The 144,179-nt window shown below is 47.3% G+C and overlaps 2 protein-coding genes across 5 annotated transcripts; both read left to right on the top strand.

Annotated features, from left to right (window-relative positions):
- The first annotated feature begins 24,743 nt into the window (after nt 1–24,743).
- On the top strand, nt 24,744–44,585 carry eaf2 (ELL associated factor 2). 2 transcript variants are annotated; one of them, XM_038790103.1, is made up of 6 exons: nt 24,744–24,943; nt 28,405–28,499; nt 32,777–32,913; nt 34,135–34,292; nt 42,885–43,148; nt 43,785–44,585. In XM_038790103.1, the coding sequence occupies exons 1-6, from the start codon at nt 24,841–24,843 to the stop codon at nt 43,829–43,831; spliced, it is 804 nt and encodes a 267-aa protein (XP_038646031.1). In that variant the 5' UTR covers nt 24,744–24,840; the 3' UTR covers nt 43,832–44,585. The 2 variants fall into 2 exon arrangements, with proteins under 2 accessions (XP_038646031.1, XP_038646032.1); XM_038790104.1 differs by lacking the exon at nt 28,405–28,499 and having other exon boundaries at nt 24,752–24,943.
- Nucleotides 44,586–64,528: 19,943 nt separating this feature from the next.
- On the top strand, nt 64,529–122,438 carry iqcb1 (IQ motif containing B1). 3 transcript variants are annotated; one of them, XM_038790102.1, is made up of 16 exons: nt 64,569–64,702; nt 67,067–67,163; nt 68,360–68,475; nt 72,768–72,930; nt 78,306–78,435; nt 79,704–79,797; nt 91,038–91,137; nt 92,713–92,885; nt 97,158–97,267; nt 102,914–103,023; nt 112,325–112,467; nt 116,068–116,216; nt 116,705–116,836; nt 120,482–120,638; nt 121,155–121,227; nt 122,110–122,273. In XM_038790102.1, exons 2-16 carry the CDS (start codon nt 67,123–67,125, stop codon nt 122,135–122,137), a joined length of 1,719 nt encoding a protein of 572 aa, XP_038646030.1. In that variant the 5' UTR covers nt 64,569–64,702; nt 67,067–67,122; the 3' UTR covers nt 122,138–122,273. The 3 variants fall into 3 exon arrangements, with proteins under 3 accessions (XP_038646029.1, XP_038646030.1, XP_038646028.1); XM_038790100.1 differs by lacking the exon at nt 121,155–121,227 and having other exon boundaries at nt 122,110–122,438; XM_038790101.1 differs by lacking the exons at nt 67,067–67,163; nt 121,155–121,227 and having other exon boundaries at nt 64,529–64,702; nt 122,110–122,438.
- Nucleotides 122,439–144,179: the final 21,741 nt, after the last annotated feature.

The following is a 144,179-nucleotide window of genomic DNA, read 5'->3' as shown; positions in this document are numbered from 1 at the left end:
TTTAAAAATGTGAAGCTAAGCGGAATGGTTGCTGCTGGGATCGGAGGAGATGAGCAGCCATCTTGACAATCAGGGCAATCAGCCTGGGGGCACTGGAGCTGCTGCCCAGTGCTCGGGGGTGTGTGGGGCAGCCCTCCCCTGAGCTGAGGGGGGGGGGGGCGGTGAGGGACTCGGTGCCCACAGGTCCAGCATGCCAACCCCCCCCCTCCCCCCAGATAGTATACCCATACAAGGGGCACCTTCAGCTTCTGCCTGTCCATCCCACTGAACAGCCCCGGGACAGAGCCCTGGTAATATGGTGCAGGTCACTTGAAAATGAAAATCGCTTATTGTCACGAGTAGGCTTCAAATGAAGTTACTGTGAAAAGCCTCTAGTCGCCACATTCCGGCGCCTGTTCGGGGAGGCTGGTACGGGAATCGGACCGTGCTGCTGGCCTGCTTGGTCTCCTTTAAAAGCCAGCGATTTAGCCAAGTGAGCTAAACCAGCCCCAACTTTAACTCCCGTTGACCGTGGCAGCCTCTGACTGCACAGCTGAAGGTGATCGCTAATAGGGAATTGGCATTGTTAGTTACACGAGTGCTCTTCGAGTGCATTCCCGTGGGTACATGTGCCATGTCGCAGGCGGGTATTACTGCCCACCATCCAGATCAGATTGTGGGGCCAGGACTGTCTGCCTGAACACTGGAGGCTCCAACACCAGAGGGGCAGCAGCCAATAATCAAACACCCATCAAGCCTCAGCACTGGGGATACGCCGGCGACCAGAGGGTGGGTGTGGAGATCAGGGACGGAACCGGCACCCAGTCCCAAGTCATGTTCCCGGCGGGGGTCCGGTGCCCAGCGGAGTTCCGGGGTCCGGTGCTCGGCAGGGGTCCGGTGCCCGGCGGGGGGTCCGGTGCCCAGCGGAGTTCCGGTGTCAGGTACCCAGCAGAGTTCTGGGGTCTGGCGGGGGTTCGGTGCCCAGCAGGGGTCCGGGGTCCTGCTTCCAGGGGTGTCTGGGGTCCGGGGGGTGTCCGGTGCCTGGCGGGGGTCCGGGGTCCGGCGGGGGCACGGGATCCGGGGCACTTAGGTAAATATCTTTACAGACCTTTTCCATTCACCCAAGCAGGCTTAACAAATCATTGGAAGGAGGGCACCTCCAGCAGAGCAGCACTCCCTCAGCACCTCACTGGAGGGTCAGCCTGGATTCTTGTGCTCAAGCCCTGGAATGGGATTTAATCCCTGTGATTCCGACGTGAAATTGTTACCAACTGAGCCATGGCTGGCACAGTGTGGAAGGGAACTGAGTGAAAGTTCACTCCTTCCCACTGTCAGGCGCACTGCCAAACCATAGCCAGTTCTGTGACGATGGTAATGTCAACGGCCTGGAGCTGGAAATATAACATACTGAAACAAAGAGGATATTGAAATTAATATATTGTCATTTATTTCTCTAGGTTCTGCCGATGGTCGAGTGGGTAAATGTAGCACTGCCGAGCTACGCAGGGCTGGAAAGTTCATACCCTCCCGCCTTTGTCCGATTAACTGAGTTCAGCCAGGGCAGCAGATGAGGTGGCTACAATTTGTTGCACCATCTCTGATCCACTGCTGGGCACCGGGTGTGATTATAACCGGCTTGGCAGTGAGTGCATATGGGTAAAGCCCATATAAAAAGCACAATGCTAATGGGGAGACGCCACTTCAATAAGAGGGCGTCGTAAAGATATTAGCCTTTGACAATGTGACAAGATACCGTGTGATTCAGACAGCTGCAGACTCAGTATATTGACTAGTGTGCGAAAGAGTGGAGGAACATTCTCCCCGTGTCTGCATGGGTAAGGTGGGTCGTGCAGGGATTGGCCTCACTAAATTGCCCCTTAAGTGGGAACAAATTGGGTACTCTAAATTATTAAAAGATCTTCTGTGATGACATCACTTGCGACTGCACTGCACCCTGGGATGGGAATCCAGGGCAGGCGTTCGGCACAGTGTCTCACGATAGCACAGTGGTTAGCACTGCTGCCTCACAGCACCAGGGTCCCAGGTTCGATTCCCGGCTTGGGTCACTGTCTGTGCGGAGTCTGCATGTTCTCCCCGTGTCTGCGTGGGTTTCCACCGGGTGCTCCGGTTTCCTCCCACACGTCTCGAAGGATGCGCTTGTTAGGTGAGTTGGACATTCTGAATTCTCCCTCACACTGTCTGGGTAAACAGCCGCCCGGCAGTGATTCTTCCCAAATTAGCAACTCAGTGGCCAGAGGACAGTTTCCTCTTTCTTTCTGGGCTCTCGAAATTGGAGGGCCCATCGTAGGTCCCCATGAGCTTAAGAAGCAGAAGCTGGCCTTTCCAGGTAACCATGATGTGGAGATGCCGGCGTTGGACTGGGGTGAGCACAGTAAGAAGTCTTACAACACCAGGTTAAAGTCCGACAGGTTTGTTTCAAACACGAGCTTTCGGAGCACTGCTCCTTCCTCAGGATACCTCTCCATTCACCTGAGGAAGGAGCAGTGCTCTGAAAGCTCGTGTTTGAAACAAACCTGTCGGACTTTAACCTGGTGTTGTAAGACTTCTTACTTTCCAGGTAAGTGAGAGAGTGCCGGGTTGGGGGGGGGGGGGGGGGGGGGGGGGGGCTGTCCGCACACTGGGGTTCCCTCCCTCCAACTTTTCAAAATATAAAATAAACTAAGTTCTTAGGAATCCCTCCTCACGGCAGCCTGGAGTTGCAGCTGTCACCAGGCAGACCCCTGCCTATCTGGGGCGTTAGCTTCCTGCTCATGTCAACAGGCCACCTCCAGGCAGTTACATTCTTCCCTGATGCCTCAAGGAACCTGAAGGCCGACTGGAAGATTCCAGTCAACGGATCTTAATCGTCCATTAACAACGTTAATCTGACACGTTGTCCCTCCACCCCTTCCCGCATCCGGGCCAATGGCTTTGGGCCGGGATGGAGGCAGAAGAACCAGTGCGCTGGACGGCAGTGCAAAGTTCTGCAGCCCCCCCGCCTCCAGGTACACATGTCCGTTTGGAAGTCAGTGAGAAGAGCTCTCCAAATCTAGTCAGGAAAGCACACAGGGACCTGAAAGGTCATCGTGACATGTCAAAAAACTAAATCTTGTTCCAACAAAATTCACCGAACGATTGGTTCATCCGCACTGAAGCCGTGCCGATTTGAAGTAGTCACAATGCTCTTTCTAACACATTACTGAAATCTGCATGAAGCTTTTAGGGAGTTGGGGAAACCGATAAGAAACAACTTTCTTCTCACGTTCAGGTAAACTAATGAAAGTAAAGGGTTTGTATTTACAGAGCAACACCCCACAGCCATTAGAAAGCCCAAGTGCGCTTTTCTTTTACAAATGCAGTCACTGAATTCAGGAAAACAATTATTTTTAAATGCGTAGTTTTGTTCAGGAAAGCTGCTAACTGTCCTCCAAAGTTAAATTACGGCAAAATACCGCAGGTGCTGGGAATCTGGAATAAAAACAGAAAGTGCTGGAAATACACAGCAGGTCCAACAGCGTCTGTGGAGAAAAAGAACAGGGTTAATGTTCTGAGTCAAATATGAAGACGGTTCTGCAGAAGCTCGGTAAAGGAGTCAAATTCCACTCAAAACGCTAACTTTGTTTTTCTCAGGACAGCACGGTGGTGCAGTGGTTAGCCCTGTTGCCTCACGGCGCTGAGGTCCCAGGTTCGATCCCGGCTCTGGGTCACTGTCCGTGTGGAGTTTGCACATTCTCCCCGTGTCTGCGTGGGTTTCGCCCCCACAACCCAAAGGTGTGCAGAGTAGGTGGATTGTTAAATTGCCCCGTAATTGGAAAAAATGAATTGGGTACTCTAAATTTATTTTAAAAACTTTGTTCCTCTATCCACAGATAGTTTCCAGCACATTGGGAGGTTATGTTATAGTGAGACCGGCTTAAGGCTCATTATCAAAATCAGAGATAGAAAGAAAAAAAATACAACAGCTGAAAATCTGCACAATTCAGGAAAAACACATCCAGACGGTCACAGTTTCTTCCTCTATTCAAACACAATGGCTGCATTTCCCTGACCTGTTCTTGTGGTGGATTTTAACTCAGCTACCTTCCTCATGGGAAATTAATATTTCTCACGAGAGAGACAACCCAGGCTTCAGTTAACTGCTCTTGCTCCACTTCCTGTATGGAGCAGACGGGAAGAAACTTGGCATTTATATATCCACAACCACAGAACATCCCAAAGAGCTTTGCAGATAAAGAAACACTTGTGAAATGCAAGTCACTGTAGAATGGAGCAGAGCTCCAGGGAATGATTAGATGGGAATGCGATTGGATTAGAGTGGGGGAATGGGATTTGCTGATTACAACATGGAGAGCCAACATGGACTTGACGGACCGAACTGCCTTCTCTCTGTTGTAAAATGACTTTATTACTTATCCGTTAGCTATCGGCCTTCAGTTTAACGACAAGGCCTTGGACAACATGAACCACTTTCCTTGCTTTGGAATCCTACAGTCGACTAGGGCAGACATTGACGACGTGGTTCAATATCATCTTCGGTGTGCCAGCACAGCCTTCGGCCGCCTGAGGAAGAGAGTGTTTGAAGACCAGGGCCTCAGACCCAGCACCAAGTTCATGGTCTACAGAGCAGTAGTGATACGCGCCCTCCAATATGGCTCAGAGACGTGGACCATGTGCAGCCAGCAAGTATTTCAAAACCCTGGAGAAGTGCCATCAACACTGCCTCCACAAGATCCTCCAAATCCATTGGGAGGATGGGCGCACCAACATCAGGGTCCTCGCTCAGGCCAACATTACCAGCGTCGAAGCATTGACCACGCTGGATTAGCTCCAGTGGACGGGCCACATCATCCACATGCCTGACGCAACACTCTTGGAATAAGAGCAACGACATGGCAAATGAGCCCCAGGAGGGCAGAGGTAAATCTCCATGGACACCCTCAAAGCCTCTTTGAAAATGTGCAAATCCCCACTGACACCTGGCAGCCCCTCTCCCAGGACCGCCCAAAGTGGAGAAAAATCATCTTGGAAGGGGGCTCAAGTTTCATCTCTGAGAACAAGCTGAAGCCAACCGTCAACAGCGGAAGGAGAACCTGGCACCCCGATCACCCCACCCACCCACTCCTCCAACCTCTGCCCCACCTGTGACAGTGACCGCAGGTCGCGCGTTGGACTCCTCCGTCGCCTGAGAACTGATTTTTAGTGTGGCAGCAAATCACTCTCGTCTCTGAGGGGCTGCCCGAGCAGGGGAGGGGTGTTGTGGGAGGGAAATGGATGAAGGGAGCAGGCGATACCGCCCGTTGAGCTGGGAGGAGCACCACCCCGGCTGAGGAAATGTTTTGACAATCCTGGATGGTGCCTCCATCCTTTCCACCATTTCCCAACCTGCTTTGGTCTGGTGGGAAAGCGGCGACTCCCTCCTTGCTCCAGTTCAAATGTTTTTGTGGGGTCTATGGGACCCCGATTCACATCCATCGATGAGGCTTTTGCCAGCTTTAGGTGGCTGCATCATCTGCCTGTAACTCATCCGGTAGCCGGGGGGGGGGGGAGAATGGAGAAATGCGTTGGGTTCTGAGCCCACAAGTGAGTCGTGGTTCAGTTTTTCTGCGGGCAATTGTAATTTCGAGGGTGGCCTCATTTGTTTAGTCTTTCAATTTGAAATTTGCTGCATCTGCACTGAGGCACATGGCACAAACGGAGAGGCACAGATAGCTCTCAGTGTTTGTCCATAATCTCAGCTGAGATAGTTAACTCGGATCGGGAGCTGGCACGAATGCTGCAAATGGCCCTTTGTTTCCCTGGGCTAGGGAAGGGGGAGAAAGACGGCAAGACTTACTGCTCCTGATCATTATCCAGTGATGTCAGCTGCGAAGTGTGAAATTCAAGTGAGGAGGTCAGCTTGGCTGGGATGCCCTCTGCAGTGGAATAGTCTCCCACTGCTCACTGCTTAAGTTCCCACCAAAATACCCACTGCGGCTCAGTGTGTAGCACTCTCTCAGCATCCTGCGTCACAGGTTTTCAACTCTTGGACTTCAGCAAAAATGAATGAGCGCGACTCCTGCTACAGCTACTCAGACTAACTAACCAGTCTGCTACAATCCACGTGGTGGGTGTGAAGTGTTTCAATCAACCCTGTCTGTACTCACTGAGTGTCTCCCCTGGAAAGAGACTGAGCATGTGTGCTGTGTCCTTTTATATGGGTTGGTGTAATGCCCCCCCCCCCCCCCCGTGGTAGTGTCACGTCTGGGTGTCTTGATGTCTCTGGTGCTCCCTCTAGTGTCTAGCTTGGTGTACTGTATGTACATTAACCCCTTGTGTATTTACAGTGATGCATATCACCACAGGCTTCAATTAAGTTACTGTGAAAAGCCACATTCCGGCGCCTGTTCGGGGAGTTGAATTCCATAAATATCTGAAAGTATAAGTCTAATGATGATTGTCCTTAAGCGATACCTCGTTCACCGCAACGGATCTCGCTTGTCAGCCCCAAGGCTGACAAGCGAGATCCGTTGCGGTGAACTAGGTATCGCTTAAGGACAATCATCATTAGACTTATACTTATACTTAGACTTATACGGATCCACGAGGCGCTGTGGGCCACCAGCAGCAGCAGAATTGTACTCAGCCACAATCTGTCACCCTCGTGACTCCGCAAAGCCTCCACGCTACCATTCCCACCAAGCCAGGGGGTCAACCCTGGCTCAATGAAGAGTGCAGGAGAGCATGCCAGGAGCAACATCAGGCATACTGACAAATGCGGTGTCATCCTGGTGAAGTTACAACACAGGACTACTTGTGTGCCAAACAGCGTAAGCAGCAAGTGATAGACAGAGCTAAACTATCGCACACCAATGGATCAGATCTAAGCTCTGTCGTCCTGCCACACCCAGCCGTGAATGGAGGTAGGCAATTAAACAACTCACTGGAGGAGGAGCTCCGCAAATATCCCCATCCTCAATGATGGAGGAGCCCAGCCCATCTGTGCAAAAGGCTGAGGCATTTGACATAATCTGAAGCCAGAAGTGCTGAGCGAATGATCTATCTCGACCTCCTCCAGAGGTCCCCAGCATCACAACTACCAGTCTTCAGCCAATTCGATTCACCCTACGTGATAACAAGACTACCCTACGTGATGTCAACATTGAGGGCCGTAGGGCCTGTTCTGTGCTGTACTGTTCTATGTTCTATAAACGGTTGAAGGCATTGGATACTGCAAAGGCTCTGGGCCCTGACAATATCCCAAAAATAGTAATGAAGACTTGTGCTCCAGAACTTGTCGCACCCCTAGCCAAGTTGTTCCACTACAGCTACAACACTGGCATCTACCTGCCAATGTGGAAAATTGCCCAGGTGTGTTTTGTACACAAGAAATAGGACAAATCCAATGCAGCCAATAACTGCCCCCCTATTAGTCTGCTCTCCATCATCAGCAAAATGATGGAAGGTGTCATCAACAGTGCTATCAAGTGACACTTGCACAGCAATAACCCATTCACGGACACTCAGTTTGGGTTCTGCCAGGGCCACTCAGCTCCTGACATCATTACATCTTTGGTTCAAACATGGACAAAAGAGCTGAACTTCAGAGGTGAGGTGAGAGTGACTGCCCTTGACATCAAGGCAGCCTTTGACTGAGTGTGGCATCAAGGAGCCCTAGCTAAACTGTAATCAATGGGAATCAGGGGGAAACTCTCTGCTGGTTGGAGTCATACCTGACACAAAGGAAGAGGTGTGGTGGTTGGAGGTCAATCATTTCAGCTCCAGGACATCACTGCAGGAGTTCCTCAGGGTAGAGTCCGAGGTCCAACCACCTTCAGCTGCGTCATCAATGACCTTTCTTCCTACATAAGGTCAGATTGCACAATGTTCAGCACCATTCGAGATTCCTCAGATACTGAAGCAGTCCATGTCCATATGAAGCAGGACCTGGACAATATCCAGGCTTGGGGCTGACAAGTGGTGTGTAACATTTGTGCCACACAAGTGCCAGGCAATGACCATCTCCTACAAGAGAGGATCTAACCACCGCCCCATGACATTCAATGGCATGACCATCATTGAAGGCCCCACAATCAACATCCTGGGGCTTACCATTGACCGGAAACTGAACTACATTAGCCATATAAATACTGTGACAAGAGCAGGTCAGAGGCTAGGAATCCTGCAGCGAGTAACTCACCTCCTGACTTCCACCAAAGCCTGTCCACCATCTACAAGGCACAATTTGGGAGTGTAATGGAATACTCTCCACTTTGGTTTAGCACAGGGCTAAATTGCTGGCTTTGAAAACAGACCAAGGCAGGCCAGCAGCACGGTTCAATTCCCGTACCAGCCTCCCCGAACAGGCGCCGGAATGTGGCGACTAGGGGCTTTGCACAGTAACTTCCTTGAAGCCTACTTGTGACAATAAGTGATTTTCATTTCATTTCCCTGGATGAGTGCAGCTCCAACAACACTCAAGAAGCTCGACACCATCCAGGACATCGCAGCCGCGCTTGATTGCTCCCTCTTCCACAAACAATCACTCCCTCCACCGCCGACGAACAGTGGCAGCCGTGTGTACCATCTACATGGAGTAACTCATCCGTGCCGGTGTCTAAGCATTTACATCGTGTACCTTGTGTTGCCCTATTATGTATTTTCTTTTTGTTTTATATTCTTTTCATGTACTTAATGATTTGTTTGAGCTGTTCGTAGAAAAATACTTTTCGCTGTGCCTCGGTACACGTGACAATAAACAAATCCAATCCAATCCAAAGCTCCTTGGGGAACACCTTTCATCCACAAGCAGTGCCGTCTAGAAGCATAAGGGCAGCAGATACATGTGAACCAAGCCCCACCATTTAGAAGTTTCCCTCCAAAGTCACTCACCATCCTTCTTTTTAAAAATAAATTTAGAGTACCCAATTCATTTTTTCCAATTAAGGGGCAATTTAGCATGGTCAATCCACCTATCCTGCACATCTTTGGGTTGTGGGGGTGAAACCCACGCAGACACGGGGAGAATGTGCAAACTCCACACGGACAGTGACCCAGAGCCGGGATCGAACCTGGGACCTCAGCGCTGCGTGGCAGCAGTGCTAACCACTAGGCCACCGTGCTGCCCAGTCACTTACCAACCTGACTTGGAAACATAGCACCGTTCCTTCATTGTCGCAGACGTCCCTCCCTAACAGCACTGTGCTTGTACCTACACCTCAGGAACTGCAGCGGTTCAAGAAGGCAGCTCACCACCACCCTCACAAGGGAAATTAGGAATGGGCATCAAATGTTTATTTCAGCAACGAAGCCCACATTTCTTTTCCAATTAAGGGACAATTTAGCGTGGCCAATCCACCTTCCCTGCACATCTTTGGGTTGTGGGGGTGAAACCCACACAAACACGGGGAGAATGTGGAAACCCCACACGGACAGTGACCCAGAGCCAAGATTGAACCCGGGTCCTCAGCGCCGTAAGAATGCAGTGCTAACCACTGCGCCACTGTGCTGCCCGCAAGGGATGCTATAACCTTTAAAAGGGACAGAGAATTATAACAGAATTACTAGGAAAACAAAGGTAGTTTAAAGGGATTTAAAGTTTTATTGGCAAACATTAGAAATAAGATATAGTTTTAAGTGGGTTTAATTAAACTTTCTGTGATTGGAAGGGTAAAACCTATAGTTAGATTAATGCAGATCAAAGGTGTTTGCTTATGTGGGGGTCAGTTTCAATTCCTACTGTAATTCTGTAGTGTTCAGAGAGGGTCACTGCATGAAGAGTAAATAGAACCATCAGGGGTTGCTTAGCAACTGGAGGTCCTTGTCAGGATAAGAAAGCTTTAGGTTTTAGTTTGAGCTGAATTTGTTGGCAGTTGGAAACAGGTAGTGAGAGAGCAGACAGCTCTCACAGCTCTGTTAGAAACAGCTGGTTTTAGAAGGCTAAAGAAGGAACAAATCTCTTAGCCTTGCTGGAAGAAAAGCCATATTATGAAGCAATGGTGAAGGAAATAGGTGCCACAAATCTGAAGTCCTGCTATTTAAGGAAACTAGAGAAATGAATAGAGGTTTCCAAGACGTCCAGAGTTAAGGAAACAGAGGAAACAATGTCAAGAACATTGGCGCAAACCCCTCACAGGTTCCAATACTGATGAGAGGCTAGCACCGGTGCCGCTGAACCACCCGCGGGAAAACGGCCTGAGAATGACTGGGTCCCGGATCGTGCACGCGCAGGGCTGACGGTCTACATCGGTCGTGCCGAGAAACGTAGAGCCGGCCGTGCTGGAATCCAAACCTGCCCACCCTGACCCCATAGCCCACCCCCTGGCCAACCCCCACCAGTCCCCCCAGCCCTGGCAGCAGCCCCCCCCCCCCACCCCGGCCAGCGACACGGATCCCGGACGAGTGTGGCGGTGCTGAACACAGTCCGCAGTCGGCACGTCGGGTTCCCGGACCGGCGGGAACTCGGCCCATCGGGTGCGGAGCATCCTGGGTGGGCCAGCCAATGACGCACTAACGGCCTTGCGACTGATGTCGCCCGTTTGGAGGGGGTGGAGCATGGAAAAGCGGCGCCTTCCCCGATTCCGACGTCGGAATCCATTCTCCGCCCGATCCTGATTTCGGCGTCAGGCATACGGAGAATCCCACCCATTATTTGAAATAATTGTGGAAATTGGTGGCTGGACCTCAGAGTTTGTGTAAAAGCCTTTAAGACAAAGGAAACGTGAAGGGAGAGGTGTAAAACCTGAAAGTGAAATCTTTATTGAAGCAGACGAGAGTAAACTGAATAATGTTTATTGTCACAAGTAGGCTTGCATTAACACTGCAATGAAGTTACTGTGAAAATCCCCTCGTCGCCACATTCCGGCGCCTGTTCGGGTACACAGAGGGAGAATTCAGAATTCTCAGCTGGTACGGGAATTGAACCCACGCTGCTGGCCTTGTTCTGCATCACAAATCAGCTGTCTAGCCCACTGAGCTAAACCAGCCCCCGAGAGAGCATAATTTAAAAGATCTGAAAGTGACTTTTGAAAGCAGAATTTGAAAGCACTAATGTGTAAGAAACATCTGGGGGATATTGAGGGAAAATCCACAGAATTCACTTGGGTTCAGAGAGGAGTGCGTCTTACCACAGTCATCTTGTGTGCTTAAAAGGGACTTTGTGTGTTAATGAGATCATTGTAGCTTAAATTTTACTTCATAATCCTTGAACATCTTAAAATTTGTGCGTATTTGTGAAGCTAAGAGGGAGTAGAGTAGTGTTGTACTGCAATCCAATTTTTTCAAATGTAATAAATGTTTGTTCCTGTTGTTAAGACTAATTAGCGATTCTGTGACTCTGTTCCTCAATGTTTGATTTTTAAAACACGTATAAGTTACGGGGTTTTGAGCCTGGGTTCCATTCTGGAATCTTCCTGTCCAGTTAGAAACCCAACTGGGGTTGTAACAGAAGAAAGATGGAGTAAGAATTCCATGACCTCAGGATTAGCTTGATGAGTAGAGTGGTCCTTTCCCTGTCCATTGGAGTCCTATTCTCCTGAGGAAATTAGGCAGAGGGGTGGGAAAGGTACTATTTTAACCACGATTTGCGATGAGTGCAGTTAACCATGGTCTCCTGGAACTTGGTTCCTTCATCGTGGTCTCCCAGAACTTGTCGAGGAATTTCCCCAAGCATTTCCTGAAAACGGGCTGTTTTCTTTTTACTCCATCTCCGGTGCTCCCAAGAGTTGGTATCACCACAGATTGTGGAGGATGGTTAGACAATGCAATAGGTAGGATAGAAGAGTGCTCATCATGGGCTTTTCCTACATTTTCTTTTTGTATGTAACAATCTAATGTTAATCAAAAGGTGGAGTGCACATCTCTCTTGCACTGACCCAAAGCCTGGGTTATGAAATTCCTGCAGTTTTACTGGACGGGACACCTGTGGACTTTGTTGCAATGACTGTATCCGTTTACAGAGGACTCTGAAGCCCACCTAAGGCAGGTTTCTGCTCAAGAGGAGGTTACATGTAGAAAATTTACATTGCAGTGAAGTGATTTGAACATCCTAAATCTCAACACAACAAAAAGCAAGTGAAAATAACCTTACGTTAGCATTGTTCTACATGCAAGATAGATTTGACTGTTCTGTTGCTTGGTATCTGATTCCAAACTGGTGCTCACGGTAATGTACACAGATATGGTCAACTGTGTCAGTCTAAAAGTGTTAATGCGTATCCTTTAGCAACATAAATCATTGATGTTTCAACGATTTTAAACAGGTGATTCTAGACATTTGCATGCTATAGAACAGACTGCAACATCTCACCTGTTCACCTGCAGTATACCGAGCAGGACAGACACCATGATCGCTCCAGTTTCCACATCATCAGTGAGCAACAATTTCAGGAGGGAATCAGACTGAAATACTGCATTGAAAAGGTAAAGGCAGTTAGCAAAGGACAGCACAGCCTCGATCCTGCAAACATCGTGCTGCAGTCCAACTCAACAGCTGCCATTTTTTTTTCCACATTTGTTTGTTCCGGGACTTCAATATGCTATAATCTTTCAATGAGGTTTTAGAACGTCAAGCCCCATCTGCTTGTTCAGGCGGCTGTAAGAGAGGTCAATGCACTTTTTCAACGAACAGGGAGTTCTCCTCATATCCCGGCCAAATGTGTCCCTCAAACAATTTCACCAAAAGAGATTATCTGGTCATTTACCTCATTGCTGTTTGTGGGATCTTGCTGTGTGCAAGCTGGCTTCTAAATTTCCTGCATGACAACAACCAGACTTCAAAATTAATTTATTGCTTGTGAACCACTTGGAGATAACCCAAAAACGTGAAAGGCTCTTCATAAACATACTCGATGGGTCGAATGGCCTCCCTTTTGTGCTGTAAATAACTTTATGACTCTCGAGATCCTTACACAGTAAACTGTGTATTATTTGGCACTCACACCAATCAAAATTCTCTATTAATCAGAATTTCTGAGCCATCGTTCTACCAACCGGAACGATTTACAAAGTTATCCGGAACTCGCGTTTGCATACTGTATAACTTGATACTTTACGTTATAATGTTTTGTTAAAGATTTAGAAGTAAACAGAATACTGGGCGGGATGCTCCGTCAGCCGACGCCTTCATCGGGAAACAGGCGGAGAATCACGCGCCAGCCAAATATCGCGACTGTCGCCAAGTGCCCTTCGGAATGCCATGCTCCGGTGCCTCGACAACGGTGTCAACGCATTCTACGTCACATGTAGTCAACGCCGTAGTAATATCATTAACGGGTCCGTCCCGGTATTCTCCGGGGCTCCCGTGATGCTCCACCTCCACCAGCAGGAATTAACAACAGCGAGGTTCACGGAAGGTTCTAAAAATCGGGAAACAGGCGCCATGGCTGCTACGAGAGAGAGAGGAGGTAGGACATGTTACATAGATACAGTAAAGATAGGAGCAGGAGGAGGCCTTTTGGCCCTTTGAGCCTGCTCCACCATTTATCACGATCATGGCTGATCATCCAACTCAGTAGCCTAATCCAGCTTTCTCCCCATAGCCTTTGATCCCATTTTCCCCAAGTGCTATATCCAGCCGCCTCTTGAATATATTCAATGTTTTAGCATCAACTACTTCCTGTGGTAATGAATTCCACAGGCTCACCACTCTTTGGGTGAAGAAATGTCTCCTTATCTCTGTCCAAAATGGTTTACCATGAACCCCTGGTTCTGGACCCACCCACCATCGGGAACATCTTCCCTGTATCTCCCCTGCCTCGTCCTGTTAGAACTTTATAAGTCTCTCTGAGATCCCCCCTTATTCTTCTGAACTTCAGCAAGAACAAACCCAACCGAGTCAATCTCTCCTCATATGACAGTCCCGCCATCCCTGGAATCAGTCTGGTAAATCTTCGCTGCACTCCCTCGAGAGCAAGAACATCCTTCCTCAGAAAATGAGACCAAAATTGCACACAATATTCTAGGTGTGGCCTCACCAAGGCCCAGTATAATTGCAACAACACATCCTGTTTCTATACTCGAAAACTCTCGCAATGAAGGCCAACATACCATTTGCCTTATTTACCGCCTGCTGCACCTGCACGCTTACCTTCAGCAACTGGTGCACAAGGACACCCACGTGAGTTGAAGGGACATCGCAGGATGGTCGGTTGGCTGTGAAATGAAATGAATGCGGGAATAAGGCCTACCCGCTGAGGTCCTGGCTAATGATGCTAGTGCGGAGGCCGGTAACCAATGTGGAGACCAGGTGCGGGATTCTCCGGCCCCCCGCTGGGTGGGACAACCCGCCGGGTGGGACAATCGCCGGGGTTAGGTGTGAATCCCGCCCCGCCGGCCTCTCAATTCTCCCGCCGCCCAAAAACCAGCCCAGTGTGAGTCGCGCCGCCCGCCTCGGAGAATGGCGGGGTCCGGCGCAACTCAATGGGCCCCGGGGCTGTCCGGATTCTCCAGCCCGCGATGGGTCGAAGTCCCGCCCGTTCTTTGCCGGTCCCATCATTGTAAATTAGAGTTGGTCCCTTACCAGCGGGACCTGGTGGCGCGGGCGGGCTCTGGGGTTCTTGGGGGCTCGCGGGGTATCTGGCCCACCGATCCGCGGGCGGGCCTGTGCCGTGGGGGGACACTATTGTTCCGCACCGGAGGCTGTGGTCATCCGCCATTCCCGGTGCGGAAGTGAATCCCTCTGCGCATGCGCGGGGATAACGCCAGCACGCGCTGGCGCTCCCGCGCATGGACCGACTCGCGCTGGCCGGCGGAGGCCCTTCAGTGCCGGTTGGCATGGCGCCAAGCCCCTTTCCCGCCGGCTGGCCCAACCGCTCCAGGGCGGGCCTAGCCCCGGACGGTGTGGAGGATTCCGAACCTTTGGGGGGAGGGCCCAAAGCAGGAGTGGTTGACACCACTCCGTCCCGCCGGGACCCCCCATCCCACCGGGACCCACCCCCCCGCCCCGCCGGGTAGGGAAGAAACCCGCCCCCAGGTATGTAACGCGATCCATGTGGCCACCCCCCCCCCCCCCCCCCCCCCCGGAGGGTCACCCACTTTGTAGTGCCCTCCACATCCTGAAGCAGCAGTAGGGCGATGTACTGGAGGTGGCGGAGGAGGAGGAACATGCAGCCTTGTCGGGGGGGGGGGGGGGGGGGGGTGTGTGTGGAGGGTGAGGCGGAACCAACAAGGACGGGTTGGAGGTCGAACCTGGGGAAGATCCGCAGGCGCAGTCAGTGGACAGAGTACAGACAGCAAAGGAAAGAGTCCAGTGCCACATGTCCCCCTCATGGTAGTCCTTCTGCAGATTCTGCATTGTCAAGCTGGCCATATGGAACACTGGTAATGATGATCGGGGGAGACGGCACGGTGGCACAGTGGTTAGCACTGCTGCCTCACGGCGCTGAGGACCCGGGTTCGAATCCCGGCCCTGGGTCACTGTCCGTGTGGAGTTTGCATGTTCTCCCCGTGTCTGCATGCGTCTTACCCCCACAACCCAAAGATGTGCAGGGTAGGTGGATTGGCCACGCTAAATTGCTCTTGAATTGTAAAATTGTTTTTAAAACATGGTTTTCAAAGTAATGATTATCGGCTGCCAAACACGGCCGGAGTCATTTATGGCACTGAGGGAGGCCACTCGGCCCGCGCCCATTCCAGCTCCCCGCAGAGCAATCGGGTTATTCCCATTCTCCCGCTCCATCCCCGTAACCCTGTGAGTTTATTCCCTTCAACCACTCATTTCCTTTGGAAATCCTTCACCGTTTCGGCTTCCACCATGCCTGGTGGGAAGTTTAAAACAGTTTCTTCCTCACATTCCCGGGATTTGGTACATTAGATGTGCAGGTTAGGTGGGTGATGAGGATACAGCGGGGGAGTGAGCCTGGGTCGGGTGCCTCTTTCAGAGGGTCAGTGCAGACTCGATGGGCTGAATGGCCTCCTCGGTCACCGTCAGGATTCTATCACTGTACATTCCCCCTTCATCAAAACCTGTCCTAATCTTGTGCGCCTCTATCACATCTGCCTGCCCCCCAAGGACGGCAATCTTTCTAACCTGACCTTGTTACTAAACTGTACCAAATCTCTGGAACCATTCTGCTAATACAAGTAACACGTTTGCTATACTAGGTTACCATTGTTTCCCCCCTATCTATACTAATCAAATCTGTTAATGCAAATTGTGTAGAAATAACTCAAGTGTGCAGGTGTTGGAAAGTGTGGCAAAGCAAAGCTTACTGCTGGCAAACTGGTTTGTGTTGTGAAGCAGCATCTGCACCATCACTGGAAGCCTGTAGTTTGACTCTATCATATTCATTCCTGACTGCTCCTTCAGAACTGTCAAACCATCGAAGCAACTAGCACACGGCACAGTCACAACACACTCGTGCAGGCTTTTATTTTGGACGATATGCATGTCAGAGTTTACAAGAGAACTCTGGGATTTCTCCCTGCTGCCCTCAGCAACACTAGGTGCTGAATATGTACTTCATGCTCCAATCCAGAGGCAATTAAGTACCAGGTAAATGGAAGTATGGGGCATGGGTTAGCCCCGGGATTCGAAAGGTGCTGTGGAAGATAAGCAATGGGAGCCTCTGGTTAGGAACCATCATAATATTGGCCTATATGCATCCTCGGGATACTCCTTTGCAATTTACTGACTGGTCTAAATAGGTCGAGCAGTTAAAAGTAGGTAATCCACAGGATATATTTAATACTAATCTCTCAAATACACCTGCTGTTTCTGTACATTACCCACGGCAAAACCATAAACACAACAGTCTGCATATGAAGTGCTGTAATTATTATCTTACTAATTTTGCTTAGTTTCAGATTCTCCAAAATGGAAAAATGGAAAGAAATTTGTTTGGAATCTGTCTCCTCCGACTAATTTGCGTACTTGAAAAGGCGCTTAAATTAAATATGGCTTATTAGTCTGTCAGATTTATCTGTTAGACTCCCCCGATGCTGTTTTTAAACATTTTCACTATCAATGTGGTTTTCACAAGTCTCTGTTCATTCAAATTGTACAGAAATAGCTCAACTGAATCATTAGATTACTCGTTCTGTGTATCTGTTGAAAGCAAAGCATGAAGCAGTACAAATGATTAATGCCTGAAACAGAGATGGGGAGGGTGTAAGGAGAGAAGTGTTAGTGGAGTGGAGCATAGACATTGTGTTTTCAAATCGAGCTCTGACCCATTAACCTACAGGTCGTCAAGGCCTTGCCTGGGTAGCTTCAGGCAAAATCTGGCCAGGACCCACATTCAAATCTGCTAATTTGGCACAAACGAAAAGAGAAAATGCTGGAAATGCTCTGCAGGTTCTGCACTACAGAGAAACAAACATTTCAGGGCAAAGAGCTTTCATTGATCTGTAACGTTGGCCTATATTTTCCAGTCCCACCGGCCTAAGAAACTGTAGCGGATGGGACGAATAGCCAGCAGAAAGTCTGCGGACATCGGGCAGGAATTTCCATTGCTCGCTGGAAAACAGCGTGGGCTGAAGCGATTGCGAATGGTAGCGTGGTATATTGAAACTAGGGGACATAGCCTCAAAATAAGGGGAAGTAGATTTAGGACTGAGTTTAGGAGGAACTTCTTCACCCAAAGGGTTGTGAATCTGTGGAATTCCTTGCCCAGTGAAGCAGTTGAGGCTCCTTCATTAAATGTTTTTAAGGTAAAGATAGATAGTTTTCTGAAGAATAAAGGGATTAAGGGTTATGGTGTTCGGGTGGGAAAGTGGAGCTGAGTCCACAAAAGATCAGCCATGGTCTCATTGAATGGCGGAGCAGGCTCGAGGGGCCAGATGGCCTACTCCTGCTCCTAGTTCTTATGTTCTTATGAAAGGGGCCTTTGTGGGTATTCATTGTGGCAAATCTCTGAGACTCCTCGTCCAACTCTAATTGCAGGTCGACGTGACTATGGTCCAATTTTGAATAGGTAAGTCCCCCAGCCAGCTTAGCGTAGAGGTCCTCACTTTGGGGAATCGGATGCCGATCAACCTGGGCAGCCTGATTTATGGTCAGTTTATAGTCCCCACAAATTCCTATTGACCAATCAGGTTGAAGGACAGGGACTATTGGCGCTGCTCTCTCTGGAAACTGAACCAGCTTGATTATCCCCAGCTCTTCCAATCTCTTGAGCTCTGCTTCAACCTTCTGATGGGAATGCTATGGCATTGGTCTGACTTGGGTGTCGAAACCGGATTGACATAGATTCTGGCTGTGATGTCTTTAATCTGGCTCAGTTCCTTGTGGAAGACATCTTCATTCCTCCTTCGGGCATCTTGGAGGATGCAGCTGGATATTTTGAAGATTTCCAGCCAATTGAGCCTGATCTTCTGTAACCAGTCTCTTCCCATCAGACTGGGTCTATGCCCTTAACAACGGCCAAAGGCAGATTGGCCTCCTGCCCTCTGTAGGCCACTAGTGTACCAATAGCTCCCTTGGACTGATCTGTTCCCTGTAAGAACACTATTCATGATGCCCTCTGCTGCTCTTCTTTGGCCCTTGTTTTGTATTGTAACCAATCTCTATTTGTTGATGCACCATTGTCAATTAAATGAAAAAAATGAAAATGAAAATCGCTTATTGTCACGAGTAGGCTTCAATTAAGTTACTGTGAAAAGCCCCTAGTCGCCACATTCCGGCGCCTGTTCAGGGAGGCTGGTACGGGAATTGAACGGTGCTGCTGGCCTGCCTTGGTCTGCTTTAAAAGCCAGCGATTTAGCCCAGTGTGCTAAACCAGCCCCTGTCGATTATTCTTTTGTCGACTATGTACGTACTGTGTAGTTTCCCTGCACTTTTCACTGTACTTCAGTACATGTGACAATAAATATCAATCAATCAAGAAAGTTAAAAAGAAAGAACAGCCCTAGCAGAACAAAAAGAAAGAGAAAGGGAGGTACAGATCAGGGAAAAAGAAAAAGAGAGAAACTTTGAACTTCAGAATATGGCCATGAAACGTGAAACTCAATCAAAACTGGGAGACGTAAAGAGAAACGTACAGTTTGAGGGTAGTGATGAGGATAGTGAAAAAGAGCGTCATGAAATGAAATGAAATGAAAATCTCTTATTGTCACAAGTAGGCTTCAAATGAAGTTACTGTGAAAAGCCCCTCGTCGCCACATTCCAGCGCCTGTTCGGGGAGGCTCGTACGGGAATTGAACCGTGCTGCTGGCCTGCCTTGGTCTGCTTTAAAAGCCAGCTATTTAGCCCTGTGCTAATCCAGTCATAGTCAAAGGCTTGGTGGAGATCTATTTAAATATGTCCAAGCATTGCCAAGGTTTGATGAGAAGGATGTAGAAGCCTTTTTCATTTCAGTTGAGAAGGTAGCTAAACAAATGAAATGGCCACAGAACATGTGGGTATTACTGATTCAAACAATGTTGGTAAGTGGAGCTAGTGAAGTGTTTGCATCACTACTGGAGGGGGACGTACTGGGACGTATGAGGAGTTGAAAAAATCCGCCAGATGAAAAAATCATCTTAGGTGCATATGAACTAGTGCCTGAAGCTTACAGACAAAGAGTTAGAAATTTAAGGAGAGAATCAGGTCAAACATACATGGAGTTTGAAAGGATCAAACAGAGTAATTTTGGATAAGGGCTTTGAAAATAGACCAAACACATGAAGCTCTTAGAGAAATGATAATTTTGGAGGAGTTTAAAAATTCAATTCCTGATGTAGTGAGAACTCATGTGGAAGAGCAGAGGGTTAAAGCTGCGAGGTTAGCAGCAGAAATGGCAGATGATTATGAATTAGTGCATAAATCAAAGTTTGGTTTCCGACATCAGTTTCAGCCGGTGAGGGATGGAAACAGGGGGAAAGAGAAATACTCTAGTGGCAAAGGTAAAGGGGATCTGATGGGAGATAATAAGTAGAGTGTACCTCAGATTAGAAAAGAAATCCAGGAGGGTGGAAGAGAAATGAAAAGTTTCAGATGCTTTTACTGTAATAAACTAGGCCATGTAAAGTCACAGTGTTGGTGGTTGAAGAAAAGCACTGGGAAGGCTGATGTGGTAAAACAGGATAAGATGGTGGGGTTGGTTAAAGTGGTAAAGGAAAGCCCAATTGAAGTGAAGGAGGTGCATTGGACAGCCTGATCAAGAGTTGATTGATAAGAAGGTGCTAGATTTCTTTAAAGGATTTACATGTGTGGGTAAAGTTTACTCATGTGTACCAGGAGGAGTAGGTAAAGAAGTCACAATTTTAAGAGATGCGGGAGCTAGTCAATCTTTGATGGTAAGAGATGAGGAGTTATGTAGTTTGGGCGGAATATTGGCAGAAAAGGTGGTAATATGTGGAATTCAGGGTGAGAAGAGTAGTGTTCCATTATATAAGGTAAGATTGAAAAGTCCAGTAAAGAATGGTGAAGTGGTATTAGGTGTAATAGATAATCTATCTTGTCCAGGAATACAGTTTATCTTGGGTAATGATATAGCTGGATCACAGGTGGGAGTGATGCCTACTGTGGTTGATAAGCCAGTGGAAAATCAGACACCTGAAGTGTTGAAGGATGAATATCCTGGGATATTTCCAGATTATGTAGTAACAAGGTCGCAAAGTCATAGGTTAAGATCGAACCCGCGTGCTCGGCGCCGTGAGGAAGAAGTGATGCTGAAGGGTTGTTGACCTGTAACATTAGCTCCCCCAACAACACTTTGAACCCCCCTCATCTATCAAGAATCCGCCTCACTCAGCCTTAAACACATTCAAAGAGCCAGCCTCCATTGCTCCCTGGGGAAGGGAATTCCACAGACCAACAACCTCCTGAGGGAAAGAAATTCTCTACGGTGACCACGCCCAGCTGCAAGCTGCCCTCTGAGCCAAACACCATCCTGCCTGGGAACTATCTCGTCGTTCCTTCACTGGCGGGGCATCAATGTCTTGGAACTCTCCCCCAGCAGCACTCAGGGTATATACCTGCACCACATGGACTGCACCGGTTCAAGAAGGCGGCTCACCACCACCTGCTCAAGGGCAATTAGAGATGGGCAATATATGTCGGCCTAGCCAGTGTCCCCCACATCCCATGGAGAAAAAAGATACCCCGTGCTCGGCATCCAAGACTCCCAGGTATAGTGAGTGTGAGATGTTCAACGATGATTGAATCCAATAAATCCCTTACAGTTCTTCCCCAAGTGGAGAACATGAGCAGTTTGTGTGTGCTGTGGCACAGTGTACAGAGTTCCGAATCAGAAAAGTTGCGGGTTTATTGCCCACTCCAGAGACTTGAGAATATTACCCAGAACGGTGCTCCCCATGCAGTACTGAGAGAGTGCTGAACTGTAATAGGTGTGACTGTAGGAAGGCTGTGAGTGCGGGTTGAGCAATGCGGCTTTCACAAGGGAATTTGATACACATCTTAAGATGTGAAAAAAAATCCCGGTTTACAGCAAGTGGGTTGGGTGAGTGGGACTAGCTAAATGGTGAGTACAGAGAGCCTGTAAATGAAAAAAATGAAATGACAATCGCTTATTGTCACGAGTAGGCTTCAATGAAGTTACTGTGAAAAGCCCCTAGTCGCCACATTCCTGCGCCTGACCGGGGAGGCTGGTACGGGAATTGAACCGTACTGCTGGCCTGCTTGGCCTGCTTTAAAAGCCAGCGATTTAGCCCAGTGAGCTAAACCAGCCCCTACCCCTGCAGGAACACACTGGGCACAATGGCCTACTCCTCTGATTCTGCAGGCTCTATAATCTGCCTGAGACTCGAGGCCCTGTCCCCACCCCCGAAAGTGAACATGAAATACAATCCCACAGCAAAATTTCAAAGAAGAGCCAGGGAGTTATTCTGGGTTTACCGGCCAATATTCATCCCTCAGTCAGCCCCACAAAAAAACGATTATTACCATCTTGGTGGCTAACTCAGGGGGAAAAGGGGTTGAGAGTACTGTCACTGTGTGTGGGGTTGGCACATTCTCCCCGTGTCTGCGTGGGTTTCCTCTGGGTGCTCCGCTTTCCTCCCACAAGTCCCAAAAGACGTGCTGTTAGGTCATTTGGACATTCTGAATTCTCCCTCCGTGTACCCGAACAGAGCGGGAGTGTGGGAATAGGGGCTTTTCACAGTAACCTCATTGCAGTGTTAATGTAAGTTTAGTATGACGATAAAGACTACCTCATAGACTCAGGAAATGATGTCCCGAAGTGTGGTACATTGGCGAGACCATGGAGACGTTGCGACAACGGATGATCTGACATGGCGTAACAATCGCCAGGCAGGAATGTTCCCTTCCACTTGGGGAACACTTCAGCAGTCAAGGGCATTCAGCCTCTGATCTCCGGGTAAGCGTTCTCCAAGGCAGCCTTCAGGACGCGCGACAACGCAGAATCGCCTAGCAGAAACTTATAGCCAAGTTCCGCACAAATGAGTGCGGCCTCAACCGGGACCTGGGATTCATGTCGCATTACATTCATCCCCCACCATCTGGCCTGGGCTTGTGAAATCCTACCAACTGTCCTGACTTGAGACAATTCACACCTCTTTAACCTGGGATTACCCCTCTCTCTGGATCTGTAAAGACTTAATGACCTGCAAATGCTCGCATTCTAAGCATCGTCTTGCATCTTTGAATTTGTCTATATATATGTTTCTGGAACCTACGTCTTCATCCACCTGAGGAAGGAGCAGTGCTCCGAAAGCTAGTGATTCAAAACAAACCTGATGAAATGAAATGAAAATCGCTGATTGTCACAAGTAGGCTTCAAATGAAGTTACTGTGAAAAGCGCCCAGTTGCCACATTCCGGCGCCTGTTCGGAGAGGCTGGTACGGGAATTGAACCGTGCTGCTGGCCTGCTTTGGTCTACTTTAAAAGCCAGCCGGTAGTCCTGTGCTAAACCAGTAGTTTAACCTGGTGTTGTAAGACTTCTTACTGTGCTCACCCCAGTCCATCTCCACATTGTGACAATAAAGATTCTGAATGAGCAGAGGTTGCCGATGAGCCTTTGCCTGCACTTGCGTGAAATCTAAATTAAGCATGGAAAATCTGAGATCAAAAAGTGTCCCAGTAGCAAACAACCCAGGACACCGGATAACCGCCTCAGATATGGGACAGTTCCGTAAAACCCGGCGCGGCTGGTGTTATATATTGCAGCACGGTGGCACAGTGGTTCGCCCCTCAGTGTCCAAAACAAAAAGGTTAGGTGGGGTTACAGGGATAGGCTGGAGCATGGGCCTGAGTGCGGTGCTCCTTCGGAGGGTTAGTACAAGCTCGATCGGCCAAAAGACCTCCTTCTGCCCTGAAGGGATTCTATGATTATCTGCAAACATATGTAAAGACCCAGGAAATAATTACCTTGGGAACTAATTGTTATCTGTACATATTCTGGAGGCCACAGCTGCATCTCAGACTCGTGTGTGTGTGTGTGTGTGTGTGTAACATAACTAGTTCCAACCGGCCCTTCCTTGGTACAAGGCAGCATGGCAAGCAATAAACATAAAGTTCTCTCATTGCTCTAAGCTTAAAATGTGATCATTACCGGCTCAAGGGTCTAAAGGGAACCAGAACACAGAGCAGTCGGTCATCCTGATTATCACATAGCTGCATGCGGGATCTTGCTGTGCACAATGTGGCTGCCATGTTCCCTCCATTACCATAATGACCACCCTTCAAAAAGGGCTGAGATCGAGAGAGCCCGGATTTAAAGTAAATGGCAAAAGAAGCAAAACTTTTCTCACGCAGTGAGGTGTTTAGATCTGGAATGGACTGCCTGAGAGTCTGGAAAAGAACCATTGAATTCCTACAGTGCAGAAGGAGGCCATTTGGCCCATCAAGCCTAGTGACCCTCTGAAAGAGGCTCCCCACTCCCCCACTCTATCCCTGTAACCCCACCTAACCTGCATGGACACTACGGGGCAATTTAGCATGGCCAATCCACCTAACCTGCACATCTTTTGACTGTGGGAGGAAACTAGAGCACCCGGAGGAAACCCATGCAGACACGGGGAGAAAGTGCAAACTCCACAGTCACCCAAGGCTGGAATGGGATCAAACAATCATCGAATTTACAGTGCAAAAGGAGGCCATTCGGCCCATCGAGTCTACACCAGTCCTTGGAAAGCCCTACTTAAGACAACACCTCTACCCAATCCCCTCAACCCAATAAGGCCACCTAACATTTGGACACTAAGGGGCGATTTATTATGGCCAATCACCCAACCTGCACACCTTTGGACTGTGGGAGGAAACCGGAGCACCCGGAGGAAACCCACGCAGACACGGGGAGAATGTGCAAAGTCCACACACAGAGTCTCCCAAGGCCGGAATGGAACCAGCTTCCTGGCACAAGGCCAGAATGGAACAGGCTTTCTGGCACTGTGAAGCAGCGGTGCTAACCACTGTGCCATCGTGCAGAGGCTTTCAAAGAGGAATTGGATTATTGTCTGAAAAGGAAGATCGTGCAGGGTTACAAGCAGAATGGCTTTGACAGAATTGCTTATTTGGAGATCTGACACAGACACGATGGGCTGAATGGCCTCCTTCTGTGTCACAAGGATGCTGTGTTTTGGGCGGTGCTATAGTTGTGAAGGGTGCTATATAAATGCAAGTCTTCATTGCCACTGGAACCATTTACTATAAGGGGGCGGGGCCACCTACTCTGGTCACGTCAATGTGACCCCGCCCACGCCAGCCTCTCATGACGTCAACGCGTATGCCTGAACGTCAGAGAGGCGGGTCCAAATACGGAGCGACCACCTGACAATCCTAACCTGATAGACAGCGCAGCGGACCAATCACGATGAGGGGCGGCCCCGGGCCCGTCCCGTCACTCACAGGCCAGGACCAATAGGAGGCAGGCTCAGGGGCGGGTCCCGTATCTTTGTCCCCTCCCCCCCGGCCTCAGCTGTAAAGTTTGGTGGAGCGGCGCCCGCGGCCACAGAGGCAGCAGCCGGGGAGAAGCGGGGCTGGCAGGATGAATGGGGGGGCCCTCTCCCACTTTGACCACAAGGAGCACCTCCTCAAGCTGGGCTCCAGCTTTGACAGGCAGCCCAAGTGCGGCTTTCACACCATCAGATGTAAGTGGCGGCGGGCTCGGGGACAGCCCAGGGAATGCGCCCCCTGGCTGCAGGAGGAGGGAACTGTGGGCAGGGGGAGATTATAGTGAGGAGGGGGATTATAATGAGGAGGGGGATTGAGGGAGATTATAGTGAGGAGGGGGATTGAGGGAGATTATAGTGAGGAGGGGATTGAGGGAGATTATAGTGAGGAGGGAGATTATAGTGAGGAGGGGGTTTGAGGGAGATTATAGTGAGGAGGGAGATTGAGGGATATTATAGTGAGGAGGGGGATTGAGGGAGATTATAGTGAGGAGGGAGATTATAGTGAGGAGGGGGTTTGAGGGAGGTTACAGTGGAGGGGGATTGATGGAGATTATAGTGAGGAGGGGGATTGAGGGAGATTATAGTGAGGAGGGGGATTGAGGGAGATAGTGAGGAGGGGGATTGAGGGAGATTATAGAGAGAGGGGGGATTGAGGGAGATTATAGTGAGGAGGGAGATTATAGTGAGGAGGGAGATTATAGTGAGGAGGGGGATTGAGGGAGATTATAGTGGAGGGAGATTGAGGGAGATTATAGTGAGGAGGAGGATTGACGGAAATTATAGTGAGGAGGGGGTTTGAGGGAGATTATAGTGAGGAGGGGGATTGAGGGAGATTATAGTGAGGAGGGGGTTTGAGGGAGATTATATAGAGAGGAGGGAATTTATAGAGAGGAGGGGGGTTGAGTGAGATTATCGGGGGAGGAGGGAATTGAGAGAATTTATAGAGAGGGGGGGTTTGAGTGAGATTATAATGAGAGTGGGCTGTGAAAGCAAATCTAATAGAGATGGGTTTGAATTGGGAGACTTGGGGCAGAGGGGTCTTGGGAAGAGTAACTATGGGGCGAGAGGGAAGGATAATCTGCGAGAAGCACTCGGATGAAGAATGATAAAGGAATTTGGAGGGGGAATATGGGAAGTGGTTGGAAATATTCAGAGGGTGCAGAAAATATTTGAGAGGTTGGAGTCCAGGGGGATGAATTTCAGTTCTGTGGATCGATTGGAAAAGCTTTGTGTGTTCTCCTTGGACTAGAGAGGGTTGAGTGGGGTGATGGAGGTGTTCCAAATCAAGCCGGGTCCAGACAGCAGAGAGAAACTGTTCCTATTGGCAAAAGTGTTGAAGCAAGTACACTGATTGATATAAGATGAATTGCAGAAGAGCCAGAGGAGAGATGGGGAAATCGTTCTACGCAGTGAGTAGTTAACAATCTGTCTGAGTGTTGTGTGGAGGCAGCTCCTATCGGGGCTTTGTACAAGGAAAGTAGATGATCAGTGAAGAGAAGAGAAATTTGCCAGCCTATGGGGGAAGGACGGGGGACTGGGACGAGCCGGGTTGGGCTTGCAGAGCCGTCACGGAGACGATGAACCACATTGCCTGCTGTGCTGTCACCATTCCGTGGCTGGAGATTAATGAAGCAGAAATGGCAAAGGAAGAGTTGAAAGAAACATTGGGACGAGGAGGAGGAGGAATGGAAAAGGTGAAGAGAAATGGTGATTAGGGAGAAGCACTTTGACGAGGAATAGAGGAGCGGGGGAATAAAGAGGAACAACTTGGAAGGTGAGTAGGAAGGGAAAGCAAGGGGGAAAGACTGGAGAATAAGGAGAGGGAGGGTATTCGACGAAAGGGGGAACGGATGAAAGCGAAAATGACTTGAAAATAGAGGAGGAATGAAGACTGAAAGGGGCTTGGAAAGCGCAATAGTGGAGAGCTGGAGAAGGCGAGGTGGAAGAATTGGAGAAAATGGGGAATAACGAAGGAAAGAGGGATGGAATGAAGGGGAAAGGGGAGGGAGTGGAGAGCACTATGATTGTTGAGGAAATCCTGGTTTCCACTCTGCAATGTGCGTGTGACTCATGGCAATTTGCTAAACTTGCATTTACGTATGAATTGTGTAATTAAACAGTACGTGTGCTACATGATTGCTGAAGATAAATGTAATGGAACTGACTTGTATTCAGGGCGGCACATTTCCCAGATTTGTCTTCCTTTTGGCTGGAGCAGCCAATAGGATGTTGTAGTTGTGCTCAGTGCCGTGGGTTAGGGAGAGGACGAATCAGCCAGTGGGTAAGCTCCTGGTGGTTCTGATTGCTCCTGATGCAGTGCAGGCTTTCAGGAAATGTTTGTGGCTCGGCGTGAGGGAGTTCCCATCTTGTAATTCAATAAAGTGTCTCCTTCATGATTAAAATGATGCACAAAATTAATCCTGCTACCACCCTGGCCTCTCTCCTCACACCCTCACCATACCCGCCTGAAGGATAATAATAAACGCTTATTGTCACAAGTAAGCTTCAATGAAGTTACTGTGAAAAGCCCCTAGTCGCCACATTCCGCCGCCTGTTCGGGAATTGAACCGTGCTGCTGGACTTGTTCTGCATTACAAGCCAGATGTTTGGCCCACTGTGCTAAACCAGCCCCTAATGCTAATGGTCAGCATCAAGGCTGACAGCAGATATTAACCAATTGAATACAGAACCATGCAGAACATAGAGGTCAATTGTCTTTTTGTTGGGGAAATCCAAAACTGGGCTGGTTTAGCTCACTGGGCTAAATTGCTGGCTTTTAAAGCAGACCAAGCAGGCCAGCAGCACGATTCGATTCCCGTACCAGCCTCCCCGGGCAGGCGCCGGATTGTGGCGACTAGGGGCTTTTCACAGTAACTTAATTGAAGCCTACTCGTGACAATAAGCGATTTTCATTTCATTTCATAATGTCACTGCCCAGATATCTCCCCATAATCCTGCACCTGTCCTTGCATATAGATTTCCCTCAAAAGATGCAGTGGTCCTAATTGAGAGGAGTTTTCCAGAGGATTATTTCCACTAAACCTGCCCTGTTTTTTGTTTCTGTGTTTTGCTCTGTGGCGGAGAGGAGGTTGTGTTTAACCACATCAGTCCGGCATCTTGGTGCCAGGCAGACTCGATGGAGAAGCTGATTTTTTTCCCCCCTCGCCTGCCAGTTTTGTATGCAATTTACCTCAAACAGAAAAATGTTCCTGAGTTTAGGGTACCCTCCCCCAACTTGGATTCTCCACTTCGACCTCCCCGTTCTGTTTTTTTTTTCTAGATACTGCTTCCCAAAGAACCCCTTGACCAGCAAAGATTCAGCAGCTATTTGACTTTGGAAGACTGGGTGGATCTCTACTCTGATCTATACTCGCTTGAAACCCACATGTGAATGGGGGTCTCTGGTGTCCTGGTCACTTTTACTCACCCCCTCCCCACATTTTTTGTTAACCTTTCACAGTTTGATTGCTGTTTCAATCTCTGAGGTCAGCTACTTGTTCTCATGCATGAACCGGGCACTGGAACTGCCTGGATCAGCTGTGCGTAGCTTCATGTAATACCAGGCAGTCAGTCAGTGCCTTTTTTAATAGACAAAGGGGTTTGCAGTCTGCCTCAGCCTCGGTCATTGTGAAACAATGCCTGCTTTTTCATTCCAGATGATTTCAAACCAGCATCCATCGACACGGCATGCGAAGGAGATCTCGAAGTTGGGAAAGGGGAACAAATCACAATCACCTTTCCAAACATTGAGGTAAGCATGCTGGTGGCACTTTGGGCCGCACGGTAGCACAGTGGTTAACGCTGTTGCTTCACGGCGCCAGGGTCCCGGGTTCGATTCCCATCACTGTCTGTGCGGAGTCTGCACGTTCTCCCCGTGCCTGCGTGGGTTTCCTCCAGATTCCTCCGACAAGTCCCGAAAGACGTGCTTGTTAGGTGAATAGGACATTCTGAATTCCCCCTCTGTGTACCCGAACAGGTGCCGCAGTGTGGCGACTAGGGGATCCTTTCATGGCCTCACACCTTCCTATCTGTATAACTTCCTCAACCCCTATAAGCCTCCAAAATCTCTGCGCTTCTCCAATGTTGGTCTCTTGCCTATCCCCAATATTAATCGTTCCGCCATTGGAGTCATCCCTTCAGTTGCTTGGGCCCTCAATTCTGTAATTCAGTTCCTAAGGTGGCCATTGACATCCCTTGAGAATATCGGACACCTCGCCAAATCCAAAGTGCAGCTGTACATAGAACATACAGTGCAGAAGGAGGCCATTCGGCATCGAGTCTGCACTGACCCTCTTAAGCCCTCACTTCCACCCTATCCCAATAACCCCTCCTAACCTTTTTGGTCACTAAGGGCAATTTATCACGGCCAATCCACCTAACTTGCATGCCTTTGGACTGTGGGAGGAAACCGGAGCACCCAGAGGAAACCCATGCAGAGAACGTGCAGACTCCACAGAGACAGTGACCCAGAGGGGAATTGAACCTTGGACCCTGGCCATGTGAAGCCACAGTGCTATCCACTCATGTTACCGTGCTGCCCACTCTTTTTCATAAAAATAAATGAATGATAGCTACTGATTTGAATCTTTTGCTCAAACGAGCATCAATACCTCAGATAATGAACCAAGAGACTTGGAGCAGACTAAATGTGGGGAATTGTACATTTCCAGGTTATAGTAAGCCTTGGCGAGTCCAAAGCAGGTTTAAGATAAGATTCTAAATGTGCTTATAATTAAGAATTAAGTGCGCAAGTGTTGTTGCTGCCTAATAACCTGATGCATTTTATGGTTAGCAATGTCCTGGTTGAGAAGCCACAGATAGGCGTGGAGAGTTTTACCAAGCTGCTGTTATGCCCCTCCTCATGTCAGCTGCTCTAGAACATTGTGGAGTGTGGCTTTACATATACATGTATCACGGTACAAGCAACGTAGCATGAGGCTGTCATAAGGCTCAGTGAAGTCTCTGCGGAGCTGCGAGGGCTGCCCTGACCTGGACTTTCACAGGCACAGACGAGACCGATAATTTTGATTTTAAACACATCCCTCGAGGCTGGGCACATCAAATCGACCTGCTCAAATTGGGTACCCAAGTAGACAAATGGCCACACCCGTGCACCTCTCCTTCTCTTTACTTCTTCTCCTTAAGAGTGACTTCTTGTTTGACTGATCTTTTAATCATCTGTCCCAATTGCTCTTCCTGTGGTTTTGTGTCAAATACTGTTTGATGCTTACTGAAGATAAATATTTACAAGATGTCCAGGTTCGATGGACTGGACATGGTAAATTGCCCCTAAAGGTTGGGTGGGGTTGCAGGGATAGGGAGTGGGCCTGGGTAGGTCCTCTGAGGGTTGGTGCACACATGATGGGCCAAATGGGCTCCTTCTACACTGTAGGGATTCTATGATAAATATTAAATCGTATTTTCACACGCACAATGTTGCTATTGTATGTTGTGAACTGGTGTATTTGAGAATACATCAGTAACTGCGCTCCTTTTATTCCTTCATGGGATGTGGCTGTCGCTGGCAAGATCATCCCTAATTTCCCTTGAATTGCGTGGTGTGCTGGGCCATTTCAGTGGGCAGTTAAGAGTCAACCACATTGCTGTGGGTCTGGAGACACATGTAGGTCAGACCTGGTAAGGACGGCAGATTTCCTTCCCCAAAGGGCATTGGTGAACCAGGTGGGTTTTTATGACAATCTACGATAGTTTCATGGTCACCATTACTGAGACTAATTTTCTGTTCCAGATTTATTAATCAAATTTAAATTCCACCAGCTGCCATTGGTGGGATTTGAACTCGTGTCCTCAGAGCACTAGCCTGGGTCTCTGGATTACTAGTCCAGTGACATTCCGATTACAGCATTACCATTGCTGAATCCCCCACTATCAACATCCTGGGGGTTGCCATTGACCAGACACTGAACTGGACTAGCCATATAAATACTGTGGCCACAAGATCCGGTCAGAGGCTGGGGGTTCTGTGGCGAGTAACTCACCTGACTCCCCAAAACCTCAGACAGCTATAAGGCACAAGTCACAGTGTGATGGAGTAATCGCCACTTGCCTGGATGAGTGCAGCTCCAACAACATTCCAGCAGCTCTGCTTGATTACCACCCCTCCCGCAGATATTTACTCCTTCCTTTAGGGTGGCATGGTAGCATAGTGGTTAGCACAATTGCTTCACAGCTCCAGGGTCCCAGGTTCGATTCCCGGCTTGGGTCACTGTCTGTGCGGTACATTCTCCCCGTGTCTGCGTGGGTTTCCTCCGAGTGCTCCGGTTTCCCCCCACAGTCCAAAGATGTGCAGGTTAGGTGGATTGGCCATGATAAATTGCTCTGCGGATCCAAAAAGGATAGATAGTTACTGGGTTACGGGGATAGGGGCTGATTTAGCACACTGGACTAAATAGCTGGCTTTTAAAGCAGACCAAGGCAGGTCAGTAGCACAGTTCAATTCCCGTACCAGCCTCCCCGAACAGGCGCCGGAATGTGGCGACTAGGGGCTTTTCACAGTATCTTCATTGAAGCCTACTTGTGACAATGTGATTTTCATTCATTCATTTCATTAGGGCAGAGGAGTGGGCTTAGGTAGGGTGCCCTTTCCAGGGGCCGGTGCAGACTCGATGGGTCACATGGCCTCCTTCTGCACTGTAAATTCTATGATTCTTCCACCACTGACATGCACTGCAGGAACTCACCAAGGATCCTGAGACAGCACCTTCAAGGCCTATGACTGTTCCCTTCTAGAAGGACAAGGGCAGCTGATACCTGGGAACACCACCACCTGGAACCTGGAGGGTCCCCTCCAAGTCGCTCACCATCCCGATTTGAAAATATATCGCCATATCTCCGTCGCCTTTGTGTGGAGATGAACATTTGTTGCACTGTCTGTTACCCTAATGCCCCTTTTCTCGAAATGGCAAAACTACAGAAATATTTTCAGTACTCACTGTTCCCTTACTCTGACAACCTACAGCTTTTTCAAACACCAGTTTAGATTGCGCAACTTCAGGCTAACTTTCTCTTCTCTCTCTCTCTCTCTTTTTTTCAGTTTTGGTGCTCAGCTCCACCAGTCTTGACCCTTTGCTTGGGTTTTTCGGTTGGGATGAGCATAGGGGGAATTCCTTTAGCGAAGGAGCCACAACGCCTGTCTAAGATGGGAGACTGAGCCCTGGTCTCTTGCCTCGATCTTCGTAATTCTAACTGGGTGTGTCAACCAGTCACCGAGTTTCTCAGTTCACTCCACAAATCCTAGAGCAGTGAAGAACAGTGACCCATCAGTAGCGTCTTGTACCGGCTCTTTGGTAATTCTATCCAATCACTTCCACTCTCCTCTTTCCCTGCAGTCATGTCATTTTTTTCCTGCTTCAAGTACTTATCCAATTCCCTTTTGAAACTTATTTTTGAATTTGCTTCCTCCCTTTCAGACATCTGGCTGGTTTAGCTCACTCAGCTAAATCGCTGGCTTTTAAAACAGACCAAGCAGGCCAGCAGCACGGTTCGATTCCCGTACCAGCCTCCCCGGACAGGCGCCGGAATGTGGCGACTAGGGGCTTTTCACAGTAACTTCATTGAAGCCTACTCGTGACAATAAGCGATTTTCATTTTTTCATTTCATTTTCATTCCAGAGCATCATAGCCAGATGTTGTCTGTTTCTTTTGTCAATTACTGTTAAATCTGTGTTTTCTTACCAACCATTCTGTCACTAGAAACCATTTCTCCATATTTGCTCCTGTCTCTCTTTGCAACCTCATTGAATTATGGAGAAAGGAAGCTATTCAGCCCACCCTGTCTGTACTGGCCCTTTGACATCGGCCTTTGCTCTTACCCTGTGGCCCTGCAAAGTTCTCTTTTTCAATCATTGATCCAGTTCTCATTTCTCAAAAGTTAATAATTGAATCCGCTTCCACCGCATGTTCTGGTCTTGCCCCAGGCCACAGACATTGTTGACTGAATGCCGTTCGGTCCCAGTGCCATTGATTTTCCTCCCCTTCCAAACTGAAATTACCGATTTTGCTTCACAGGGTTCAACGCCACCCATGTCGGTGTTTAAAGGCTCAAAGAGACCTTACCTGAAGGAGTGCGTTCTGATTGTAAATCACGACACTGGGGAATATCGACTGGAGAAACTTAGCAGCAACATCACCGTGAAGAAAACCAGGTGGGCGATACACCCTGTCACGTGTGTTAATACAATACCTGAAGTCCAGTGTGCCCTCGCACTCTGTGATACGGCACCTGTGTACATCAATGACCCAGGACTACCTTTAATAGAAATGCATTGCAATAAATTGCATTCAATGCATTGCAGTGAAAGGAATTGACTGTAAAAGGAGCACCGGAATTCTTAGAGAGGGTCCAGGGATGCAGAGATGTACTAGAATGGTATCAGGGACGAGGCATATTGGTTATGTTTAGAGACCCAAGAAGCTGGAATGGTGGTTTTTGGAGATGGTGAAGGAGAGGTTTAATAGCAATGATCAGAATTATTAAATATTCTGATAGAGCAAGTGAAGATAAACTATTTATTCTGGCAGCATAATCCTGCAGATGCTGGAAATCTGAGTTAAACACAGATGGTGCTGGAAACACTCAGTACCTCTGGCAGCATCTGTGGGAAAAGAAATAGACTTAATGGGTCGAATAAGACTTTTGTTTCTCTTGCCGCAAATGCTGTCAGACCAGATTTAAGATAATCGGCGGAAGAATCAGCGGGAGCTGCGAAAAGTGTTTCATGTAGTTGTGATCTGGAATTCATGACCTGATTTAAATTGGATATAAACTTAACGGGAAAATGTTACATGGTTATGGGGAAAGAGCGAGGGAATGGGACTAATTGCGTAGCCCTTTCAAAGAGCTAGCACAGACACGATGGGCCCAATGGCCACCTCTGCTGTACCATTCCTTTTTTAAAAATAATTTTGAATACCGAATTCATTTCCAATTAAAGGGAAATTTAGCATGGCCAATCCACCTTTAGGTTGTGGGGAAACGCACGCAAACACAGGGAGCAAACTCCACACGGACAGTGACCCAGAGCCGGGATCGAACCTGGGACCTCGGCGCCGTAAGGCAGCAGTGCTAACCACTGCGCCACCGTGCTGCCTCATGCTGCTCCATTTTAATGGAGGCTTGGACCATAAGACATAAGAGCAGAATTAGGCCACTCGGCCCATCGGGTCTTCTCTGTAGAAATGTCCCTAATTCATCATTATTTGAGAATCCTGCTCGGAGGACGCAGCTGGATTCTGAATAGCGATTTTAAACGTTGATGATGAGTAAATGGGATCCAAATTGTGTCTGGATTAAATTGTGTGTCTGGTGTGGAGGGAAGCACAGGGCAGCTTCTTCTATTGTGTAAACATTCAATGCTTCTATTCAGGGCGGAAGGAAGTAGCAAAATCCAGTCTCGCCTTGATCAGCAAACCAATCGCCTGGGGCAACAAATGCGCCTCAACGCCAGGGCCTCCTTTGCACCAAAGAGTTCTCCTCCAAAGGAAAAAATGTCACCGGCTTCTCAAATGGATGACATTGAGCGAGGTACGTGGTGTTGATTTGTTGTCTCTCTTTTCTTGTCTAACATTTGGATGATCTTTGAAAGAGATATCCAAATAAGCCCCCCTGCCGCCATCCCCTCGCTCTCTCGCTCTTTACGCATCGCCCTTGCAATTATTTCCCTTCTCAAGTATTTATCCAAACCCTTTTTGAGAGTGAAGATTGAATGGGTTGGATTATCTGTTTGGGAGATTATGGGCGGGTTTCTCCATCCCACTGCACCAGATTTCTGGTGCGACGCGCCATCGGGATTCTCCGTTTCGCCGGCTGGTCAATGGGGTTTCCCATTGAGGGGCAGCCCCACGCCGGTGGGAAATCCCCGGGCTGCCAGCAAAATGGGGAATCCCAATGATGGAGAGTTCAGCCTTATGTTCTCCTGCCGGAGCTGAATTGCACCAGTTTTACGATCCCCTTGCGGTCCTTATCATGGGAGTCCCGGAGGGGACGGAGTCTCCCTAATCACGGGTCCCGGTTTGGGGGGGGGAGGGGGGAGATTGTGGGTCGGGTCACCCCCATACTTGGTGGTGGGGAGGGGAATCATCCAGGGGTTGGGGCCGCTATGCAGGTGGTGAGGGGGAGTTGGGCCTCGGGTGGGCTCTATTTCCCTTGAGAAGGTGGTGAGCTGCCTTCTTGAACCGCTGCAGTCCATGCAGTGTAGGTGCACCTACAGTGCTACAAGGGAGGGAGTTCCAGTGTTTTGACCCAGTGGCAGGCAAGGAAAGGTGATATATTTCCAAGTCAGCACGGTGTGTACCTTGGAGGGGAACCTCCAGGTGGTGCTGTCCCCATATGTCAACTGACCTTGTGCTACTAGATGGTTGTGGTCGTAGATTTGGAAGGTGTTGCCTGAGGCGCCTTGGTGAGTTACAGCCGTGTACCTTGTAGGCGATATACACTATTGCACTGTGTGGGAGGAAGTGACTGTTTGTGGAAGGGGCTGCTTTGTCCTGGGTGGTGTCGAGCTTCTTGAGTGTTGTTGGAACTGCACCCATCCGGGCAAGTAGAGAGTGTTCCATCACACAATCCTGCTGCTTTTAAGCCTCTCGGCACCACATTGTTCTCCCTGGTCTTTAAGCTTTCTTCCTCTTGCTTCATGGCAGTCCCATCTCCATCGCTCTCCTCACCACATAATAATCTTTATTATTGTCATCAGTAGGGCTTACAATAACACCTCAGTGAAGTTAACGTGAAAATCCCCTAGTCGCCACATTCCGGTGCCTGTTCAGGTACACACAGGGAGAATTCTGAATTCTCAGCCGGTAGCCGGAATGTGGCGACTAGGGGCTTTTCACAGTAACTTCATTGAAGCCTACTCGTAACAATAAGTGATTATTATTATTATTATTATTATTACGGGAATTGAACCTGCGCTGCGGCCTTGTTCTACATCACAACCCAGCTGGCTAGCCCACTGCGCTAAACCAGCCCTCTTTCCTCCCCCTCTCCGCCACAGTTGACAAGACCATTTCAATCTCCATCTGGCTATTTCCTTCGATGCTGCCCCTATTTTCACTGACCTCCCGGTATACTGGTTCCTGATTTTGTCCCTTCTCAGAGAGACCTGGGTGTGCTAGTGCATGAGTTGCAAAAAGTTGGTTTGCAGGTACAACAGATGATTAAGAAGGCAAATGGAGTTTTGTCCTTCATTGCTAGAGGGATGGAGTTTAAGACTAGGGAGGTTATGCTGCAATTGTATAAGGTGTTAGTGCGGCCACACCTGGAGTATTGTGTTCAGTTTTGGTCTCCTTACCTGAGAAAGGACGTACTGGCGCTGGAGGGTGTGCAGAGGAGATTCACTAGGTTAATCCCAGAGTTGAGGGGGTTGGATTACGAGGAGAGGTTGAGTAGACTGGGACTGTACTCGTTGGAATTTAGAAGGATTCGGGGGGACCTTATAGAAATATAAAATTATGAAGGGAATAGATAGAATAGATGCGGGCAGGCTGTTTCCACTGGCGGGTGAAAGCAGAACTAGGTGGCATAGCATCAAAATAAGGGGGAGTAGATTTAGGACTGAGCTTCGGAGGAACTTCTTCACCCAAAGAGTTGTAACTCTATGGAATTCCCTGCCCAGCGAAACAGTTGAGGCTCCTTCATTAAATGTTTTTAAGCTAAAGATAGATAGTTTTTTGAAGAATAAAGGGATTAAGGATTATGGTGTTCGGGCCGGAAAGCGGAGCTGAGTCCCCAAAAGATCAGCCACGATCTCATTGAATGGCGGAGCAGGCTCGAGGGGCCAGATGGCCTACTCCTGCTCCTAGTTCTTACGTTCTTATGTTCCACACATCCATCTCAGTATCCACCTCTCATTAGCATCCAGTCGTTGTTGCTTTCTTCTTGATGTTGCCCTGGTTTCTGCTCAATATAACAAGGCCGGTCACGCAAATGTCCTAGAGATTCTTTGTTTCAGCAACACCTTTCTATCACTTAACACTCCATAACCACGGCAGCTGGTGGAATTTAAATTCAATTCATAAATCTGGAATTAAAAATTTAGTCTAATGGTGACCATAATGATTTCTGATTTTCTGTAAAAACCCATCTGGTTCACTATTTCCTTTAGGGAAGGAAATCTCCCATCATTGACCGATCTGGCCAACACTAGCGGCACAGTGGTTAGCACTGCTGCCTCACAATGCCAAGGACACGGGTTCTATTCCGACCCTCAGGTCACTGCCTGTATGGAGTCTGCATGTTCTCCCCGCGTCTGCGTGTGTTTCCTCCGGGTGCTCCGGATTCCTCCCACAGTCTAAAGATGTACAGGTTAGGTGGATTGGCCGTGCTAATATTGCCCCTGAGTAAATAAAATAAAAATAATTAGTCTTTATTCTCACAAGTAGGCTTACATTAACACTGCAATGAAGTTACTGGGAAAAGCCCCTAGTCGCCACATTCCAGCACCGAGGGAGAATTCAGAATTCTCAGCTGGTACGGGAATTGGACCCGTGCTGCTGGCCTTGTTCTGCATCACAAACCAGCTGTCTAGCCCACTGAGCTAAACCAGCCTAGTGTCCAGGGATGTGCAGGTTAGTTGGGGTTGAGGGGTGGGGCAGGGGAGTGGGCCTAGGCAGGATGCTCTTTCAGAGGGTCGGTGCAGGCTTGATGGGCCGAATGGCCTCCTTCTGCACTTTAGGGATCCTATGGTACTCTAGATCCACAGCAATGTGGTTAACTCAATATGCCCCCTGAAATGGCCTAGTAAGCCACTCAGTTGCCACCACCACCTTCTCGGGGACAATTAGGGATGGGCGAGAGATGCAGGATGAATGTGCGACACCCACATTCTATGAATGAATAAAATAAACTTCTCGGGTGGGATTCACACAACGGGAGTCTTAAGCCGGAGTAAAAACCAGAGTGGGGCTAGCAGGGGCGTTGTGTGATTTACGGGGGCGGGGCCTCGGCACGAGGTCAGAGACCCGGCGTCGTGTAAACGATGCGGCACCTTGGGTCCCAGGCATGCGCGGTGGCCGTCCTCGCCCAGACCACCCCGCACAAACATGGCGGATAGATTCAGGCTTGTCGGCGGAAGAAAGGAGGCCCGCCGACAAGAGAGGCCGACGTCCCGATCGAGCACCAGGCCACTCCGGAGGGCTTCCCCGGGGTTGGAACCCCCCATAGGCCGCTCCCGGCCCTTGAAGCCCCGGGTCCCGCCGGCCCGAGAACAGGTTCTCACGCCCAACCCAACATGCCCGCAACCTCGTGGCACGGGAATGAGGAAGGGCTGAGAAATGAGGTTAGATCAGCTGAATACCCTCCCGCTGAGCTGCAATGTCTGTAAACGGCCAGTAGGGTGAGCTAACAGCGAGGACAGCTCACACCATGGAGAGATTCACAGGACAGAACTTATTCAACCTGTCGTGCACGCTGTGTGCTTTTTATAATCCATTCAGCATTCAAATCAGCATTTACTGTCCATCCCTAATTTCCCCTTGAGAAGGTGCATATAAATGGCAAACTGTCTTCTTGAATAGAACTGAGTCTTGCTGAATCATTTCTGATGTGAGTTCAGAGTTGGTGTGGGTCTGGAGTCACATAGAGTCTGACCTGGGTAAGGGCAGCCGGCTGGTTTAACAGTTCATCCAAAAGATGGACCTTCAACATGACAGTATTCCCCAAGTCCTCCAGTGAAACAACAGATTCCCTTCGCTAAAGGGCGTTACTGACCCAGATGGGTGTTTACGACAATCCAGTAATTTCACGATCACCATTACTGATTTTATTTAACGAATTGAATTTAAATTCCCCAGCTGCCATGGTGAGATTTGAACTCGTGTGTCCACAGCATTAGCTAGCCTACGTATAACTAGAACAAAGAACAAAACAGCACAGGAACAGGCCCTTCGGCCCTCCAAGCCTGTACCGATCATGATACCAACCTTTGCCAAAACCCTCAGCACTTCCTTGTGCCGTATCCCTCTATACCCATCCTATCCATGTGTTTGTCAAGATGCCTTTTGAACACTGTTAATGTAGCTGCTTCCGCAACCTCCCCTGGCAATGCGTTCCAGGCACTTGCCACCCTCTGTGTAAAATACCTGCCTCGCACATCTCCTCTAAACTTTGCCCCATGGACCTTAAACCTATGCCCCCTAGTGACTGACCCCTCCATCAAGTAACACAACAACAGTCCGTAAAAAACGCAAAATATGAGGGATGTTGGAAATCTGAAATAAAAACAGAAGATGCTGGAAAAACTCAGCAGGTGAGGCAGCATCTGTGGAGCAAGAAACAGGTAATGTTTCAGTTTGATGGACTATCATCAGAATTGATACGGGTTGACAGTATATTGCTGGAGAGCTTTAGGTGCTGTTGACTAGTTGGTAATTGGGTGTTTAATCTAATTTGTTAACCTATCCTGTCAACTGTTTAAAAGCATAACTGGAGCTTACAGAAATATTAAATTATACTAAATGAAGAACAAGGAGACATAATCTTAAAATGAGATCTAGAGCTTTTGGGGAAATCAGGAAATACTCTTTTACACAATGGGCATTCGAAATCTGGAATTCTCGTGTCCTCCGAAGGCTCTGGACGCTGGGGTCAATTGAAATGCTCCAGGTTGTGTCCGATGGAGTTTCAGTGAAGATATTGAGGGATTTGAAGCAAAGGTGGGAAAATTGAGGCATCAAGTGTAATTGAAGCTCAAGGGGTTGAACACCTACCCCTGTTCTAACCTGGCTAAAGATTGTTTCAAATTGGGGCTGGGGACAGGGGCTGGTTTAGCACACGGGGCTAAATCGCTGGCTTTTAAAGCAGACCAAGGCAGGCCAGCAGCACGGTTCAATTCCCGTACCAGCCTCCCCGAACAGGCGCTGGAATGTGGCGACTAGGGGCTTTTCACAGTAACTTCATTGAAACCTACTCGTGACAATAAGCGATTTTCATTTTTTCAATTGGGTGGGAGCTGAGAAGAATGCTTTCACGCTTGACTCTAAAATTGTTCTGATCTGGAGAAAGGTCACCTCCAGATCCCACCCTTTTTTCCTCACTTTTTACATGGTTTGTGACGGGTCCTGGTCCCTCAGGCTCCGCATTGTGTAATAAAGAACAGTAACCTGACGACAGTTTACTGACAATCGACGTTTTTGTAGTTCTCAGCAGTTCCATTTCCTTATGCAAGTGTCAAGTTCAGGAAAGAGCGTATCTGATGGAGAAATGTAGATGAGAAAGGCTGTAAAAGGTATGGGTGTAACCTTGACTGTCATGAATCCTTAACTGTCGAACTAAAATTGAACTCGTGACCTCAAAGCATTAATCTGAAGTGTGCACAGACTTCAATACGTTAACACTTTCTGTCTCCACAGAAGCTGCCAGACCTGCTGAGTTTTCCCAGCTTTTTATTTCAGATTTCCGGCATCCGCAGTATTTTACTTTTATTGTGATATTTCAAAGTTTGCCGATGACACAGAACTAGATAGGAAAGTGAGCTGTTAGGAGCATGCAATGAGAATTCGAGGGGATTTAGACAGGCCAATTGAGCGGGCAAGAACACGGCAAATTGAATATACCAGGGGCTGGTTTAGCACAGCGGGCTAAATAGCTGGCTTACAATACAGAACGATGCCAGCAGCGCGGGTTCAATTCCCCGTACCGGCCTCCCCGAACAGGCGCCGGAATGTGGCGACTAGGGGCTTTTCACAGTAACTTCATTGAAGCCTACTCGTGACAATAAGCGATTATTACTGTGAAAAATGTGAAATGATCCACTTTGGTAGGGGAAACAATGGAAGTGCGGACTGGGAAGTGTTGATGTCCGAAGGGTGTCCATGTTCATGAATCCCTGAAAGCCAACATGCAGGTGCAGCAAGCAATTAAGAAGGCAAAAGGAACGTTGGCCTTAACTGAAAGGGGACTTGAGCACTGGAGTAAATATAGCTTACTGCAATTACATAGCGCCTTGGTGAGACCATACTTGGGAGAATTGTGTAAGGTTTTGGTCTCCCTACTTGAAGAATGTAGAGGGGGTGCAATAAAGGTTCATCAGACTGATTGTTGGGATAGCAGGATTGTCCTTGGGAGGAGAGTTGAGCAGGCTGGGCCTGTATTCCCTGGAGTTTTGAAGAATGAGAGGGATCTCCATTGAAGCTTAGAAAATTCTTACAAGGTAGATACGGGAAAAATTCCCCTAGCTGGGGATGTACAAAGTGACTGGATGTCCTCGTACACCAGTCACTGAAAGCAAACAGTCAGGAAGGCAAATGTTGGCCTTCATTGCAAGAGGACTTGAGTACAGGGGCAAGGATGTCTCACTGCAGCTGTACAGGGCCTTGGTGAGACCACACCTGTAGTATTGCGCGCAGTTTTGGTCTGCTTCCCCGAGACAAGGGTATTCTTGCCATAGGGGTGCAGCAAAGGTTCATCAGACTGATTCCCGGGATGGCAGGATTGTCATACGAGGAGAGATTGGATCAGGATTTGAGCTGGGTCACTTTAGGACTGAGATGAGGAGAAACCTCTTCACTCCAGAGAGTGGTGAACTTGTGGAATTCTGTACCACGTAAGGCTGTGAAGGCTAAGTCACTGAATGTATTTAAGAAAGAAATAAATAAGATTTCTAGACAAAAGGTGCTATGAGATAAGGGAGAGGGAATACGGCATTGAGATAGAGGATCAGCCATTATCACAATGAATGGCTTAGTCCTGCTCCTATTTTTTTATGATAAATGTGTGTAAATAGTAAAGATATTAAGGGATACAAAGAAAAGTACAGCATAGGAACAGGCCCTCCAAGCCTGTGCCGATCATGATTCCCTAACTATAAAAAAAATCCTTCAGCCCTTACTCAGTCCATATCCCTCTATTTCCTCCCGATTCATGTACCCATCCAGATGCCTCTGAAATGTTGCTAATGTGCCTGCTTCCACCACATCCTCTGGCAGTGCGTTCCAGGCACCCACCCTGATGGGATAGTGCGGGGAAAATGGCGCTGGGGTAGAAGATCAGCCATGATCTAGTTAAATGGTGGAACAAATGGCCTACTCCTATCGTATCCCATACTAGTCACCACTCAAAACCATGAGGAGTCTGGACAGAGGAGATTGAGAAAGGATTGAGAACCAGAGGACACCAATTTAAGGTGATTGACAAAAGTAGCAATGGAGGCATGAGGGAAAACGATTTTCGCAGCCAGAGTTGGGCTCTGGAATTCACCGCCTGAGAATGTGGTGGAGGCAGGTTCTATTGTGGCTTTCAAAAGGGAAGAAAAGAAACTGCAGGGTTACAGAGAAAAGGGAATGGGATGAGGTAGTTGCCTCTGCACTGAGCTAGCATGGCCGCAATGGGCCAAACGGCCACCTCCTGTGATGTAACCATTTTGTGATGAAGCAAGAACGAGAGGACAAGGATTTAAGGGGATTTGCAAAAGAAGCAAATGTGATTTGAGAGAGACCCTTTTCACACAGAAAGTGGTTCAGGTCTGGAATGCACGTTGTGGCGGAGACAGTTCAATCGAGGCATTTCAAGAGGGCATTGGATGATTATTTGAATAGAAACAATGTGCAAGGGGTGCGTGGAAAAGACAGGGGAATGGTACTAAAGTCACAATGGGCCAATTAGCTGCCTCCTGCGTTGTAACAATCGTCATTTTGTGATTTGAGTTTGTCCTTGTCATTTTAAAATGTGAAATCTCTTCTGGACTTTTCATTAATGCTCATTCTGTTCCTCCTGTTTTCTCTCTTCCTCTTTCGTAGGTACCATGTCAACTCTTGATAGTATGTGTGCTTCAATGGCCATCTGCTTCTTTCGCATTGTTTTTGTCTAAGCTTAGATACTGAGCCAGTATCAGTTGCTCAGCATCACAGTTGAACAGAATGCGCATCCCTCATGGAGGCTGAGCAAAATTATATGTATTGGCAGAAGTCAATTTGCATGTGGCAATTGCCAGTGAGACCTGTGACAAAATGTGTTCCTGGCAATTGCATTTAAGGAATTTAGACCAGGGTACTGAGAAGTCCTTGCAGAAAGCACTTTGGAATCTCTTACTTTCCATCCAGCCGACTAGTCACCTCAGCATCTCCAAAAAAAAACATCCGCACCTTCATATTTGACTTGCATGGAAATATTCTTGTTTTATAGAGCTGATGGCAGAGGTTGGCACCATGAACCAGATGAGTACATCGGACAGTTCATCCGACTCCAATGGCTCTTCATCCTCTTCCTCGAGTAGCGATAGCTCCAGTGATTCTGAGGACGAGACACACAAACCTGCTGTACCGCCACCTCCAATGCCTTCCTCTCATCCGGTTTCAATGCCATTAATACCACCTCCACTACCTCAGCATCACACCTCAACGGCAGATGCTGTTAGCAACAGACCCGAGGAGACTTTGAATACGTTGCGTAAGTTTTCTTCTTAAATTTTTTTAATCAACAGCATGATTTCATAGGTTGGGTAACTTGGCCTGTTGTTGTTGAGTAATATCCAAATCCATCTAATTTAATGGAGGTTGGAATAGGAAGGTGGGGGGGGGGTGTATGAGAGGAAAAATAACAGTTGCATTATCCTGTTTTTCTGAGCTCATAGAATCGTTGAATTTACAGTGCAGAAGGAGGCCAATCAGCCTATCGAGTCTGCAGGAAAGAGCATCCTACTTAAGCCCACGCCTCCACCGTAACCCCACAACCCAATAATCCCACCAAACCTTTTTTTATGGCCACTAAGGGCCAATTTATCATGGCCAATCCACCAAACCTGCACGTCTTTGGACTGTGGGAGGAAACCCACGCAGACACGAGGAGAAAGTGAAGATTCCGCTGACAGTGACCCAATCCGAGATTCGAACCTGGGACCCTGGCGCTGTGAAGCAACAGTGCTAACCACTGTGCTACCGTGCCACTCAGGAGGCTCTTTTTAGAGGGAGAGGGAGAGCGATTTCTGTACTATTCAATAAATTTATTGGGATTTTATGAAGTTATTGCAAAGGAATCTCTTAGACTAGTGTGGATTAAAATGTTTCTTCTTTATTACATTTTCAGGAAGTGATTTGCAGCTAAGTGACTCTGGAAGTGACACCGACAACTAAAGAAGCCTCCAATGTGACTGCAGACGGAGCTTGGCTATACTACAAACTTTTTTTAAAAACGGAAACTATGCCAAGAGAAAGGAATAGGAATACAGTGGCCAATATGTAGCGGTGCTTTGTGTGTGTGTGTGTGTATGTGCGTGTGTGTGTGCGCGCGTGTGTTTGTACATTCTGGTAAATATAATTTAATAAACTTTTTGTAGCAAGAAAACGGCTACTGCAAGAACTTGGAAGTAATGAGTGTAAATGGTGAGCGAGTGGGTCTTGTCAGGTGAAATTAATTGAACTGTTCTATGCCTTAATGATGTCTTGAGCAATACTTGATGTCTTCATTAAATCAACTGAGAGTGATCTTCCTGCAGAGGATCAAGAAAGGGAGGAACTTGCATCACAATTAGATTTTGCTGTAATCAGGCCATGAGGTTTCGAACATTTTGTTCTATCTCAGAGGAATTCTCATATATACATACACACACGTGCGTATAAATATCTGCTTTATAAATACGTACTAAGATGTTTCTTTTATTGGAAAGCACTTTTTTTTTTTAAATAGAAATTTCCTTTGGCTGTTTGCACTGTGACCAGTTTATTAAAGAAGAAAATAACCATGGCAATTTGATTACAAATGCATTTTTGGTCCCGCCTTGATCTGAGCGACGCTGCAAGTAAAGTTATATTTTTTCTCTCTCTCTTGCGATTGTGTGTTTGTACCAGGTGTGATGAGACTTATATTAAAAATGTATTTAGTAAAATATTCAATTTAGAGGTCGACGTTACTTTCGCTCCAATGTTTCATGCTCATTTTCCTGGCTATCGAAAATGCTACTTTGAAAATGGGCTCACCCTACCATGGCCTTTTTCTGCCATTGAATTTAAGGCTGCTGGGGAGGGGATGGTGGCCGGGAGGCGGGGGAGAGAGAGAGGATGGTGGCCGGGAAAGGGGGGGGGGGGGGGGGAAGAAGAAGAGAGGATGGTGGCTGGGAGGGGGGGGGGGGGGGGGGGGGGGGAGAGGATGGTGGCTGGGGGGAGCAGAAGAAGAGAAGAGAGGGGAAAGAGAGAGAAATATGCCCACATTTCTGGTCTTCTGCTCTCAGTGCAATCATTAAATGAGCCTCCTTGATCCCCCCCCCCCCATTCCGTGAAATGGCAAGACACTGCCTCAGCTCACAGCTCCGCATGTCATCTCTGGTTTAGCAGAGGGACAATGTTGATGTCATCCCTGCAGTGTTGATGCCCATCTTGTGATTGGCAAAGGAAAGCTTCCTTGTGCTTCGATGAAAGGTCATCATCCATCCAAACAGTTGTTGGCATGTGCCTGCGAGATTAGCTGGTTTTCTATTACTGGGATGGTTTACATTGATGGGATGGAGTGTCATTTGATGGCGTTTTCATGTAAATGACCACAGTAGATCCAACATCACTGGAGACCAAGGCCTAGAATTTTGCTGCAGAGTCGGGAGAATTCCCAGCTCCGCAAACCTAACATGGGAGAAAATGCTCCGGGTGGTCAGATTTGTGTTCCGGGGCAAAGTAATAATGCCTTGGCTACCAACGTTGCATTGTGAAATCTACTGTAGCCCAGCTTTATTGGCAGACTCCGATTTTCATGGACCAATCGGCTGATGTGATTAGAGAGGTGGTTTTACTAGTACTAATTTAGGGAGTCAATGCACAGAGTTGAAATTTGAAACTCAAACTAGAAAGAGTGCAGAAGAGATTTACGAGGATGCTACCTGGACTTGATGGTTTGAGTACAAGGAGAAGCTGAAAATGCTGGGACTTTTTTCCCTGGAGCGTAGGAGGCTTAGGGGTGAACTTGTAGACGTCTATAAAATAATGAGGAGCATCGATAAGGTAGAGAGTCGACATCTTTCCCCAAAGCTAGAGGAGTCTAAAACTAAAGGGCACTGGTTCAAGCTGAAAGGAGAGATACAGAAGAGACCAGAGGGGAAATGGCTTCACACAGAGGGTGGTGAGCATCTGGAATGAGCTGCCCGAGGCAGTGGTAGAGGCGGGTACAATTTTGTCCTTTTAAAAAGCAGACAATTACATGGGCAGGGTGGGTATAGAGGGATAGGGCCAAATGTAGGCAAGTGGGATTAGCCTAGTGATAGAATCTAGGATGCATGGACAAGCTGGGCCGAAGGGTCTGTTTCCATGATGTAAACATCTGTGACGTGATAGTTCAACACTCCGATGACCTGAACTTGCAGAATTAGCAAACTTGGAACTCTATTTCCTAATGGAAACATTAATCGGCCTTAATTTGGGATCAAGCGCAAGAATATTAAATGGGGAGATGTGGGTGGAGATCTCAGTCTACTTTTAGAAGCTTCTGATCACCAGATGCTAAATGGTCAGTCCAAGTATGATATGGAGTAATGCCCCAACAAAAATTTGTATATAGTGCTTTATTTAGAGCCGTTATCAGACAACAGTTTGCACCAAGCCACGCGATCAAATATTAGGACTGGTGATCAGAAGCTCAACCAAAGAGCAAAGTTTTATGCGTGACTGAAATGAGAAGGAACTGGTCCGTTTGAAGAGGAAATTCCAGAGCTTTGAGAGCTAAGCAGGAGGCACAGCCTCTAACGGTGGGACAAAGGAAGTGGAGGATGCACATGATGCCGGAGCTGGAGGAGCATAGAGATCTCGGAGGGTTGTAGAGCTGGAAAGGGTTACACAAACAGTATGGGGCGAGCCACACAGAGATGAACATGCGGAGTTCTTTGGCCAAGAGCCAATAAAGGTCAGCGAGCAGAGTGATTAGTCAACACAAGAGTCAAGTTATGGGTGGAACAGCTGTTCCTTCTCACCAATCCCCTTTCAGTTAGCGATGAGATAAAGGTCCAAGGGTCCTTCACCATCAAAGCCATTCTTCTCCATTTCATGCGATGCTTCTCTAGTTTTTATTAAAATTTTAGATCTGTAGCTTTTTCTTTCTAACTCTGACCTGAATTAAAATCTCTGCCTGTTTTAACCATAATGATCTGCAGCTGAATTGAGAGGGTGCTACACTGGCAGAGAGGTACCACGTTTACTCTCACAGGTGGACATAAAAAAGAACCCTGGCCCCTCTTTTGAAAACGAGCAGTGGTGTTTTCTCCGGTGACCTGGTCAATACTTATCCCTCAATCAATATCACCAAACTGATGGTCTGGTCATGATCATATTGCTGCTTGTGTGGGAGCATGCTGTGCGCATATTTTGGACAATGGCTACACTTGAAAAGTACTTAATTGGATGCAAAGTGCTTCCGGGCATCCCGAGGTCATGCTACATAAAGTGAACTTGAACATACAATCTCTCTAATTCAAGAGGAATGGGAGATGCCAGCAGAGCCAAAACCGGGATTCTTGTGTAGTGCCTTACAGCAGAATTGTTTGCTCGGCCGATTTTCATCAGCGTCACAAGCAGGCTTATATTAACACTGCAATGAAGTTACTGTGAAAACCTTAGTGTTAAAGAGTCATACAACTTGGAGCTGACAGCATTCCATGGGGTTGGTAGTCTCCCCTCCTTGGAGGCGGATTTTAAGCTAATCCAACAGGTTTGTGATCACAGTTGCCTGGAGCCAGCTCCCAAATTATCCGATCAGTAGGTTATGGGCAGAGGGGTTCAAAATTCGGAAGGGGTTTTGCCAGAGTTGGTAGGGCAGGGACTACTTCCATCGGCAGGAGGGTTGGTAAATCAGAGGCCAGACAGATCTAAGTTAATTGGCGAAGGAAGCAGTGCGGGAAGAGAAGAATCTCCTATTGTATTGAGAGTTCTGATCTGGTATGTTCCTAATTTCACCTGTGTTGTGACCTGTGCACTAGCCCAGGGTGTCGTGACACCCGAGGTCCTTGGTTGAGCCCACTTAACTACAGTCACCAGTTTTTAAACTGTTTTTAATTAAACTGACGGAAAATGTAACTATCTAATACCCCTTTTCTCAAACCCCCCTTCCTACCCCCACTCTCTATACACATACAGACAAACAACACAGAGAGGAAAGGGTGGTTGAGAAGGGAAGAAAATATGAATACAAATAAAAGAATAAGGATCTTTGATGCACTGGGATGACTTCCAGTTAATATCTTTCTGAAGTTCAGGCTTTTGTTTCAGTACTTCTTCCTTCAAGACTTGTGATGGTTTTTTTTTGGCAAGGCTGTCTGCTTTCTTTGCAGACTCAGTATAATTTCAGGTTCACAGTGAAGGATGTGCCAGGCACTGACTGCTTTCAGAACATTGGAACAGTTCTTTCACTTCAGCAAGGAGAGAGAAAGAGAGCATTCCTTTTTACTTCCAAGGTCTAAAAACTTCTGCTCAGTTCTCTCAGAAAGCATCATGCAGGAACCAATTATTCGCTGCTGAGCCTGGCCAACCCGGCAGTTCCAGTTAATCAATCAAACCAAGTCCGACCAAAGCTGGTTCAAAAAAACAAAGATAAATTCGGGCAGCACGGTGGCCTAGTGGTTAGCACAACCGCCTCACAGCGCTGAGGTCCCAGGTTCGATCCCGGCTCTGGGTCACTGTCCGTGTGGAGTTTGCACATTCTCCCCGTGTCTGCGTGGGTTTCGCCCCCACAACCCAAAAATGTGCAGAGTAGGTGGATTGGCCACGCTAAATTGCCCCTTAATTAGAAAAAATAATTGGCTAATCTAAATTTATTTAAAAAAACCAAGATAAATACAGCACAGAAACAGGCTCTTCAGCCCTCCCAAGTCTGTATCAGTCATGATACCACCCATGGCCAAAACCCTCAGCGATTCCTAGTGTCGTATCCCTCTATACCCACCCTATCCATGTATTTGTCGAGATGCCTTTTGAACGCCGTTAATATATCAGCTTCCACAACCTCCAGGCACTCACCACCTTCTGTGTAAAAAAATCTGCCTTGCACATCTCCTCTAAACTTTGCCCCACGGACCTTAAACCTATACCCCTCCACACTGGGAAACAGTGCCTGTCCATCCACACTATCCATGCCTCTTATAATCTTGTAGACCTCTAGCAGGTCACCCCTGATTCTCCAATGAAAACAGTTCGAGGCGATTCAGCCTCTTCGCATAGCTAACACCCTCCAGACCAGGCGACATCCTGGTAAACCTCTCTCCACCCTCTCCAAAGCCTCCACTCCCAAGATCCACTCGGCGCCTGAGTCTGGTTTCTCCTCTCAAAAAACAAAACTTGGGAACACACTGTCCGAGCAAGTAGGCTGTTTTAACTTAGTCCTCTGCTTAAAGACACATTGGTCCACGGACCATAAAAAATAAAATAAAAGGACTGGAACAAAGGAAATAAACAGGAAGACTTTAACACAGTAGAAATCAACCTGGTTCACTAATCTCCTTTAGGGAAGGGAATCTGCTGTCCTTATCTGGTCTGGTCTACCTGCGACTCCAGACCCACGGCAATGTGGTTGACTCTTAACTGCCCTCTGCAATGGCCGAACAAACCACTCAGTTCAAGGGTATTCAGGGATGGGCAACAAATGCTGGCCCGTCCAGCGATGCCCACATCCCTTTAAGGAATTTAAAGAACACTTTCCAGTAAAGTGCCTTGGTATGTTTCACTTCATTGAAGGCACCAGATAAAATGGAAGCTGTTATTGGTACCTGCCTGATCTGTACAGTACAACTATACACTGGGTTAGACCGATGAACCAGACAGAGCTTTGGAAATATAATTACTAATGGGTTTGTTTAGTGGACAGTTCGGCATACTGGAAAAACTAGAGTGACAATCGAAAGAGACAAACGTGCCCTTATTTGCGACAGTACATCAGCAGAGGTAAAGTGGCTGAGACTAGCGGGGGTTCCTGAATGCTCAGGTAGCATCGACAGTAAAGTGACACGACTGACCTTTCTTTTACCAAGTTCTCCCAATCAGCAATCAGAGAAGCAGAACAAGCTGTAGCATTTCTCAACCCCAGAGCCGGGGATATTTATACAAAGGGATACCCGAGAGATTGGAAGCAATAAAAATATGGCGAAGGGGAAGAGAGAGAGAGCAGCCGCAAGGTGATGGGGGCCCAGGTGAAATTATTCTGAGGCTGCAGAGAGAGATGAGAAGGAGAACGGGCTCGCTGATTGAAATTCTCTGTAGTTCTCTGGAGGCTGACTGGGCTGATGCACTGAAGCCTGAAAATAATGAACCTGATTTCCAGTGATCGAGGGGAGACAGCAACATCACTGTAAACAAAGCCCGCCAGTTAGCTTAATATTAGAGTGATTTATTGGGCAGGGAGGGAGATGGAATCCAGCAATTTAAGGCCATTTAATATTGGGGGGAAAAGTAATGAATAGAAAGATTGCTCTCACCAATTTATTATCGTCATCTGTACTTCTGTGCAAAGGAGATATGCAAAACACCAAACATTCTATTCCTAAATGACTGGACCACAATGGACCGAATCACTTCCTTCTCTCACACACAAACACAGCTGTCAGCAGCTGAGACTGTTATTCATGTGGTTTAGTCTTTACCACAGGGAATTGCTTTTACGTCCTAATGGATCCATAGAATCGCTACAGTGTAGGAGGCTATTTGACCAGCGAGACTGCACAGACCCTTACAAAACAGCACTCCACCGAGGCCCATTTCCCCCTTCCCTATTCCCATAACCCTGTGCATTGTAACAAGTCTTTAACCTGGTGTTGCAAGACTTCTTACTGTGCCCACCCCATTCCAATGCCAGCATCTCCACATAGAATCATAGAATTTACAATGCAGAAGGAGGCCATTCAGCCCATCGGGTCTGCACCGGCCCTTGGAAAGAGCACCCTATTTAAGCCCACGCCTCCAACCCTATCCCCGTAACCCAACCTAACCTTTCTTGGACGATAAGGGCAATTTAGCAAGGCCAATCCGCCTAACCAGCACATCTTTGGACTGTGGGAGGAAACTAGAGCACCCGGAGGAAACCCACTCAGACACGGGGAGAACGTGCAGAATTGAATCCAGGTCCCTGGAGTGTGGGGCAGCAGTGCTAACCACTGTGCCACCGTGCTGCCCATATAATTAATATGGGGTTAACCATCACTTGACAAATTCACACCATTTGAACCACAATATCTTTAGCCATCCACATCCTGCTCGATCGTCCAAAAGCAGCACAAGTCCTTCTGCTAATGTCTCCATCCTGTCCTCTGAAACTAACCTTCAAATGCGACAAAGTTTACCAACTGTTCAACTGCATTCTGTCCAATTCCAATTTTGATGAAAGTGACTGGCGGGGGGCGGGGGGGGGGGGGGGGGGGGGGGGGGGGGGAGTTGCAGGGGTTGTCTGTTTCCTCCAATTGAGGGGTCAGTGACAAGAGGACAGGGTGTCATTAATTTAATATTCACCGGGCTTACAGTGTGTCCCATCTATAAGCTGCACTGCAGCAACTCACCAAGGCTCCATCGAGAGCACCTTCCAAACTCACGTCCTGTGCCACCTAGAAGGGCAGGAGGAGCATGGGAACACCAGCACCTGTAAGTTCCCCTCCAAATTGCTCACCATCCTAACGTAGCGCAGTATCGCTGTTGCTTCACTGTTAGATAAAGATCCTGCAACTCACCCAACACTAACAGCACTGTGGGTGTACGGAACACAAAGACTTCAAGATGGTGGTTCACCACCATTTTTCAAAGGCAACCAGCGATGCTGAATCCCAGGAACGAATTTTTGAGAGGGTCAGTAAGAGATTGAAAAACGATTAGGACCACAGCATCTTTGGAGGGAAATCTCCATGCGAGGTCAGGGGCAGGATTATGGGGAGATATCTGGGCAGTGGCATTAGTTTTCGATTTTCCCAACAAAGAGACAATTGACCTCGATGTGCTGCATGGGTTCAATTGGTTGATATCTGCTGTCAGCCTTGATGCTGACCATCAGCATATCCTTCAGGCGGGTATGGTGAGGGTGTGAGGAGAGAGGCCAGGGTGGTAGCAGGGTTACTTTTGTACATCATTTTAATCAAAAAGGATACACCTTACTGAATTACAAGATGGGAACTACCTAACAAAGAACAAAGGAGGCCCTTCAGCCCTCCAAGCCTGCGCCGACCATGCTGACATGAAATGAAAATGAAAATCGCTTATTGTCACAAGTAGGCTTCAAATGAAGTTACTGTGAAAAACCCCTAGTCGCCACATTCCGCCACCTGTTCGGGGAGGCTGCCCGTCTGAACTAAAAGCTTCTTTACTTCCGGGGGTCCGTATCCCTCTATTGATTGACGGGACGGGCCCGGGGCCGCCTCCCTTCCTGATTGGCCCGGTCCAATGTCCATCATGTGATATCATCACTACTTACGTCATGGGAGGCTGGTGTGGGCGGGGCTGCCTTCAGGTATATGGCCCCGCCTTCTGATTGTAAATGGTCTCAATGGCAATGTGGGCAATGAATAATAATATTATAATAATCACATTGTCACAAGTAGGCTTCAATGAAGTTACTTTGAAAAGCCCCTAGTCGCCACATTCCGGCGTCTGTTCAGATACAGACTTTTATAATAATCAATAATCTTTATAATTGTCACAAGTAGACTTACATAAATAAATAAATAATCTTTATTGTCACAAGTAGGCTTACATTAACACTGCAATGAAGTTACTGTGAAAATCCCCTAGTCGCCACACTCCAGCACCTGTTCAAGTACACAGAGGGGGAATTCAGAATGTCCAAATTACCGAACAGTACGCCTTTCGGGACTTATGGGAGGAAAGCGGAGCACCCGGAGGAAACCCACACAGTCACGGGGAGAACGTACAGACTCCGCACAGGCAGTGACCCAAACCGGGAATCGAACCTGGGACCCTGGCGCTGTGAAGCAACAGTGCTAACTATCACCCTTCACAACCGCAGCACTGCCCAAAGCGCTTTACACCAAATCACAGCAATGATTCTGCAGAACGGATCTGAATCGGAGTGGCCTCCGAACAGAGTGGCTTAATTGGGAATTTGGATACTGTGGGAATTCGGAGAAGGTCGGGGAGGATATATATTAAATCAATATACATAAATGACTGAGGAATTATAATAAAGTTAGAGATAATAAGCGGGCAGCACAGTGGCACAGTGGTTAGTAACGCTGCTTCACAGCGACAGGGCCCCGGGTTCGATTCCAACCTTGGGTGACTGTCTGGACTTTGCACGTTTTCCCACTTTTGTTGTGTTGTAAACTCCGCCTATTCTGGGCGGGATCACATTTTGGCAAATCTGCTCAATATTCTGGGGTATAGAATCTTCAGGTGAGTCAGGGTGGGTTACTGCAATGAGGAGGGATGGTAACTTAGAAGGGTCCTCAAATGAGGCCATATGGATAGAACCTGGGAACAAAAAGGGGACAATCACATTGCTGAGTGTACTAGAAGCCCCCAAACAGTCAGGGAGAGATAGAACAGCAGATCTGAAGGAAGATCTCAGAGAAATGTAAAAATAATAGGGTAATAATAGTAGGAGATTTCAGCTTCCCCAGTATGAACTGGGATAGTTAAAATGTGAAAAGCTTAGAAGGGGCAGAATTCTAAAAATGCATCCAGGAGAGCTTTTCCTGCCAGTACATAGAAAGTCTTACAGCAGTGCCGGACCTAGTTCTAGCGAATGAAGCCAGGCAAGCAGTAGAGTTTTCAGTGGGGGAGCATTTTGGTGACAGTGACCATAACTCAGTAGGATTTAAGGCGTTTTTCGAAAGGGACAAAGACGGACTGAAAATAAAGGTTCCGAACTGGGGGAATTCCAATTTTAATAAGATAAGACAGGATCTGGCCAAAGTCAATTGGAAACAGCTACTTGTAGGGAAACCTACATTTTAAAAAATTAATTTAGGGGATGTGGGCGTCGCTGGTTAGCCCAGCATTTATTGCCCATCCCTTGTTGCCCTTCAGAAGGTGATGGTTAGTTGCCTTCTTGAACCAGTGCAGTCCTCGAAGTGTTAGGGAGGGAGTTCCAGCATGTTGCCCCAGCGACAGTGAAGGAGCGGCGATTTATTTCCAAGTCAGCGTGGTGTAATTGGGATTCATTCAAAAAGGAAAGAGGAAGAGTACAGGGCCAACATGTTCCCATAAAGATGAAGGATGGGAACAAGTCCAGAAGGTTCAAAAGGGATATCCAGGGTTGGATAGAGGAAAAAAAGAGGCTTATGGCAGATACTGAGGACTCAAAACAGTGGAGATTCTAGAGTATAGAAAGGGGATTACATAAAAAATAAATTAGGAGAACGAAGAGGGGGCAAGATAAAATACTGGCAGATAAGAATGGAAAATCCAAATATAATTCTAAGTATATTAAGGTCAAGCAGATGATCAGGGAAAGATTAGAGCCCATTAAGGACAAATGTGGCAATCTGTGTGTGGAGACAGAAGATGTCGGTGAGGTTTTAAATGAGTACTTTGTATCTGTGTTAACTATGGAGAAGAATGATATAGGCTAAGAAATCAGGGAAGGATGGTCTTGTACCTGAACAAATTACATTGAGAGAGAAGGTATTAAGTTTTAGCCATCTTAAAAGTGGATAAATTACCAGGCCTAGGCCCAGATGAGATGTAACCCATGCTGTTGTGGGAGGCGAGGGAGGAGGTTGCAGGGGTACTGAAAATAATTTTCAAATCTTTTCTGGCCACAGGAGAGGTACAAGAGGACTTGGGAACAGCTAATGAAGTCCCATTATTCAAGAAGGGTGAGAGGGATAAACTAGGAAATTAGGGGCCTCACGGTAGCATGGTGGTTAGCATCAATGCTTCACAGCTCCAGGGTCCCAGGTTCGATTCCCGGCTGGGTCACTGTCTGTGCGGAGTCTGCACGTCCTCCCCGTGTGTGCGTGGGTTTCCTCCGGGTGCCCCGGTTTCCTCCCACAGTCCAAAGATGTGCGGGTTAGGTGGATTGGCCATGCTAAATTGCCCGTAGTGTAAGGTTAATGGGGGGGATTGTTGGGTTACGGGTATACGGGTTACGTGGGTTTGAGTAGGGTGATCATTGCTCGGCACAACATCGAGGGCCGAAGGGCCTGTTCTGTGCTGTACTGTTCTAAATTCTAAATTCTAAATTCTAAATAGGCCAGTGAGTCTAACTTCAGGCGAAGGGAATCTATGCGAAAAAATTCATAAGGATAATCTTTTTTTAAAATAAATTTAGAGTGCCCAATTCATTTTTTCTAATTAAGGAGCAATTTAGAATGGCCAATGCACCACATCATTGGGGGCGAAACCACGCATACATGGGGAGAATGTGCAAACTCCACATGGACAGTGACCCAGAACCAGGATCAAACCTGGGACCTCGGCGCCGTGAGGCAGCAGTGCTAACCACTGTGCCACCATGCCACCCCATGAAGGATGATCTTAATCTCCACTTGAGGGGGCAAGTATTAACTAAGTATCGTCAACATGGCTTTGTCAAAGGGAGAACAAGTCTTACAAATATGATTGAATTTTTCGAGGCGATGATTAGCTGTATAGATGAGGGTAGTGCAGTTGATGTAGTCTACGTGGCCTTCGTAAGGCTTTTCACAAGGTCTTGCGTGGGAGACTGGTCAAGAAGGTAAGAGCTCATGGGATCCAGGGAAATTTGGCAAATTGGATTTAAAATTGGCTTTGTGGCAGGAGGGGGAGGATGATGGTCAAAGGCTGTTTTTGTGACTGTGCCCAGCAGTGTTCTGCAGGATTTAGTGCTGGGCCCCGCGCTGTGTAAACTAATAACCTGGACATGAATGCAGGAGATATGATACATTTGCAGATGACACAGAAACTGGTGGTGTAAATAGTGAAGAGGATAGGCTTAGATTACAGGATGATATGGACGGGCTGGTCAGATGGGGTAGAACATTGGCAAATGTAATTTAACCCTTAAGTGTGAGGTGATGCATTTTGTAAGGATTTACAAAGCAAAGGATTACGCAATGAATAGTAGGACCCTAGGACGTACAGAGGATCGGAGGGACCTTGTGCATAGATCCGTGAAGACAGCAGAACAGGTAGATAAGATGATTAGGAAGGCACATTAGTGAGTGGGCCCCTGGAACACTTACACATAACAATTACATTGTTAATTATTTCCTGGCTCTTTGCAGATATTTAGCGATAAATCAGCAATACGTAACAGCAATCATGCTGGGTTTTAAGGACAGTCCCCTATTTGAGCCAGTCAAGTCTCCTGGGTTTATTGCTCCTGGGACACGTTTTGATCCCCGATTTTTCGTGTTTGGGTTTTGCGAAAGTGCAGTACCCACCGCGTTCTTGTCCTCGTGGGCCTCCCGTCTGCGCTCTCACAGGCTCGACAGCATGAGGGATTGAGGGATGAATGTTGGCCGGAACACCCAGAATAACTCCCCAGCTCTTCTTTCAAATTGTGCTGTGGGATTTTATTTTATGTCCACCATATGGGGCAGGCAATGCCTCGTGTACCAAAACATGGCACCTATAGAATCACAGGTGTTCACCGTTGTGTCCCTGTGGCCTAACTGCACTAACCATTCAGCTAGTCCCACTCCCTCAACCCCCTTGTTGGAATCCGTAATTTTCTTCATCTAAAATGCGTATTGAATTCCCTTTTGTAAACCTTTTCAGCTAAAGCCAGCTTACAGCACTCCATCTGTGCTGTGTTAGGAAAAGAAAGATAGTTTTAAGAAATTTGTATTTGTATTTGTTATAACCCTACAGATGGCCCATGGATCTGCAACCTCAGAGTCTGTTGGGGGACATTTTCTGATACTGGACAATGATATAAATTATAGGTGGCTCTGTAACTACATTTTTGCTCCTATATTACTTTTGAATATTTCTGCTGAGACAAAAGGTACTCATTGGCTTAGATGTCTGTTTAGAAGAGGCAATTTGTAGGAATCGAGAGTGTACACACAAATATCAGAAAGGACACAAAATGGCTGTTATCTATTATAGCAATACTAAAGACACAAAATGGCTGAACTAGCCACATTCCTGAACAATAAGTTACAAACTGTGTAAACTACCTCATGAGAACCAGGCGTGGATATGTATAGGGAGTATTTTAACAGCCGCTGATAACAGCTTCACAGAACAAGGAATGCAATGTATCCTTAATAAGCTCAAGGTCCCCAGCTGCAGACAGGACATATCCATATGTTAGTCTTGAGTGACTTTTGCATGACGTTAGGGGCGGGTAAGACAACACCCACTTTAACCATATATGTGATAACTAGGATGCTAAGAAAATTGATTGACTGCATGTAATGAAGTGCGACGCAAATATAGTTGACTGATTGTATGTAAATGAGAATACAACTAATTCCCCCCCTTTAATCTGTATATTAACCCAATGTGAACCTCAGCTCAAGTGAGAAAGAGTATGCGAGACTGTGCAGTTCCCAAATCTTTCTCCCAGATCTGATATAATAAACTCACTCAATTTACTCACTCAAAAGGCCTAAGTGTGAATATTTCCACCTCTAACAGAGGCCCTGTGGCCTCACCTGAGTACGATCTACCAGATGAGGGACGGAGCTACCCCCTTAAACCAGAGACTGCTGGGACATTATTACCCCGGCCCCAGTGTGGACCAGGGGCGGGAGATCCTCCGGGGAGTAGGAGGTGTAATTATATGAGGAAATAAGTCTAACTTTTTCGACAGTCATTGCATCCGAGTGGTCACTTGCCTGAGACTGTACACTGGCGACGAGGGTAAAGTGGAGCTGCAGGAGACCCCACTTCCTCCCGACCAGGGTCACCGCGATTAGGCCTGAGGAGGCCTACGTTCAGGCTGAGGGGATGCCGCTTATTGGTAAACCAGAGGCCTTTGGCGCCGAGACTGGGGATTGGACTCAATACATTCAGCGAATGCGCTATTTTATTCGACTGAATAACACTGTTGGGGACGACAGACAGACGGTGACCCTCCTAGTGGTCTGCAATGCAGAGACCTACATCGTCATCAAAAGTTTGACATTTCCAGACCCACCCGACACCCGCCAGTTTGCGGATTAAAAATAGACAACCATTTTGATCCGAAACTACCACTTGTTGTCCGCCGTTTTAATTTCCACACGGCTGCCCAGAACCAGGGAGAATCTGTAACTGAATTACTGGGCCGTTTACGGAAACGCGCCGAGTTCTGCGTGTTCGGCCCGACATTATCTGGGGCTCTCAGAGATCTGCTGGTCTGCGGCATCTGGGATATGGCAACTCGAGGATCCTTGTTGGGAAAGACACATCTTGACCTGAAGAAAGCAACCAAAGTAGCTGAACGTGGAAATGGCCATCCTAAACCTAGGAAGCCCAGCAGGGCGTGGAGCACCCCTCTCCCGTGTGGTAGTTCCAGACTTCCGTCACTGGAGACACACTCCCGGGAGACCAGGACTAACGGCAACACTGTCCCGGCAAGAGACGCCATACCTACCCCACACCGGAGACCCCCGACATATGGGGTGAACGCACCGGTGCCAGGAGAAGCCGACTAAATGGATGCCCAGGAGGAAGCTACCCCACCCGCTGCCACTATGCCGATGACCGTCCCAGACGGCGGACACATTTGATAGACGCCCAACTGGAAGGGGCCCACCACCTTTACTGCATCTCAGAACCGCGGGTGGCACCCATGTGGGTCAACGGTTTTCCAATACAAATGGAGCTCGATAACAAGAGCTGTGGTTTTGGTCATCAGCCACTCCACTTATGACCAAATCCACTCAGGCATACGCGCTTTGGCGTTGCAAGACACCGACGCTCAGCTCGCGATATACACCATTGGAGATCGTGGGCATCTTGGAAGTCCCCATAGAATACAGGGCACAGCTGGCAAACCTACCATTGGTGGTAGTGAAAGGCTCAGGCTCAAATTTGCTGAGGCGTGATTCCAGCTGGACTGCCAGAAAGTATGCCCCATGTACCCCGATGGGCCACAAGCGGTATTGGCACACTTCCTGGGCGTTTTCCAAGAAGAGGATTCAACACCATCCGGGGAGGAGGAGGAGGGGGCTGCTCTGCTAAGATATCAGTGGAGCCAGAGGCCCAGCCACGGTATTTTCGGACCTGCCCCGTCCCCTGGTCACTGAAACCAAAGGTTGATGCAGAGTTGGACTGTCTGGGGTGGTTGGGAATCGTCTGCCCCGGTGCAGTTCACGGATTGGTCTGCGCCGGACGTGCTGGCAGTTAAACCTGACGGTTCAGTCCGCCTTTGCCGAGATTACAAAATGAAATCAATCGAGCATCCCATTTGGATCATTAACCAGTACCCAAGATTGAGGACCTGTACACGGGGCTCAGCGGAGGGCGTGCCTCCCCCAAACACGACATGAGCCACGCTTATCTTCAATTAGTTCTGACCCGGCCTCGCGGAAGTACGTAACCATCAACACACACAAGGATTTGTACAAGTACACCAGGCTGCCATTCAGAGTTTCTTCAGCATGTGCCATATTCCAATGAGTGATGGAGAATATCCTCCGAGGATTACCACAGGTAGCGGTTTACCCGGAAGACATAGTGATCACCAGATTCTCCCACCAGGAACACATAAAAAACCTGGAAGATGTGCTATGCGATTTGAGGCAGTCAGGGTCCACCTACAGCGTGAAAAGTGCATATTTCACGCAAAAGAGCTTGTCTACTTAGGCTACAGGGTGGACAAAAACAAGTTACATCCAGTGGACGATAAGGGCAATCTGTGCCAAAGGATCAAACAGAACTCTTGGACCTTTTAAATTATTACAATAAGTTAACTCCAAACTTGGCAACAGTGTTGGTCCCACTGCACCAGTTGTTAAAGAAGTCATGGTAGGGTGTTGAATGAATACTTCCTATCTGTCTTCACCAAAGAGAATGAGGAGGTAGATGTAGAACTCGGGGAGAGAGACAGCGAGGTTCTTGAGCAGATTGTCATAGAGAGTGACAAGGTATTGGAGGTATTGGCAGCTTAAAAATGGACAAGTCTCCAGGTCCGGATGGATTGTGTCCCAGAATGCTGTGGAAAGTGAGGGGGCTCTGACCCAAATTTTTAATTCCTCTCTGGCCTCGGGGGAGGTGCCAGTTGTAGCCATCTGGGATGGCCACTTCCAGAATACAAAACGGACGCTTGTAAAGAATGTAGGGAACTGTGGACAATGCTAGAAAACAAGCAGGCACAGTGCCTGAATGTATATTCGGGAAGCAGTTACCAGACGGATTCGGAACTCTGTGTCGATTAGCATATTGATGGCCCATCTCCGGGAAACAAAGGATTTACACTCAGGTAGTTGATACTGTTGCAGACATCCTGACGCCAGAAAGACACAAACAAAGCCAGGCCAACGGCCACCTAAGACACGCCCAGCCATCAGGGCAACCCCCCTTTATTGGTCAAGATCAATACCAGTGATCAAGAAATGGCCCAATTAATTGGGGCCAAGTTTAAGGCCTGCCTAAAAGCGCGCAAAGCCCCTCCAGGTATAAGGAACCCCCGAGAGAATCGCTCTCTTGGACTTGGCTCTCAAAGCAGAGAGACCCGTCCACCAGCATCACCCGAAGCAAGTAGGTTCAAGGTCAATGCTCGCTACCAGACGGACGACCTTAGCTGTTCTCCTGTACCTCTTCGAACCCAGCATCAGATCCGAACAACGGCCATTGTTCCTCTGACTGAGTGGGCACCCGAAGCTAAGTATAGGCGTTAGCGTTAGGGATAGTTTAGTTTATAGTACTTTGTGCATGAGTAGATATTACTGTGTGTGTAAATAAATAGTATTGACTTTGAACTAACTGGTGGATTGGCGCTTTGATCAATATTTGGGTTTGAACCTTGTGGCGGTATCGAGAGATACCTGGCGACTCTAAGGCATAAACATAATAAGGATTGAGGAAGGCGACCATACTGACCGCCATATTTATAGCAAGCAAACAGAGCAACACAGTGGACTGGGGAACAGTTAATGTGGTCCCACTATTTAAGAAATGTGTAGAGATAAGCCAGGGAACTACCGATCAGTGAATCTCATGCCAGTGGTAGGGAAACTATTGGAGAAGATTCTGAGGACAGAATCTATCTCCACTTGGAGAGGCAAGGTTTATCAGGGATAGTCAGCATGGAGGTCAAGCCTATAAATTTGATTGAATTTTTTGACCAGGTGTGTAGATGAGGGTAGTGCAGTTGATGTAGTTTACATGGAATTCAGCAAAGCCTTTGACAAGGTCCCACATGGGAGATTTATAAAGAAGGCAAATGCACATGGGATACAGGGTAACTTGATAAGGTGGATTCAAAGTTGGCTCAACTGTAGGAGACAGAGGGTGATGATAGACGGCTGCTTTAGTGACTGGAAGTCAGTGTGCAGTGGCATACCACAGGGATCTGTGCTGGGTCTATTTTTGTAATTTATACAAATGTCATAGATGATTATGTGGGGGGTAGGATCAATACGTTTATGGAAAACACTAAGATAGGCCAGGTGGTTAACGTGAGGTTGAGTGTCTTGGATTACAGGAAGTTATAAATGGGATGGCAGAAAAGTGGAAGATGGAATTTAACCCTGAAAAGTGTGAGGTGGAAGGAGTAATTTCACAAAGGAAATATTCAATGAATGGTACCACACTGGGAAGTTCCGAGGAACAAAGGACACAGACAGACCCACTATTAGCCAGGGTCCACCACTTAGTGCTGTACAGGGCCCAGCACTCACCCTCCCAGAGGATCTACGTGCTTTTGAGGAATTGAACAAACGAATGTGATATAAAATAGGATTATTAGTTAGAATAATGTAGATGTGAGCCAGTCTGATAGTAGTGAGCTCACAAACAAAGGACAAAGGGATTCAGAAAACATGGCCAGGAAGGGGGGAGGGGGAAAAGGATGCTGGGTAACAAGAGGCCCAGGGTTGAGGAATGCGAAGTGAGCCAATCAGAATATATGGCCAGGTCAGGAGGTGTATAGGATGACCTATGGGAATCTTGTATGTGAAACTTGATGCCATTTGAATGATATTTGCAGAGACTTCTTTGTCTCCGATGTCACTCGGTTCTGGGGCTTCAGAAGACTGCCTGTGTTCTGAATCTCTGTGGAGTGGGTCAGCCTTGCAAGTTGTTTAAAAATAAATAATACTATACCTACAAATCCCTCTCGAGTTTTATTGAGGCCAGACTGACGGGTAAAGACCTCGATATTGTCACTTTTACCATAAAAGTGGCCAAACGTGGCGTGGTGTATACTGTGGGGTTCCCGAGTTGTCTTTCCCAAGCGCTGCCATGGGGCAATCTTACAAGAGCGCCACAGCCACACCCAGAAATCTCTAAATTAAAATGTTGGCCCAAAGCTAGGTGTGGTGGCCCAGGATAGACTTAGATATCGAGAAATTAGCAAAACAATGTACACGGTGCCAAAAACACCATAAGAACACCCATGGGAATGGCTGGGCTGGCCATGGTCCACATGGATTTCGCGGAGCCTTTTCAAGGGGCGGTGTACCTAATCCTCGTTGATGCACATTCCAAATGGATGGACGTTCACCGAATGACCTCGACGACAATGAGCAGCTCCGGCAATCTTTTAGTGTTCCTGGACTTCCTGAGGTGCTGGTATCGGACAATGGCACTCCATTTACAATTTCGGAGTTCGCACGCTATCACTCGTCATCCAATGGGTTGGCCGAACAAGCGGTGCAGACGTTTAAACTCGGGATGCGGAAACAGACCTCGGATTCCCCAGAAACGCGACTCGCCATTTCCTTTTTTACTGTAGGCCTACACCGCACACAACCACCGGGGTAGCGCCCGCTGAGCTTTTGACGGGACGTCAGCTGCGCACACGGTTAAGCATTGTTGCGCCAGACATCAGAGAGAGGATCCTCGACCAACAGGAACAGGTCGGAACAAAACAAACCAGACCCATTAGGGAATTTCTAACGAGCGACGCCATTTACGGGCGCAATTTTGCAGACGGAGCACTGTGGGTCCCGGTAGTGGTAATAAAACGGTCCTGTGCAGTCTCATATTCTGCATGGTCCTCAAGGATGGTAGAGCCCCTTCCTCCAGAACAATTGCCATTGATACCCAGCAGGGCAGCTGAGCCCCTCGATTCAGAGATATGAGAAGACGACTGATCTGACCTGGAGTGAGACATGGAACTTTACCCACAGAAGTCGAAATGGGTCCAGTGGTGACTGCCCTCAAAGCAAAAGAGAACCACCCAGATGTTTGGCCCGACAGCATGTAGGATGCCATGCTCAGTGGTGCGTTATACCCCTCTGGAGCTGGAACAGTGGACGCTGGATAGACAGCCCAATGCAAAGGGAGCAAAGGATTTCCCCCCCTCCTGCCATCGAAATGGAGGATGTATCAGACGGGGGAGGGCATGTTATAACCCTACAGGGAGCCTAGGGATTTGCAACCTCAGAGTCCCTGTGGCCTCATCTAAGTTCAGTCTACCCAGAGCTACCCCCTTAAACCAGAGACTGCTGGGACATAAATACCCTGGCCCAAGTGTGGGCCAGGGACGGGAGACCCTTCGGGGAGTAGGAGGTGTAAATATATAAGGAACTAAATCTAACTTTTTCTACAGTCGTTGCTTCCGAGTGGTCGCTTGCCTGAGACTTTACAGTATTGGGAAACATTAGGTGCACAGTCTACTGGCTGCTTCCTGCCAGAATTGGAGCGGACACGGTGGCTAGATCCCGGGTGAGACCTCCCCCAGGATTCCCGACGGCCGTTACACCTCACGAGATATGACCAAATCTAACGTGATCTGGGTCCTGCCAACATTGGGCGGCCCCCAGTCTCGCACAGTTAATTGAGTTAAAAAACCCACTTAGCTGCGCCAACGCCGGATCGAATGGCCACCCGGCGTTCTGTAAATCTGATCTTTCGAATTCTACCTCCTCTCCATCACTTCCTCCTCTGCCATCACCTCCTCCTCCGCCATCACCTCCTCCTCCGCCATCACCTCCTCCGCCATCACCTCCTCCTCTGCCATCACCTCCTCCTCTGCCATCACCTCCTCCTCTGCCATCACCTCCTCCTCTGCCATCACCTCCTCCTCTGCCATCACCTCCTCCTCTGCCATCACCTCCTCCTCTGCCATCACCTCCTCCTCCGCCATCACCTCCTCCTCCATCACATTCTAGTTTAGCTAGTTTAGCACAGGGTTAAATCGCTGGCTTTGAAAGCAGACCAGGCAGGCCAGCAGCGCAGGTTCAATTCCCGTACCAGCCTCCCCGAACAGGTGCCGGAATGTGGCGACTAGTAACAGTAACAATTGTCACAGTAACTTCATTTGAAGCCCACTTGTGACAATAAGCGATTTCCATTTTCATTTCAATTTTTTTTTCTCCTCCATGACCCTCCTCCATCACCACCTTCTTCTCCTCCATCATCACCTCCTCATCTGCCATCACCTCCTCCTCCAGCCCATCATGTCCTCCTCCATCAAATCTTCCTGTGGGGCCTGGCGGGGGGGGCGGGGCTGGTGGGGGGCGGGGCCTGTGTATCGCTGGATGCCGGGGGGGCGGGGCCGGTCGAGGGTGGGGCCTCTGTGCGTCGCTAGCCGTCGGGGGCGGGGGCTGGCGGGGGGCGGGGCGGGGGCTCGTGGGGGGCGGGGCCCGGCGGGGGGCGTGGCCGGGCTGGTGGGGGGCGGGGCCTGTGTATCTCTGGATGCCGGGGGGGCGGGGCCGGCCGAGGGTTGGGCCTCTGTGTGTCGCTAGCCGGGGGCTGGGGCTGGCGGGGGGCGTGGCTGGGGCTGGCGGGGGGCGTGGCCGGGGCTGGCGGGGGGCGTGGCCGGGGCTGGCGGGGGGCGTGGCCTCTGTGTGTCGCGGGGCAGGGCGGGCGAACGTGCTGATGTGAAGTGGAGGGTTTCGGCGTTGCCCTGGAAACTTGCTGAGGCCGGGCAGAAAGCGCGGGGCCTGGGACTGGGGCTGGAGCCGGGGCCTGGAGCCGCGGTGGGATGGCTGCAGTCAGCCGGCGGACAGCCCCCGGGTAGGTTTTCTCTTCTCTCCCGGCTCGATTCTCAGAGTGAATTTCCGTTGGCCCGGACTCCCCCTCCTCCATGAAACATCCAATGCAGAAGGAGATCATTCGGCACATCAAGTCTGCACCCACCCACTTAAGCCCTCACTTCCACCCTATCCCTGTAACCCAATAACTCCTCTTAAACTTTTTTGGTCGCCAAGGGCAATTTATCATGGCCAATCCACCTAACCTGCACATCTTTAGACTGTGGGAGGAAACCGGAGCACCCGGAGGATACCCACGCACACACGGGGAGAACGTGCAGACTCCGCACAGACAGTGACCCAGCCGGAACCGAACCTGGGACCCTGGAGCTGTGGAGCAACGGTGCTAACCACTGTGCTAACGTGCTGCCCAATGATAGAATCATTTGATAGAATCAAATTGCCCCTTTCCCAATGCAACCCACCCCCCCTCCCCCCATACTAAACTTATATTGATTGGGGTTTGGGGGTGGGGGGGATCATATTCCACCCTGGTTCTCATATCCATTATATTGGACAAGCTCCTACTTAAACAGACTAGAATTTGTCTGGTCTTCGTGGGGAGCTGGGGCACGGGCTCGATGGGCTGAATGACCTGTATCGCTCTATGGGCATTGTATAATGTGGACATGCCGGTAAAGGACTGGGTTGAGCACAGTAAGAAGTCTTACAACAACAGGTTAAAGTCCGACAGGTTTGTTTCAAACACTAGCTTTCGGAGCACTGCTCCTTCCTCAGGTGAATGAAGAGGTGGGTTCCAGAAACATACATATAGACAAATTCAAAGATGCCGGACGATGCTTAGAATGCGAGCATTTGCAGGTAATCAAGTCTTTATAGATCCAGAGATAGGGGTAACTCCAGGTTAAAGAGGTGTGAATTGTCTCAAGTCAGGACAGTTGGTAGGATTTTGCAAGCCCAGGCCAGATGGTGGGGGATGAATGTAATGTGACATGAATCCAAGGTCCCGGTTGAGGCCGCACTCATGTGTGCGGAACTTGGCGATAAGTTTCTGCTCGGCGATTCTGCATTGTCGGCCGCCTTGGAGAACGCTTACCTGGAGATCAGAGGCTGAATGCCCTTGACTGCTGAAGTATTCCCCAACTGGAAGGGAACATTCCTGCCTGGTGATTGTCGCATGATGTCCGTTCATTCGTTGTAGCAGCGTCTGCATGGTCTCGCCAATGTACCACGTTTCAGGACATCCTTTCCTGCAGCGTATGAGGTAGACAATGTTGGCCGAGTCGCACGAGTATGTACCACGTACCTGGTGGGTGGTGTTCTCACGTGTAATGGTGGTACCCATGTCGATGATCTGGCACGTTTTGCAGAGATTGCCATGGCAGGGTTGTGTGGTGTTGTGGTCGTTGTTCTGAAGGCTGGGTAGTTTGCTGCAAACAATGGTTTGTTTAAGGTTGCGCGGTTGTTTGAAGGCAAGTAGTGGGGATGACCTTGGCTAGATGTTCATCTTCATCGATGATGTGTTGAAGGCTGCAAAGAAGATGTCGTAGTTTCTTCGCTCCGGCAAAGTACTGGACGGCGAGGGTACTCTGTCGGTTGTGCCCCGTGTTTGTCTTCTGTGAAGGTCGGTGCGGTTTTTTGCTGTGGCGCGTTGCAATTGTCGATCGATGAGTCGAGCGCCATATCCCGTTCGTACAAGGGCATCTTTCTGCGTCTGTAGATGTCTGTTACGCTCCACTTCGTCTGAGCAGATCCTGTGTGTATGGAGGGCTTGTCCATAGGGGATGGCTTCTTTAATGTGTTTACGGTGGAAGCTGGAGAAGTGATGGGGATTGGATGTAGAGAATCCAAAGAATCCCGACAGTGCAGAAGGAGGCCATTCGGCCTGTCGTGTCTGCGCCGACCCTCAGGCCCTGCACACATCTTTGGGCTCAAGGGCTGATCGATCCAACCTGCACGTCTTTGGACTGTGGGAGGAAACCGGAGCACCCGGAGGAAACCCATGTAGACATGGGGAGAACGTGCAAACTCTACACAGTCAGCCTAGGCCGGAATTGAACCTGGGACCCTGGCACCATGAGGAAACAGTGCTAACCACTGTGCCTGGGGTTGCCCCCAAAAACCTGTGTGGAAAGGTTATCCGCAATCTGACTGCGGACTCGGAAAAGGAAGACTGGCATTAATATAGCCACAGGGTGTCCCAAGAGCTTTATAGCCAATTAAGTCCTTTTTGAAGTGTAGGCTTGATGGAGAATATGCGCACAGACAGCCGCCATTATCACACAATGTTGATAATGGCTAGACTATCTAAATTTTGTCATGTTGATTGAAGGATAAATATTTGCCTGGACACTTGAGATAATTCTCCTGCTCTTCTTTGAAACAGTACCATGGGATCCGAGAGGACAAAGCAGCTCAATCCAATAATTCATTCCAAAGGCGATGACTCTTGACCATACAGCACTCCCTCCAGTATTGCACGGGTGCGTTAGCCTAGATTCTGTGCTGAATTTCTGGGACTTAGACACCAGAGTCTACCCACTGAGCAAAGGATGAGTATTCCAGCCAATTATTCATGGCATTCAGGGCCTCACGGTAGCATGGTGGTTAGCATCAATGCTTCACAGCTCCAGGGTCCCAGGTTCGATTCCCGCCTGGGTCACTGTCTGTGTGGAGTCTGCACGTCCTCCCCGTGTGTGCGTGGGTTTCCTCCGGGTGCTCCGGTTTCCTCCCACAGTCCAAAGATGTGCGGGTTAGGTGGATTGGCCATGCTAAATTGCCCGTAGTGTAAGGTTAATGGGGGGATTGTTGGGTTACGGGTGTACGGGTTACGTGGGTTTAAGTGGGGTGATCATTGCTCGGCACAACATCGAGGGCCGAAGGGCCTGTTCTGTGCTGTACTGTTCTATGTTCTATTGCTGGAAGGCAGCCCCAAGTCCAAGAAGAAAAGGATTTGTAGTTTATGGAGCCTTTCACGTTCCTCAAAAAATCTCAAAGAGAGGACTTGTGCCTAACCTGATCATTGTTTTGATGCCTTTTGATATTAGTTGGCATCTTGAGAGATTCACAACATCAGAATTCCTTGCAAAATGCAACTGTTAAATTACCTGGGAAGTTATTTTTCTTTAGGTGGTTCAACAAGAACCCATGAGGGAAATGCTTGGAGAATGTTTAGTAGTGCCCAATGTCGCTCTGGTCCTACTGGCCCATGTAAAATGGATTAGAGGCATATGGTCATTATAAGACAGAAGGCGGTCAAGGGCCATGGACTCCATGCCAGCTCTGTGTGGAATAATCCAGTCAGTTCCATCCCTCCGCTCTTTTCCCATAGCCCTGCAAGTTTTGTTCCCTCAAATTCCTTTTCAGATGAAGAATTATCCCTGCTCCCATTAATACTTGCCGCATTTAGAAAATAAACAGTTCTTTTTCACACACCTGCTGCATCTTTTACTCAAAACTTTAAATCTGTGTCCCCCAGTAGAACATGTAGTCTGAATTGATCAGTCACCAAACCCAGGTCTCCTTGGTGGGAAGAAAGGGTGTGAATTCTACCTCCGAATCACCAATTCTTCCAGTTCATGTGATGAATAAGTTTTATGTTTTGTATTTTATGCTGTGAACATCTATGTTGTGTTTTTCACTCAACAAAGTGTTCCCTTATTTTGTGCTAAATGATTAGGGGTTCAGCCACAGACAGCTTGGATGAAGAAGTGAATTCTAACGTTTTTAACTTGGCAGTGGAAGTTGCAGAAAGCTCGGATGATAAGATCCCAACCTTGCTCCTAAAGCTGAAAGGTAGGAAATGTTACAGAATCAAGCATCGTCAGGCCTTTTACCCTTCAATTGCCCTTCCTTCAACTCTACAGGAAGTGCTGCCACTAGCTGGAGATCTTGACATGAAAATGAAAATCGCTTATTGTCACGAGTAGGCTTCAATGAAGTTACTGTGAAAAGCCCCTAGTCGCCACATTCCGGCACCTGTCCGGGGAGGTTGGTATGGGAATCGAATCGTGCTGCTGGCCTGCTTGGTCTGCTTTAAAAGCCAGCGATTTAGCTCATTGAGCTAAACCAGCCCCTAAAAATGAAATGAAAATCGCTTATTGTCACAAGTAGGCTTCAAATGAAGTTACTTTGAAAAGCCCCCAGTCGCCACATTCCGGCACCTGTTCTGCTACGGGAATTGAACTGTGCTGCTGGCCTGCCTTGGTCTGCTTTCAAAGCCAGCGATTTAGCCCTGTGCTAAACAGCCCCTTTCAGTGTGTTATCCAACAGCTTTCATTCATACGTGAGTGCGAATAGTGGGCATTTTTTATTATTTGTCACGGGATGTGGGCGTCCCTGACTGGGTCAGCATTTATTGCCCATCCCTGAAAGCATGTAGGCCGACCAGGTAATGACGACAGATTTCCTTAAGGAACTGGATGGATTTTTACGACAGTGGTTTCATGGGTTACGTAGACATTTAATTCTAGATTTTTATTGAATTCAAATGTCACCATCTGCCATGCCAGGATTTGAACCCCAGGATTCGAATCCCTCGCGCATGATTTTGGGTCTGTGGATTACCGGCCCAGCGACAATACCACTATGCCATTGCCTCCCCTAGGTATAGGCCAATATGTTTTGTAGGACGATGATAGACTTCAAGAAGATTGGTAGAAAGGCTGGTAGAATAGGTGAACCTGACAAATGAAATTTAATGCAGGAAATATACAGTTAATGGTCAGACCATAGGAACTACAGAGGGACCTTGGGATGCATGTCTATAGGGGTGCATGATAGCACTGTTGCTTCACAGTGCCAGGGACCCAGGTTTGATTCCAGGATTGGATCACTGTTCATGGGATACTTGCCTTTATTAGCTGAGGCATAGAATATAAGAGCAGGGAGGTTATGATGGAGCTGTATAAAACGCTGGTTAGGCCACAACTGGAGTACTGTGTGCAGTAGTGGTCACCACAGCAAAGGAAGGATGTGATTGCACGAGAAAGGATGGAGAGGAGATTCACCAGGATGTTGCCTAGCATTTCAGCTATCAAGAGAGGCTGGATAAGTTGGGGTTGTTCTCCTTAGAGCAGAGAAGGCTGAGGGGGGCCTGATCGAGGGTGTATAAGATTATGAGGACATTAAGAAGTCTTACAACACCAGGTTAAAGTCCAATATGTTTATTTCAAACACTAGCTTTTGGAGCACTGCTCCTTCCTCAGGTGAATGACGACTATGTTCCAGAAACATATATATAGACATACTCTTTCTGGAACATACTCTTCATTCACCTGAGGAAGGAGCAGTGCTCCGAAAGCTAGTGTTTGAAACAAACCTGTTGGACTTTAACCTGGTGTTGTAAGACTTCTTACTGTGCTCACCCCAGTTCAACGCCACATCAAGATTATGAGGGGTATTGATAAGAAGGAACCTTTCCCCTTAGTGGAGCGGTCAGTAACCGGGGGGCATAGATTTAAAGGCAATGGACAGGTTTTGAGGCGATGTGAGGGTGGTTGGAATCTGGAACTGACTGCTTGAAAGGGTGGTAAAGGCAGGAATCCTCACAACATCCTCACAGTGGGCTAGACAACTGGCTGGTACAGCAGAACAAGGCCAGCAGCGCGGGTTCAATTCCCGTACCGGCCTCCATGAACAGGTGCTGGAACGTAACTTCATTGAAGCCTACTTGTGACGATAAGCGATTTTCATTTTTTCATTTAAGGAGTATTTAGATGAGCATTTGAAACCCCATAGCATGCAAGGCTACGAGTCAAGTGCTGGAAAATGGGATTAGAACAAAGAGGTAATAATAATCTTTATTAGTATCACAAGTAGGCTTACATTAACACTGTAATGAAGTTACTGTGAAAAGCCCCTAGTCGCCACACTCCGGCGCCTGTTCCGCTACACAGAGGGAGAATTCAGAATGTCCAATTTAACAGCACGTCTTTCGGGACTTGTGGAAGGAAACTGGAGCACCCGGAGGAAACCCACGGAAACACGGGAGAACGTGTAGACACCGCACAGACAGTAACTCAAACTGGGAATCAAACCTGGGACCATGGAGCTGTGCCAACCACTGTGCTACCATACCATGCTTGGTCACTGGTGCAAACCCGATGGGCCGAAGGTCCCCTTTCCATGCTAGAATAGCTTTTTGATTCTATGATACCCATGTCCTAATACAAATCAAGTCCTGTTCACCCATCACTTTTTGTGTTTGCTTATATATGTTTCTTCCCGGTCTGGCAGTTTTGAAAACTCTCCTTGTTTTCAATTCCCTCCACCACCTTGCTCTTTCCATTTCTTTTCCAGCCCAATATCCCTCTGAATCGCTGTGCACTCTTGTATATCCCAATTTTCACCACTCCGCCTTTGTTGGCTCTATCACCAGCTGCTGAGTCCCCAAGCTCTGAAACCCCATTTCTGAACCTCTCTGCATATCTCAACCTCTCTCTACTCCTTTAAAACATCCCCTTATATCTGCCTGCTTTGGTCACCTCTCCTAATGTCTCCTTATGTGGCTCGTAGTCAAATGTATTTTATTCCATTCCTGTGCTGTAACCGTGTTAAAAGTGTGATATAAATGCAAGTTATGGATGGATATATGAAATGCCACTTAGCACATTTACATACGTGTTTTACAAAGCTATTGTGCACCTAACTGTGCTTCTGTTACACTTAATGAGGCAATTGCCTTTTCTGATGTACGTGCAGCTATTTACTGGAAATGTGCATACCTTTGGATTTCAGTGCTCATGGGAGAATTCATCCAGGGGCTGGATTTTCTGGAGGGGATGGAGGGCAGGGGTGGGGAGGGGGAGGGGGGAGTTGGGGGGGGGCTCGGTGGTGGTGGTGAGAAAGTCCCGCTTATGAGTCGTCATGCAAGTTGAGGTTGATGCCCATCATGACTTGGCAGGTGCGCAGAGCAAAGAATGTTTTTAATTCAATGCCCAATGCCGATGATGTACATAAGATCATAAGATCATAAGACCTAGGAGCAGGAGTAGGCTATCTGGCCCCTCGAGCCTGCTCTGCCATTCAATGAGATCGTGGCTGATCTTTTGAAGCTTTACTTTCCGGCCCGAACACCATAACCCTTAATTCCTTTATTCTTCAAAAAACTATCTATCTTTATCTTAAAAACATTTAATGAAGGAACCTCAACTGCGTCACTGGGCAAGGAATTCCATAGGTTCACAACCCTTTGGGTGAAGAAGTTCTTCCTAAACTCAGTTCTAAATCTATTTCCCCTTATTTTGAGGCTATGCCCCCTAGTTCTGCTTTCACCCGCCAGTGGAAACAATCTGCCCGCATCTATCCTATCTATTCCCTTCATAATTTTATATATTTCTATAAGGTCCCCCCGAATCCTTCTAAATTCCAACGAGTACAGTCCCAGTCTACTGAACCTCTCCTCGTAATCCAACCCCCTCAACTCTGGGATTAACCTAGTGTATCTCCTCTGCACACCCTCCAGTGCCAGTACATCCTTTCTCAGGTAAGGAGACCAAAACTGAACACAATACTCCAGGTGTGGCCTCACTAACACCTTATACAATTGCAGCATAACCTCCCTAGTCTTAAACTCCATCCCTCTAGCAATGAAGGACAAAACTCCATTCACTTTCTTAATCATCTGTTGCACCTGCAAACCAACTTTTTGCGACTCATGCACTAGCACACCCAGGTCTCTCTGAGAAGGGACAAAATCAGGAACCAGTATATCGGGAGGTCAGTGAAAATAGGGGCAGCATCGAAGGAAATAGCCAGATGGAGATTGAAATGGTCTGGTCAACTGTGGCGGAGAGGGGGAGGAAAGAGGGCTGGTGTCTCAGAAGAGGAGCTGAGTTAAGCTTGATCAATGCCACGGAGCTGAGTAAAAATGAAGTATAGATTTCAAGGTTTTACCATGAAAGCTGCAATGATGGTGCCTGGTGCCACAAGCCTTGTTTTAGCAGTGTTCTGAATCGGTTAAGATCAAATAGCACTTAAGATTTTTTTTTTAATTCTCCCAGAGGACTGTCACATTTCCATATGACTTTTGGTGTTGCATTGCATTAACCGATTCTCCTTTCAACTTTGACCTGTGTCTTTTACAGAAATCCTGCAAGGTCCTCCCTTAGGAAGCAAAGAATTACAGAAATTAAAAGAGGATATTTATTATTATGACCTAATTCAATATTGCATACTGGTGCTTCGGCAAGACTACTACAACATCCCAGGAAGATGGTCCACGGCTGTAGAATTAGCAGAGATAGTCAGGTAAACCAGATCAGGAGTCTGCAATTGATATTCCACTTGAGGGTGCAATGCAAGAAATCAGTTAGAAATGATTTTTCTCAAATCAAGCAAATTGGCCCATGAATGTTCTGCATGTGAATTATTTTGCGTGTAATAGTAATAACCTTTATTAGTGTCACAAGTAGGCTTACATTAACACTGCAGCAAAGTTACTGTGAAAACCTCCTCGTTGCCACACTCCGCTGCCTGTTCTGGTACACAGAGGGAGAATTCAGAATGTCCAATTCACCTAACAAGCACGTCTTTCGGGACTTGTGGGAGGAAACCGGAGCGCCCAGGGGAAACCTGCACAGACACGGGGAGAATGTGCAGACTCCACACAGACTAACCCAAACCAGGAATCGAACCCAGGTCCCTGGTGCTGTGAAGCAACAGTACTAACCACTTTGCTGCTGTGCCATCCATTTGAAATATTGAAGCATTTGTTTATGACATAATCCCCATCCTCTCTTCCTTACGCACACTGTCCAGCCTATTTATTAAGCTAGAAATAATGCACAATGCAGATCAACAGGTTGGACTTTACAATCAGATGCTTCCGAAACAGATCAGTTTGTACAGTGAGCAGTGAGTTCGGAATATGGAAATCTGAGGCCTGCTCCCTACAAGCCACACAGCACCAAATCAGCACCATAGCTCTGAAGCGGTTATAATAAAAGTTTTGTTATGTGGTCCCTTACCATCTTAAAGTATATCGATGCACTTGACAATGTTCAATTGGAACCTATAACCTCCAAAGGGGACTTGACAGGTTGGATGCTGAGAGGATGTTTCTCCTTCTAAGAAAGACTAGAACTAGGGGGTAAAAGCAAATTACTGTGAATGCTGGAATCTGAAACCAAAGAGAAAATGCTGGAAGATGTCCTGTGTTAAAAGCCCTACTCCCATGCCCACATGTCTATCTTTGGCCTGCTGCAATGTTCCAGTGAAGCTCAATGCAAATTGGAGGAACAGCATATTATCTTCCGGTTAGGCATGCTACAGCCTTTCGGTCTCAACATCGACTTCAACAACTTCAGATGATTAGCTCTATCCCACCTCGACCTCTTTGTTTTCATTCCACTTCATTTTACCATTTCTTTCTTGTCTTTCTTTATATATATTCCCCCCCCCTATATTATCCCCCCTTTCCTTACCTTTTCTCCCCTTTGCTTCCCCCTTCCCCTCCCCCCACATCTACATCTGTCACAGTTTACCTTCTGATGTTAGTTTCTCTGCAGTTTGGCCTTTCACACCTTTTGTTCTCTCTGGGGATTAGCAGGCCATTAGCAGGCGCCGGAATGTGGCGACTAGGGGCTTTTCACAGTAACTTTACTTGAAGCCTATTTGTGACAATAAGCGATTTTCTTTTCATTTTTTCATTTCATTAGCACTCTTTCTCTTGGTTTCTCTGGATAGGACTCATCTTTCATTCACTCTCTCACTTTCTATGTCTTTTAGCTTTGACAAAGGGTCATCTGGACTTGAAACGTTAGCTCTTTTCTCTCCCGACAGATGCTGCCAGACCTGCTGAGATTTTTCAGCATTTTCTCTCTAGGACTAGGGGCTGCTGTTTAAACATAAGGCACCTCCTTTTTAAGAGTGAGATAGGAGACATTTGTTCTCTCAGAGGGTTGTTATTCTGTGCAATTCTCTTCACACAGAAAAGTGGAGACTGCATCATTGAATTGAGTTAGATAGAATTTTGATTGACAGGGGAGTTGGAGGGTTATGGGGTAGGAAGGAGAGTACAGTTGAAGCAACAATCAGATCTGCCATGACCGTATCAAATGGTTGAGCAGGCTGGAGGGGCCCAATGGCCTATTCCTGCTCCTAATTCATGTGTTAATTGGCTAAAACTATTCATCTGACTGGAGAGCTGGTATGAGAACAGAAAACTGGAAATACTCAGCCGATAAAGAAACCGAGTTAATGTTCGAGGTCAATGATTTTTCATCAGAACTAGAAACTGTGAGGGATGTGCTATTATTCAAGGAATATAGGGTTATAGGGTAGAAAGCAGGAGTTAGTAAACAACAAAAAGGATGATGATGCAAGCCAAACGGAGGTGTTTTTTTTATAAATGAAATGAAATGAAAAATGAAATTAAAATCGCTTATTGTCACAAGTAGGCTTCAATGAAGTTACTGTGAAAAGCCCCTAGTCGCCACATTCCTGCACCTGTTCAGGGAGGCTGGTACGGGAATTGAACCCTGCTGCTGGCCTGCCCTGGTCTGCTTTCAAAGCCAGCGATTTAGCCCAGTGTGCTAAACAGCCCCATGTTTTTTATTGGGTTTTTGAACAAAGTATATTTACCGTTATGTACACAAAATAGACTACATAGAAGAGAAGGGAACAAGCACAAAAAACAAAACAAACAACAACAAAAAAAAGTTAGAATAAAGTAACTGGTAGTATGTGCTAGCTCAACAACAGCAGCTCTGTACAATTGGCAATATTGTTTTTAGCACATAAGTAGGCATCTGTTTGTGTGGGGAGAGAAACTGGGGAGGTACATGAAATGAAATGAAAATGAAAATCGCTTATTGTCACGAGTCGGCTTCAATGAAGTTACTGTGAAAAGCCCCTAGTCGCCACATTCCGGCGCCTGTCCAGGGAGGCTTGTACGGGAATCGAACCGTGCTGCTGGCCTGCTTGGTCTGCTTTAAAAACCAGCGATTTAGCCTGGTGAGCTAAACCAGCCCCTAATACATATACATTTGGGCGCCGGGGAAACAATTACAGAACAATTACAGAGGGAAATACGCGAATGGATCTGGAGTTGATGTTGTTGCTTGCTTCCCCCGGACGGTTTTCATTGTCGTCTCGCGATCACCTCCGCTTCAGCCGTTCGTCCTGCCTTTCGCCTGTATTTTCCTTGCTCTCTGTTCCTGGAGATGCCAAGTTTGTTATTGTTTCCCGTGCCCTCCCTCCGGCTGTCAACCCCCCCCCCCCCCCCCACTCCCGTTGGCCACAAACAGGTCCTGGAACAACTGCATGAATGGCTCCCACGTTCTGTGGAAACCGTCGTCTGACCCTCGGATGGCGAATTTGATTTTCCCCATTTGGAGACATTCTGAGAGGTCGGACAGCCAGTCTGCAGCTTTGGGTGGTGCTGCTGACCGCCAGCCGAACAGGATTCTATGGCGGGCGATCAGGGAGGCAAGGGCAAGGGCGTCCGCCCTCCTCCCCAGGAATAGATCTGGCTGGTCTGATACCCCGAAGACCGCCACTTTCGGGCCTAGCTCCACCCTCATCCCCACCACTTTGGACATTGCCTCGAAGAAGGCTGTCCGGTACCCCGCAAGTCTGGGACAAGACCAGAACATGTGGGCGTGGTTGGCCGGGCCTCCTTGGCAACGTTCACATCTATCCTCCACCTCCGGGAAGAACTTACTCATACGAGTTCTTGTTAAGTGGGCTCTATGTACCACTTTTAGTTGCATCAGGCTAAGCCTTGCGCACGTGGCGGTGGAGTTGACCCTATGCAGTGCTTCGCTCCAGAGTCCCCACCCTATTTCAATCCCCAGGTCCTCCTCCCATTTCTTTCTTGTTGCGTCCAGTACGGTGTCGGCCCTTTCTACCAGTCGATCATACATGTCGCTACAGTTCCCTTTATCTAGGGTGCTTGCGTCCAGTAACTCTTCCAGTAATGTCTGTCGTGGGGGTTGTGGATACGTCCTTGTGTCCTTTCGTAGGAAGTTTTTGAGTTTCAGGTAGCTGAGCTCGTTCCCCTGGCTAGCTGGAATTTCTGTGTCAGTTCGTCCATTGTTGCGATCCTGCCGTCTGCGTATAGGTCCCTGACTGTCAGTGTCCCTCCGTCCTGTCCCCACTTTTTAAAGGTGGCGTCAGTCAGCGCTGGTGTGAACCTATGGTTGTTGCAGATGAGAGCATTGTCTGGCATTTTGGTCAGGTCAAATTGCTGCCGTAGGTGCTTCCATGACTGGAGGGTGGCTATCACCACCGAGCTGCTGGAGTGTTTTTTGAGTGCTGCCGTGGCGAGGGCCCAGCGGAGGTATTAATGGAAAAAGCAAAGCAAGACTAGAGGAGGTGTGAATCACTTTGGCAGAATGATTACCGACAGCCATAAAAATGAAGCAGGGGTTGTAATGTGAAATTTTAAGAGCTTGCTGTTGAGTCTGAAAGTGCTGTCATCCCTCAAGTTCCCATTAAGCTTCTTAGGAACAATGTAGGAGGCTGGAATAGGAGTGAGGCAGTGAGTTAAACAGCCAAGCAACCGGAAGCTCAGGGTTGCACTTGCAGACTGTACAGGTGTTCAGTAAAAACAAAATCACTCGACTTGTGTTTAGTCTCTTAAGATGTAGGAACATAAGTGGTCTTCTTGCTACGTGGCAAGCTACCTCAGCCAGTGGCTGTAAAGATCCTTAACTTATATTCTTTTGATTTATAATGTTGTTTGCAATTATCTGATAGATTGACCATCTGAACCCCTCTATCTGTCTCGCTCTTAACACTCTGAGATAACCACTGAACCATCTAAACTCTTCATTTCTGGGCATAAGTTTCTCCACGCCAAAAATCCTGAGACATTTGATCATACATTGCATCGTTTTCATCATTGTTAATTATCCTTAATTGCCAGAGCAGTTAATATCTAGTTAGATATTCAGGTTTTTCTGGATGGAAGCTGGTCTTGGAAAGGGTCCAGAGGACTTCACAAGAATGATCCCTGGAATGAAGAACTTGTCGTATGAGGAACGGTTGAGGACTCTGGGTCTGTACTCGTTGGAGTTTAGAAGGATGAGGGGGGATCTTATTGAAACGTACAAGATACTGCGAGGCCTGGATAGAGTGGGCGTGGAGAGGATGTTTCCACTTGTAGGAAAAACTAGAACCAGAGGACACCATCTCAGACTAAAGGGACAATCCTTTAAAACAGAGATGAGGGGGAATTTCCTCAGCCAGAGGGTGGTGAATCTGTGGAACTCTTTGCCGCAGAAGGCTGTGGAGGCCCAATCACTGAGTGTCTTCAAGACAGAGATAGATAGGTTCTTGATTAATAAGGGGATCAGGGGTTATAGGGAGAAGGCAGGAGAATGGGGATGAGAAAATATCAGCCATGATTGAATGGCGGAGCAGACTCAATGGATTGAATGGCGGAGCAGTCTTCCCGTACTAGCCTCCCCGAAACAGGCACCGGAATGTGGCGACTAGTGGCTTTTCACAGTAACTTTATTGAAGCCTACTCGTGACCATAAACGATTTTCTTTTTCATTTTTTTTCATTTTCATTTCATGGGCCGAGTGGCCTAATTCTGCTCCTATGTGTTATGGTCCTATGGAAGTGAGGCTGTGTTAAAAGCAGCGTTAATGGTGAATTGAATTGCTCCCTTTCAGCACCGCCTGTGTGGATCTGGATCCAAAGGAAGATGCGGAAGAGTTTTATAACAAAGTGCTGCCGTCAGCTGCAGACAACCTAATGCTGCTGGCACGACGTCTGCAAGCTCGTTTCCTCAAGGCTGTTGAGGTAACATATGCTTCTACATTCTGTCTGCCCTATTTGCATGAACTCTTATTTGTAAACGTTCCTTACCAGCCTAAAAGCTAAAGATTTTGCTTCCAATGATTGGCTGAAATTTTGTATTCGCTCTGAAACGATCACTGAAGAAACTCAACAGCACCCGCACATCGGTCAGAAAATTCACATTTCTCAAAAGAATCATTTCTTTTGAGAAATATTTTGCAACATCTTTTGAGTGGTTTGTAGTTCTCTAACCTTCCGACAGAAGAGAAGGATGAAGGGTGACCCTATGGAAGTTTTGGTATATTAGACACAGAGAGAATGTTTCTACTTGTGAAGAAGTGTCAGAAACTAGAGGCCATCAATATAAGATGGTCACCAAGAAATTGTATGTGGGATTCAGAAGAGATTTCTTTACCCAGAGAGTGTTGAGAATTTGGAACTCAGTGCTGCGAAAAATAATTAAAGCGAATTGCTTCAAACGGAAAACTGGATAAGCAGGTGAAGGAGAAGTGAATTTGGGATTATGCTGATGGGATTATATTAATAATAATAATGTTTATTGCCACAAGTAGGCTTACATGAACACTGCAATGAAGTTACTGTGAAAAGCCCCTAGTCGCCACATACACTGAGGGGGAATTCAGAATGTCCAAATTACCTAACAGCACGTCTTTCAGGACTTGTGGGAGGAAACCGGAACACCCGGAGGAAACCCATGCACATGGGGAGAACATGCAGACTCCACACAGGCAGTGACCCAAGCCGGGAATCGAACCTGGGACCCTGGAGCTGTGAAGCAACCGTGCTATCCACTGTGCTACTGTTCCACCCATTAGATAAGGAAGGATGGGAAAGGGTTCAAGTGGAGTATCAACGCCAACATGGACTTGTTTAGCTCAATAAACTGTTTCTGTGTTGTGTATTCAACGTGGGCATATTACTTAGCAATGCTTAACTGTAATGTCGGGATCGGTTAGCTCAGTTGGTTGGACAACTGGTTCGTGATGCGGAGCAATGCCACCAGTGCGGGTTCATTCCCGTACCGGCTAAGATCATTCATGAAGGCTCTGCCTTCTCAACCTTGTCCCTCGCCTGAGGTTTGGTGAACCTCGGGTTAAATCACCACTTGTCAGCTCTCAAAGGGGAGGACAGCCTATGATCCTCTGGGACTATGTCGACATTTACACTTAACAGCAATGCATGATCAGAAACAAAGTATATTAAAAAAGTTAAATGCATCTTTAAGGTTAAAAAATTGTTCTTCATTCAAGGATGACAGCAAACAAGATTTTCTGCGCTATTTCGACAATGTGACAAATTCCCTTTGCTGGCTTCTTAGTGGCCACATTCAGCTGATTCAACATGGTAAGTACCAGTCAATGGTTTTATTTTAACTGCCTTTGGAGATTGTTGCTAACAATTAAAACTTGCAAGTGTATAATACTCTTAATGTAGAAAAATGCCCCAATGGACATTGCAGAGGTTTAATTGTATAAAAATGGGCAAAAGAGGTGATAAGAGATATTAAGAAGAAAATTCATTTATAATAGTCAATTTGCAAGTTTCAAAAGACATTTGTTTGTTATAAAAGGCTAATCTGTTCTGCTCTACCTCAAAAGACATGAGGCCAAACATACACCTGGCTGCCTTGCATTTTGCGATTGGTTTATTGTGAGAAACTTGGTTATAGTGTTGTGTTTTCATTGAATGGTTACAGCACAGAAAGAGGCCATTTGGCCCATTATGGCGGTGCTGGTTCTCTGCAACAGCAGTTTTCTTAGTGCCACTCCCCCTGCCTTTGTCTCCCTAGCTCTACAAATGTTTTCTCATCAGATATTAATCCAATTCTCTTTGGGAAGCCACGAGTGAATCTGTCTCCACCACACTTTCAGAATGGGGTTCAGCATCATGTCCTTTTCCCTTGTGAGGGAAATTATGAATAAAGAATTTTGGCTTGAATAATAATAATCTTTATTGCCACAAGTAGGCATACATAGGGGCTGGTTTAGCTCACTCGGCTAAATCGCTGGCTTTTAAAGCAGGCCAGCAGCACGGTTCGATTCCCGTACCAGCCTCCCCGGACAGGCGCCGGAATGTGGCGACTAGGGGCTTTTCACAGTAACTTCATTGAAGCCTACTCGTGACAATAAGCGATTTTCATTTTTCATTTTCATTAACACTGCAATGAACTTACTGTGAAAAGCCCCTAGTTGCCACACTCCAGCGCCTGTTCGGGTGACTGTCAACTGTCAAACATTGTTTGAAATTTAAGCCAGGCAGCTTGACCCTGATTGGTCAAAGCATTGCCCTAAGTCAGCAAATGACTGTCACTTATTTTGTTTCGCTGAAACAGGCGCAATGTGTGTACATGATCTTTCTGTCTGCAAAGAACAGGGTCCTGTGTATTAATATATGTAGCTTCCAGTGCATGCAAATGTGCCATACCGTGAGCCCGGCTGGCAGTCTGAAAATGGTTGCTAGAGTAATTATTTTTTTAAATTTAAAATGCCCAATTCTTTTTTTTCCAAAAAAAGGACAATTTGAGGTGCACATTTTTGGGCTGTGCGGGTTGATACCCTTGCAGACACGGGGAAAATGTGTGGGGGGCCCCCCCCCCCCATAAAAGTGAATTTCAATCACTCAAGCATGTGATTGCACTGGGTTGGGACCCCCTTAGTACAGGGAAACCTGGGGGGGGGGAGGGAGATCCCTTATTACAGGAGCCACATGGCGAGGGGGGGGGGCTATTTCTGGGATTCCAGCGGTGTGGGATCTCCCTATTACAGGGGACCCTCGGGGGTGTGGGTCGGGTCACCCCCGTGCGTGGGGGTGGGCAATTCGGGATTGCTGTGGGTGGGTGGTTCGGGGCTGATTTGTGGTACAAGGGGGGTGGGCGGTCGTGGGACCTCGATATTGGGCCGTCCGCTCACCATGGCAGCCCTAGAGCGGGAGTCCTCGTATTCCACGCCATGTATAAATTGGCATGGGGATGGCAAGGTGGTGCAGTGGTTAGCACTGCTGCCTCACAGCGCCGAGGACCCGGGTTCGATCCTGGCCCCGGGTCACTGTCCATGTGGAGTTTGAACATTCTCCCCGTGTCTGCGTGGGTCTCACCCCCACAACCCAAAAAGATGTGCAGGGTAGGTTGATTGGCCACACTAAATTGCCCCTTAATTGGGGGAAAGAAATGAATTGGGTAATGTTTTTAAAATTTTATAACTTTGCATGACGTATAATACTGAATTACTTGTCAGTTTGCGCTCCCAGTGGGAACATAAACTGGTTGCAATTCACCTCCGGCGGGAGAACATAGTCTCCCAAATGAGAATCCAGCCAATGTCTCTACTCGCCCCACTATCAGCACTGTCCCTGCCCCCTCTCTATGTTTCATTATTCATTTGTACTGCTTCATGCTTGCTTTCAGCAGATGTCCAGAACCAGTAATGTAATGATTCAGTTGTTTCTGAGACTAAAGAACTTGGCTTCACTCTAATTTTAAACATCTAAATACAGTTGAGCTATTTTTGCACAATTTGAATGAACAGAGACTTGTGAAAACCACATTGATGGTGAAAATGTTTAAAAACAGCAGCGGGGGAGTCTAACAGATAATGTTGACAGACTAATAGGCCATATTTAATTTAATCGCTTTTTCAAGTGCGCAGATTAGTCGGAGGAGACAGATTCCGAACAAATTTCTTTACATTTTTCTATTATGGTTTTGGAGAATCTGAAATTAAGCAAAATGAGTAAGATAACAATTACAGCACTTCACATGCAGACTGTTGTGTTTATGGTTTTGCCGTGGGTAACGTACAGAAACAGCAGGTGTATTTGAGAGATTAGTATTAAATATATCCTGTGGATTACCTACTTTTAACTGCTCGACCTATTTAGACCAGTCAGTAAATTGCAAAGGAGTATCCCGAGGATGCATATATGCCAATATTATGATGGTTCCTAACCAGAGGCTCCCATTGCTTATCTTCCACAGCACCTTTCGAATCCCGGGACTAACCCATGCCCTATACTTCCATTTACCTGGTACTTAATTGCCTCTGGATTGGAGCATGAAGTACATAATCAGCACCTAGTGTTGCTGAGGGCAGCAGGGAGAAATCCCAGAGTTCTCTTGTAAACTCTGACATGCATATCGTCCAAAATGAAAGCCTGCACGAGTGTGTTGTGACTGTGCCGTGTGCTAGTTGCTTCGATGGTTTGACAGTTCTGAAGGAGCAGTCAGGAATGAATATGATAGAGTCAAACTACAGGCTTCCAGTGATGGTGCAGATGCTGCTTCACAACACAAACCAGTTTGCCAGCAGTAAGCTTTGCTTTGCCACACTTTCCAACACCTGCACACTTGAGCTATTTCTGCACAATTTGCATTAACAGATTAAGGATTAGTATAGATAGGGGGAAAGAATGTTACCAGAGTATAGGAAACGTGTTACTCGTATTGCCAGAACGGTTCCAGGGATTTGGTACATTTTAGTAACAAGGTTAAGTTAGAAAGATTGCCGTCCTTGGGGGCAGGCAGATTGTGGGGATGTGATAGAGGCGTACAAGATTATGATAGCTTTAGATAAGGTATACAAAGAGAAGCTGTTCCCATTAGCTGGTGGTACAAGGACTAGGAGACACAGATTTAAGATTATGGGCAAGAGATGAAAGTGGAGTGTGAGGAAGAACAGTTTTTTTTTAAATTTAGCATATCCAATAATTTTTTTCCAATTAAGGGGCAATTCAGCGTGGCCAATCCACCTAACCTGCACATCTTTGGGTTGTGGGGGTGAAACCCACGCAGGCACGGGGAGAACATGCAAACTCCACACGGACTGTGACCCAGGGCCGGGATTTGAACCCGGGTCCTCAGCGCCGTAGGCAGCAATGCTAACCACTGTGCCACCGTGCTGCCCAAGGAAGAACAGTTTTTAAACTTCCCACGAGGCCGGTGGAAGCAGAAACAATGAAGGATTTCAAATGGAAATGAGTGTTTGAAGGATGGAGCGGGAGAGTGGGAATCACTCACTTGCCCTGCAGGGAGCTGGAATGGAAGAGGGCCAAATGGCCTCCTTCTGTGCCCTAAATGATTCTGACCATATTTGGCAGCCTGTCATCATCACTGATGCTCCTCGGAACCAAGTTGACAATGCAGCATCTGCAGGAGAGTTTTGAATACTGAAGTGATGTCTCCGTGGTTAGAAGTATAATTATAGTACTGCATTCAATTACAGCAACCAACAGCAAGAAAAATATAGAAGTCAACTACTGAAAATTGACAATAAAAACGCAAATTATTGGAAATACTCAGCAGATCTGGCAGTGTCTGTGGAAAGACAAAAAGCAGGAAATATATATTGATCGTGGGAGTCGGTTGCAGCACGGATTGTACAGCAGCAATTCACATTTGTATAGTGCCTTTAACCTAGAAACACATTCCAAGACACTTATAATAATAATCGCTTATTGTCGCGAGTAGGCTTCAATGAAGTTACTGTGAAAAGCCCCTAGTCGCCACATTCCGGCGCCTGTTCGGGGAGGCCGGTATGGGAATTGAACCGACGCTGCTGGCCTTGTTCTGCATTACAAGCCAGCTGTTTAGCCCACTGTGCTAAACGAGCCCCTAACCACACTTCACAAGAGCGTTATAAAACAAAATACAACAACGGCAACATAAGGCGACAAAAGCTTGGTCGAAGAAGGTGGAGCAACTTAAAGATGGAAAGCAAGACCGGGAGGCGAAGAGTTATTGAGCAGCTATTCCAGAGCTTGGAGCCCAGGTCCCTGAAGGCACAGCTACCGATGGTGGAGCAATTAAAATCAAAATTGCTTAACACTCCAGAATTGGACAAGTGCAGATAGCTCGGAGGCCTGTGGGCTGAGAGACATTTTTAGATAGGGATGGACGTGGCTCTGGAGGAATTTCAAACTAAAATCAAGATGATGCTTGACCTGAAGCCAATGTAGTTCAGTGAACACAGGGGTGGAGCCTGCTGCAAGTTAAAACACTGACAGCAGAGTTTCAGATGACCTCCCGTTTAAGAGGGTGGATGTAGATGACCAGTCGAGGATGGATTGCAATAGTCAAGTCTACAGGTAACAGTGACATTATTTGAGGTCCCAGGTTCGATCCCGGCTCTGGGTCACTGTCCGTGTGGAGTTTGCACATTCTCCCCGTGTCTGCGTGGGTTTCGCCCCCACAACCCAAAAATGTGCAGAGTAGGTGGATTGGCCACGCTAAATTGCCCCTTAATTGGAAAAAATAATTGGGTAATCTAAATTTATAAAAAAAAACAGTGACATTATTGAGATTTTCAGCAGCAAATGAACTGGAGTTCAAAGAAATCGGGGCAGGAGTAGGACATTCAACACATCAAGTCTGCTGCGCCATTTAATAAGATCATGGTTGATTCCTTTACTGGACTTCACTGCCTATGCCCCACAGCCGTTGACTCTCTTGTAAATCAGAAATTTGTCGAAATCGGTTTTGAATATATTCAATGACCTCTCTGGAACAGAATTCCAAATTCTAATCACACTCTAAGAGCAGGAATTCCTCTTCATTTCCCACGAGGGGAGGCATTCTCTCAGCAGCCACCCTGTCAGGCCCCTTCAGAATTTTATATGTTTCAATAAGATCACCTCTCATTCTTCTAAACCCCAATCAGTGTCAGCCAACCTGCTCAAACTTTCCCCATAAGACACCCCTGTTATCCCCAACTCAGCCTAATTAACCTTGTCTGAACTGCTTCCAATGCAAATATTATCCTTCTTAAGTAAGCAGACCAAGACTTTACACAGTACACTAGGTGAGGTCTTGTCAATTCCGTGTGTATTTGTAGCAAGTTGTAGTTGTAGTTTTATACTCAATCCACTTTTCAATAAAGGCTAACATTCCATTTGCCTTGCTCACTACTTGATGTACCTATAATATAATGATCTTTATTGTCACAAGTAGGCTTACATTAATGTAGTTACTGTGAAAAGCCCCCAGTCGCCACACTCCAGCGCCTGTTCGGGTACACAGAGGGTGAATTCAGAATGTCCAATTCACTTAACAAACACATCTTTCAGGACTTGTGGGAGAAAACCAGAGCACCTGGAGGAAACCCACGCAGACACGGGGAGAACATGCAGACTCCGCACAGACAGTGACCCAAGCCAGGAATCGAACCTGGGACCCTGTCGCTGTGAAGCAACAGTACTACCCACTGTGCTACTGTGTCGCCCCTACATGCTAATTTATGTACAAGGACACCCAGATCCCTCTGTACCACAGCATTCAGCAGTCACTCTCCATTTAGATAATATTCTGCTTTTCTATTCTACAACCAATGTCAATGCCTGGGCATTGTCAGTGTTTATATATCGGCGGAATCCAAGGCTTAAAGTTGTATTCCCCTGAGTTTAGGTTGACAGATGATCCAGTCAAGGTGTTTAAAATGATAGAGATTCAGTAGACTGGGTACAGGCACTATGGCCTAGATTTTCATCCTCCAGGTGAGGGAGTGAGAAAAATTCCCAGCTCGGTCTGCCCACCTCGGGAGAATGTGCCTGCAAAGGTAGGATTTCATTGTCAGGAGGTAGTAGTAGGCTGCAGTAGAGCCAGCTGACCTGCAAAAACGTTTGGTGCAGCTGCTAGGTACCTGGGCAAGCTATTTAAAAGGCCCACCCTTCACCCCAGTTAAAATAAACACAGGAAGGCCTTCCATCCCTCTCGCCTCACACCCTGTCACCCCAAACACAATCCCCATCCATCCACTTTGGTTCTCATGCCAAGCTATGCCCTACCACTCACCCTCTATGATGCCCCATGCTCTCCATGTCTAGCCACGACACTTGCCCATTCTCTCACTATATACTGCATAGAAGCAATGAGCGCCAGCCATAGTGACAGTCAGAGCATTTTTTTTTTTTAAACAGTAATTAATGCTAACTTTGCACTTGCTTTAAAGAATCCTTTTTACTACAGGGAAAATTTAGGCCATTTAAAGTATCAATATCTGAAACTGCTAGCACTTGAAACTTCTTTATCTTGTGTAAATAAACATTGTGAAATTGGCAGCAGATATTAGAGAGCTAGAGCTGTCAATCAAACAATATTTTCTGTGCTCCTCCGTGTTTTAGTACTATCTTGGATGCCTGGGTCTCGGCCAGGAATACATAATGAGGCTTGTTTAAGGATCTTTCCTATTTATTCCCTGTTTATTCTCTTATTTCCCCTTCCTTTTATTTTTGCTGTTACGCTTTTGATCAATGGATGATTATTGGACATGCCACTTTAAGGCAAGAAGCCTGTATCTTTATTCAAGCAGAAGAATCCGGAAGGCTACGCTAGTTTAAACTGGTGATTGAAGACTGGCATCAGTGAGAACTCGGTTTGATTGATCGGCTGGTGGCCAATGAATTGGCCCAGAAGGTTGTGCTCTGCCCTTTTAACAGGTGGTGATTGGATCTCATCCCACTGGAAGGATTGAGTTTAGCAGAGGTCTGAAGTCAAACCATCAGCTGAAAGCAAGGCCTGATGTGAAATAAAGGATCTCTCCAGAAAGTTAGAGGCCTGAGTGCGAACTTTGAGCTGAAGGCCTAGTAAGGTGTCTCTCCAGAAGGCCTGCTGCCTGTAGTTTTCTAAACTGCAAGGACTCTGAATGAATGAATCTACAAAGAAGACCATTGCCAGCTGAAAACCAAAGGCTCTACTCTGCAAGCTTTCTATAAAGAAAGCCTCCTAAAGAACCACCATCTGAAGCAAAGACTTATCTTTTGTCCTTCATCCTTATTATTTAATCCCTTTCTCCTGCTCTGTGTTTGTCTGCCTTATGTGTGGGTAGAGGGTGGGACAGTTAAGGCGTAGGTATTAGCTTGTCGTTAATCAGTTGTATTTACTGCATATTTCAAGTTAGTCCTTGTTATAAATAAACAGTAATTATGTTTACATTTACTACCCTAGTTGCTGTAATTATTGGGCAGCCAAGGGCCAAAGACTTGGGGTATTTCAATATACAAATTATTGGTTAAAACACGTGTGTGTGTGTGTGACTCTGGGGCAGGTGGAGCTAGAATTGACCGTGCACTAGCCCAGGGTGTTGTAATACTTGGCTCACATACCAGTAATTCATTGGTCTTTTGAAACACCAGCCCAAACCCTTTAAAAACCTTGTTGTAAAATGGAAACCCAGAAATGGGATTGGGAATTCTGTATTGAGTCCCGGTCTCAATCTTTAAAGGTCTCCCAAGTCATCCCATTCTGTGCTGTACTGTTCTAATTCTAATTCTAATCTTGCCCAAAATCCAGGCTGTACCCTGAGTGGGAAAATCCAGAACAGGAGAGCATAGTTTTAAAATGGGAGCTGAGCCATTTGGGAGTAAAACCACATAAAGGGGTAACAGAAATCTTGAACTCTTGAACTTTAAATGATTATAATTTTATTAGGGTTAAGGTAGTAATGGATGGAACAAAGGCAAATTGATGGCGTTTGTGTACACTTCACCCATAGTTAAATGGTAGAACAGGCTGGAGGAGCTGAATGATCTACTCCTGGGCCTGAGCCCCAGTTCACCAGCCTTCAGATGGCCACATGTGTGATTACATGTACATGCAGAAGGATTTATATAGGATGTTTGGGGTGATAGTCCCTGTGGAGCAAACACAGTTGCTGTCCTCAGCCACACGTTATCCTGAAGCTTTGAAGACATCAGTATAACAGTCTCTGTTAGGTCTTTGCTCCGTGTTACTAAATGCACTGACATTTTGTCCTTCAAAAATTGCCTCCCCTTTAAACAAAAGTTCAGGAACTTCAAACTCTGGCAGCAACATCAGATGCCCGACTCATGAACAACGATCTCTCTGTGTTGGGCATATTCATGCCAAGAGCTGCACGTAAATGGCTTCCCCCTGCTCCTGTGGTCTATGTTTCTATGTAAACTCAGAAGTAGGCCTGACCTGGAAAATGTACTGGACCAAGCATTCTACATTGCAACAGAATGATTACAGACCTTTGAATATTTGCTTCGGAAATTGGAAAGAATGAAGAAGAAAGGATCTGTGATTGGTCTGTGGATAAACAGCCACAGTGCAGATTGGTATAACCGAAACAGCAAAACGGAAGGAGCTTCCCGACCCCTCATCATTTATTACCTTCACTGAAATTCAGACAAGCAGGAGAGCCTGTAAAAATCAAAAATACATTTTAAAATGGCAGCTTACACTTCCACGTGTTACCCAGATGACCTTATTCATTTTAAGTTAAGAAAAACCTTGACTGCCAGAATGAAAACAGTAAAATCTTTCATGTCCCGTGTGCAGGAGGAGTGGGTGGCACCCATTAATGGAAAGTACCAGTGAATGGAGAGTTCCATTTACCAGTGGAATACAGCGCAATATTTGAAGCATGGACTGATATGCAAGTATTCAGGAAGGAAAGAACAGTATGTTTTTACTTCTAAATCTTTTCTTTTTATAAATTTAGAGTACCCAATTTGTTTCTTCCAATTAAGTGGCAATTTAGCGTGACCAATCCAGCTACCCTGCACATCTTTGGGTTGTGGAGGCGAAACCCACGCAAACACGGGTAATTCTAAATCTTTAACAGAACATTAAAGCATAAATTATGAAGTAACACAGTATTCAAAGATGAGTTCCGGATAACTTTGATGTGGAGATGCCGGCGTTGGACTGGGTTGAGCACAGTTAGAAGTCTTTCGGCACCAGGTTAAAGTCCAACAGGTTTGTTTGAAATCACCTAGCTTTCGGAGCGCTGCTCCTTCCTCAGGTGAATGAAGAGGTATGTTCCAGAAACCTATATATAGACAAAGTCAAAGATGCCAGACAACGCTTTGAATGGGAGCATTTGCAGGTAATTAAGTCTTTACAGATCCACAGAGAGGGGTTACCCCAGGTTAAAGAGGTGTGAATTGTCTCAAGCCAGGACAGTTGGTAGGATTTTGCAAGCCCAGGCCAGATAGTGGACGATGAATGTAATGCGACATGAATCCTAGGTCCCGGTTGAGGCAGTACTCATGTGCGCGGAACTTGGCCATATGTTTCTGCTCGACGATTTTGCGTTGTCGCGCGTCCTGAAGGACGCCATGGAGAACGCTTACCTGGAGATCAGAGGCTGAATGCCCTTGACTGCTGAAGTGTTCCCCGACTGGAAGGGAACATTCCTGCCTGGCGATAGTTGCACGATGCCTGTTCATCCGTTGTCTCAGCGTCTGCATGGTCTCAGCGTCTGCATGGTCTCGCCAATGTGCTTCGGTACATCCTTTCCTGCAGCGTATGAGGTAGACGACGCTGACCGAGTCGCACGAGTATGTACCTGGTGGGTGGTGTTATCACGTGTAATGGTGGTGGCCATGTCGATGATCTGGCACGTCTTGCAGAGATGCCATGGCAGGATTGTGTGGTGTCGTGGTCGCTGTTCTGAAGGCTGGGTTGTTGCTGCAAACAATGGTTTGTTTGAGGTTGCATGGTTCTTTGGAGGCAAGTAGTGGGGGTGTGGGGATGACCTTGGCAAGGTGGTCATCTTCATCGATGACGTGTTGAAGGCAGCGAAGAAGATCGTAGTTTCTCCGCTCCGGAGAAGTACTCTGGACGACGAAGGGTACCCAGATGACTTTGTAATTGTTTCCGGCTGGTAGAGTGATGGTTCGTTTTAGGGGAACATCAGAAATTCTGATTAATAGAAAATTTTGATTGGTGTGAGTGCCAAATAACACAGTTCACTGTGTAAGTAACTCAATGTGGTGTTCTTTGCGTTGCTTATTTAGGATGGTTGGCATAGTGTTCCACAAAGACCACAGTATGGCTTTTACTTAAACAAAGCTACGAACTACTAAACTGAGTTTTGATACTTAATCCTTTAGAATACAGAATTGATCAGAAACATCTAACTACACTCATCTACTGCTCATCTCACTACTGGTATAAACTATAATGTAACCTTCTCACACTAACTGCTCTTATGACCTTCACTATCCATCTCCTGCATACATTCCTCTCCTACGGTCTAGCACCACTGCCTTATATAGTTGTGCCTGCAGCTCCCTCCAGTGGCTACTCATGATACTACATTAACCCTTATAATGCTGATAGTTATAGTAATGCCACACTCGAGAGTCGTAAAATTCTTTACGCACAAAAGGGAGGCCATTCGACCCATCGAGTATGTTTATGAAGAGCCTTTCACGTTTTTGGGTTATCTCCGAGTGGTTCACAAGCAATAAATTAATTTTGAAGTCTGGTTGTTGTCCAGAGAGGAAAATTAGAAGCCAGCTTGCACACAGCAAGATCCCACAAACAGCAATGAGGTAAATGACCAGATAATCTCTTTTGGTGAAATTGTTTGAGGGACACATTTGGCCGGGATATTAGGAGAACTCCCTGTTCGTTGAAAAAGTGCATTGATCTCTCTTACAGCTGCCTGAACAAGCAGATGGGGCTTGACGTTCTAAAACCTCATTGAAAGATTATAGCATATTGAAGTCCTGGAACAAACAAATTTGGGGGAAAAATGGCAGCTGTTGAGTTGGACTGCAGCACAATGTTTGCAGGATCGAGGCTGTGCTGTCCTTTGCTAACTGCCTTTACCTTTTCAATGCAGTATTTCAGTCTGATTCCCTCCTGAAATTGTTGCTCACTGATGATGTGGAAACTGGAGCGATCATGGTGTCTGTCCTGCTCGGTATACTGCAGGTGAACAGGTGAGATGCTGCAGTCTGTTCTATAGCATGCAAATGTCTAGAATCACCTGTTTAAAATCGTTGAAACATCAATGATTTATGTTGCTAAAGGATACGCATTAACACTGTTTTAGACTGACACAGTTGTCCGTATCTGTGTACATTACCATGAACACCAGTTTGGAATCAGATACCAAGCAACAGAACTGTCACATCTATCTTGCATGTAGAACAATGCTAACGTAAGGTTATTTTCACTTATTTTTTGTTGTGTTCAGATTTAGGATGTTCAAATCCCTTCACTGCAATGTAAATTTTCTACACGTAACCTCCTCTTGAGCAGAGACCTGCCTAAGGTGGGCTTCATAGTCCTCTCTTGCAACAAAGTCCACAGGTGTCCCGTCCAGTAAAACTACAGGAAATTCATAACCCAGGCTTTGGACCAGTACAAGAGATGTGCACTCCACCTTTTGATTAACATTAGATTGTTACATCCAAAAAAAAAATGTAGGAAAAGCCCATGAGCACTCTTCAATCCTACCTATTGCATCGTCTAACCTCATGGACCATCCTCCACAATCTGTGGTGATACCAACTCTTGGGAACACCAGAGATGGAGTAAAAAGAAAACAGCCCATTTTCAGGAAATGCACGGGGAAATTCCTCGACAAGTTCTGGGAGACCACGATTACCCAGACCCATCACGAGTCATGATTAAAACTGCGCCATTCCTACTACTTGGCCTAATCTCCTCAGGAGGTTAGGGCTATAAATGACAGGGAAAGAACCACCCTATTCATCGAGCTAATCCTAAGGTAGTGTAATTCTTACTCCATTTTATCTCTGATATAATTGTCTGCCCCTTTTAAAAGTTATAACATCCTCTGAAATCACACCATTCCCAACAGTCTGTTCCACACGTGAATAGGAAAAGTTATATCTTTTTGTATTTGCCTTTTTATGTTACACGGTATTTAACTTTTTGTTGGGGGGGGGGGGGGGGCGGGAATCTACCATTACTATCCCCCTCTCCCCGATTATAAATTAAATTAAGGGCAGGTGAATAAAATCATCCAGTACTTGTGTTAATACAGCCCTGAAGGAGAGCGTGTACAACCGTAACTTCAGGTGTACACTTGCTACAATTTAGTTTCACAGTAAAGTACCTGAAATCAGAAACGGAGCAGATTTGGGGATCGAACATTTGTCCCACCCCATTCCATGGGATGGACGCCTTTCCTTCTCCATCAGTTTCCACCTCACCCCTGTCCTGCTCTCACACTCTGCTGTAATTACATGAGCACTGGTTGCTCTCCAAACTCACCCAAATGGCCATCCTTCAAGCGTGATCTTAGCTGGTGAATGTTCCAGACTATTCTGTGACAGGGGCATAACAGTCGAGCCCAGTTCTCTCATTCAGTGTCCACTCAGAATCCCCTTATTGGAAAGTTTTCAAGAGCAGGAACTCTGGCGGCTTCCTCCGACAGTAAGCCAAGGGTGCTGAGGCTAACTGTAATGCCAGCCGATTGGAGCAATAAACACTGGCCAGCACCAGGAATGCCACATACTGAATTGTAGAAATGATTTCCCTTTCAGAACAGTTTTGTTCTCTGTGGAAGAGAAACACATCCGCATAATTCTGGATGAATTAATTTACAAGCTTTTTGCAACCAGTAATCCAGTCATCGGAAGCACATCTATCAAAGTCATGCTATTGATGGTGGAGTCCCATTCTCCCACCCTGAAGATACTTTGCACTTCCTACAAAGGTACGTGAAGTACTAATTGTTTCAAGTAATGCTTTATTTAACGTTCATAGCATTTGCATTTTATGAGGGTGTCCCTGGCCAAGGGCTACCCAAGGGCAGAAACTAAACCAGACTAATTTCTTCTCAAAAGATCTTTTAAGAAGGAGCTGCCAAACTGGTAAGTTGATAACTGTAATGTGTGGTGTGGTAATGAGTCAAACAAATCCGGTCCATTCAATTTCTGCTCTGTGGTCAATAATGATGAATGTTCTGTGTCCTGCACAATCCTGTGTGTGGCTTCAAACCCCGTGGGTGGGATACTCTGTCGGCAGGATTCTCCACTTCGTTGCGGCGCACTCTCGTCCGCGGATTTCCCGGCGGTGTGGGGGTGTCCAGAATGGGTCATCCCATTGGCTGGCTGCCGGGATGGAGATCCCGCTGCCGGTGGGGGCGCGCCGCACCAGAAAACAGCTGCAGCGGGACGGAGAATCCCACCCCATATGTTGTCAATTGGCATTTTCTTGTTGCTTCTAAAATATCGCAGGGAATTTACCCTTGTGTTTCCCCAGCCCCGTCACCACTGCAACTGAAATCCTTCTCCATGATAAATACACCCAGAATTATCTTTCATGAAGGAAAACAAAATTCTGGAAATGCTCAGCAGATTGGCAGCATCCGTGGAATTAGTGGTTCAGGTCGATTATCTTTTATCAGCATCGGATTGATTCTCCTTAGCCAATCATGGTCTGCCCTGCTGAAGCTCCCCTTCCACATCCTGTCCTTCATTAATCCCATCCTACAAATTCTATTGGCTTTAACACCGAAATACTCATCTTCAGTTACCTGTATATCTGTGAGAAGTCTTCATAAATGTTCTGTACTGAATCTTTTGTTTTACCTCTGCTCCAGAGGCTAGGACCCATGCTGGCTGCAGGTTGGTAAGCCGCAGTGGTACCAGTATGCAGCACCGAATCCAACTTGCATGTATATAGCATCTTCCATGACTCCCAAACATCTCAAAATGCCTCTCAGCCAGTGAAATACTTCTGGGCTCAATTTTACATTCATTATGGCCACCCCCCCCCCCCTCCCCCCCCCCCCCCCCCCCCCCCCCCCCCCCCCCCCCCCCCTCCAACCCTAATACACAGGTTTTGAGGGGGGCGGGCTGTGGTCAAATTACACAGACGGGAATCCCCTCGGATCCCAGCCACCCAGATCTGGCAGCAATGGGTAGGGGAGGGCCTCGAGGGAGAAGCCCACCCTTGTCTCAATTAAGGCCACTTAATGGCCACTTCTGGGCTTCAATTTTTAAGCAGACAGGTGGAGGGGTGCTGGCTTCCTCCCCTTCCCTCCCACAACACCGCTACTCACCATTACCTGCAAACCGACAGCCAACCAAGAGTCATTTACAGCACAGAAGGAGGCCATCGAGTCCATGTTGACTCTCCATGGTGTAATCCAGTAGGTCCCATTACCCCAATTTTAAAAAATATATATTTTTTCCCAATTAAGAGGCAATTTAGGGTGGCCAATCCACCAATTGTGGGTTGTGGGGGTGAGACCCATGCAGACACGGGAAGAATGTACAAACTCCACACGGACAGTGACCCGGTGCCGGGATCGTACCCGGGCCCTCAGCGCCATGAGGCAGCAGTGCTAACCACTGTGCCGCCCTTCATTCCCCCACTCTAATCCAATCGCATTCCCATCTAATCATTCCCTGTTGTGCTGCTCTGCTCCATTCTACAATGACTTGCATTTCACAAGTGTTTCTTTATCTGCAAAGCTCTTTGGGATGTTCTGTGGTTGTGGATATATAAATGCAAAGTTTCTTCCTGTCTGCTCCATACAGGAAGTGGAGCAAGAGCATTTAACTGAAGCCTGGGTTGTCTCTCTCGTGAGAAATATTAATTTCCCATGAGGAAGGTAGCTGAGTTAAAATCCACCACAAGAACAGATCAGGAAAATGCAGCCATTGTGTTTGAATAGAGGAAGAAACTGTGACAGTCTGGATGTGTTTTTCCTGAATTGTGCAGATTTTCAGCTGTTGTATTTTTTCTTTTTAATAATAATAATTGCTTATTGTCACAAGTAGGCTTCAATGAAGTTACTGTGAAAAGCCCCTAGTCACCACATTCCAGCACCTGTTCAGAGAGGTCGGGAATTGAACCCGCGCTGCTGCATTACAAACCAGCTGTTTAGCCCAATGTGCTAAACCAGCCCCTAACTATCTCTGGTTTTGATAATAAGGTTTAAGCCTGTCTCACTATAACAACCTCCCAACTCAGCAGCATCTGTGGAGAGAGAAAAACAAAGTCAACGTTTTGAGTGGAATTTGACTCCTTTACTGAGCTTCTGCAGAACCGTCTTCATATTTGACTCAGAACATTAACCCTGTTCTTTTTCTCCACAGACGCTGTTGGACCTGCTGTGTATTTCCAGCACTTTTGTTTTTATTCCAGATTCCCAGCACCTGCGGTATTTTGCCGTAATTTAACTTTGGAGGACAGTTAGCAGCTTTCCTGAACAAAACTACACATTTAAAAATAATTGTTTTCCTGAATTCAGTGACTGCATTTGTAAAATAAAAGCGCACTTGGGCTTTCTAATGGCTGTGGGGTGTTGCTCTGTAAATACAAACCCTTTTCTTTCATTAATTTACCTGAACGTGAGAAAAAAGTTGTTTCTTATCGGTTTCCCCAACTTCCTAAAAGCTTCATGCAGATTTCAGTAATGTGTTAGAAAGAGCATTGTGACTACTTCAAATCGGCAAGGCTTCAGTGCGGATGAACCAATCTTTCAGTGAATTTTGTTGGAACAAGATTTAGTTTTTTGACATGTCACGATGACCTTTCAGGTCCCTGTGAGCTTTCCTGACTAGATTTGGAGAGCTCTTCTCACTGACTTCCAAACGGACATGTGTACCTGGAGGCGGGGGGCTGCAGAACTTTGCACTGCCGTCCAGCGCACTGGTTCTTCTGCCTCCATCCCGGCCCAGGGCCATTGGCCCGGATGCGGGAAGGGGTGGAGGGACAACGTGTCAGATTAACGTTGTTAATGGACGATTAAGATCCGTTGACTGGAATCTTCCAGTCGGCCTTCAGGTTCCTTGAGGCATCAGGGAAGAATGTAACTGCCTGGAGGTGGCCTGTTGACATGAGCAGGAAGCTAACGCCCCAGATAGGCAGGGGTCTGCCTGGTGACAGCTGCAACTCCAGGCTGCCGTGAGGAGGGATTCCTAAGAACTTAGTTTATTTTATATTTTGAAAAGTTGGAGGGAGGGAACCCCACTATGTTTCACGCAACGCTGGTGCTAGCTCCTCACCGGAATCATAGAACATAGAACATTACAGCGCAGTACGGGCCCTTCGGCCCTCGATATTGCGCCGACCTGTGAAACCATCTGAAGCCTATGAGGGTTTTGCAGCGATTCGTCCGTCGTGAAACACCACGGATCTTCCATTGGCACTTTGCCTCAGGGACAGAGAATTCAGCCCCATGTCCTTGGTATGAGCCACATATACATTTCTACCAGGTTCTGATGACAACATAACCACAGTGAAGGTCAAAGAGAAATTTGAGTGACTGGAAGCCTTTAAGCATGAAAGGTGCACATTATTACCCTGCAGCTTTCTAACCTGGAGGATGGCTGAGTCAAGGATCCTGTCAATTCCATATCCTGGCAAAGGAGGCAGGAGACACTGCAAAATTAGTCAACATGAATATCAGGAATTGTTGATTCACCTTTTGGCACTGGGATAGTGAAATTCACCTCCGTATAACATCACCGTGCCAATCCACATGCACTTAGATGGTGAATTCCTTCATGGTCAAAACATCGTCATTGGTCAAAACTTTGTCACTGCTACTGTGCTGTTTGAAGGGATCCTGGACCAAAGATGAGTGAATCCAGGGTGGGGATCACAGGTTTGGCACTGCAGGGATTTGGGGTGGGGCAGGGATTTTGGAGGGAAGAGCGGGGCAATGGCTTTCTGCAGCTCCTCCTTTCTGGACGCCTGGTCCCTCAATTAGTTACTGAGTGCGTGACCACAAGGGACAGGCAGACACTTGTACCGTTATATTCAGAATCAAGGTGACCTTGAGTTAGTGTTAAAATTGCGCATTACGAATAGTTATTATTTCAATGCAGTCAAAGAAAACTTGGATTTATGTAGCTAATTTAACAGGTCATTTTAAATTCTCAGCATTATGTTTTGCACTTTAAAATTAATTCTTGTGAAAGCAGTTGTCAAGCAATGTCTGAAAAGTAATTTGTCAGACTTTGTTCCCCAGGTTTATGTCCTTTCCTGAAGAAACAATGGACAGGAAGAGGCTTTGACGAGGACTTAAGTCAGCTATTGGAACACCTCTATTCCAGGTCCACCCAAGGAATAAGCCAGCAGGCATGTATTGTTAGCCTACTCGGTGGCATAGAATTGATGATTCTGTGAGAATGAAAATATGCTTTATTTTGCTGGTTTTTGGCAATAGCAACTATCAAACTTAGATGTTGCTTAAACTTAAACTTAAAAAGGAAATACAGTATCCAACAGAAAATGCTGGATAAGCCCAACAGGTCTGGCAGCATCTGTGGAGAGGGAACAGAGTCAACATGTCTAGTCCATATGATTCTTCTTCAGAGTCAAAGAGAGGGAGAAATGTGATGAGTTTTTTGCTGATTAAGAGAGGGTGGAGCAATATAGAAGGTCAGTGTGAGCGAGGAGAGATTGCACAAAGATGTTTGGGGCACAAGACAAAAAGATGTGCTAATGGCAGTGTTAAGGACTATAAAAGGTGCTGATATGTCACAGAGATAAGATAGCACAATGTGTTAATGGAGAATAAAAGGTCAGTGCTCAAAACTTGAGAACAGGTGACAAATGGCTTTGTGGAGAGAGGCATTGCGTTGGGACAAAAATTGGATCTAAAGAAAGGGTCAAAAGGAGAAAGTTCGCAGTCTAAAGTTGTCGAACTCGGTGTTGAGTCCCGAAAACTGTAACATGCCTAATCGGAAGGTGAGGTGTTGCTCATTCAGTTCACGTTGATTTCACTGGAGTACTTCAGCCGGCCAAGAATGGACATGTGGGCGTGAAAGCAAGATAGTCAGTTTAAATGGCAAGGAAAGTTGGGGTCATGCTTGTGGGCTAAGTGGAAGTGTTCCGCAAAGCGGTCACCCTGTCTGCATTTAGTCTCCCCCATGTATTGGAGACCATATTGGGAGCAGCAAATACAGTAAACCAGTTTGAAGAAGGTGCAAGTGGAATGGTGCTTCACCCGAAAGGGGTGTTTGGGGCCTTGAACAGTGAGGAGGGAGATAGTGCAGTAAGGTGGAAGGTGTTGCACTTCCTGCGATTGCACGGGCAGGTTCCGGGGGTAAGGGGCTGGGGGTGATGGAGGAGTGGACCAGGGTGTCACGGAGGGAATAATCCCTGGAGGATGCTGACAGAAAGGGTGAGTGGAAATGTCTTCCGTGGTGGTATCATGCTGAAGTTGGCAGAAGTGGCAGAGGATGATTCTTTAAATGTGGAGGCTGGTGGGGTGAAAGCTGAGTGCAAGGGGGACCCTATCATGGTCCTGGGAGAGAGGGGAAGGGGTGAGGGCAAAGGTGCAGGAGATCGATCAGACATGATTGACTGCCCTGTCAACTGCAGTTGGGTGTAAATCTCGGTTGAGGACAAAAGCAGCCACGCCAGAAGCGCTGTTTTTCGAAGGTGGCATCAGTGGAACAGATGCAATGGAGGCAGAGGAACTGGGAGAATTGAATGGATGTTTTATGGGAAGCTGGGTGTGAGGAGCTGTAGGAAGTGACAAGTAAGTTGGGGTCACGCTTTAGACTGTGAACTTTCTCCTACACCTTGACCCCTTTTTTATCCAATTTTTGGGCAGCACGGTAGCATGGTGGTTAGCATAAATGCTTCACAGCTCCAGGGTCCCAGGTTCGATTCCCGGCTGGGTCACTGTCTGTGCGGAGTCTGCACATCCTCCCCGTATGTGCGTGGGTTTCCTCCGGGTGCTCCGGTTTCCTCCCACAGTCCAAAGATGTGCGGGTTAGGTGGATTGGCCAGGCTAAATTGCCCTTAGTGTCCTAAAAAAATAAGGTTGATGGGGGTTGTTGGGTTACTGGGATAGGTATACGTGGGCTTGAGTAGGGTGATCATCGAGGGCCGAAGGGCCTGTTCTGTGCTGTACTGTTCTAATTCTAATTCTAATTTTGTTTTGTCCCAACACAACCCCTTTCCCCACAGCGCCATCTGTCACTTGTTCCTAAATTTTGCTTTGCCTGAGCACTGACCTTTCTTCTCCTATTCACACATTCTGCTATTTTACCTTTATGCCACTAGCAGCACCTTTTATAATCCTCAGCACAGCCATTAACACTTACTTTTCCTTGTGCCCTCAACACCTTTGTATAATCTCTCCTAGCTCACACCAATCACTGACCTATTTTGCTCCAAGTCCTCTGAAACAGCATCAAATCAGGGGCTGGTTTAGCTCACCAGGCTAAATCACTGGCTTTTAAAGCAGGCCAGCAGCACGGTTTGATTCCCGTACCAGCCTCCCCGGACAGGCGCCGGAATGTGGCGACTAGGGGCTTTTCACAGTAACTTCATTGAAGCCTACTCGTGACAATAAGCGATTTTCATTTCATTTCATTCAAATCCATCATGTTTCTCCCCCTTTATCCCTGAAGAAGAGTCACACGGAGTTGAAATGTTAATTCTGCTTCTCTCACAGCAGGTGCTGGCAGACCTGCTGAGTTTATCCAACATTTTCTGTTTTTATTTCAGATTCACAGTATTTTGCTTTTATATGAATGTAGTATCCAAGTTTCCAGGCACTGTGAAGTTAGATTGTAAATAAACTGTGAGGAAAGGGTGGCATGTGGCGCAGTGGATAGAACTGGGACTGCAGCGCTGAGGACCCGGGTTCGAATACTGGCCCTGGGTCACTGTCCGTGTGGAGTTTGCACATTCTCCCCGTGTCTGCGTGGGTTTCACCCCCACAACCCAAAGATGTGCAGGTTAGGTGGATCAGCCACGCTAAATTGCCCCTTAATTGGGAAAAAAAAATAATTGGGTACTCTTTTAAAAAAAAAAAAAAAAAAAATTTTAAACTGTGAGGAAGCAACAATGCAGGAATGTAGAACGGTTAAGTGATTATGCAGGAGCGTGGCAGTGGAATATAATGTGAGGAAGTGTCAAGTTATCAACTTCAATAGTAAAAATTGAGAAGCATATAGTATTCATTTTTAGATGTTGAACTTCTGAGAAATGTTGCCATACAGAGAGGTTGGAGTTCTCGTGCAGAAGTCACAAAAATAATAATATAATCTTTATTAGTCTCGCAAGTAGGCTTACATTAACACTGTAATAAACTCAATAACATGGAATACTGGAACACTGAATAAACAACAACACCTCCTCCACGATAGTCCTCAATACCGATGTCCCACAAGGCTGCGTACTTAGCCCCCTACTATACTTCTTGTACACACACGACTGCGTGGCAAAATTTGGTTCCAACTCCATCTACAGGTTTGCTGACGATACGACCATAGTGGGTCGGATCTCGAATAACGACGAGTCAGAATACAGGAGGAAGATAGAGAACCTAGTGGAGTGGTGTAATGACAACAATCTATCCCTCAATGCCAGCAAAACTAAAGAGCTGGTCATTGACTTCAGGAAGCAAAGTAGGGGCAGCAGGGTAGCATGGTGGTTAGCATAAATGCTTCACAGCTCCAGGGTCCCAGGTTCGATTCCCGGCTGGGTCACTGCCTGTGTGGAGTCTGCACGTCCTCCTCCTGTGTGCGTGGGTTTCCTCCGGGTGCTCCGGTTTCCTCCCACAGTCCAAAGATGTGCGGGTTAGGTGGATTGGCCATGCTAAATTGCCCGTAGTGTCCTAATAAGAGTAAGGTTAAGGGGGGGTTGTTGGGTTACGGGTATAGGGTGGATTTGTGGGTTTGAGTAGGGTGATCATGGCTCGGCACAACATTGAGGGCCGAAGGGCCTGTTCTGTGCTGTACTGTTCTATGTTCTACTGTACACACCCCTGTCTACATCAACGGGGCCGAGGTGGAGATGGTTAACAGCTTCAAATTCCTAGCGATGCACATCACCAAAAATTTGTCCTGGTCCACCCACAACGACGCTACCACCAAAAAAGCACAAGAACTCTCCTATACTTCCTGAGGAAATTCAGCATGTCCACACTGACTCTGATCAACTTTTGCAGATGCACCATAGAAAGCATCCTATCGGACTGCATCACAGCCTGGTATGGCAACTGCTCGGCCCAAGACCGCAAGAAGCTTCAGAGAGTCGTGAGTGCAGCCCAGTCCATCACACAAACCTGCCTCCTATCCAGTGGACACCTCCCACTGCCTGGGGAAAGCGTGCAGCATTTATCAAAGATCCCTCCTACCCGGCTTACTCACTCTTCCAACTTCTTCCATCAGGCAGGAGATACAAAAGTCTGAGAACACGCACAAACAGATTCAAAAATAGCTTCTTCCCTGCTGTTACCAGACTCCTAAACGACCCTCTTGTGGACTGACCTGATTAATACTACACTCCTGTGTGCTTCACCCGATGTATTTACATTGAGTACCTTGTGTTGCCCTATTATGTATTTTCTTTTTATTTTATTGCCTTTCCATGTACTAAATGATCTGTTTGAGCTGCACGCAGAAATGTTTTTTTCACTGTACCTCAGGACACGTGACAATAAACAAATCCAAATCCAATTAAGTTACTGTGAAAAGCCCCTAGTTGCCACACTCCAGCGCCTGTTTGGGTACACTGAAGGAGAATTCAAATTCAGAATGTCCAATTCACCTGAACCAGCATACAGGTACAAGCCTTTCTTAAAAAGGGATTAGAATGAAAGAGTAAAGAAGTCTTATTACACTTTATGTGAGATAATGCATTTTGGAAGGTCTAACACAGGTAGGGAATATACCGTGAATGGTAGAACCCTCAAGAGTATTGACAGTCAGAGAGATCTAGGTGTACAGGTCCACAGGTCACTGAAAGGGGCAACACAGGTGGAGAAGGTAGTCAAGAAGACATATGGCATGCTTGCCTTTATTGGCCGGGGCATTGAGTATAAGAATTGGGAAGTCATGTTGTGTGTGGCGACTGGGGGCTTTTCACAGTAACTTCATTGCAGTATTAATGTAAGCTTACTTGTGACAATAAAGATTATTATTATTATTCCTATTACTCCTGTGCCTTTTTCACATGTTCTTACCTCCTTATGATCTAAATATTTGCAAGGCTATTGGGAGGGAAAGAACTGGGAAGTTGGACTGATTGGATAACTTTTCCAAAGAGCCACAGTGGACTAAAGGCAAAATTTGATGAACACTCTTTTTTTACCTGAAGGAGAAAGGGTGATAAAGGTACAGACAATTTACTGAGTAAAGTAGTGAAATCAATATTTTGGATGAATCAATGCAATTGGATGCTAGGCTGAGCAAATTGAAACTCTGGATCAATGGATGATTTTGTTGGATTCAATGGCTTTTTCTCACCATGGGCTGGAATTCTCCTCTCATCGGGATTCACTTTTCCGTCTGGCAGCACACCCCCGCCAGCGGGTTTCCTGGTGACCAGGGGTGTCTTCTTTTAAAAAAAAAAAGAATTTAGAGTACCCAATTATTTTTTCCAATTAAGTGGCAATTTAGCATGGCCAATCCACCTACCCTGTACATCTTTTGGGTTGTGGGGTGAAACCCACGCAAGCATGGAGAGAATGTGCAAACTCCGCACGGACAGTGACCCAGAGTCGGGATTGAACCTTAGTCCTCAGCGCCGGGAGGCAGCAGTGGTAACCACTGCGCCACCATTCCGCCTGCCTGGGGTGTCTTCAATGGGAAATCCCATTGACAAAGGGGCGGCAAAATAGTACCTGCTGCCATCGAACAGGGCAAGAAACACTCGGCTGGGGGACTGGAGATTCCCGCCCATTGTATTTTTTACATTTCTTACTATTACAAGTTTAAGCAATTTAACTTAAAAATAATTTGTGAATCTTTGCGTGTTTAGAAGTTCTACAGGGCTGCGTGTTTGATCCAAGCTGCGTGGAGAGCATATCAGACAAGAAAGCGGGTGAAGTACCTTCCGAAAGTGGTGACAACTTTACAAAGGAGTTTCAGGTAAAGCTTTTGTTACTCCTCTGACTTATATGAAGGTAGTTATATGCCTGTAAATCCATTAAATCCTTTGAACGTATGACTTAGAAAGGGATATTGCACATGACCGATATCTTTGCTCCACCATTAACAGCTATGCCTTCACTTGCTCTAATCTCTGGGATTCCCTCCCCAAATCTCTCTGCCTCTCTCTTCTTTAAGATGCTCAATGACCAAGCTTTTGGTTACCTGTCCTTTTCTAAAATAGATTTACAGTACCCAATTTATTTTTTCAATTAAGCGACAATTTAGTGTGTATTTTGCTCATCCTTGAGTTGTGGGGATGAGACCTTCGCAGACATGGGGAGAATGTGCAAACTCCACACGGACAGTGACCCGGGTCCGGGATCGAACCTGGGGCCTGAGCGCCTTGAGGCAGCAGGGCTAACACTGCGCCACCGTGCCGCCCTTGGTTACCTGTTCTAATAACTCTTCATGTGTGTCAGTCTAGGGTCAGCACGGTGGGGCAGTGAGTTAGCACTGCTGCCTCACGGCGCTGAGGTCCCAGGTTCGATCCCGGCTCTGGGTCACTGTCCGTGTGGAGTTTGCACATTCTCCCTGTGTTTGCGTGGGTTTCGCCCGCACAACCTAAAGATGTGCAGGCTAGGTGGATTGGATACGCTAAATTGCCCTTAATTGGAAAAAATTAATTGGGTACTCAAAATTTATAAAAACAAAATGTGTGCCAGTCTAAAATCTTGTTTGGTAACCCTCCCGTGCAGGTGTCTTGGGGCGTTTTGCTGCATTAAAGGTGCTTATATAAAAGTTTTTGTTGCTATTTTGAGACTTGGTTCGTTCCGTTGGCTGTGGTCGTTCCTGGATGTCTGCCTCCTCACCTTGCCCCATGCTTGCAGAGTGGTGCCGCTCAAGCTACACAACCAATTGTCTCTCTCGAATGGAGGGAGATTCCAATGGTCCTTGGTGAGCTATGGGTAATTACCAACTACCTGTTGATATTGTAGCATGGAGCAGACTACAATGGTGACAATTCCCACGATAAGGCAGATATATGTTGTGTTACAAGGTGGCTTTTCCTCATTATAATAATGAAAATGTCTACGAGGGCATACATTTTCTGTCAGATTTTATATTTCACACATTTGTGTGTCGTCTAATTATAGGCAAATTTATTCATCATAGATCATTTCTTCCCACTAATTAACTCGTGAAACACCTAGACTTCAATCCTCAATACATTTCGACATGTCTTTGACTGATAAATGAATGTAAGCCACTTTAAAAGTGTAATCTAGAATTTGATAATAAACCTCTATCTTAATCTATTTAAAGCCTCCAAAGTCTTAATTCAATTTCCAGATATACTTACTTCACCATAAGTGGCAATCCCTTGTGCCAACGATCTTTTTCAATATAAATTTACAGTACCCAATTCATTCTTTCCAATTAAGGGGCAATTTAGCGTGGCCAATCCACCTACCCTGCACATCTTTGGGTTGTGGGTGCGAAACCCACGCAAACACGGGGAGAATGTGCAAACGCCACACGGACAGTGACCCTGAGCCAGGATCGTACCTGGGACGTTGGCACCGTGAGGCAGCAGTGCTCACCACTGTGCTTCCCCTTGTGCCGAAGATGATTCTTTCTTGCAGATGACTGAGTGGAAATTAGATGTTGGCAATAGTTCATAGAATCATAGAATCTACAATGCAGAAGGAGGCCATTCGGCCCATCTACACCGGCCCGTGAAAGAACACTCTATCCCCGTAATTCAGCAACCCCACTTAACATTTGGACACTACAGGGCAATTTTTAGCATGACCAATCCACCTAACCCGCACATGTTTGGACTGCAGTTTGCAGATTGTTTATAAGATCCATTTTAGCCTTGCCTGACCTCCCAGTGAGAATATTGCCGGTCAGCTGGTCGACATGGTGATGAATTGCTGGCTCAAGCTGCTGCCCTCTCTGTCTCTCTTGCCATTCTCTCTCTTGTTGATTGGAAGGTCTTAACGACATTTTTCATGATGGATAACATTTTGTTCATGATTGAGATTTTGGGATTTTCATTGACTCTTTTCCTTTGGCCCACTGTGTGAATGGAATCCCTCGGGTAACTCTGGGTAGGGCACCTTTTTGGGTATTCTTAAGCTGAGCATTCCGACAACACATCCCGTCAATCTCAACTGATTTGACATTATTATGGCCTCTATATTTGACATCTCTGTGTCTTAGAGGGTGTTCGTACATTTATATATACCAAATCCCAAACACTTGTTACTTAACAACAATTGTCAGGTCCATGGTCCATGAAGAAACATGGGCATATGTCTCTGTTAGTGAGACAAATGGTCATGTAGTTTGAGGGACACCATTCCCCATGAAACCATTGTCAATTGTTGTAAAAACCCATCTGGTTCACTAATGACCTTTAGTGAAGGAAATTTGCCATCCTTACCTGGTCTGGCCTACATGTGACTCCAGACCCACAGCAACGTGATTGACTCTTAACTGCCCCCTCAAGGAGCGGCGTTGCGGGGAACTCGGCCGCCGGGAATGACGCGGCCGGCGGCGCCTAATGATGTCAGCCGCGCATGCGCGGTTGCCGTCTTCCCCTCCGCTGCCCCGCAAGACGAGGCGGCTTGATCTTGCGGGGCGGCGGAGGGGAAAGAGTGCGTCTCTTGGAGACGCCGGCCCGACGATCGATGGGCACCGATCGCGGGCCAGTCCCCTCCCGAGCACGGCCGTGGTGCTCAATCCCCTCTCCGCCCCCCACAGGCCCCAAATTCACCTTTCGCGATATGTTCACGCTGGCAGCGACCAGGTGTGGTTGCCGGCGGCGTGAACAGGTCGTGAACAGCAGGTCGCTCGGCCCATCTGGGCCGGAGAATCGTGAGTCGCCGTGAAAAACGGCACCCCGCAATTCTCCGAGCAGCGTGTCGCAAAATGCGACACGCCATTTTGGGGGGGGTGGGAGAATCGCGGAGGGTGCCAAAGCGGCCCTCCCGCGATTCTCCCACCCGGCCTGGGCAGCAGAGAATCGTGCCCAGTACACCTCCATTATCCTGTCTAATACTCCTTGTTGAGCATTGTTTCATTTCATTGACAAACCGCAATGTCTTGGGACAGCCATTAATTTATGTCACACACCAGATCCCCTAAGTCATTACATATGTAAAATTAACTTTTTAAAAAGAGCAGAAAGCCAATCATTAATCTCAGAACCTCAAATCTGCCCGCAGTTTCTAATTTACCCATCAAACAGCTGTTAAATTACATTTGACCTGAATCTATCTACTTAACATTAATTAGATTTTGTGGTGTTTGTAAAAACAGTTGTACCATTAGCAGCAATATTCATTTCATAGTTTATAACTTTTGAACTTAGAAACATGTATCGCTTTATTTGCCATGAGCAACGCCACCTGAAATCACTAGTTTTTGAAATGTTTTGTGAAAAAGGTGATGTTGATCATTGTACTAGCTTTACCCTTTAACCGTGGGGTGGCACAGTAGCATAGTGGTTAGCACTGTTGCTAACCGAGGTCGATTCCCGGCTTGGGTGGCTGTGCGGTGTCTGCACGTTCTCCCTGTGTTTGCATGGGTTTCCTCCAGGTGCTCCGGTTTCCTCCCAGAGTCCAAAGATGTGTGGGTTAGGTGGATTGGTCACGCTAAATTACCCCGTAGTGCCCAAACGTTAGGTGGGGTTGCTGGGTTACGGGGTAGGGTGGAGGTGTGGGCTTAGGTAGGGTGCTTTTTCAATAGCTGGTGTAGACCCGATGGGCCGAATGGCCTCCTGCACTGTAAATTCTATGCTGTGAACCACAGAGTTTGCTCTGCGGAGTCCTTGCTCAGTTACTAATAGCCCACTGACTCCTCTATCTGCAGGCTGATGCAAATAAATCTGGTGCAGATCAATTTTTCAATGTATTTTTACCGGTAAATTTGATGCAGAGGTTGTAAAACACCGGATCGGGCGATAGGAATAGACATTGAGGTGAGAAAAGGTAAAATCATCAGGGCCAATGTGATCCAACAGAGTCGGGGAGGAATTTCCCTGATTTTTCTCTCTCACAACCTTCCTCCCCACCACTCCCATTTGACTCGGGTTATTATCTGTTTTATGCCTCTCCCAGCAGATTACACGGTTTTAGGTAGTGATATGTGATACCACTATTTAAAAAAGGAGGTAGACAAAAGGCAGGTAACTATATGCCGGTTAGCTTAAATTCTGTTGTGGGGAAAATGCTTGAATCTATCATTAAGGAAGAAATAGCGAGACATCGAGATTGAAATTGTCCCATTGGGCAAACGGTGCAATGGATTCATGAAAGGCAGATCATGTTGGACTAATTAAGAGCGCGGTGGACAATGGGAAGCGGTGGATGTGGTGTATCTGGATTTCCAGAAGGCTTTCAACAAGGTGCTGCACAAAAGGCTGCCGCATTAAATAAAGGCGCATGGTGGTACGGGTAATGTATTTGCATGGATAGAGGATTAGTTAACTGACAGGAAGCAAAGAGTGGGGATAAACTCTGATTGGCGATCAGTGGCTAGTGGTGTCCCTGAGGGCTCAGTATTGGGTCCGCAATTGTTCACAATTTACATAGATGATCTGGAGTTGGGGACCAAGTGTAATGTGTCAATGTTCGCAGATGACACTAAGATGAGTGGTAGAGCCAAGGGTGCAGAGGACACTGAACGTCTGCAGAGGGATATAGATAGTTTCAGTGAGTGGGCAAGGATCTAGCAGATGGAGTACATTGTTGATAAATGTGAGGTCATCTCTTTTGGTCAGAATAACAGCAAAATGGACTATTATTTAAATGGTAAAAAATTGCAGCATCTGCTGCGCAGAGGGACCTTGTGCATGAATCGCAAAAATTTGGTTTATAGGTGCAGCAAGTAATTAAGAAGGCAAATGAAACTTTGTACTTCATTGCTAGAAGGATGGAGTTTAAAAGCAGGAATGTTATGTTGCAGCTGTATAGGGTGCTGGTGAGGCCACACCTGGAGTACAGGGTACAGGTTTGGTCTCCTTACTTGAGAAAGGATGTACTGGCACTGGAGAGTGTGCCGAGGAGATTCACAAGGTTGATTCCAGAGTTGAGAGGATTATGAGGAGAGACTAAGTAGACCTGGAATTTAGAAGAATGTGTGGGGGATCTTATCGAAACATATGAAATTATGAAGGGAATAGATAGGTTGTTTCCACTGGCGGGTGAAACTAGAACTTGGAGTCATAGCCTCAAAATAAGGGGAAGTAGGTTTAGGACTGAGTTTAGGAGGAACTTCTTCACCCAAAGGGTTGTGAATCTGTGGAATTCCCGGCCCAGTGAAGCAGTTGAGGCTCCCTCGTTAAATGTTTTTTCAGGCAAAGGTAGATAGATTTTTGAACAGTAAAGGAATAACAGGTTACAGTGAACGGGTGGGTAAGTGCAGCTAAATCCATAAAAAGATCAGCCATGATCTTATTGAATGGCGGAGCAAGCTCGAGGGGCCAGATGGCCTACTCCTCCTCCTAGTTCTTATATATAAATGTGTGTGTATGTGAGGCAAAGCAACTCTCACAATTATGTGGGAGAGGCTGGATGGACCCAGAGGGTCTTTCCCTGTCTTGTCGTTCCTATGGAAAGAAGCAGAATAAGGAGGTCACTGAGATTTTGGACACGCTGTTGTGTATCTCGTTCGCTCACAGAGCATTTCAGCTGCTGGCTGAAGGCAGTGAAAAGCAAAGAGAGTGAAATATATGAGTTAGAAGAGTCTTTGGGGGCAGAGATGGCCTAAAATAGGGACGACCCGAGAAACAGAGAGACGAGAGGGAAGGAGAGAGGGGAGACCTGGGTCAGAGAGAAATCGAAGACGAGATGCAGAGCGATGGACAGGAAACAGAGAGAGTCAGGAGTCAATGTAACGAATAAACACTGAGCATCAAACTTCATTCCTTTGCTAGGTCTTCCAGGTGAACCCGAAAGGGGGAGGGGCAGAGCTGGACAGACTGCGGTGGTGTAGTGGTATTGTCACTGGACTAGTAAACCAGAGAATAGAGTGATGTTCTGGTGACCCAGGTTCAAAATACACCACTGCTGATGGTGAAATTTGAATTCAATAAAACATCTGGAATTAAAATTCTAATAAGACCTAGGAGCAGGAGTAGGCCATCTGGCCCGTCGAGCCTGCTCCGCCATTCAATGAGATCATGGCTGATCTTTTGTGGACTCAGCTCCACTTTCCGGCCCGAACACCATAACTCTTAATCCCTTTATTCTTCAAAAAACTATCTATCTTTACCTTAAAAACATGTAATGAAGGAGCCTCAACTGCTTCACTGGGCAAGGAATTCCATAGATTCACAACCCTTTGGGTGAAGAAGTTCCTCCTAAACTCAGTCCTAAATCTTCTTCCCCTTATTTTGAGGCTATGTCCCCTAGTTCTGCTTTCACCCGCCAGTGGAAACAACCTGCCCGCATCTATCCTATCTATTCCCTCCATAATTTTAAATGTTTCTATAAGATCCCCCCTCATCCTTCTAAATTCCAACGAGTACAGTCCCAGTCTACTCAACCTCTCCTCATAATCCAACCCCTTCAGCTCTGGGGTTAACCTAGTGAATCTCCTCTGCACACCCTCCAGTGCCAGTACGTCCTTTCTCAAGTAAGGAGACCAAAACTGAACACAATGATGACCATGAAACCATTGTCGATTGTCGTAAAAACCCAAATGGTTCACTAATGTCCTTTAGGGAAGGAAATCTACCATCCTTACCTGGTCTGGCCTCAATGTGACTCCAGGCCCAATAGGGTTGACTCTCAACTGCCCACTCAAGGGCAATTAGGGATGGGCAATAAGTGCTGGCACAGCCTGCGACGCCTACTTTCCATGAACAAATTTTTTAAAAATTAGAATCATAGAATCTCTGGAGTGCAGAAAGAGGCCATTCAGCCCATCAAGTTCGCACCGACCCTTGGAAAACATACCCTACCTCGGCCCATGCTCTGACCCTATCCCAGTAACCCCACCTAATCATTTGGACACTAAGGGCAATTTAGCATGGCCAATCCACCTAACCTATACATCTTTGGACTGTGGGAGGAAACCAAAGCACCCGGTTGAATCCACACAGACACGGGAAGAAAGTGCAAACTCCACACAGACAGTCACCTGAGGCCGGGAATCGAACCTGTGAGGCAGCAGTGCTAACCACTGTGCCGCCCCCGCATTCAAGTGAACCCAATGCAAATTCTGCCATCTGGGGATCCAGCTTGCCCACAACTGGACACGGATCAACAAATGAAACCTGACACGGATTAACAAGTGAAACGTGACCAATCTGGTGGAGGAAGGTAAAAAGGACCTGCAGAGGTGGGACACACCCCAACTCTCCCTAGCAGGGAGGATGCAGATGATCAAGATGAACGGGCTGCCCAGGTTCCTCTTCCTGTTCAGATCCATATTGATCCATATCTATCTACATCCCCAAGGCCTTCTTCAACTCAGTCGACAAAATGATCATGTCATTTGTGTGTGTGTGGGGGGTGCAAAGAGACGTCATCATACCCGTGGACGCTGAGACAGTCAATGTTAGAAGAACTATTGGACACGGGCAATTTGGGTGGGAGGGACCTCTGGGGACTGCTAGAAGGGGCACGCTCCCCTCTGGACAGACACGGGAAAAATGGGAGGAAGAACTAGGGATTGAAATAGATTGGGGACTCTGGAGCGAAGCACTGAACAGGGACAACTCCACCTCCACATGCGCAAGGCTAAACATTGTACAACTGAAAGTGGTGCACAGAGCACACCTAACCAGAACCCAAATGAAGAAGGTTCTTCTCAGAGGTGGAGGACAAGGTGGAGGTGAATGGCGCCAGAGAGTCCCGGCCAACCGCACCCATATGTTCCGGGCATGCCTCGGACTGGTAAGGTTCTGGACAGCCTTCTTTGAAGCAATGTCCAAGGGGGTGGGGGTGGACCCATGCCCGAAAGTGGAGTCTTCGGCGTATCAGACCAGCCAGAACTATTTATGGGGAGGGGGCCAACACCCTTGCCTTTGCTTCCCTAATCGGCCACCGAAGAATCCTGCTGGCGATCAGCAGCACCACCCAAAGCTGCAGATTTTCTGGCAGACCCGTCGGAATTCCTCCACCTGGAGAAAATCAAATTCCCCATCTGAGGGTCGGAAGAGGGCTTCCACAAGACATGGAAGCCATTCATCAACTTGTACTAAGACTTGTTTGAAGCCGCAGCCAATGGAGCGAGGGGAGAGGAGGTGGTCTGCACGGGGGCCACTAGGGCACCAAAGAATAGGAAGAGGGAGGAAAGAAGGGGGGGGGGGGCAGTGGAGGGTATGAGGGGTGGACAGAGACAGCCAGGATAGACAAGGCGGGGGGGGGGGGGGGGGTACAAAAACCAGGTCACAGAGATAAGACCTTACGGCAGGGACAAAGGGTCCCAGGTCAGAACAGAGGTGCCTCAGGCCGAACCAACCCATTATGGTGAGGGGCACCAACCCAACCCATACCCCTACCCCAGGGTGGAAAAGTCCATTCTAATCGCCAAACAAGTAGAGCCAGCTGAACAACCAAGGGGTCTGGGAGGACTGACACAAGGAAAACTCTGCAAACAGGCAGGACAAACCAAGACGCCAGGGGAACACCCAAACAGTGGAGGGAGAGGGCAGGGTTTCCAACAAGCTTGTGGGGGGGAGAAGGGGGTTATTCCGATGTAAATACACGGTGACCTCTTTCTGTAAAATCCGCAGAAATCTTAATAAAATATATATTCTAAAAACTTAATTCCTTTGCTGAATTTGAATTCTGCCGGTGGGATATTAAGAACAGGAAATACTAAAAAAGACTTGCTTTTCTTCAGCACTTTTCATGACCTCAGGATATCCTAAACCCAAAGATACACTTCTGAAGAATCACTGTTGTAATATAGGAAATTCTATATTTTATGTATGAAATAAAACAAAGCTCATATTCATGCAAAAGTAATTTTTAAAAGTTTCATCAGTGAGTAGGAAAATTGGAAAGCAGTTTTCACACAAAGGCTAGTCAAAATCTGGTACTCTATTCCCTCTCGGCTGTTGCTGCTGGGCCAGTAACGTTTTGTTAGGTAAGCCTGTTGTGAGGCATAGGAAAATGGTAATTAGGATAATACCAGCTAATGTCTGGGAAGACACCTGAGGGACTGCGTACCCTCCTCCCGTTCCTGTGTCTATTGAGTCTGTATTCTGTGACATGTATGGAAACTGTATGACTGTGTTTGATGAGAATTTATTGTAATCGCACAAAATGCTACTTAGGGCAAAACGTGAACGGGAAATGCTGCGGCTGGAGAAGCTAAGAGAGGAGGAGGAGCTTAAACACCAGCTAGAGCTACGGCGACATCAAGCTCTACGAGAGTTTCGACAGCGGCAACTGGGATTAATGGAAATCATTCCTGCAAGTAAATTACTTTTCGAACATTTGGTGTATTTGCCCTCTTTCTACTGGGGACCAAAACTGCTTACGTTTGCAACTTCCTCCTTCAAAATCGTCTTTTTTAAAAACTGTTTCTTCTACTTCATCTTGTCAGTCAGCTACTTGCCATGCTCCTTGTGCTGTTGTACTCGCTGGCCAGCATTGTCTTCCAGTCCGACTGCCCCTTCACACTGGCATTTTTGTCTTTGTTGTCCAATCCCTCCAGGGTCTCAGCTCTCCCTATCTCTGAGACCTCCTCCAGCCCAACAGCCATGTCACATCTCTGCTGTCCTGCAGATCCTAATTTCCATCTCCCCACCATTGGTGGCCATACCATCAGCTGTCCAGCCCTCTTTGTTTCTCTAACTCTCTCTTCTCCTTTAAGATGCTCCTAAAATCTTATTCCTTTGACAAAGGTTTTGGCCACCCATCCTAATATCTTCTTTTCTGGCCTGCTACCAGGCCAGATATCTCCTGTGAATATTTCTCGAATATTTCACTACCTTAGAGGCTCTGTATAAATAAATGCAATTTGTTATTGTTGTAACATTCACTAAGCTATTGTTCTGCACGAGCAGCATTATGTAATGGCAATTTTTTGTCCTTTGGGACGCTTACTGAAGAGTATGACTCTTTAGAACTTCCTTCAGCTGGGAGAGCAACAAGTTGCACACAGGACGAGATCTAACAGCCTAGTTTGCCTCAGGCGGCAATCCCGTTATGGTTACTGAATCTCAGGAGAGGGCCAAAACGGGATTTGCACCAGCGAGATCTCGGTTTGACATCTCTTCACCATTACTCCACCCCCCAACAGCGAGGGCGTGAACCTGATTTCTACTAATTTGAATACATTTTACTTTAATTAAATGCCCTTACGCCACCCACAACGTATCCTCCTGCCTTGGCACTGGTGGCATGATGTTGCACTGTCGCTAATCACTGTTAATCTTCAAAAGCAAAAACCAGTTGTGCTGATCACGCGGGCCGGGGGAGGCACCTGAAAACCCCTGGGTTGAGGAATAAGACTGGGTCATCCCCTGACACCCTAACTGCGCTCCCTGGAACTGCCATGGGGCAGTGCCAAGAGGAATGGAGGCCATGGGGACTCTGATGGGGGGGGGGGGGGGGGGGGGGGGGGAGTTAATCAGTTAAGAAAAGGCACCTGTGAAACCAGCATGTTTCACACAACTTTTCTCGTCTGGTCCAGCGATTTTGGGAAGATTCCAATCACAGAATTCCAAAAGTACATCAGGCAGAATTCTTTGGGTCGAAGGGTCCTACATTTGCGGGACAGGTTAAAAAGGGAGGCAGTACAAGGTCCCTGGTTTATGAAACAGTGTAGGGTATTTCAGATAACTGCATTTGAATATTTTTAAAATAAATTTAAAGTACCTAATTAATTTTTTTTCCAATTAAGGGGCAATTTAGCGTGGCCAATCCACCTACCCTGCATATCTCACACAAATACAGGAGAATGTGCAAACTCCACACGGGCAGTGACCCAGAGCTGTGATCGAACCTGGGACCTCGGCGCCATGAGGCAGCAATGCTAACCACTGAGCCACTGTGCTGCCCTCTGCATTGGGATCTTGCTCTATTCGAAGATCTTCATTACCACAAAACAATAGACAATCGGCAGGCAGGAATGTTCCCTTCCAGTCGGGAAACACTTCAGCAGTCAAGGGCATTCAGCCTCTGATCTCTGGGTAAGCGTTCTCCAAAGCGGCCTTCAGGACGCGCGACAACGCAGAATCGCCGAGCAGAAACTTATAACCAAGTTCCGCACACATAAGTACGGCCTCAACCGGGACCTGGGATTCATGTTGCATTACATTCACCCCCCACCATCTGGCCTGGGCTTGTGAAATCCTACCAACTGTCCTGGCTTGAGCCAATTCACACCTCTTTAACCTGGGGTTACCCCTATCTCTGGATCTGTAAAGACTTAATTACCTGCAAATGCTCGCATTCAAAGCATTGTCTTGCATCTTTGACTGCCTATATATATATATATGTTTCTGGAACCTACCTCTTCATTCACCTGAGGAAGGAGCTGCGCTCCGAAAGCTAATGTTTGAAACAAACCTGTTGGACTTTAACCTGGTGTTGTAAGACTTCTTACTGTACTAAACATTTGAGCATGGGTGAAGCTGGGTTACTTGCCAGCAGAGAGGCCTATCTAATGTTACAGCAACATTTATACAAGTCTCAGAACATACTATATTCCTGATTTAAACTGTGGCGAATTCTTCAACATTCTGCCAACTGTTCCTGGCCCATTGCTGGCAACTGGCAGGCAAATCAACTCCAGTTCCCACTCATGGCACATATTAATCATCAAGAGCTTGTACCATGTCCAGCTCCTGTCGGGGTGAAAGAAATCAAACTGGCTTACCGTCAGACCCCAGTGATGACACCATAATGCACCGGGGACCAATTCAACTGGCAAACACTAGCTGCCAGGATCATTCATGAACCTGGATACTTAGTAAAGTACACTCACCAGCATCAATTTGGGGCAGCAGGGTAGTATGGTGGTTAGCATAAATGCTTCACAGCTCCAGGGTCCCAGGTTCGATTCCTGGCTGGGTCACTGTCTGTGTGGAGTCTGCACGTCCTCCCCCTGTGTGCGTGGGTATCCTCCGGGTGCTCCGGTTTCCTCCCACAGTCCAAAGATGTGCGGGTTAGGTGGATTGGCCATGCTAAATTGCCCGTAGTGTCCTAAAAAGTAATGTTAAGGGGGGGGTTGTTGGGTTACGGGTATAGGGTGGATACGTGGGTTTGAGTAGGGTGATCATGGCTCGGCACAACATTGAGGGCCGAAGGGCCTGTTCTGTGCTGTACTGTTCTATGTTCAATGCTGTGTATGCACAGTATAGTATTCATTTAACATATTAAGTGTATTTAATTAATAGACAGTTTTATCCAAATATGCAGTGACATCAGGATTATTTCACATCATTTTGAAGGCCGATGTCATATATTATGTGCCCGTGCCAATTTATTGCTCAGTAGCATTTCGATCTGACCATTGCTTTGCTCTGGTATGTAATTTTGGAAGCTGCATCATAAAGTTATTTAGAATACCTTGCACCAGTGTCCTTTTGCTGTCCCAGTTCTGCTTAATCGCTACCTCAGAGTGGGATGGATTCTGGGGCAGTGAGTAAATTTACAGAGGAGTGAGACAGATTATTAATTGGAATGGGTTGAAGGGTTACGGAGAACGGGCATGACGGTGGAGACGAGGCCAGGATGAGATCAGCTACGAGCGTTTTGAACAGTGGAGCAGGCTCGAGAGGCTAAATTGCCGACTCCTGCTCCTAGTTCTTATAGTCTAAGAAAGAACTACTCTGTCTAATTTCACTTGCCAGCTCTTGGTCTGTAGCCCTATAGGCAACAGCACCTCCAGCACAAATCTGGTATTCTTCATTAATCAGGGGTTATGGGGAAAAGGTAGGAGAGTGGGGATGAGGAGCATATCTGCCATGATTGAATGGTGGATCAGACCCGATGGGCCAAATGACCCAATTCTATCTTATGGTCTAATCCCCTGGTGCACAGTATAATACTTGTCCATCCTCCGCAGGTGAGATGAAGAAATACCTACAAGAGGAGAGATCACGGTCAGCACAGCTGATCCAGAAAGTCTGGCTCGGACGCAGGCAGAGAAAGGCCTTCAATGAGCAGAAGCCGGCCCTTAAGGAATTCAGGGCAGCAGTGATTATCCAGAGAGCTGTAAGTGCTTTCCTGATGTGTTGAAATGTAGAGGAGAAGAAATACAAAATTGTATTGTTGGGGATCTGCACTGGCGAAATCTGGAGAGACCATTAAATGGCATCTTAATCTGAAAAATTTAAAACAATGGATAATGCACATCTAGAAAAATTATTTACGTTAAAATGATGAAATGACTATTTAGCTGAATGAATTGATGAAATGTCCAATCTATTTGAATTGAGAAAAGGCTGCTGGGTAATTTAGATTTGGTAACCTAAAACCAGACAGTAGGAATTTTTATAAACGATGCTCAACTCAACAATCCTATTTTGTGACAGTAAAGGAATGTTGTAGTTGAATACAGAATTCTGTACGATAGAACTACATCTCATGTCAGGGAAATTAATGTTTTTCTTGAAATGTTATCGAGGGAGAAAGGGACATTAATCTTATTATGGAGAACCAGAATTTCAGAAGAGTTTCATGAAATGTTTTTCTGGTTGCAGGTCTTGAAGTTCTTGAATAAGCGTCGAAACTTGAGATTAAGCATCACCCCCTGGCAGGGACCAAAGGACCTCACAGACACACGCAGACTAGAACTGCGTGCCAAAGTAGATGCATATGTCAAACTTCATCCAGTGAGTATTCCTCCGCACCAGGGTTGTGGCCTGGTCTACCAAAAAGCACTTCTGAATCTGAATTTCATGTTTTCAAACATGAAGACGTGTCGATTGAGAAACAGCCTTTCAACCCATTGAGCCAATCCTATCCAGAACCCAAATCAGATTATCCTATAAAGCAGGGGTTTTTCAGAGTGCAAGTTACAACCTGTGGATGGATTGCATGCCGATGGGTGGCAGAAGAGCCGCTGTGTCCCGATTGATTGAATTGCTTCTCGCTGCGCATCAGCCACTAACGGCATTGAGAATGAGAACCACTGCATAATCAGCAACGCAGCCTCCGACCATAAGCGGCAGCAGTGAGCCCTGAATGTTCACTTGGCGCCGAGCGTCCCATATGTATGTGCTTTTGGTGCAAATTCACTTGGAGGCCAGCTTCTTTCACTTTCGAGCAAGGCAAGAGGACCGTGGACATGGATCGTTTTGTTACAAGAAAGAGATGGACAGAGACACAAATAGGCAGTGTACCTACTGGCTAGGAATCTGCTGGAGAGAGCTGGCAGGAGAGTCCATGACAAGGCAGAGCAGTGCTACTGTTAGTTCTGTACAGTACTCCAGGGCCTCTGTTGAACAGCCGACAAGGAAGAAACTTAAATTGGGAACAAAGCAGTATAAAGATGATTTTTTGAGGTATGGTTTTGTTTATTGTGCCATTGCAAATAAGGATGAAAAGCCCATGTGTGTTTATAGTGGGAAGTACTGGCAAATGAGAGTTTAAAACCCTTGAGCTCGAGAACAAACCTTTTGATTTTTTTTCAAAGGATGCAGCAAAATTATCAGCTGAAGCCCTTAGCAGAAATGTAACATTGAATGACAAAGCACAATTAGCCTCTTGCATGGTAGCTTTCCGCGTAGCTCAAGAGAAAGTTCCCCAAACTATTGCAGAGAGATTAATTCTCCTTGCAGTATTAGACATGGCTCTCACGATCCGAGATGAGAGGTCAGCTGAAAAACTGAAATGCTTAGTGGTAACACAGTGGCTTGCCAAATTTATATCGCTGAGAATTCAGATTTGCAGCTTATTCCTCGTTTAAAGTTAGCACAGGAGTTCTCAACACAACTGGATGAAAGTACAGACATTTCAGATTGTGAAACCTTGCTAGTTTAAGTTAGGTATGTTTGACACAATGAATTTATTGAGGATTTGATGTGCTGCTTGATATTACCAACCAGCACCACTGGTGCACAGATCTTTGAAGTGTGAAATAGTTACGTGGTTGGAAAGTGTGGACTCAGCTGGGTTCATTGCAGAGGAAGCACAAGCGAGTGGCAGCCAGCATGACTTGGAACAGCAGCATTATAGTAGGGATGAAGGAGGCAACTGGTCAGGGCATTGGTTGAAATCATTGATTTACTCACTGGGAGGCATTGGCATCGAAAGGAATTCCATTCGATTTTGAAGTAATTGTGAAAGTCGTGAATTGCATTAAACGCAGCACACTCAATGCCAGGCTTTTCAAGGCTCTGCGTTCCGACATGGGTGCTGAGCACACACCTTCATTGTTCCACACAGAGGTACATTGGCTGTTAAGTGCTTATTTATGAACTGACGTATGAAATCCACACTTTGATCCTTGAGAAATTGTCCCCTCTGACTGATTTGTTTGGATGTTAACTCTGTCTTACCTTGTAGACATCTTTTCAATTCTAAACAAACTGAACCTCAAATTGCAAAGAAAGGGATAGGATTGCTGTCGGCATTATGAAGAAATAGATGCTTTCCAAAAGTTATTGAAAGTTTGACAAGTGCAAAACCAAAACTACATGTTCCCCACATTGCTACCACACATCGAAGGGAACTGTTAATAGATTGGCAAGCCTTTTTATGTCGCTTCTGGGTGCGCTAATCAGCTGTTTTTTGTCACTACTTTCTGGAGTTGAATTTTCAGATTTTTGAAAGAAGAGGTGGGTGAAAACTCCATTTTGGTTTGAGACCCCAGAGTCAGTTATTCACTGACAACTGACTCCAAATGAGGAGACTGAGCTGCTACACCTTACCTGTCACAGCTGATTAAAAACACCCCACAAGTCCATGAGGTTATCAGCATTCTGGAGTAGCATCTCCCAGGAGTATCCAGTGCTGAGTAAAGCAAGCATTTTGTTGCTATTGCCCTTCACGACGACCTATATGTGCGAGGTTGGATATTCCGTTCTAACAAAGATGAAGACAGCACAAAGAAACCGGCTGAACTCTGCACCTGATGTATGCATTGCCCTCTCCTCCTGTGCATCTGATTGGAGTGAGATCGTGAGGACCAAGCAAGCTCACCTGTCACGTTAAAGATAAGCAAACGTGGTGTGGGTCCCGAAGGTCAGTCAGGGTGGGTCCCAAAGGTTGGCCAGTTGGCAAACGTGGGTCCCGGGAAGAAAGGTTTGAAAAACACTGCTGTAAAGGACTCCTTCCCGCACCATCTGTTGATCACCCACTTCATAAAATGTAAATTCCCTTGCTGAAAAAAAAGAAATAAATATCAATACTTATACATCCTTCAGTCCACTTAGAACAGGGTTTTCCCAGGTCAGTGAAAACGTGAAAAAGTCATGGAATTCGTAAATGACTTTTTCAAACCTGGGACTCTCCAAAAAATAAAGGCTGTAAATCTCTGAAAAGTCATGGCACATTCTCCCCACAACCCAAAGATGTGCAGGGTAGGTGAATTGGCCATGCTAAATTGCCCCTTAATTGGAAAAAAAATCATTGGGTATTCTTTCAAAAAAGAAGAAAAGTCATGGAATTTTATTAAGACAGAGTGAGACTTTTCTGACTTTCAGCAGAATTCCAACCTTTTCCAATGTTTTTCCGATGACCACTTCTTCCTCTTCAATTGTTTGCTTCACTTTGTACGTCTAGAATCCAGTACAGGTAAATAGGCTGATGGACCCATTAGCAGTTTTCATGGCACACAAATTCCACAAAACGGGATGTGAAATCAACTTTATTGGATAACTGACACACAATGCAAGGTTCCAATGCTTGTGTAATGCTACAAATACCAGAGTTTCTGATATATTTGAAAGAAAAAATGATCGTGAAATATTTAAATTTGGTTACAGAGAGGTCTTGGAATTTTATTTTACTATAGTGCAGGAACCCTGTTAGAATTGAGTTAATCCCGAATGGCCCGAGTATGGATAATATCAAGGACACCTTGCTGTATAGTTTAGGTCACTGTCTAACATTTCCGAGCCTGAGTGTTGCAAATAAAAAGTTACGGTTCATAGAGATCTGAAAGATTCATACTACACTCATGCAGACTGTCGTGCAGTACCTGTCATTTCTTGGTAAACAATACATTCATCTTCTTGTACAATGTCATTGTTGATTATAATGATTATATTTCCAAGTTAACTTTTATGAAACTATCCCTGCATGTCTTTAAACACTGGCTTTATGCTCAGTAATGATTGGATTTATGGTATATTTTCTTTGGGGTTCAACACTATCAATCACCCCTGTCATCAGATCCCCTATAATCTGAGGAGCCCCAGCACTAACTGCCAGCTGGTGTGACTCGAGGACCACAGCAAACGGGCCCTCTACTCTGTATACTAAAATATGACGGGCAAAATTGGCACATCGTATTAACCCAAGCTTCCCCTCAGGTTGCTCAAGTGTCCGAGGAGCGAACAAACGAGCGACATTCTCAGGCGCAGGAAATGCTGGGCCAATATCTCATGAGGAGAAACTTGCAGCGGAAGTCGGAACAGCAGCAGGAGGCACTGCTTGCCCACATCAACACGGACATTGAGCTGCTGATGAGTAAGTCGGCTAATGAGCTACTTGTTAACCCTTTAAGCAGCGAGCATCCTTTCACAATGTACACATTGGGTATTTACCGCCTGAGCACAACCTCAATATTGGACTCAGGAGAGGCCGAGAGTCAGTTCTCCTGCATGTCCTCTCAAACCAGAGAACAAACTCAATCGCTTGGTAGTAGTGAACTTGAACATTGCTGGCAAAAGCGACACTGTGTTGAAACTTTTCATCTTGCACCCATCAGGACAAACATGAGAATGCCAAATTTCACAGGGAGCATCAATTTATTGTGCATGAGAAAAGGGTGCTGATTGGTTAGCAAGTTGATTCTGATTGGTGAGTTGCACTGGAGAATTCCCCAAGAACTATTGTTCCACCATGCTTTTGTTGACCTGCCAACCAATCAGCATCCTTTTCTGATTGAGTGTAAATTGTTGTTCCCTTTGAAATTTGACATTCTTGCATCTGTCCTGATGCGTACAGGCTGAAAAGCTTTGACAGCATGTCTCTTTTTTTCAGCAAAAGAACATTTGAAGGAAGAAAGAAAATGTATTTCCAATGCACGTTTCTCTAATGAATCTGAGCTTAATGGGTAAGTGCTGTATGATTCAATGAAGACATCTCTATCAAGCTGATTGAGACCTGTCAAAAGGCACTCAGCCAAGCGAGTAAATTTGAATTAGAGTGAAGCCCAAAGACTTGAGCCTCTGGCCCTGTGACTGGGGTTCAATCATCCTCCCAGCAGGAGCTACTGCTACTTGAAACCCTTTGTTTAAAGTGCATAAGCAAACCTTCAGATTAGATTAATGTTGCAGAAAATGTGAAAGAGATTTCCTGTGTTTCACTACTTCTGCGGTACCAACCCTATTCCTGACCTACTTCCACAACTTCTTCATCACTGTGCTTCTGATTATTCTCACTACCATATGGCAGTGCCTTATTGTCAGCGATTAACGACTTGAAATGCCCATGTGCGTTTCCTTTTTTAAAACTGCCTGTAGAGGTGGTTGTAACACATTACTAAGATCCTGGGTAAGTTTTCAGGAGCGCTGAAACTGAAAGTTGGAAAATCAGAAACAAAAAGGAAATGTTGCAAGCGGGGAGTCAGACAGGAGAAGAAAGGAAACGGTAGAATTGAACTTGCCTCTGGATCACATTCAAAATATAAAATTAAAATGTGGGTGTGGCCCGTTTGTGATTTTATTTTTGGAGCGCGAGTTTGACTTTGATCTTATGGAGCTCTGCACATCAAAATGACAGGCAAGGTTTGAGGTCTGAGAGATGCTTCAATCTAAACTGCCTGTCTTTCCATCTGACATGGATACATCTGCAGTGCATCCCCAGCATCCTCGCTTCTGACGTTCTGCTAATGTTCCAGTGTCAGCCAATTCGAATTATTGTCTTCTGTAATCGCCTGCATTCTTTCTTTCCTTTTTTTAAAAACTGGCTTTTTTTTTTGTCTTACCACGTCCAGACGCTCCAAGTTTGAAAGAGGCCACTGAGCAGGATACAGTGGTGTTTAACAGCAGGTCTGTTCCTGTCGCAACCAGAGCCAGGCAGTCCCACAACACCATGCTGCAGTTTACCCGGGGGCCCTGGTGGAAGAAACTGGGAGACGAGTTCCAGGATCCAGAAATGATCTACACCCAGGACATGGATTTTGATCTTGTGTTGTGATATAAGAGGCAGCACGGTAGCATTGTGGTTAGCACAGTTGCTTCACAACTTCAGGGTCCCAGGTTCGATTCCCGGCTTGGGTCACTGTCTGTGCGGAGTCTGAACATTCTCCCTGTGTGCGCGTGGGTTTCCTCCGGGTGCTCTGGTTTCCCCCCACAGTCCAAAGATGTGTAGGTTAGATGGATTGGCCATGCTAAATTGTCCTTAGTGTCCAAAATTGCCCTTAGTGTTGGGTGGGGTTACTGGGTTATGAGGATAGGGTGGAGGTGTGGACCTCCAAGAGCTGGTGCAGACTCGATGGGCCGCATGGTCTCCTTCTGCACTGTAAATTCTATGATTTCACAATGCTCTAAAAACGATGGCAGGGAGCATCCCAGGCGTCTGTTAAGTGGCAGGTGGGCAGTGCACAGTTTCAAGATGTATGTAGCTGAAAGGCAAGAGTCCCCTATGGTAGGTATACATAACATCAGCACATGACTGCTTTCTTTAGGTGCGTTTGTGAAGAGCCACAGAAGGGAAGATAGAGCTTGATTTGTATTGTGTTTTTATTTGAAGCACAGTCACTGTTGTAGAAAAAACGGTGGCCAATTTGTATGTAGCAAGATCCCAAAATCAGTGATGTTCATCTGTTTTAGTGGTGTTGGTTGAGCGATGCATGTTAACCAGGAGAATCCTTATCTTCTTCCACTAGTGGCAGGAAGTATTGTTATAGATCCACCCGAACTGGCATCTGGGAACTCTGTTCCTGTCTCATCCGAAAGGCGGCATCTCTGACAGTGCAACCCTGCCTGAAGGTCCCACAAACAGCCACTAGATAGATGGCCGGTTAATCTGTTTACTTGATGTTGGCTGGTGGACGAATACTGGTCCCTGGTGTTGAGGAGTGGCATGAAGCTTTAAACAAAGACTGAAGACGTGGGATCTTTCAGCTCTAAAAGGCCACTCCGAGAGGACTTGCTAGAGATGCATAATATGGCACACAGCCCAGAAAAGGCAAGTACAGAGTACTACTTCAAGATAAAATGCATCCCGAGAATTCAAACAAGTAAAAGGTATAACTTGGGGCTGATATCAGAATGTTTCAATCAGAGTGACGAACATCTGAAACAAACTTCTAGATGGGATAGTGGATGCAAAAAGACTTAGAACATAGAACACTACAGCGCAGTACGGGCCCTTCGGCCCTCGATGTTGCGCCGACCTGTGAAACCATCTGAAGCCTATCTGACCTACACTATTCCATTTTCATCCATATGTCTATCCAGTGACCACTTAAATGCCCTTAAAGTTGGCGAGTCTACTACTGTTGCAGGCAGGGCGTTCCACACCCCTACTACTCTGAGTAAAGAAACTGCCTCTGACATCTGTCCTAAATCTATCACCCCTCAATTTAAAGCTATGTCCCCTCGTGTTGGTCATCACCATCCAAGGAAAAAGACTCTCACTGTCCACCCTATCTAACCCTCTGACTATCTTATATGTCTCTATTAAGTCACCTCTCAGCCTTCTCCTCTCTAACGAAAACAACCTCAAGTCCCTGAGCCTTTCCTCGTAAGACCTTCCCTCCATACTAGGCAGCATCCTAGTAAATCTCCTCTGAACCCTTTCGAAAGCTTCCACATCCTTCCCATAATGTGGTGACCAGAACTGCACGCAGTACTCCAGGTGCGGCCGCACCAGAGTTATGTACAGCTGCAGCATGACCTTGTGGTTCCGAAACTCAATCCCCCTGCTGATAAAGGGCAGCACGGTAGCATGGTGGTTAGCATAAATGCTTCACAGCTCCAGGGTCCCAGGTTCGGTTCCCGGCTGGGTCACTGTCTGTGCGGAGTCTGCACGTCCTCCCCGTGTGTGCGTGGGTTTCCTCCGGGTGCTCCAGTTTCCTCCCACAGTCCAAAGATGTGCGGGTTAGGTGGATTGGCCATGCTAAATTGCCCGTAGTGTCCTAAAAAGTAAGGTGGGGGGGGGGGTTGTTGGGTTACGGGTATAGGGTGGATACGTGGGTTTGAGTAGGGTGATCATTGCTCGGCACAACATCGAGGGCCGAAGGGCCTGTTCTGTGCTGTACTGTTCTATGTTCTATAAAGGCTAATATTTTAAGGAACCATTAGGTGCCTTAAATGGGGAAATATTTTTTTTCGATGGCTAGCCTACAGCGGGCCAGATGGTCTCTCACATCCACATATTTTGTTTTGTAATTTTTTTTAAAAATCACATTTATTGATTAAACTTTAATCTGTTTTTCCTATCTGTGCTGATACTGAATTTATTTGGTAGACCTAATTGCACACACCATGGTTTTCTATCAGGGAGCTTTAGTTCTTTAGTTATTATGAAACGAAGAAGAGCGATAAATAGTCTTACTGTTAAGGATCCTCTTGGAAGGAGTGATCACAGCATGTTAGAATTACAAATTCAGATTGAGTGAGAGAGGATAAAGTGCCACACTAGAGTTTTAGCGTTGGGTTGAGGTAATTACACAGGCCTGAAGAAAGAGTTGGCCCAAGCAGAATGAGCACAAATAATTGAGGGTAGGACAGTTGAGGAACAATGGCGGATATTCAGGGAGATATTAAACACTTCTCAATTAAAGTATAAGGGAGAAAAACATGCCATGGTTAAACAAAAGGTCAAGGAGGACATAAAGGCAAAAACTAAGGCATACCATACAGCGAAACCTAGTGGTAAGCTGGAGGATTGGGAGAACTTTAGGGCTCAGCAAAAAGCTACTAAAAATAGAATCAAAAAAGCTAAGATCAACTACGAAAGGAAACTTGTAGAAAACATAAACACTGATACTAAGAGTTTCTATAAGTATATAATGAGGAAGAGAATAGCTAAAGTAAATGTTGGCCCTTTCGAGGACGATACTGGTGAGATAATAACAGTGACCACAAAGATGGCAAAGGCACTGAACCAATATTTTGCCTCTGTCTTCATGGTAGAGGATAATAAAATTTTCCCAAGAACTGCAGTTAATGCAGAGGAACTTAGTGCAATAACCATCACTAGGGAGAAGGTATTGAATAAACTAATGGGATTAAAGGCAGATTAGTCTCCGGGACCTGATGGCCTGCATCCTAGGGTATTAAAGGAAGTGGAAGCAGAAGTAGTGAATGCATTGATTATGATCTTTCAAAATTCCCTGGATTCTGGAAAGGTCCCGGTGAGAACACGTAAACGTAACTCCCCTATTCAAAAAGAAAGAGAAGCAAAAAGTAGGAAACTATGGACCGGCTAGCTTGACCTTTGTGATGGGGAAGTTGCTGGAATCAATTATTAGGGAGGAGGTGACTGAACATTCGGAAAGACAAAGCTCAATCCACCATTGTCAGCATGGTTTTATGAAGGGTAAGTCATACTTGACAAACTTGCTTGAGTTCCTTGAGGACATAACCAGCAAGGTGGATAATGGGGAACCTGTGGATGTGGTATATTTAGACTTCCAGAAGGAATTTGACAAGGTGGCGCATTGAAGATTGAAATGAAATGAAAATTGATCCAGAAGGTGAGATCACAGGGGATGAGGGTAGAGTACGAGATTGGACTGAGGATTGGCTGACTGACAGAAAGCAGAGGGTCAGGTTAAATGGGTCCTTCTCTGGCTGGCGAACTGTAACTAGCGGTGTGCCCGCAGGGTTCAGTCCTCAGACCTCAACTGTATAAATGATCTGCAAACAGGGACAGAGTGGAACATAGCAAAATTTGCGGACGATACTAAAATGGGTGGGAAAGCAGGCAGTGAAGAGGAGATAAAGATTTTACAGATGGGCTTCCGGTTGCGGCTATGACCAGCTAAGTCGCACGTTTGGCTGCTCCTGCGAGGAAGGTGTTTTCGGGCCGATTGGAGGGCCCCTAACGGCGCTGGAACGACGATTCCCGGTGGGGGAAGGTTCCCAGAGGAGAACCCTGCAAAACTTATGGTCGTCACCCGAAGTGGGGCAGAAAAAAAAGCGGCAGCAGCTCCCCGAAAAAAGCGGGGGAAGAAACCCAAAATGGCGGCCGGCGGCGCACCCGAGGACTGGAGGAAATGGGCGGAGGAGCAGCAGGCCGTTCTCCTGCGCTTCTTCACGGAGCTGAAAGTGGAGCTGCTGGAGTCGATGAACGCGACGACCACCAGGCTGATGGGAGCCCAGGCGACCCAAGAGGCGTCAATTCGGGAGCTGCAGCAGGAGATGGCTGTGAGGGAGGAGGAGGCCACGGTCCTCGTGGGAAAGGTGGAGGTGCACGAGGCACTCCACCTGAAATGGCAAAACCAACTGGAGGAGATGGATACCCGCATGAGGCGGAAAAACCTGAGGATCCTGGGCCTGGCAGAAGGGCTGGAGGGGTCGGACCTCCCGAGGTATGTGGCAGAAATGCTGGGCTCACTGATAGGGGCAGGGGCCGTCCCTTCGCCCCTGGAACTGGAGGAGGCCTACAGAGTAATGGCCAGGAAGCCAAGAGCAAACGAACCCCCGAGGGCGGTGCTGGTTCGGTTCCAGCGACTCGGTGACCGGGAGAGGGTGCTGAGGTGGGCCAAGAGAGAGAGGAGCAGCAAATGGGAGAACTCGACGGTGAGGATCTACCAGGACTGGAGTGCGGAGGTGGCAAAGCGGCGGGCCCGGTTCAACCGGACGAAGGCGGTGCTGCATGCCAAGAGAATCAGATTCGGGATGCTGCAGCCAGCACGCTTGTGGGTGACCTATAAGGACCAGCACCACTATTTCGAGTCCCCGGAGGAGGCGTGGGCCTTTGTCCAGGAAGAAAAGCTGGACTCGAACTAGAACCAGGGGATACTTGGCGGTCGTTGCCGCTCTGGTACTTTAAGCTGGACACGTGGCTTTCTTTTGGTTGGATTTTCACTTGGCTGTATTTTTGGACCCCTTTTTTTTCTCTCTACCAGTTTTTTTTCTTTTTTCTGTTATTTATAATGTTATGTTGGGGGGGCGGGGTGGGGGGGGAGTGCCGGGGGTATGTGTTTCTTGTGGGGGGTTTTTTTATCGGTGTGGGATCGGGGACGGGGGTGGAACTGAAGATGGAGGGGTGGGGAGTGGCAGGGCGAAAGCGCGGGCTTTCCTCTGGTTTCCCGCGCGCGGGGCAGAGGAGGGAGGAGGGAGGAGGGTGGGAGGAAGGGGCGTGGTCAGCAATGGCTCCCTTTCCCGCGCTGGAGCGGGGTCAAGGAGGGGTGGTAAGGGGGGGGATGTCCCCCATGCCGGGAGGAGTCGGATTGTGGCAGGGGCAGCCGGGTCAGCGTAAACCAGCTGACTTACGGAAGTACTATGGAGGGTGCATCGCGGCTAGGAAGGGTCCTAGCCTGGGGGGGGAGGGGGGAAGGGGGGGGCTACCGGGTTGCTGCTGAAAAGGCCAGGGAGGAGAAGTTGAGGACCGGAGGGGTGGGGGGAGGGCGCCATCGCCATGGGGAGCGGGTCAGAAGGGGAGGGCTGACTCGGGGTGAGCAGGTGACAGGATATGGCTAGTCGGCAGGGGAGAGGGGCGGGCTGCCCTTCGACCCGGCTGATCACTTGGAATGTGAGGGGGCTGAATGGGCCGGTCAAGAGAACAAGAGTAATCTCGCATTTGAAGGGACTGAAGGCGGATGTAGCAATGCTACAAGAGACCCATTTGAAGGTGGCGGACCAGGTCCGCCTGAGAAGGGGGTGGGTGGGACAGGTGTTCCACTCAGGACTGGACGCAAAGAACCGGGGGGTGGCGATCCTGGTAGGGAAGAGGGTGTCGTTCGTGGCGGCGGAGGTGGTGGCGGATAAAGAGGGTAGATATGTCATGGTGAAGGGTAGGCTGCAGGGAGAGAAGGTGGTGCTGGTTAATGTATATGCCCCGAATTGGGACGACGCTGGCTTCATGAGGCGCCTACTGGGCCTCATTCCGGACCTGGAGGCAGGGGGCCTGATCATGGGGGGGGGACTTCAACACAGTGCTGGACCCCGTGCTGGACAGATCGAGTTCAAGGACGAGTAGGAGGCCGGCAGCGGCAGAAGTGTTAAAGGGGTTTATGGAGCAGATGGGAGGGGTAGATCCCTGGAGGTTTGGGAGGCCGAGGGCGAGGGAGTATTCCTTTTTCTCCCATGTCCACAGAGTCTATTCTAGAATTGACTTCTTTGTATTGAGCAGGGGACTGATCCCGAAAGTATGGGAAGTGGAGTACTCGGCCATAGCGGTCTCAGACCATGCGCCACACTGGGTAGATTTGGAAATGGGGGAGGCGCGAGACCAGCGTCCGCTGTGGCGCCTGGATGTGGGGTTGCTGGCGGATGAGGAGGTGTGTAAGAGGGTCCGGAAGAGCATTGAAAGATATCTGGACACTAATGACACGGGGGAGGTGCAGGTGGGGATGGTCTGGGAGGCCCTGAAGGCGGTGATCCGGGGGGAGCTGATCTCCATACGGGCACATAGGGAAAGGAGGGAGAGACAGGAGAGGGAGAGGCTGGTGGGGGAGCTTTTGGACGTGGATAGGAGATATGCGGAGGCACCAGAGGAGGGGCTGTTGGGGGAACGGCGCAGTTTGCAGGCTAAGTTCGACCTGTTGACCACCAGAAAGGCAGAGACACAGTGGAGAAGGGCGCAGGGCGCGATTTATGAATATGGGGAGAAGGCGAGTAGGATGTTGGCGCATCAGCTCCACAAGCGGGATGCGGCTAGAGAAATTGGGGGAGTGAGGGAGAGGGGTGGGAACGTAGTGCAGAAGGGGCCAGAAGTAAATGGGGTCTTCAGAGACTTCTATAAGGAGCTGTATCGGTCAGAGCCGCCGACGAGGGGAGGGGGGATGGAGGGCTTCTTGAACAAATTGAGGTTCCCCAAGGTCCAAGAGGAGCTGGTAGAGGGGCTGGGGGCGCCGATAGGGTTAGAGGAGCTAGTCAAGGGGATTGGGCATATGCAGACGGGGAAGGCGCCGGGGCCAGACGGGTTCCCGGTGGAATTTTACAAAAAATATGCGGATTTGGTGGGCCCTGTGCTGGTACGAGCCTTCAACGAGGCATGGGAGGGGGGGGCTCTGCCCCCGACAATGTCGCAGGCACTGATCTCTCTGATCTTGAAGCGGGACAAGGACCCCGTGCAGTGTGGGTCATATAGGCCTATCTCGCTCCTGAATGTGGACGCCAAGTTGCTGGCAAAGATCCTGGCTACCAGGATAGAGGATTGTGTGCCAGGGGTGATACACGAGGACCAGACGGGTTTTGTGAAAGGGCGGCAGCTTAATACGAACGTGCGGAGACTGCTAAACGTCATCATGATGCCGGCAGTGGAGGGTGAGGTGGAGATAGTGGTGGCATTGGACGCGGAGAAAGCATTTGATAGGGTGGAGTGGAAGTACCTGTGGGAGACGCTGGAACGGTTTGGATTTGGGGAGGGATTTATTAAATGGGTGAAGCTGCTCTATTCGGCCCCGACGGCAAGTGTAGTGACGAATGGTAGGAGATCGGAGTATTTTGGGCTCCACCGGGGGACCAGACAGGGGTGCCCCTTGTCCCCCCTGCTCTTCGCACTGGCAATTGAACCGTTGGCGATGGCACTGAGGGGCTCAGGGAGGTGGAGAGGGCTGACAAGGGGCGGGGAGGAGCACCGGGTATCGCTATACGCGGACGACCTGCTGCTATACGTGGCAGACCCAGAAGGGGGAATGCCGGAGGTGATGGAACTGCGAGCAAAATTTGGGGACTTTTCGGGGTACAAGCTAAACTGGGGCAAGAGTGAGGTATTTGTGATACACCCAGGGGACCAGGAAGAGGGAATCGGGAGACTCCCGTTTAAGAGAGCAGGAAAGAGTTTTAGATATTTAGGGGTGCAGGTGGCAAGAACTGGGGGACTCTCCACAAGCTGAACTTCTCCAGGCTGGTGGAACAGATGGAGGAGGAATTTAAAAGGTGGGACATGGTGTCGCTGGCGGGCAGGGCAGAGTGCAGTCCGTTAAAATGACGGTCCTCCCGAGGTTTTTGTTTTTATTTCAGTGCTTGCCCATCTTCCTCCCTAGGGCCTTCTTCAAAAAGGTGACGAGTAGCATCATGAGCTACGTGTGGACGCACGGCACCCCAAGGGTGAGGAGGGTCTTCTTGGAGCGGAGTAGGGATAGTGGAGGGCTGGCATTACTCAATCTTTCGGGGTATTACTGGGCGGCAAATGTATCGATGGTGCACAAGTGGATGATGGAAGGGGAGGGGGCAGCTTGGAAGCGAATGGAGAGGGTGTCCTGTGGCAACATAAGCCTGGGGGCCCTAGTAACGGCGCCATGGCCGCTCCCTCCCACGAGGTACACCACGAGCCCGGTGGTGGCGGCCACCCTCAAGATCTGGGGGCAGTGGAGGTGACACAGGGGGGAAGTGGGAGGTCTGATGGAGGCACCGTTAAGAGGGAACCATAGATTCATCCCGGGGAACATGGACGGGGGATTTCAGAGCTGGCACAGGGTGGGCATCAGGCAGCTGAAGGATCTGTTTGTAGATGGGAGGTTTGCGAGCCTGAGAGAGCTGGAGGAGAAATTCGGGCTCCCCCCGGGAAACATGTTTAGACATTTGCAGGTGAAGACATTTGCTAGACGCCAGGTGGAAGGGTTTCCCTTGCTCCCCAGTAGGGGGGCGAGTGATAGGGTGCTCTCGGGGGTCTGGGTCGGAGGGGGGAGGATATCGGACATCTACAAAGTAATGCAGGAGGCGGAGGAGGCATCAGTAGAGGAGCTGAAAGCCAAGTGGGAGGGGGAGCTGGGAGAACAGATAGAGGATGGGACATGGGCTGATGCCCTGGAGAGGGTTAATTCTTCCTCCTCGTGTGCGAGGCTTAGCCTCATTCAATTTAAGGTGCTACATAGAGCCCATATGACGGGGACAAGGATGAGTCGGTTCTTTGGGGGTGAGGACAGATGTGTCAGGTGTTCGGGAAGTCCAGCGAACCATGTCCATATGTTTTGGGCATGTCCGGCACTGGAGGAGTTCTGGAAGGGGGTGGCAAGGACGGTGTCGAGGGTGGTGGGATCCAGGGTCAAACCAGGATGGGGACTTGCGATCTTTGGGGTTGGGGTGGAGCCGGGGGTACAGGAGGCGAGAGAGGCCGGAGTACTGGCCTTTGCGTCCCTAGTTGCTCGAAGAAGGATACTAATACAGTGGAAGGACGCGAGGCCTCCAAGCGTGGAAACTTGGATTAATGACATGGCAAGCTTTATTCAGTTGGAAAGGGTCAAATTCGCCCTGAGAGGGTCGGTACAAGGGTTCTTCAGGCGGTGGCAGCCTTTCCTCGACTTTTTGGCTCAGAGATAGGGTACAGAGGTCGCAGCAGCAGCAACCCGGGGGGGAGGGGAGGGGGGGGGTGGCAACAACGGTTGTGGTGGGTTATTTACGGTTGAAATGCGGGCAAATTTGCTCGCAGTTCATGTTTGATGTTGATTGTTGCTTTGTTTGTTTTTGGGGGAGGGGGGGGGAGGGACAACGCGCGAGTTCGGGCGGGGGGGGATATTTGTTAAGAGGGAATATTTTGTAATATTTTATAGTTAGTTGGGGTAAATATCTTCATGTAAAAAATTCTTTCAATAAAAATTATTTAAAAAAAAAAAAAGATTTTACAGATGAATATAGATAGACTAGGAGATTGGGCCAAAATTTGGCAGATGGAGTTTAATGTGTCGGGCAAATTATTATCTAAATGGAAAGCGGATTCAAAATGCGTCTGGGCAGAGGGATCTGGGTGTCTTTGTTCATGAATCGCAGAAAGTCTGTATGTCTGTATGCACGTACAAAATGTAATAAGAAAGGCAAATGGAATATTAGTTGCAAAAGGACTGGAGTATAAAGTCGAGAAGTATTGTTGCAATTGTGTAGGGTGTTGGTAAGACCACACCTGGAGTATTGTGTTCAGTATTGATCTTATTTGAGGAAGGATGTGGTGGCATTGTAGGCAGTTCAGAGGAGGTTCACCAGGTTGCTTCCGGGGATTAAGGCGTTGATGTATGAGGAGAGATTAAACAGTTTGGGCTTATGCTCTCTGGAGTTTAGAAGGATGAGAGGACATCTGATCGAGGTATATACAACACTAAAAGAGATTGATGAAGTAAATGTAGACCAAATGTTCCCCCTTGTGGGGCAATCTAGAACGAGAGGTCATGGATATAGGTTGAAAGTTGGTAGATTTAAAACTGAGATGAGGAGGAACTACTTCTTGCAGAGGGTGGAGAATTTGTGGAACTCGCTGGCCCATAGTGCAGAGGAGTCCAAATTATTAAATGGATCAAGAGGGAGATAGATATATTTCTGATTTTAAAAAGCAGGTTAAAGGGGCAGGGCCGGCCCAAGGTACCGGCAACTCGGGCAGTCGCCCGGGGCGCCATGTGTTAGGGGGCGCCAGAGACTCGGGTCCCGCGCATGCGCAGTTGGGCCGGTGCCAACCAGCGCATGCGCGGTGGCCGCCCTCCCCAGGGCAGCCCCCTCCGCCCCCCCCCCCCTCCGGCCCTCCCCCTCCGGCTCCTCCCCCCCTCCGGCTCTGCCCCCCCCCCCTCCGGCTCCACCCACCCCCACCCCCCCTCTGCCTCCGCCCCCCTCCCCCCGAAGGGCGCCGAAGTTCAGCTTGCCCGGGGCGCCAGCAACCCTCGGGCCGTTTCTGCCCTTCATTGCTGTGTTAATGTAAGCCTACTTGTAAAGATTATTATTATTATCAGTGCCGGACTCCCTCTATTTGGCACGGGAGAGTCAGCCTACATTCTCTGCTCAAATGGCACAGAACGTAGCGTACCCATGGGATACGGTGTGAGCCCAGCACAGGAGACACGAGAGAACAGAGCTGCTTGGCCGACCCTGGGTTTGGGGGCAAGAAAATTTGGATTGGTGCTTCCAGCAAGTAGACCTGAGAGCAGATCAGAGTGGGAGATGTCAGTTCAGGGCAGCCTCACAGCCGGAGCCACTAACCACACAAGATGAGAGTGCTTAAACATTCATGCACTGATGCCTATCCTGACAGCTGTTGTTGACTTTGTTTATGTTCAGACACAAAACGGGAAATACTTAGCTGTCATTTGCTGGCTTCAGCAAGCATCTGATCTTGAAGAGCAAAGTCAGCGCATTAAAGGTGATGTGTGTGAGTGAGCTGATAATCGTTTGGAATGTATAAAGAGGTAAACAGCAGCCTGAGAATATGCGGTACCTTGAATGTAGAGACTCACAAGGTGCTTCACATTTGGTGGTGGTGGGGGGCGGGGGGGGGGGGGGATGTGGGAAGGGGAATGAATGAGCTGGGAAGGTGGTTAAGAGTGATTCCAGACCACAGGCAGCATTTATATTGTAGGACCCAACATCCATTGTTAAAACCACACAGATTTCGAGACAGACTTCTGACAGCGTATGGCGAGAAACAGGCATGCTACTTAAGATTGCAAAGTACAAAAGGGACAGAAGCAGGCGATTTGGCTCAACCATTTCATGTCAGTGCTTATGCTCCACTCCAGCCTCCTTCCATTTTCCTCATTTACATAATAATCTTTATTGTCACAGGTAGGCTTACTAATCCTCAACTCCCTTTTCCCCTCGTATGCTTGCTTCATCTTTCTTTAAACACACCTCAGCATGCTGGCATTATACGCCAGGTTAACCTCCCCCAACTCATCTCACCCAATCAGCATAACCTATTCCTCCCTTCCCAATAAATGTATTGATCGACAAGGGAGTCGAGGGTTATGGGGTGCAGACAGGAGGGTGGAGTTGAGGCCACAATTGGTTCAGCCGTGATCTTGTTGAATGGTTGAGCGGGTTCCAGGGCCTGAAGGGCCGATTCCTAATTATTGTGTCAATGTAATTTTCCATATCCACTCCGTGGTAGAGAGTTCCAAATTAATGGAGTGGATAGTCAGAGGCTTTTTCCCAGGGTAGAGGGGTCAATTACTAGGGGGCATAATTTTAAGGTGCGAGGCGCAAGGTTTAGAGGAGATGTACGAGGCAAGTTTTTTTTACACAGAGGGTAGTGGGTGCCTGGAACTCGCTGCCAGAGGAGGTGGTGGAAGCAGGGACGATAGTGACATTTAAGGGGCATCTTGACAAATACATGAATAGGATGGGAATAGAGGGTTACGGACCCAGGAAGTGTGGAAGATTTTAATTTAGACGGGCAGCATGGTCGACACAGGCTTGGAGGGCCAAAGGGCCTGTACCTGTGCTGTACTTTTCTTCTTTGTAATTACTGTCTAATATTTCTGGCCTCTTGTGCCCCCCCCTAACGCCTGTGCGCACACACACACAAATGGAAATGTTTTCCTCCGTCCAATCTGTCTGTCCCTTTCAGATTGGGCGGCACAGTGGTTAGCACTGCTGCCTCACCGCTTCAGGTCCCGGGTTCAAATTTGGCCTCGGGCAGCTGTCTGTGCGGAGTTTGCACTTTCTCCCCGTGTCTGCATGGGTTTCCTCCGGGAGCTCCGGTTTCCTCCCACAGTCCAAAGATTTGCACATTAGGTGGATCGGCCATGCTAAATTGACCCTTAGTGTCCAAATGTTAAATGAGATTACTAGGTTACAGGATAGGGTGGAGGTGTGGGCTTACGTAGGGTGCTCTTTAAAGGGCCGGTGTAGACTTGATGGGCCACATGGCCATCTTCTGCACTGTAATTTCTATGTGATTTATGTCATTCCTAAAGAACTCTCTTGGGCCATCCCTCAGCCGTCTATTTCATAGAGTAAACCTGTTCAGCCTTTCCCGATCGGTATCAGGCAAAGGTTGTGTCATTTGGGAAGCAACTCGAAGATGCATGGACACAGGAATGTGAGGGAATGCGATCGAACAGTCGACAAAGGTTTGTCCACCTTTTGTAGGTTGGTTTCAGAGGATGGGATGCCGATATCAACAGAAGGATTGGGCTTGCGCTGTTTCTGAACTATTGAGCAGGATGTGCAAGATATTGAGGTTGAAATGAAGGTGAGAATTGATCAAGTGATGGTTAACCCCATGTTAATTATACGGATCCATTAGGAAGCATAAAGTGCAGCAATTTCCCTGTGGGTAAACACTAAACCACAGGAATAACAGTCCCAGTTGCTGACAGCTGGGTTTGTGTGTGAGAGAAGGAAGTGATTCGGTCGACCCTTTGTGGTCCAGTTATCTTAAGAGTATAATGTTTTGTATTTTGCATATCTGTTTTCCACAGAAATACATATGATGATAATAAGCAATATTTCTCTTCATTACTTTTTTCCCCAAATTGCTGGATTCCATCTCCCTCCCTGCCCAATAAATCACTCTAATATTAAGCTAACTGGTGGGCTTTGTTTACAGTGATGTTGCTGTCTCCCCTCGATCAGTGGAAATCAGGTTCATTATTTTCAGGCTTCAGTGCATCAGCCCAGTCAGTCTCCAGAGAACTACAGAGAATTTCAATCAGCGAGCCCGTTCTCCTTCTCCTCTCTCTCTGCAGCCTCAGAATAATTTCACCTGGGCCCCCATCACCTTGCGGCTGCTCTCTCTCTCTTCCCCTTCGCCATATTTTTATTGCTTCCAATCTCTCGGGTATCCCTTTGTATAAATATCCCCGGCTCTGGGGCTGAGAAATGCTACAGCTTGTTCTGCTTCTCTGATTGGTAGAACGTACAGCGATGGAGCCACGATTAATGATACAGGAATTGTAAAATGTTTTAGGCAAACTAAGACCACGAGACCATAAGACATATGAGCAGAATTAGGCCACTTGGCCCATCGCGTCTGCTCCGCCATTCAATCGTGGCTGATATTTTTCTCATCCCCATTCTCCTGCCTTCTCCACATGACCCCTGATCCTCTTATTAATCAAGAACCTATCTATCTCTGTCTTAAAGACACTCAGTGATTTGGCCTCCACAACCTTCTGCGGCAAACAGTTCCACAGATTCACCACCCTCTGACTGAAGAAATTCCTCCTCATCTTTGTTTTAAAGGATCGTCCCTTTAGTCTGAGATTGTGGCCTCTGGTTCTAGTTTTTCCCACAAGTGGAACCATGCTCTCCACGTCCACTCTATCCAGGCCACGCAGTATCTACTTAGAATTGCCAGAATTGGAAAATGTTTCAGGCGAACTACTTCGAAGGAGAGTAAGCAGAGGTGGGGGTCGAGGTGGATAAACCACATTCAGCAGAAAAAGAAAAGCCTGTAAATTGGAGAACCAGAACTGGTTCAATGGCAATGGTAAGATGTCAGGTACCAGGATAGAAGGAATCCAGATGAGAGAAATTAGAGGCATTGTAATGAGGTGAGAAGAGCTCAATCCATGAGGTAAGTGTCTCTTGCGCTCCTTGTCCGTCAGGATAACTCAATAAATTTCCCTCCATGCCATCGCATCTTTGCGATTGCTCAACCTAAACCCCTTCTCCAATATGTGATTTTACCCTGAAACCGCACAATTCCTCTCAACTCACTCAGGATGGCTTTGACACAGTGGTTAGCACTGCTGCCTCACAGCACCTGGGACCCGTGTTTGATTCCAGCTTTGGGTGACTGTCTGGAGTTTGCACGTTCTCCCCGTGTCTGCGCGGGTTTCCTCCGGGTGCTCCGATTTGCTCCCACTGTCCAAAGATGTACAGGTTGGGTGGATTGGCCATGTTAAATTGCCACTTCGTGTCCAAAAGGTTAGATGGGGTTATGGGGATAAGAACATAAGAACTAGGATCAGAAGTAGGCCATCTGGCCCCTTGAGCCTGCTCTGCCATTCAATGAGATCATGGGTGATCTTTTGTGGACTCAGCTCCAGTTTCCGGCCCGAACACCATAACCCTTAATCCCTTTATTCTTCAAAAAACTATCTATCTTTACCTTAAAAACATGTAATGAAGGAGCCTCAACTGCTTCACTGGGCAAGGAATTCCATAGATTCACAACCCTTTGGGTGAAGAAGTTCCTCCTAAACTCAGTCCTAAATCTACTTCCCCTTATTTTGAGGCTATGTCCCCTAGTTCTGCTTTCACCCGCCAGTGGAAACAACCTGCCCACATCTATCCTATCTATTCCCTTCATAATTTTAAATGTTTCTATAAGATCCCCCCTCACCCTTCTAAATTCCAACGAGTACAGTCCCAGTCTACTCAACCTATCCTCATAATCCAACCCCTTCAGCTCTGGGATTAACCTAGTGAATCTCCTCTGCACACCCTCCAGTGCCAGTATGTCCTTTCTCAAGTAAGGAGACCAAAACTGAACACAATACTCCAGGTGTGGCCTCACTAACACCTTATACAATTGCAACATAACCTCCCTAGTCTTAAACTCCATCCCTCTAGCAATGAAGGATAAAATTCCATTTGCCTTCTTAATCACCTGTTGCACCTGTAAACCAACTTTCTGTGACTCATGCACTAGCACACCCAGGTCTCTCTGCACAGCGGCATGCTTTAATATTTTATCGTTTAAATAATAATCCCGTTTGCTGTTATTCCTATCAAAATGGATAACCTCACATTTGTCAACATTGTATTCCATCTGCCAGACCCTAGCCCATTCACTTAACCTATCCAAATCCCTCTGCAGACTTCCAGTATCCTCTGCACTTTTCGCTTTACCACTCACCTTAGTGTCATCTGCAAACTTGGACACATTGCCCTTGGTCCCCAACTCCAAATCATCTATGTAGATTGTGAACAATTGTGGGCCCAAAACGGATCCCTGAGGGACACCACTAGCTACTGATTGCCAACCAGAGAAACACCCATTAATCCCCACTCTTTGCTTTCTATTAATTAACCAATCCTCTATCCATGCTACTACTTTACCCTTAATGCCATGCATCTTTATCTTATGCAGCAACCTTTTGTGTGGCTTTCTGGAAATCCAGATATACCACATCCATTGGCTCCCCGTTATCTACTGCACTGGTAATGTCCTCAAAAAATTCCACTAAATTAGTTAGGCACGACCTGCCCTTTATGAACCCATGCTGCGTCTGCCCAATGGGACAATTTCTATCCAGATGCCTCGCTATTTCTTCCTTGATGATAGATTCCAGCATCTTGCCTACTACCGAAGTTAAGACCACTGGCCTATAATTTCCTGCTCTGCCTACCTCCTTTTTTAAACAGTGGTGTCACGTTTGCTAATTTCCAATCCACCGGGACCACCCCAGAGTCTAGTGAATTTCGGTAAATTATCACTAGTGCATCTGCAATTTCCCTAGCCATCTCTTTTAGCACTCTGGGATGCATTCCATCAGGGCCAGGAGACTTGTCTACCTTTAGCCCCATTAGCTTGCCCATCACTACCTCCTTAGTGATAACAATCCTCTCAAGGTCCTCACCTGTCATAGCCTCATTTCTATCAGTCGCTGGCATGTTATTTGTGTCTTCCACTGTGAAGACCGACCCAAAAAACCTGTTCAGTTCCTCAGCCATTTCCTCATCTCCCATTATTAAAAACTCCCTTCTCATCCTCTAAAGGACCAATATTTATTAGCCACTCTATTTTGTTTTGTATATTTGTAAAAACTTTTACTGTCTGTTTTTATATTCTGAGCAAGTTTACACTCATACTCTATCTTACTCTTTATAGCTTTTTTAGTAGCTTTCTGTTGCCCCCTAAAAATTTCCCAGTCCTCTAGTCTCCCACCAATCTTTTCCACTTTGTATGCTTTTTCCTTCAATTTGATGCTCTCCCTTATTTCCTTAGATATCCACGGTCGATTTTCCCTCTTTCTACCGTCCTTCCTTTTTGTTGGTATGAACCTTTGCTGAGCACTGTGAAAAATCGCTTGGAAGGTTCTCCACTGTTCCTCAACTGTTCCACCATAAAGTCTTTGCTCCCAGTCTACCTTAGCTAGTTCTTCTCTCATCCCATTGTAATCTCCTTTGTTTAAACACAAAACACTAGTATTTGATTTTACTTTCTCACCCTCCATCTGTATTTTAAATTCCACCATATTGTGATCGCTCCTTCTGAGAGGATCCCTAACTATGAGATCGTGAATCAATCCTGTCTCATTACACAGGACAAGATCTAGGACCGCTTGTTCCCTCGTAGGTTCCATTACATACTGTTCTAGGAAACTATCGCGGATACATTCTATAAACTCCTCCTCAAGGTTGCCTTGACCGACCTGGTTAAACCAATCGACATGTAGATTAAAATCCCCCATGACAACTGCTGTTAGCCCCATTTGCTTGCCCATCAGGCAATTGCCCATTGCCTATAGGGCTGGTCGGTGCAGACTCGATGGGCTGAATAGCCTCCTTCTGCACTGTAGAAATTCTATGAACTCCCTGGCTGTTTTCTTCCTCCACAGACAGATTAGTCAAACTGGCCACTGTTGGGTGCGGGAAACCCACTGAAAGACGTAGAAGACATCCAATGATTAATTTCTGCATGGATTCGGGAAAGCCACAGTTGTGGATTTCCTGTCTGGCAAACCACTCTCCCCGCTCCCCGAGTAAATCTCGGGCCCATCAGTTTGGTTTCAAATAGGCGATTGACTTCCTGTTTTTTAATTTCTACTCTGTAATTAATCTCTGAAAATGTTTAATTTCACTGTTATAGACATTCAGTGAACCCTTCCCAGCTGTTGTGCAAATAAAATCTACAATTTTATTATATTACAGTACAGGGTCCCAGGTTCGATTCCCGGCTTGGGCCACTGTCTGTGCAGAGTTTGCACGTTCTCCTCGTGTCTGCGTGGGTTTCCTCCGGGTGCTCTGGTTTCCTCCCACAAGTCCCGAAAGACGTGTTCTACCAATACCTATATTGGCTCCCACTGAAAATCTAAAATTCTCATCCTTGTTTTGCAGATCCCTCCCTGGCCTGCCACTCTCCATAATCCCCACTAACCCTCTGAAATCTCTGTGCTCCTCCATTTTTGGCCTCTTTGGCCACCCCGATTTTAATTGTTCCACCATTGGCGGCCGTGCCTTCTGCTGCCTGGTGCCTCAGCTCTGGAATTTCTTCCATAAACCTCTCCATCTCTCCCTCGTCCTCTAAGGGGCTTGTTAAAACGTGTGTCTTTGACTGAGCTTTTGGTGACCTGTCCCAATATCTCCTTGCAAACTCTGTTTGATTTTGCTCCATCAGGCCATTTTACTACACTAAAGACGCTGTGTAAATGTCGCTGCACGAGTGCTTCTACTCTTCCTGCAGAAGATGCAGCGATCAGTGTCTCTAAGGGCTGCTGTGATGAACCGTCCCACGTCCCAAAACAATGGCCTGTTGAAAGGAAAGTGGAATGGTTGGAAAAGCGACTGTGAGGGGAGAGAAGGGAGGAGATTTCCAGTGAGGTTTAATAGTTTTCTTATTTCCATCTGTGCACCATCAACCTCTACGCTCTGCTGTGAATGTTCCTTTTAAACTGGCATGGTGATATCATCTGTGAGACAATCTGGAAGCTGTGTAACCCAGGGACAGTCGCATTTGCTACACTCGCGAGACTGATGGATGAATGAAGGGAGGTTTGTTGAAGTAATGATTCTGCTGCACTTCAGCCAGGCTAAACATAAGCTTTTGTCTTGCTTTCCCATTTGCAAGAGAGAAACTATGAATTTAAGCAAGCTTACTAGCCGGTTAACATGACGCTGCTAAAACACCAGAGGGCAGTACCCTACACCATATTGGCAAGCTACTGAGGCAATAAACATTATGATTCCCACTGGGGTTGCCATCCTCCAGGGATTGCTCAGGAGTCTCCAGGGATTGAAGATTAAACTCCAGGACATTGTTATACACAAACGCAGGAGTAAGATCATAGGGGGCAAATATTTGGATTAAATCATAAAATTTACAGTACAGAAGGGAGCCATTCGGCCCATTGAGTCTGCACCGGCCCTTGGAAAGAGCATCCTACGTAGGCCCGCACCTCCACCCTATCCCAGAAACCCCAACTAATCTTTTTGCACACTACGGGCAATTTAGCTTGGCCAATCCACCTAACCTGCACATCTTTGGACTGTGGGAGGAAACTGGAGCACCCGGAGGAAACCCACGCAAACGGGGAGAACGTACAGACTCCGCACAGCCAGTCACCCAAGCGAGAATTGAACCTGGAACCCTGGCGCTGTGAAGCAACAGTGCCAACCATTCACCCTCAACCACTAATGCAAAGTGGCAGGCGTCTGATCAATCTACAAGAAGCACTGCAGCAACTCACTGAATAAAAGTTGCCATCGTCCCAGATGAACACAGGCTGCTTTCCCCTTTTGAGGGGGAGAGCTGACTGGTGATGGTGATTTAATCTGAGATTGACCACACCTCAAGCGAGGGGCAAGGTTGAGAAGGTAGGGCTGTCTGATGCACAACCCAGCTGTCCTTCCAGCTGAGCTAAACCGGCCCACAAACTCACTAAGGCTCCTTCGACAGCACCTCCCAAACCCACGACCTCTACCACAAGGGCAGCAGACATATGGGAACACCACTACTTGCAAGTTCCCATCCAAGGAACGACACGGTAGCATAGTGGCTAGCGGCTTTTCACAGTAACTTCATTGCAGTGTTAATATGAGCCTGCTTGTGACGCTAATAAAGATTATTATTAAGTAATACATCATTCTGATTTGGAAATATATTGCCATTCCTTCACTGTCACTGGGTAAAAGTCCTGTAACTCCCTTTCTAACAGCATTCACATGGACTGCAACGGTTCAAGAAGGCTACTCACCACCACTTTCTCATGGGCAATTAATGGGGAGCAGTAAATGCTGGCATTGACAGCGACGCCCACATCCCATGAACAAATACGTTTTAAAAAAGGAAAAAAAATGTTTGTTTGGCTGACTGTCAGCAATCAAAAAGAACAAAAAGAGTGTGTTTGATTTCTGATTGGCTGTGGCAAAACAGAGCATCACGAGCATGGATGTGGCGGGTGACCAATGGCATGGATCGGTATAGCAGGGAGCTTGCAATTTTTGGGTCATGTGATAAAGCCTCCAGGAATATGTCCAACTGGAGTTGGCAACCAGTGTGCCCAACACCAGGCGACAACCAGAGGAAATCTAGTTCGGGCTGTCAATCCTGATTGCAATCTCGTGGTTCCTGCCACCGAGTTCATGGACATTGGGCGAGGAATAGTTCAAGGCTTCGTGGAAATATCATCCTTACATCTTTGCAAAAGAATATATAATTAATTCACTCATTGCTTCGTAGGGTGGCTTCCTGAGAGCACTGAGCCCCCATGGAGCTGTCGGGCAGTCAACAGAGGGGACAAAGGTTTGCCCATGTGAGTTTGTTCATGTCTCCTTTCCTTCAGGAAATTAAAGGAGAGAAAGTAAGACTTGCAGTGACATTGCACCTTTCACGCCCTCTGGACATCCCAAAGCATTTCCCAATCAATGAAGTATTTTCGAAGGTCTAGTCACTGTTGTGGGAAACATTGCAGACAATATTCATACAACAAGCTCTCACAAACAATAATATGATAAGGACTAGATAATCTGTTTTTTTATGTTGATTGGGGGGATGAATATCGGCCAGCACACCAGGGATCGCCTCCCTGCCCTTCTTCGAAATTGGGCCAGACTATGGGATCTTTCATGTCCAGCTGAGGGAGCAGATTGGTTTAACGTTTCATTCAAAAGACGGCACCTCCAACAGTGCAGCACTCCCTCAATACTGCACTGTTGCTTCACAGCGTCAGGGACCTGGGTTCGATTCCCAGCTTGGGTCACTATGCGGAGTCTGCACGTTCCCCCCGTGCCTGTGTGGGTTTCCTCCAGGTGTTCTGGTTTCTTCCCACAAGTCCCGAAAGACGTATGTGTTAGGTGAATTGGACATTCTGAATTCTCCCTCCATGTACCCGAACAGGCACCGGAGTGTGGCGACTAGGGACTGTTCACAGTAACTTCATTGCAGTGTTAATGTAAACCTACTTGTGACAATAAAGATTATTATTATTATCTGATTCGTAGAATAGAGGCCTGCCTACCTCAGCATTGGCAGAGGGAAAAGTGTCTGTCTGGAAGTCAATGTACAGATTTAATCCATCTTACATAGAACATAGAACAGTACAGCACAGAACAGGCCCTTCGGCCCTCAATGTTGTGCCGAGCCATGATCACCCTACTCAAACCCACGTATCCACCCTATACCCGTAGCCCAACAACTCCCCCTTAACCTTACTTTTATTAGGACACTACGGGCAATTTAGCATGGCCAATCCACCTAACCCGCACATCTTTGGACTGTGGGAGGAAACCGGAGCACCCGGAGGAAACCCACGCACACAGGGGGAGGACGTGCAGACTCCACACAGACAGTGACCCAGCTGGGAATCGAACCTGGGACCCTGGAGCTGTGAAGCATTTATGCTAACCACCATGCTACCCTGCTGCCCCATTGAAGTATCAGTGAGCAAATATCATCACCATCTCTTTTTAAAAAGAATATTTAAGTCCTAAACAAATACTGTTCATGGTTCTTCATCAGACAAAATGGTACTTTATATTCCCCAACAGCTATCTTGCCTTTTAAGTATTTAAGGTTCATTATACATTACGTACTACGACCTTCGGAAGATTCTAATTCAGTAGTGCTAACTTTACCTTAACCTTGAATGATTTAATACCTTCCATACACCTTGAATATTATGTGGTATCCATAGTTCAACAACTGCATCCAAATCTGCCGCCTCCCCGACTCAGAATGACAAGGGCAGCAGGTGATTGGGAACACCTCCACCTATAAATTTCCCTCCAAATCTCACAGCGCACAAACATCAACGTGCCTCAGCTGTTCCTTCATCCTCGTTGGGTCAGAATCCTGCAACTCACCACCTCATAGTAACTGGTTGGGGGCCATGCTACATTGCCCACAGTTTCCAAAGGTTAAGTGGGGTTAATCATAATAATAATCTTTATTATTGTCACAAGTAGGCTTACATTAACACTGCAATGAAGTTGCTGTGAAAATCCCCCAGTCGCCACATTCTGGCGCCTGTTCGGGTACACGGAGGGAGAATTCAGAATGTTCGCTTCACCTAAC

The sequence above is a fragment of the Scyliorhinus canicula genome, chromosome 2 (genome assembly GCF_902713615.1).
Source record: "Scyliorhinus canicula chromosome 2, sScyCan1.1, whole genome shotgun sequence".
Taxonomy (NCBI): domain Eukaryota; kingdom Metazoa; phylum Chordata; class Chondrichthyes; order Carcharhiniformes; family Scyliorhinidae; genus Scyliorhinus; species Scyliorhinus canicula.
This window is presented reverse-complemented; position numbering and strand designations above follow the sequence as displayed.

What these genes read in the sequence shown, in the direction of transcription:
- eaf2 (XM_038790103.1), top strand. Translation starts at nt 24,841, where the DNA reads ATGAATGGGGGGGCCCTCTCCCACTTTGACCACAAGGAGCACCTCCTC. An exon ending in AATGGATGACATTGAGCGAG is followed by an intron (nt 34,293 to 42,884) that starts GTACGTGGTGTT and finishes CTTGTTTTATAG; the next exon opens with AGCTGATGGCAGAGGTTGGC. An exon ending in GGAGACTTTGAATACGTTGC is followed by an intron (nt 43,149 to 43,784) that starts GTAAGTTTTCTT and finishes TTACATTTTCAG; the next exon opens with GAAGTGATTTGCAGCTAAGT.
- iqcb1 (XM_038790100.1), top strand. Translation starts at nt 67,123, where the DNA reads ATGACTCTTGACCATACAGCACTCCCTCCAGTATTGCACGG. An exon ending in ACTTTACAAAGGAGTTTCAG is followed by an intron (nt 103,024 to 112,324) that starts GTAAAGCTTTTG and finishes AATGCTACTTAG; the next exon opens with GGCAAAACGTGAACGGGAAA. An exon ending in CAGTGATTATCCAGAGAGCT is followed by an intron (nt 116,217 to 116,704) that starts GTAAGTGCTTTC and finishes TTCTGGTTGCAG; the next exon opens with GTCTTGAAGTTCTTGAATAA.